The sequence below is a fragment of the Ochotona princeps genome, chromosome 21 (genome assembly GCF_030435755.1).
Source record: "Ochotona princeps isolate mOchPri1 chromosome 21, mOchPri1.hap1, whole genome shotgun sequence".
Classification (NCBI taxonomy): Eukaryota; Metazoa; Chordata; class Mammalia; order Lagomorpha; family Ochotonidae; genus Ochotona; species Ochotona princeps.
In genome coordinates, this window is record NC_080852.1 from 32970402 (window position 1) to 33112044 (window position 141643).

Genomic DNA, 141643 nt, shown 5'->3' on the forward strand with positions numbered 1-141643 from the left:
CTGGGTGGTGTTTGCTCAGATGGACAGCGCCCTTCAGGAACACTTCCTGAGGTGTTTGTACAGCGTGTGGGAAAGAGGGCGAGGGAAGGACCTGCTGTCACTGAGGGCTTATTGCCTGTCCGACGGCACCTGACAGGTGTGATCTCAGAAGGTTCATGGGGAATAACCGCATGCAGCTCCAGGTGAGTCTCCAAAATAAATGTATCTACGTGTCATTTTCTAGGGACATTGTGACATTTGCTGGTCCTGGTGACAAACTGATCGTGTCCATGAGCCTGTGGCTGTGGTGGGGCTGGGGTGTCTCTGGGGTCACCGTTAGCTCGTGAGGAGAAAGCTCGAGGGTCCAGCAGGGTGCGGTCCATCGGCCACCTGAGACGGTACAGTCTGTGACCTGCACCGCCCGCCTTCGGTGAAAGGATTATCCAGGCCACGTGGTTTGTTTATTCATTTAAAGAGAGACAGAGAGCGCCACCACGTGCTGGTTCACTACCCAGATGGCCGCAATGGCCAGTGCTGGGCCAGGCCAAAGCCAGAAGCCAGGAGCCTTTTCTGCCACGTGGGCGGCAGGGACCCAAACACTTGGGCCATCTTCTGCTTTCCCGGCTTTTAGCAGAGAGCAGAAAAACAGCTGGGATACAAACCTTGCCGTGTGGTACCTGCTGCACCACAGCAGCAGCCCCTGCCATGTTTTGGTGGTGGAAATATCTAGTACATTTTGGGCAGAATTACATGATTTTAACAGGGGGCTAAGGAGGAACGCCTTTTCTGTTGGTGAAAATGCTACCATACAGTTTTGGTTGCACTGTGTGGGGTTGAATGTGCGCCCCCTGCTGGCGTTTCCGCGGAGGCGCGGGCTGTGGTCTTCCAGGTTAAACAGCCTGCAGGGCAAAGCCTCCTGAAGAGACCAGCTCACCCTGCAGGGGTCGGGCGGCCGGCACCATCCCTGGCTCCTGGGGCCACCTCGGGCCACCCTCAGGAAGTCTGCAGTTTACACTGAAAGAGTCCTCTTGGCTGCCTCCCCTGACTGGGGACGTCCACATCTTTTCTGGAGACAACCCCTTCCCCCCGTGAGTGAACTCCTCAAGGCCTGTTTTGATGGTGGGAAGCTCAGAGTCTACTCCGCATAAAACTGCATGTTCTTATTTTTAAAGGGTGTACTACAGGAGGCGGAACTTCTATTTTTGCTTTTAGCAAAAATATCTAACTTTTCTTGTGGCTTTTGCACACTGGAGGGAATGTGCGCCCCCTGCTGGCTTTTGTGCAGAGGTGCGGGTCTTACCTGGAGGATGGAACCAAGCTACCCAGAGGTGGGGCAGAGCCTCCTGAAGCCAGAGCCCCCGCTCAGCACCCTCCCAGCTCTCGGGCAGCTCTCAGTCCATCCTGAGGAAATACTGTGAACTCTTCATTAAGATTTATTCACTTTTATTGGCAAGGCGACATAGGAGAGATAGAAAGATCATCTGTCCACTGGTTCAATCTCCAAACATCCACAATGGGTGGAGCTGAGCTGATCTGAAGCCAGGAGCTTCTCTCTGCAGCCCCTGGCTGCCCCGTTGCAGGGGAGGGCCACGGAGAGGGACAGGTGCCCAGCAGGGCCCCGCCAGAGGACTGCGTCCTGCCAGTCCCCAGTCAGCCCTGCGTGGATGCGAGCGTCCTCTCCTTTCTCCTGCTTGGATCCCAGTCTCCTGACTCCTTCTCCCTGTGTGCTTGGTGGTTTTACTGGAGTCGGTCATCTGGTAATTTCTGGGAAGACTAGTGTCAGATATTCTGAGACCTCATATATCTGAAAATACATTTCTGTACCTATTTTGCATGGTTTGACATATATAGCATTGCAAGTTAAAAATCATTGTCTTAAACATTTTGGAGGCATCATCTTATTTTTAAGGTCCCCAGTGTCCTCTGCCAGGACACTGTTGCGCTATGCTCCTCCAGCTCTGCTCTTGCATACGGGGCTCCTCTCACTCCAGCCCGTTGCTCCCTCCCCAGGTCTGCTGGAGCTTCCCTGGGTGTTCATCTCCCCCTCGGGCCTGTCGTCTCTCCCCGTCTGTTCCTGTACCTGCTTTCCCATCTCTCCAGCCGGGCCCTCCCTCCCTCCCTCCCTTGTCCCCAGCTCCCACGTCGCTCCTTCTGTTTCCTGTCTCTTCTGTCTCCCTTCCCTTGTCAATCTCCCTGTATCTCCTCCCCACCGTGACCTTGCCTGTCCATCACCTCCCTCACACTCTGTGACTGCTCCCTCCCCGTCTCCTCTGACCCCAGTCCAGTCCAATCTGTTCCCCCTCTCCCCATGCAGGTGTCACACTGTCCCCCTGTGACCTTTGCACACTGATGTGTGTTTCCCCAATGGCGTGTGAGATTGAGCACATGTGGTCATGTCTGGACTTGGGAGCTGTCCACTGAGACTATGTGGGTGGGTTGTCCTGTGCATCCTGGACCCCAGTTCCCGGACGAACAGCTGCCCGTGTCTGCCGTCTGCTTTGCTGCGCAGAAGCTGCTCAGGTGGACCCAGAATAACCCACTTTCTATTGCATGTTTGTTTGAGGTTTTATTCACAGTACTGTTACAAATGCCGACAACCCGAAGGGCGTCTGCTCCTTTTCTAGGTCGTTTCCTGCCTGCAGGCCTCGGGGTTGGCCTCTGGTCTGCTGCACTGGTGCTGAGGACGGGATGGGCAGAGAGCAGTCACCTGCTTTTGCATACCCACTTCCCCAGGAGCACTCCAGGACAGTGCTTTCTTGGGTGTGTGTGGGCCACAGGACCACTTCAGATGCCAGCCAGGTGAGTCCTGTGGGAGGTGGGCCCAGGAGGGGCGGGCTGGGTGGGTATCACACTGCTCATGCAGCGGGCACACTGGGACAGCCAGTCCAGGCAGCACCTGGTGGCCGCTGCCCCAAGGAGCACTGCTCGACTGCAGCTCCTAGACACCTCCTCCCTGCCATGAAACAACACAGCCAACCCGGTCAGCAGCTGGGTGAGGAGCCCATGGCCCTGGGACCCTGCACAGGGCGATGCACAGGTGCAGAACAGTCAAGCTGGTGTGTAGTGAAGCCACCAGGCTCTGTAGACTGTGAAACTCATGTTCCTGGATGGGTCCTGGCCCACGTCACAGTGCACTTTGCTGTGATTGGCTGACATGTGCCCAGCCGCCTCTGAACTCAAAAGGACAGGCCCTCCGTGCCTGGAGCAGGCACTGGCAGCTCCAGTTCCCACCACTCTGGCCTCTAATCCCCAGGGGGCTGTACGCTGCTACTGCAGGCCAGATTGCTGAGCCCTCGGGTGCAGCCTGGAAACAGGTCAGCCTGTGTTGCCCCCGAGTGGGGCTCGAACAGGAAAACCTGGGGAGCAGGGCTCACCTCAAGGGCCGGCTGCAGCACCCTGACGGCTCATCTTGCTTTTCTGGGACATCAGTGAGGGAGGGGGAGGAGGCCCTAAAAGGGGCGACCAGGGCGTGTTCAAGTCATCCCAGACTGTGAGGCAGCCCCGGGGCGACCTCTCCTCCAAACCGGAGTGAAGGGGCAGATGCTTCCCTCCAGCCATGAAAAGGCCCCATCCTGGCCTCTGCCAAAACCTGGACCTACAGAGTGGAGAAACCTTTCCCTCGCCTTCCACGCACCCAAGGGCCCAGGGCATCGTGAGCCAGGCCCCTCGTGGACAGAGGCCGTGTTGCTTGCAGTCTCTCCATCTTTCAGCAACAGGCCAGGACGCTGATCCACAGCCTCCAGCACCTGTAGGCCAGCAGGACCCTGAGCGTCACAGCCGAATCCTCCGAGGTGTGGCCGGTAGCTGTGGGAGAGGAAATGCGTCACGGGCAGCATGAAGAGCATGCACAGGGCCCCACGTTCATGGGGGCCCAGGGGTGAGGTGTGCCGCTTCCTGCCCAAACCTTCCCCGGACAGCTGCAAGGATACGGCCAGGAGTGTGGGGTGGACAGCAGCAGGGGCCACGAGTGAGGGCTGTATGCTCCCTCTGCAGGGGTATGCTCCCGCCTGGTGGGCACCACGGCAGGGCAGCCCAGGCCTCCCCTCTGGGAGCAGGCTGTGGGCAGCCAGCAGAGCCCCTGGAGTTGGGTCTCCTTCCCTCCCTAAAGGCGCCCTGCTTAGACTCATCCAGCTGAGTGGGGCTCCAGTGGTGCTGGAGGTGCGCTTCCCTATACACGCTGGTGGCCTCCAGGGCCTGCCGGAACCGAAGTCGGTGAGCACAGCTTGCAGGGCCTGGAGTCTGCCCTCAGCGCTGCAGGGAGGAACCTAGCCCCTCCGCTGGGCAGGGTCCCAATGGCTGGCACGCCAGCTCTAATTGCAAACCAGCTCCATCTCCATGGGCGGGAGACTCTGCCTGTTTCCCACTGTGGGATGGCACTTTGAGGGACTGCCAGTGCCCCCCTCCAGCAGACTCAGGACTGTGCCTGGGGCCTGTCACTCCTCTTCTCAGGGAGGAGCCACTGAGGGCCAGGGCAAAGAGGCCCAGCCCAGCCTCCAGGCCACACCTGCAGCTCTGCATCTTGGGTGCCACCACAGCCCGAGTTGTGGGGTCCCTGGGCCCCAGGCCTCCCGACTGGGCTGCACCATGCAGCGATTCCCCGCTCAACATCACTGCACAGCAAAGTGCAAGGTGCAGGAAACCACCGAGGCTGAGGGAGACACCTTGTGGTTCCAGGGTCTGCGCAGCCTCCAGGCCTTCCTGCTGGGCAGTCTGACAGGATGCTGGCTCCTCTTCCCCCATCAGCGGCTCCTCCACGATAGCCTGGGAACAGAGTGAATGACTCCCGTTCCTGGGCCCAAGGCGCCCTGGGTTCCATCGTAAGGTGGGGCCAATACTGCCTTTCCCTGCAGTTGCCTTCTGTTTGGTCTTGGCCCCCCAATCTACAAGATTGAGGCCCAGAGAGGTGTGCACCATGTCCCCTTAAGCAGCAAGACCCCTGGCCCCAGATCCCCAGGGGGGTACCTCTCCTTTCACCTGAAGGTGCCTGAGAGACCAACTTGGGAGACTCACCCAGCAGGGATTCCCATCCAACCAAGTGGCCTCTGGCCCCACAGGATCGGGTTTGTGTCCCAGGCCTGCTCGTGTTGGCACAGTGGGGCTGCAACTCTGAGAAGGCCAGCCCAGCAGACGCACGTCCTCCTCAGGCTTGCTGGCACCGTCCTCGGAGAGGACCTGTGATTGAGCCTGGTCCCTCCCATGGGGACAGGGCACAGCCCAGGGTCCCCCTCCCCCCGGCTGATCTCCCCAGGTCTCCCTGGAGGAGCCGAAGCCACTCTGGGACCCCATCTGGAACCCAGGGAGGGAACACACTGTCAGCAGGAGTCACCCCAAGACTCCCTGACTACAGGCCAAGTCCTCAGTGTGGCCCTGGGCGACCCAGAGCTCTAGCCAGGACTGTCCATGTTGGGTCCCACCCTGCCCTAAGCTCACCGCAGACGGTCTACAGTCCTGTGGCTTGAGGCCATCAGCACCCTCCCCGGCTGGACCCTTGGAGCTCCTGACTACAGGCCAAGTCCTTCCCCCAGCCCCGGGCCTGGCAAGGGAGGGCCAGCCACCTCAGGGGCCACGTGTGCCCCCTTCACGGGTGCACAGCCACAGCCAGCCTCCTGAACGGCTTCCCGGGAAGGCGGCTGCACAATGCTCTCAGCCTCTGCCCCGGGTGACTTGTGACTGCTCTGTCCTGGGCATGCGCGCAGAGGCCGAGAACAAGCACCGGCCTCACGCCGACTCGGAGCCAGCGCCTGCTTCCTTCCCAGCTTCTGAGAAAGATCTGTTACCAGGGCCAGTGTGGTGACGCGGCATGCCGATCTTCTGCCTGCAGGACTGCCATCCTGTAAGGGTGCTGGTTTGAGTCCTGGACGCTCCACTTGCAATCTAGTTACCTGCCTGTGCCTTGGAAAGCAGTGGAGAATGGCCCAAGGCCTTGTGACCCTGCGCTCACGTGGGAGGCCCGGAAGAAGCTCCTGGCTTTGATCAGCTCGGCTCCGGCCCCTGGGGCCATTTGGGGAGTGAAGTGTGGGATGGAAGATGTCACTCCTTTTTCTCTGTAAATATATGCTTCTAAGATAAAAATAAATCTTAACAATAACCTCCCCCAAATCTTTAAGATCTCTATTGCTCTGCCTTTCAAATAAATAGATTTTTAAAAATGTGCATGGCCTCCAAATTCCAGCTGCTTCCCCAGCCTCCCAGCCCGGCTCTGCATCCCCACCTGCGGGCTCCTACTCCCCTCCCCGCCGCAGCCGGGAGCAGGACTGCTGTTCCCAGACTCCCTTTCCCTCTTTGCCCACCTGGTGCTGGGCACTCCGTCCTGTCTGGGTCTGCCAGGCTGCCGTCTCCCTGCCCCTCAGCTGCGGTCTTCTTGCCCAGAGCAGAGTCCTTCCTGTCCCCAGGGACAGGCACTTCCTCGGACTCCAGCCCGCTCAAGGCACACTCTCACCTCGGTCTCCCCCGGCTCACAGCATCCCCGCTGATGAGCACCCAGCATCCTGAGGCCATTTCTGCAGCCCCTCTCCCGTGCCTGGCACTGCTGACAGAACCAACTCTACATCTGAGTTCAGGGCTCGGAGGGCAGCAGTTACGGTATGAGAAGTGCACAGAGCTCTCCTGCACAGGGGGGCTGGCGCAGGACTGTTGGAGGGTCCGGCATGAGGACATGCAACCAGCCCTGGGCCTGGGGTGGGGGGCTACTGCTGTGTTCTCAACAGCATCCCCAGGACCAGCATGGTTGGTGTGGGGGGTGTCAGCAGAGGGGACCCACAGCCAAGTGCAGGTGGGCCGGCGCAAACCACTCACCTCAAAGCTGAGTCACCCAGCCTGGGATCGTGCAGGTAGACCCCACGGAGCTGCAGCACATTGCTCATGCATACTGCCAGGCAGCCTCAGAGCCGAACACCTGCAGGAGTCCCCTGAGAAGTCAGCACAGCCCAGGCCAGTCCCTTCCTGAAGGCGGGGCAAGCGAGGCAGCCTTTCTCAACCCCGCACACCAGCCTGCGGGTCCACCTGGCCATGGCCTTCTGCACCACCTCCCTGAACTGCCCAACTCAGAGTGGCTGCAAATAGGAACTCAGATGGAAGGCTGGAGGTGCCCAGAGAGGTGGGAAGCCATGCAGTTGGGTCAGATTGCATGTGATGAGCACCGCTCCTCGGTTAGCAAGGCTACGAGGAGTTTCTGGCAGCGAGGCAAGGCCCGGCGGAATGTCTGCTCACCTCATTGTTGCCTCATCCCATTGTATGGACACTCAATCACCTCTCTGATGTTTCATAGAATTCTCCTGAGGGTGCTGTTGTTTTTCTGCTAATTTGAAGTGATTCCTGTAACTGGTATGACAACTCAAATTGATCAATCATGTTATAAAAACATCTTCAGTGACGTAAGGCTATGACACAGAGCTAAAAGTATACAATAGTATAATTGAGGCCACAATGTCTCCAAACATCCTGTTATGTGCCCACTTTTGTCCTGGAATTTGCCCTGGTAAAAGTAATGTTTTCCTTAAGAAATGGCTTGATAATATCTTGCAACTGATGGCAATCATGGAGATACAAAGAGTTTGTTTACCATGCGCCTCGAATTGTTACATTTTAGTTTCTCACCACAGAAAGCAAAAGCATATGGGGCATCTTCTAAAGGGAAACAAATGTGAACCCCCTCATAATGGCTTAAAATCTCTATCTTATATTGGCACTTAGGTTTAGGGAAAGAAAACAGTTTATAAAGATAAAAGGAAGTTTCTTGCAAAGGCCCTCTGTTTGTAGATTGGCTGAGCTGCCTTGATCCCTTTCACTGCCCTTTAGCAAAAGAACAAAAAACAATTGAATTAGCACTAGGTGAAGGTGATGGTAATTAATGCATGACTTGATTATAAGATTTAGCAAAGAATCTATGTTATATGCTTTTATAAGATCCTTTTATGATCTTTTAATTCTGTACTCTTAATATTCTAAGCAATATTTGCTTGTGTTTAGTAAAAATTGATTTTGAGTATAAGTAAATCATTTGTCACCATGTAACCACATGCACTGCCAACCGTGGAGTTCCTGGCTTCAGCCAGGTGACTGCAGGTTTCAGTGAGTAATGGTTTGTTGAAACTGTTTTCCTTAGGATTGTTTTTTGTATTCTCTTAACCATGATGTAAAAATGAAACAATTGGATATTGTGCAAAAGCTTGTGATGATTTGTGCATAAATAAAGAAGGCAACTTTTCTGAGTTGTCCATTATGAGCATCAAGCCATAGTGGTCCGTGTCTTTATCTTTTCCTCTTATAGTCTCGCCGATCCAAGCATCCTTTGCAAGCTCTCAGTCAGCCGGAGCTGGTCTGCGGTACAGAGGGGTGGGGACAGGCCTGGGCCAACAGCCAGCCACAGCAGGATGACGGCCTGGCTTGAAACCCGAGGCCTGAGGTTTCAAGGTTTATAGCTGTGCGTCGGGCTGGGTATGTGGGCCTCACAGAGTGACATGGGGGCCTCAGCACCCCACTGCCACCCACTGCCCCTGGTCTCCAAATGCTACCACAGGTGTGATGCAATCCCCTACTGGACCCCCAAGACAGATCCCGCGTCTACATGTTTCTGGGCTACACAGCTCCTCAGGAATTCTGTCTCCTCTGGGGGACTGGCAAGAGGCGCCCCCCAAAACTCCTGCACTGAGGGGCTTTCCGGATGGGGCACAGCAACGCAGGAGAAGCCTGAGCTTGGGACCTGACAGGTTTGGTTGGGCGTCAGGGTCACGGCCTCCAGCGGGTCATTTCCATGTGCCCATCTCCTCGGTTGAATAGGGCCTGCACGTGCCCCCGGCCCTGACCCATGAGAGGAGAGCTCTCACAAGGGCCCCTTCCCCAGGGTCCCCGTCTCTGCTGTCACCTCCACAAAGCCAGGGTGGTCACCGGCTATTTACAGTTCAGGGGTAAAAGTAACCAAAGAAGATGCAGGGCTGCCCAGCCTGGCCCCCCCAACTCACTGCCCAGTCACCCTCAAGCTGGGATCCTGGGGCACACGTTGTGGTGCAGTGGTTCAGCCACCACCTGGAACCCCGGCATCCTGTATCAGAGTGCTGGTTCGAGTCCCAGCTGCTCCTCATTCCCGATCCAGTTTCTTGCCATTACACTAAGAAGTCAGCAGATGATACACGAACCACCCGTGTCCCTGCCACCCTCATGGATGCCACCTTGGTGGAGTTCCTGGCTTCTGGCTTCAGCCTGGCCCAGCCTGGCTACTGTGGGCATCTGAGGAGTGAGTCAGCCAATGGAAGCTCTGTCTCATCCTCTCTGCCATTCAACTACCTAAGTTTTAAAGGGGGTGAGGGCAGGACCTCCCGAGGGACAGAAGAGCGGCCTCTTCCTGCCTCCTCCGGCAGGATGCCCGCCCTCTCCTCTTTCCTTCACGAGGACGAACCTCAGGGGACAGGACAGCACCTTCTTCACTCTAAACCAAAGCCCAGGCACCGTGCCGGGACATGCCCAGGTGGCCCAGCTCACAGCAGCTGCCCGGGGGGACAGCAGAGGCAGGACCACCCTGTGGCAGGTCCCTGGCCCCCCACTTACTCACCCAGCAACTACCTGAGCATCCCGGCCAGTGCTACCCACGGTGAGTCGTCCACTGCTGAGGATGTTCGTGGCCACCTGCAGGAGACCAGGAAATGGTCAGCGGCCCTGAAGGAGGCAGAGGCCACAGAGCCAACATCACTTGCCTAGTTCCTGGAAACACAGGGCAGGGCCCGGGAACGCTGACTCCACACTGGGCCAAGGGAGGCACCCACTTTCTTTGGGCTGGGAGCAGTCTAGGGCGGAAGGAAGCACCGTCCTTCACCTCAGGGGAGACGCAGGCACTGCGGCAGCTCCCACCAACCCCCTGGTGTCGCCTGCCCTCCCCCAGCTTAGGCCACTGCACACCCACGTCCCACCACCCCACACCGATTCCAGTCTTTCAGGCAGGCAGGCAGGACTGACGGACCTGCTGGGGCTGCGAGCTGCCGACGCCCCAGTGATGCTTCCGGGTCATGACCCACTGACAGAAGCCACAGTGACCGCCCTGAGCCCCACAGCAGCTTCTGCAGGACACGCAAGCCCACGTCCTCTGCACCGCATCAGTGCCTCCCACTGACGTGACCCCGCAGGATGACCCGGGAGCTCCGCAGTACCTCTGCTCCCACCGCCCCCCCAGTCCTGAGACCCAGGGCAGGTAACGAGCAGCAGGGAGAGGGACCAGAACCCACCAGCACCCACCAGCCCACTCAGTTTTCACTTGGCCTTTTATCCGTTTTGTGGTCTCTGCAACCACCCGAGTGGGTCACACATCTTAGTGTTACAGAGACACCACAAGCAATCCTATTAGCAACCAAGAACACGAGCTATCTACTTTGCCTTTCATGGTCAGCCATTTTCCACCTCTCAACAGCAGATGTCTCTGCTGCTGAGGGACTGGGGAAGAAGCTCGCACTGCCGCTGGAGGAAGCAGCCCTGGCCCCCCTTTCCAGCAGCCAACCTGGTCATGCAGGCTAAGACCGCTGACCCAATGCCCCCAACCAGACAACTGGGAAACACATGTACCGCACAAGGTGGCTGGGAACCGGAAGGGGCGAAGACAACGACAAATGCCAAACACTAGAGGCCTGATGACGTGAAATACACTGTGACACGGAGGAACTGTGTGCAGTGGCAGATGTTAACATATCACGGGCCACCGTGTTATCCCAGCAGCCTAGGCTTCTGCCTGTGGTGTCAGCATCCCATGTGGGTGCTGGTTTGAGTCCCAGTGGCTTCACCTCCAACCGAGCTCCCTGCTAATGGCCTGGGAAGGTAATGGAGAAGGGGCCAAGTGCCTGGGCCCCTGCACTCACGTGGGAGACCTTGGAGAAGCTCTGGCTCCTGGCTTCAGACCTGCCCAGCTCTGGCTCTGACAGCCATGTGAGGAGTCAACCAGTGCATGGGAGATCTGTGTCCCTCCTTCTGTGTCACTCTGGCCTTTCAAATAAAAATCAATCTTTTTAAAGATGTTAACATACTAAAGTTGTTGTGATTTGTTAATAAGTGAAAACACTCAGCATCATGTAAGTGATGGGGACCCTGTCAGAGGGTATAGAAAGACACGCGCCCCCCAGCAACGGCAGGGGCTCCTGTCGGGGTGGGCTCCGGGTGAGTTCATCTCTTCTCTGTCTCTACTTTGTGTGTCGTGCCTGGGTCACATGAGCAGAAACCTGACTCTGCACACGGCCTGCTGCCCAGGGGGTCCTTCTGCCTTTCCTTCCACATTCACTGAGCAGCCCTAAGTACCAGGAGTTTGGGGGTAAGACTTCATCTGAGCCTTACTTGGTACCCACAATACCCCCAGAGTGGGGGACTGCATGACCGCTGCTTCAGGGTCAAGGTGCACCGAGAACCCCCAACCCACAAAAAACAGCCCAAGATAAAAATGGGCAAAGGACCTAAATCGGTGTTTCTTCAATGAAAAGACACAAATGGACAGTAACACAAGGAAAGGTGAAGCTTTGTTATGAAGGAGACGCAAACCAAACACAGTGAGCTACCTGCCATCCTGCAGGACAATGGGCACTAACCAGTGTTGGTGAGGATGAGAGAGCTCCAACACACACACGCACGCACGCACACACACTCTCTCTCTCTCTCTCTCTGGCACGTGGCTGGCAGGAATAAAAAATGGCGTAGCTGCTGTGGAAACCAAAACGGCAGCTTTACAAAAAGTTACACACAATCTCAGATGGCCCCGCAATTCTACAACAGAATGTATTTCCCATTCAGAACCTGACATCCGGGAGCCGGCCGGTGACACAGCAGTTAAGTCTTCACTTCATGCCCACAACCACTCCCCGCCCCGGGCAGAGCGCCTTGGCTCCTAATTCTAGCTTCCTGTAAGGTACACTCCAAGAGCCAGCAGGTGAGACAAGGACCTGGCCCCTGTCACCCAGGCAGGAGAGCTAAACAGTTCCTGGGAGCTGGCATGATGGCGGAACAGACGGCCCTCCACCTGTGGCACCAACATCCCATATGGTCACCAGTTCGAGTCCTGCTGCTCCATTTCTGATTCAGCTCTCTGTCGGTGTGCCTGGGAAGGCAGTGGAGGATGGCCCAAGGGGCCCCTGCACGAGACCTGGAACACGCTCCTGCTGACCAGCCCAGTCCTGGCTGTTGTGGCCATTTGGGGAGTGACCCCACGGGTGGGAAGGCTCTCTTTCTCTTCTCTCCCTCTGTAAGCCTTTAAAGTAAAATAAATAAATCTCAAACAAACAAACAAATGAGTTGTACAGCTAAGGGTCAGCACTGGCTGTGGCAAGCACTGGGAGTTTCTAAAAGATGAAAATTCTGTTTATCTTCTTTTCAAATAAAAAGAAGTAGAGAAGGGGTGGAGGAAACCTTCCATCTGCTGATTCACTCCCAGATGGCCCCAACAGGCCAGGCGGGGCCAAACCAAAGCCGGCAGCCCTGAGCTCCTACAGGGTCTCCCACGGGGGCGGCAGGGCCTGGGATGGACCTAAGCAGGGAGCAGGACTGAAGGCAGAGCAGCTGGGATTCAAGCTGGTACTCTGCTATATTGCGGCAAGTGGTGGTTTAATCTGCTTGGCTGCAATTGCTGGCCCTCAAAATAAGTTTTCAACAAAACTGAAATTTCAGTTTCACAGCATCATCACTGATCTTAGCTAATAGTGCGAACAATCCACATACCCATCATGTATTTATCACTGGATAAATCCAATGTGCTCCGCCCATACAGTAGAGTATTATTCAGTCATAAAAAGGAATGATGTCGGGCCCGGCGGCGTGGCCTAGCAGCTAAAGTCCTCGCCTTGAAAGCCCCGGGATCCCATATGGGCGCCGGTTCTAATCCCGGCAGCTCCACTTCCCATCCAGCTCCCTACTTGTGGCCTGGGAAAGCAGTCAAGGACGGCCCAAAGATTTGGGACCCTGCACCCGCGTGGGAGACCCGGAAGAGGTTCCAGGTTCCCGGCATCGGATCGGTGGTTGCGGCTCACTTGGGGAATGAAGCATCGGATGGAGGATCTTCCTCTCTGTCTCCTTCTCTCTGTATATCTGACTTTGTAATAAAATAAATAAATCTTTAAAAAAAAAAAAAAAAAAGGAATGATGTCCTGGGAGAGCAAGATGGCACATCAGGCTAACCCTCTGCCTGCAGCACCAGCATCCCATATGGGCGATAATTCGTGTCCTGGCTGTTCCACTTCCAATCTAGCTCCCTGCTTATGGCCTGGGAAAGCAGCATAGCATGGATCAAGATCTTGGGTTCCTGCACCCACATGGGAGACTAAGAGGAGGCTCCAGGCTCCAGGCTTCAGATTGGCTGAACTCCATTGTGGCTGTTTGGGGAGTGAACAGGTTGTTGAAAGATCTCTCACCTTTTTGTAAGTCTGTCTTTCAGACAAAAATAAATGTTTAGAAAGGGGGAGATGCTGGGGACAATGCGGTCCTGACTGATGCTACAACGTGGCTGGACCTTGAAAACATGATGCTAAATGAAGCATGAACCCAACAGTCTGCATGGAGCATCCCCTAGGGGCACCAGGTCAGGTCCCAGCTGCTCTGCTCCTGACCCTGCTCCCTGATCCTGCCTGGAAAGGCAGTGGAGGATGACCTGCACCCAATGGGAGACCTGGAAGCAGCTCCTGGCTTTGGATCAGCTCAGCTCTGGCCACTGGGACCATTTGAAGAGTGAACCAGTGGATGCAAAATCTCTTTCTCTCTGTCTTTCCTTTTCTGTGTAACTCTGCCTTTCAAATGAAAATAAAGTAGATCTTCAGAAAAAAAAAAAAGTAGGTCTGTGTGCTCCACTGACCCAGCAGCTTACCGGTTCTGTCAAGACAACAGTCCGAGTTCCCTGCTAACTCAGCACTTTGCAAGTCCCATCGAGAAAATAGGGCCACGTTCTCCACCGACTTAGAGCCTCCATCAATGGCCAGGCAGGGAACCGTGCACCTGGCAGCAACTGAGAAGCCTGCCCACACACCAGAGGGGAACTCACAGGGTGCTGACCCAGGAAAAGCCTCCCTTCACGGCCAGGGCAGACCTGGGCAGCAGAACTGAACCCCGGGCCCCTGTGACTGTGGAATCTTGCACACAGAACTGTGGGAAATCTGTGACTGCATGACTGGGTGAAGTGGGCAGCTGGGTCGCGGGGCACTGAGAGAACCACCCAGTTCTCCTGCATGGCACTGGTGCTGGCGGGGTGGGGACTATGGCTACGGTGGCACAGCCTCCGCCGTCAATCACCTGGAGTTGAGTGATCCCTGCCTCCCTGTGAAGACAGAGAGGTGATCCCCTGCCCAACCTGGGTGTCACCCCACACTGTCACCCCACACTGTCACCCCACACTGGAGCACCGACCAGAAGATGCGGCCCCTCCCAGGACACACCCCCGACAGTCACTGAAAGATCAGCTCCTCCATTAGACTCGGGAACACAGTTCAGGATCAAAACATCGAAGGAGAAAACCCACTAGCCTACTGAAATGCTAGAGAGAGAGAGAGAGAGAGAAAGAGAGAAAGAGAGAAAGAGAGAAAGAGAGAAAGAGAGAAAGAGAGAAAGAGAGAAAGAAAGAAAGAAAGAAAGAAAGAAAACACAGGAGCAGCAGGGAGCCAGAAACAGAATTAGAATGCAAGAAGGAAGAGTCTGAGGAAGTGCCCGACCGGGAGAGAAATCAAACTGAAATCCCAGGGACGAGGAACTCACTACGCCAAGTAAGAAATACAACGGAAAGCTTCAAGCACAGGCAGGCAGAAGAAACAATCTGAACTTGCACAGGAGTCAGCATGGGGGGGGTCGACATGGCCTGTGGGTTCCGATGCTGGGACACACCCCCAGGCTCTGGTCCCTGAGATCAGAGACCCTGTTCCATCTGGGACCAGCCAGACATAAAGCCCAGATTTTTTCATGAAGCCAAAGGCCATTGGTGGAGGCCCCCAGCTAGGACCCTGGGCTCAGCCCCTGGCCCAGTGTGGTTGCATGCTGCAGGTGGAGCTGCCTAGAGCCTGTCAGGTCCCTGGTCTGCTTTTCCCAGACGAGCACAGTGGCTATGGCCTGCCCAAGCCCCGTCATGTGCCTGGCTTGTCAAAAGCCATTGGTGCTCTCCCTGCAAACCCCTAGTACTCCGGTTTGAAGCCCCTGGCCAGGCTCAGACAGGCACTGTGGCATGCTGAGAGTGTGGCCTACCTAGGGCCCCTGCCTGCTCCCAGACTGGCATGAGGAAATTGACAACCTAGACGGATCAGTAACTAAGATGGAGACTGGATCGGTAATCAACACGTTCCCACCAAAGAAGAGTCCAGGACTGGATGGCTTCACTGCTGAATTCTACTAAACCTTTCAGGAAGAACTAATTCCAATTCTTTCTAATCTATTTGAAACAACAGAAAGGCGGGGAATCCTCCCAAATTCTTCCTATGAGGCTAATACCACTTTAATGAAAAAAATCAGAGAACAGAGTTAGCACGGTGACACATTAGGCCAATTGCCACCCTGTGGCATCAGCATCCCATGTGAACGCTGGTTCGTGTCCCAGTTGCTGCACTTTCAATCCCGCCCCCTGCTTACAGCCTGGGAAAACAACAGAGGGTGGCTTCCCTTGGGCCCCTGCACCTGTAGGGGAGACCTGGCTTTGCATCAGCTCAGCCCTGACCATTGCCGCCATTTGGGGAGTGATTCAATGGATAGAAAACCTTCTCTATCTCTCCTCCTCCCTCTGTAAAATCTGCCTTTAAAGTAAATACTTTAAAAATATATATAACTAGATATCACAAAGAGAACTGTAAACTAATATCCATGTTGAATATAGACACAAAAATCCTCAACAAAATACTAGCTAATTGAATCCCACATCACATCAGAAAGCTCATTCGCCCAGTACATATGAGATTTATTCCAAGTATGCAGGGATGGTTCAACATTTGCAAGTCAATAAAATGTGACACACATTAACAAGCTGAAGAAAAAAACCATGATTATCTCAATAGACACAGAGCAAGCACTAGACAAAATTCAACATTCCTTCATGCTAAAAACCTTAAACAAAATGGATAGAGAAGGAACATTCTTCCACACAATCAAGGCAAGGCAAGCTCTCCCTGCTGCCAGATGACACGATCCTCTACATCAGGGAACCAAAGACTCTACTAAGGAACCACAAACATCAACAACCTTTGCACACACAAATGGTTCCATGGCTAAGAAAGAACTCGTATAGTCAGCACCATCTGTAATAGCAGCCAACAAAACAATAAAATCCAGAATAAGTTTAACCAAGGACATGAGGGGTCTCTGTTGAAAACTAAAAAGCATTAAAGAAAGAAATAGAAAAAAAAAAAACCACCAACAACACATGGAGAGATCCATAAACTTGGCAGATTGGCAGATTATGAAAATGTCTATATTACTAAAAGTAATTTACAGACACAAGGCATTTCCAATCAAGGTACCTATAATATTATTCTCACATCTAGAAAATATGATGCTAAAATTCATATGACAACACAAGACACTCCGAATAGCTAAAGCAACCTTCAGCAACAAAAACAAATTTGGAAACATATCATGCCTGAAGACGTACTACAAAATAGTTGTAATTGAAACAGAATGGTACTAACATAAAGACCCAGCTGGAGAGAACTGGAGCAGAAATGAACCCGCACATCTACAGCCAACAAATTTTTGACAAGTGGACTGAAACCAAGCCAGGGAAAAAGGACGTCCTCTTCAACAACTGGTTATGTTAGTACAGAGATTTCTCAGGCATCTGAAAATAGATCTACCATACGACCCCAGCCATCCCACCCCTGGGAATATATACATATGAAATGAAACCCGCTTGTGACAGAGTTGTCTATACGCCCGTGCTTATAGCAGCACAAATCACAATAGCTAAAACATGAAATCAACCCAACACGCACACCAAAGAATGACTGAATAAAGAAAATGTGGCACAGGATCCGGCACGATGGCTCAGCTGCTAAACCCTCACCTTGCATGTGCCGGGATCCCATATGATGCTGGTTCCTGTCCTGGCAGCTCCACTTCCCTTCCAGCTCCCTGCTTGTGGCCTGGGAAATCATTAGAGGACCAAAGCCTTTGGACCCTGCACCTGCGTGGGAGACCTGGAGGAAGCTCCTGGCTTGGACAGGTTCAGCTCCGGCCGACGCGGCCACTTGGGTAATAAAACAGTGGATGGAAGACCCTTCTCCCTTTAGCTCCTTCTCTCTGTAAATATACATTTCCAATAAAGTCTTTAAAAAGGTGATACATGCACTTCAAGGAATATTGCTCAGCCACAAAAAAAAAAAAAAAAGAATGAAAAATCTTTATCTTTGGCAACAAAATGGATCCAACTGAAAACCATTATGCTTGGTGAAACAAGCCAGTCCCCAAAACACAAATATCGTGTGCTCTCTCTGATCTGCAGCAACACAAAGAGCACAGAACAACTCCGTAATATCTACAAGTGACACGCGCACCCTGAGAATTAACTTCTGAGTCTACACTCCTGAGTAATAGAATACCCATTTTTTCCTTTTTCACCTACTTGCTATGTCATGATATCTTAATATATTGCAATGTTAATTCTATTACAGTTGGGCTCGGCAGCGTGGCCTGGTGGCTAAGGTCCTCGCCTTGATCCCATATGGCCGCTGGTTCTAATCCCGGCAGCTCCACTTCCTCTCTATCTCTCCTCCTCTCAGTATATCTGACTTTGTAATAAAAATAAAATAAATCTTAAAAAAAAAAAATTCTATTACAGTTACATGAATGAATATGCCATTGTAACGACTTGGGGAAAAAATAAAGGCAGGATACAGGGCAAGAGGAGGGGGAGGGAGGAGGAAAAGGCCCTAGGCTTCTAAATCTGTATCGTGAAAAATGTGAAATCTACTCATTTTATATAAATTAAAAAATCATTAAAAATTACAAGCAGAAAAATATTATTGAAAAAAGTGTGGTAGAACTGTAACTAACAGGGGCGGGTGTTTGGCACAGTGGTGGAGATGCTCTCATACTGCAGGTTTGAATCCCAGCTCTGCCCCATGTCCCAGCAGCTGGCTAGTGCATTCCTGGGCAGCAGCAAGTGACAGCTCCAACAGATGCATCTCTGCATCCACGAGGGAGACCTGGATGGAGCACCTGGCTCCCACTCATCTGGGGAGTGAATTAGTAACGCGAATAATCTGCCTGTATCTCTCTCAGGCTCTCAAAAAAAGTTGTAAACAAGTATCTACCAATAAGGGGACAAAAAAAAAAAAAAAAATACAATGCAATATCATACAGGCTCCAAACCCAAAGGGAGGTGGTTGCGGTACATGTTAAACCCACACCTGGGATGACAGCCCATTCTGGGATGCCAGTCTGAATCTCAGCTATTCCGCTTTCTCATCCAGCTTCCTGCCAGTAACGCCACACACTTGAATTTGTACCACCCACATGTTAGGCTCAGATGGAGCTGCTGGCTTCAGCCTGGCCCAAGCCTAGCTGTCGTAGGCACTTGGGGAATAAATAGAAGATTTCTATCTCACTCTCACTGTATCTCATTTTGCCTAAAAAACAAACAAGCAAGCAAAAAACCTGGGCCTGGACCTGACACAGTAGCCTAGCTGCTAAAGTCCTCGCCTTGCATGTGCCAGGATCCCATATGGGCACCAGTTCTAATTCTGGCACTCCGGCTTTCCATCCAACTCCCTGCTTGTGGCCTGGGAAAGCAGTCGAGGACAGCCCAAAGCCTTGGGACCCTGCATTCGCGTGGGAGACCCAGAAGCTCCTGGCTCCTGGCTTTGGATTAATTAGCTCAGCTCTGGCAGTTGTGACTGCTTGCGGAGTGAATCAACAGATGGAAGATCTTCCTTTCTGTCTCTCCTCCTCTCTGTATATAACTTTCCAATAAAAAATAAATCTTTTTTTAAAAATCTTAAAAAAAAAAAAAAAAAAAGGGAAGAAGTAAAACCGGGAGGGAGGAATCTCTGTACTTATAAAACTGCATCATGGAAGGTGATAACAAAAAAACCACAACTTTAACTATAAAAGATGGGGGAAAGGACTACAATGACAACAACGATCAGCCTGTGTTTATATTCCCTAAGGAATCTCCGACATGTCAACACTGGCAAAGCCGAGTGTGAAGAGGCTACTGCAGAATGTTTGCAGAAAAAGTGGAATTAGAGGATAAATCTACTTTTGCGCAGGAGAAAAAAAGTTGAAATCCAAGCACAGTCTCTTTCACACTGTACATTTTCCATGAATTCTAAAAACATGTATTTCTGGCATTCATTTTTTGCACCAAAAATAAACATTCACTTCCATTTCCCATGAACATTCTCCAAATACCCTTGAAGTACATTTAGGATGTCATTTCTCTCAAAACAGTGTTAGAAAATTGCTTAGGCAAAGGACATCAAGGAAAATTCAGACAAGCGAAGAACCAAGACATAACCAGACGCAGGAACAGGACAGAGGGAGGGTCCCAGTGCTACGGCGGGGCAGGACAGAGCGAGGGTCCCAGTGCTACGGCGGGGCAGGCCAGAGCGAGGGTCCCAGTGCTACGGCGGGGCAGGCCAGAGCGAGGGTCCCAGTGCTACGGCGGGGCAGGCCAGAGCGAGGGGACAGCAGCTGTACAACAATGTGACAGGAACTAGGAAGAACTGCGAGTTCCAGCTCGCCCAGGGGTGCAGAGCTGCGTTGTGTCACATCCCAGGGCCTTCCGCAGCCCGTGAACTCCGGCATAGGGGTTCAGCTCTCTAAGGGTTTACTGCTGGGGCGGGGGAAGGGGGCAAGGCAAGTGCTGTAAGTGCAAATCCACGGTCCTCCACACGTCACTTAACACCACCACCATTAGCTCTTCCATGCTCATCTTCCAACACTCAGGTCTCAAAATCACAAACACGAATCTCAAATTCAACTCCCAGTGAATGCGAACGGGACATGCTGCAAAGGCCCCCTGAACTCAACCTCCCCCAAGAATCCAGTCTGCCAGCGCCTTTGGAGGAAGCACCCCCAATCAGCAAAGTCAGGCTGCAGGAGGCGACAAGGGTGAAAGGCCGGACAGCCAACTGAGCTCTCGCTTGGCGCTTCGCTTCTGTTCTGTTGGGATGGCTAGAGCAGCAAGGTAACTGACATCATCGCAGTCAGCATTGAATACCAAGACACCAGTTCCAAACAGGGCCCTGAGGATGCCTAGCCAGCCTCCAAGCCACGGGGACAGAGCTACAAGGAACAGCTGAACTCACCGGGAAGGGACAGCTTGAGTAGACCCCACCCCCACCTCCAGCAGGTAGGGAGCTTGTGGGCCTGAGTTACATAGGGCCCCAGCCCATGGCCGGGTGTGTAGGGTGCTGCAGAGCGCCCCACCTGCTGGCCCTCCTGGCTGAGGGGGGCGGGGAGGGAGTGGAGGCGGCACCACCCTTTGCTCCCCTGAAGCAGCCGTCTCTTCCAGAACACCCAGCCCTCTCCTTCTGCCTCCCCTTCCCGGAGCAGTGCCGGGGCTGCGTCTGGCTCACCATGGGTTCCCCCGAGTTCAGGGCACCCGCGGATATAGCACGCACAGGTGAAAGTTGAGCTAGAGTAAATCCAGGGTCTCCAATGGCGGCCGGACTCCTGCGGCGCCTGCCCCAGGTGGGCGCAGTTCCCGCAAAGACCAAGCGGACCAGGCGGGCGAGCGAGGGAGGACGCCCCGGGGGCGCTCTGGGAGGCCTGCCCGGGAGCGGGGGTCTGTGCCCAAGCGGCCGCCAGGGCTTCTGCATGCCCAGAGGTCCCGCACACCGAGAGCCCAGCGAGGTCGAGGCGGCGGGACCCGGGGCAAGACGGAGTAGGACGCTGAGGGCCCGAGGCCGGGGGCCGGGTCAGCAGGGTGGGCACCTGCTGAGGCTCAGAACGGAGATTGAACTGGAGGCCAGGCGAGCTAGAAAGGACCGCGGAGCTGGGGTCGGGTACCCCGAGACTCTACAATACCTGTGAGCCGAAGCGCTGGGCAGCAGCAACTCTGGTCGGCTCTCCGCCCGCGGTTCCAACACCTGGCAGCAATTGATCAGTCACTGGGAGATGGGCGGGGCTTCCGTCTGGGCGGGGCAGAAGGGGCCAAGCAGGGGCCTCCGATTCTGGAAGCTCGTTGCATTCATTCCCTCTCTCACGTGTGTCCTCATTTGCCAGAGACCAGCTCCAGCTGAGTTCGGAGCTCACGAAAGATGAGAAAAGATGGACCATGATTGTAACAGACAATGCAAGAAAGCTGTCCCTTTTATTTATACAGAACTCAGGCTTTTCCCACAGGCTTTTCACGTCATGGCTAAGTGGGTGTTTCCACCTTGTAGCCAGGAATGCCTCAGCTGGCAGCACCTATGCACCAGTAACACACTCCTACCGCATTCCTCATTTTACAACTTGTCAGTTAAAGAAGAAAATATATCACAGAGGGAAAAACGTAAAGATCAGAAACAAAAATCTTTAAACACAAATTCCCACTACAACCATGGGTTTAACAACCCTTTAATTAGTTTGAAAGCATGTTTTACAATGTTAGTAAAAACATCCCTGAGCTCTTCCAACCAAAGGATTGTGGGAGCGGCCAAGATGGCATGAGGATGACTCACCAAGATGCTGTTAACATTAGTTTCTAAGCTCACATCAGTTACAGAGAACACCTCACAAGAGCAAGCAACAATGCATCAACCGATGTCAGGGTAGTTGAATGTCCGTGAAACTGCAGAGTTTCATGGAGGGACATCTACCAGGCCTTGCCATACAGCTGGGAGCTCCCTGCAGCCTTGCCAGCAGGGGAGCCATTCTCTTTGCACCTTTGGGTGCCCCAATGACACAAAGGCTGGGAGGCCCTGGCTCCCAGCACCCATTCATTCATTCACCTAAGGATTCTCTACTGCAAACTTAAAGCACCAATTATGTGCCTACCAGCAGGTCCACCCCATCTTCCCAAAACACCCACTCCTCTCTTCCCTGGCCGAGGTCTGAGAGCTGCCTGGCACACGGGAGAGCCACTGGATTTAGGGCCGGAATGGAGAAGGCGAGTTTCTCTCTGTAGCTCCCAGCCCCCACCTGTCCTCCCTTAACAAAGTGGAGGAGGTGCTGGGCTGGGCAAACTCAGCCACCCACAGCTTCTCCCTCTGAACTTTCTGTTTGGCTGCTATCTTTAAAGGCTTCTCAGAGGCACTTGCATTGTGCATTGTAGGTTTAGTCACCTGAGAATGCTGGAATACCATGTGTGCACCCGTGGTGATGGGCTGCTCCACTTCCGTTCCAGCTCCCTGCTAGTGCACTTGGGAAAGCAGCAGAAGATGGCCCAAGTGTTCAGGCCCTTGCACCCGCATGGGAAACCCAGATGAAGCTCTTGGCTCCTGGCTTCCCAACTGGCCCAGTTCTGTTCTTAGCAGCCATCTGGGGAGTAAAGGATGGAAGATCTCTGTCTCACCCTCTCTTTCTGCACTTATGTCTTTCAAATAAATTTTTTTTAAAAACTGTCGGAATTTTTAAATGTCTCAGATGAGAAAACAGGCTCAGACAGGTGGCGTGACTGGCCTGGGGTTCCACAGCAAGTTTGAACAGTGCCTGGTGGACACCCAGACAGCCGGACTCCAAAGCCAGGAGCTGCTCTGCCAAACCTCCCCGGCCAACAGCCCCCTGGCTATGGCCCCTGATGCCAAAGACCATGGCACATCATGGGTTGGAGTGCAGGGGCATACCACAGAGGTGGCTGGCTGGGGGGGCGGCGAGGGTAGGCTTCATGGAAGAAGTGACAAAGGCCCATTTGTTGGGCCTTGTTGGGCAGTGAAGTCAGGGAAAGCCTGACAGGCAGAGGCCAGCAGTGCAAAAGGCCAGAGGTGTGGAAGCAGAGCGCAGTTCAGGGAAGGGATGAGGCGGCTGGGGCCATGGGCAGTGTCGGGGAGTCGCGTGGTGCCTTGCCAGAGGCTCCGTGCTCACCTGTGCAGGTGTCACAAGCAAGGACACATGCAGGAGGGCAGGGCACAGGGTATGTGCTGGAGGGCAGGGCACAGGGTATGTGCTGGAGGGGCTTGCTGCTCAGGGACAAGGCAGAAGGGGCCACCCTGGCACCTGCAGCAGCAGCAACCCCAAGGGACTGCACAAGGACCCCTCTTGTCCTTCCAGTCTCCCCTCTGGATACCCAGAACCACTAAGTAGGGAGGAGGCTGACGCTTCTGTTTGTAGTAGAGGAAGCAGGACCTGGTGGGGGAAGAGTACGGGTGCCCCAGGCCCCTCAATGCCTAAAAAGCCTGACTTCACTGTGTCTACTCCTACAGGGCACAGCACGTGGGGTGGGGGACAGTGGATTGACAGCAGCCACGCTCCCATCACACCCTGCAGCTCCTGAGCTGGTTGCCCTCAGACAGGCAAGTCAAGGTCACCGGCCCGTCATGAGTGTTTGTTTACTCCCAGCAGCAGCCTGCAGAAAAAGCCCTGCTGCTATTCCTGTCTCACAGATGCAGGATCCCAGGCTAGGAGAGTTGAGGTCTTACCCACATGGGCAGGGCTGGGCACATAGCACGTGCTTGGTGGCAACTTCTGCTGAATGGCCGAGTGAATAACATGCCATGAATGAATGACCCCTGCCTGCAGTAGAATCCCCCACATCCTCCCGAGACCTTGGCGAGCGCTCATTGTCACTGCCTCCTTTCTGAGCAGTGTGCCCAGTGGTTTCCTGTGTTTCTTGGCTACGCCGCGGCGCCGAGGAGTGCCCCCTTCTGGCATGCTGCAGAGTGGCTGGTTCCAGTCCGGATGAAGGTTTCCTTCCCCTGCTCAGGTTGTTAAATCCAAGGGCTCCATGCTGAGCGCCTGGTCCTCAAGATTTTGATTATTTTCCTGAAATCCTCACCAGGTGGGATTTAAGCCCACGTTCCACGTTGAGTGACACTTGCTGAAGACATGAGGTTTAGGTCAAGGTCGATACTTCTGGCCTGTGGCTACTGCTCTCGTTTGAATGTGACTTGGCCCAAACTTACATGAGACTTTGAACACCCAAGTCCTGAGTTAAGAACCCTAAGAGACACTTAATCTGATACAGCATTAAGGGATAGGAGCTGGTGGCAGATCCTTGGGTCATGGGTTGTGGTCCTAGAGGTTCCTTTTGACAAGGGCTGGCTGTGCAGGCCAACCCTTGGCTGAGTCTCCCCACCTGCAAGCTGTCACAAGACCCTCTCCAATGGCTGAGCTTTCTAATGGGGACCTCACATGCAGAGCTGGGCCCCCGCTCTGAAGCCCCTCAAAGTCACGAGAAATATGAAAATAAATAATGGCGGCTTCAGGAGCTATAAGATGAAGTGCATGGAATTAATGGGCTCTCCTCAATATGCTCTGCTCACCCCACCAGCCACAGGCCAGCGAGGTGGTGGGGGAAAGCAATGTTCTATCTCTGCTGTTTAAAGAAGATTTTATTATTTGAAAGGCAAAGTTAATAACAGAAAGAGAGGCAGAGAACAATCTTCTATCTGCTGGTTCACTCCCCAAGTGGCCATAGTGGTTGGAGTTGAGCCTCTTCTGAGTCTCAGCACGTGTGTAAGGATGCAAATGCATGAGGAGTGGCCGGGGCACTCTGTTATAACCTGTGTCTGTGGGAACCAACCCACTCCCACGACTCGCGATTCCTGACGAGATGGTATTGTTCTAGTGCCCAGGGCAGCACCTCCATGGTCTGGCTGCTTTCTGTGGCCCTCACTTCTTAAAGGTCCCACCACCTTGGCAGCACCCCACTGGGGACCAAGTGTCCCATACAGGGACCTTGGGTGACACGGGCAGACCTACCCAGATCCTCACACTGTTTATTTGCGGTCAGCTGCTCTGTAGACAGGTTTATTCTGACCTGCTACAGTTCTAGAGGCACAAGGTCTAACAGCCCAGCCGAGGAGCTGCCTTGCTTATGGGGGGCAGGCGGGTTTCTCACACCAAGTCTCAATCATGTGGGCCCTTCCCACAGGCTCTACCTCCAAAAACCACAGTTGGGTTGTGTGTCCACCCTCTTATTACCACCAATAAAGGATTCAACTTCTAAATGAGCTCAGTGGGACAAGCCAGTCAACCCAGAGCGCTATGCAAACTCCCTTTCCTGGATGGCCAAAGTTGCTGAGATGCCAATCTCCCCTTCTGAAGTCCTGGCTTCTTCCACATCTCCATGCCAAGTTAGCCTCCTGTTGCTCTAAGTCTTCCACAGTGGTTCTCCTCGAGCAGGCCCCTGGTTCCTAAACGGCCTCTACCTGAAGTCCTTCCATGCCCCGGATTTCATAACATTAGGCACCAATGCTTGCCCTCTCCTTCCCCAAGGCCCATCCCAGGGTCTCCAGCACAGGGTTCTCTTAGCCTCTGCCCATCCCCCCACCTTTGTCCTGTCTCTGCACTGCAGAGCATGTCCTATGCTATTCCCTAACAACTCAATCTTGCAGGACTACCTTCACCTTCAGGCCGGCCCCTCTGCTCTGTCCCCCGTTCCCTTATTTGCGATGAAGCCCATCCTCCTGAACTCTCAGCCTTCCTCCTCCTCAGCTCCAACCTCTCCCCACCACATTTAACTCCTACTCATGCTTCAGGTTCAGTCATTTTTAGATAGTGAAAAAAAAAAAAAAAGTTTATTTTCCTGAGCTCCTTAGGCAAACCCCTTTACGATGTGCACAGCTTGGGTCTGAGCCAACAATGTCCAGGTTCTGATTCTGGCACCAACACTACAGAGCGCATGTGGAAAGTCTCAAGCCTCAGCTGGCATCCCTGTGCAAGGGGACACACTCGCCGTGTCAGGTCACCATGAGGCTATTGGAGTGAACGTGTGATGTGTTTAGAACCTGCCCTGACACATAGGACATGCTTGGTACAATGTGAGCGCATCTCCTCACATGCCACCAGGGCACTGCATGGCTGCCTGAGCCAGACTTCTCCACGACAGACACTACACGGTGATGTGCATGTGGTCCCCAAAGAACCTGATGACAAGGATGATGAGGGCTTGGCTCAGGGTGGCCCCAGGATGCAGCCTGGGGACTCAGCAGAGCTATGCTGAGGGCTCCCCACTCCCCACCCTCACCTCGCTCTGTGCCCCAGGAGACTCCTGCAGACCATCAACAAGCTTCTTCAGTTGCAGAACTTCCAGTTGGGTTTGGCCATGGGAGATGCTGGGAGGGGATGAGGCTCTCTCACAGGAGACACAAACACAACTATCATGTCCAGATCTGGTGACCGTCTGGGACCAGGTCCCCTCCTCCCTGCATCCAGGCCTGGGGAGCCTCACCGTCCCTTCGTCCCGCATCTCCAAGCCCATGTGACTGTAGTTAGCGCACCCCTTCCAAGACACTGGTTGACATGACGGGTCACTTCTCAGGGAACATCGGTGGGTAACACTCCTGGGTCCCAGCCCTGGCTGAGAATGTTAATGATGAGTCTATAAGAATCGAAGTGAGCGAGCTTTGGAAGCTGATGGCATCCTTGGGTGGGGTTCTCACACCCCAGGGTGCTCAGGAATCTTACCCTAGCCTCTTTAAACCCATTAAGTGGCTCCACCCATAGGGGTGGGCCATGGATCCTGCCAGCAGAATGAGGAGGCAGGAGGTTTTGCATGGGGACAAGATTCTTGGCGACACTGATGCTTTTAGGCTGGTACCACGCCCCCGCCGCCTCCATCACAGACACTGCACGAGAGAAATGCATGCATGCGGAAGGAGGCTCACTGCCTTCACACTGGGTCTCTCGGCTGCATTAGTCGTGTCTACGGACACAAGGGGCCGGAGGCTACACAACACTTGTTTATTTTATGCTGTGCCCATCCCTGAAACCTACACAGAAGGTTGGGCTGAAAACCAAAAGCTAAAATAAAAGGGGTGGGGGAGAGAAAAAGGAAAGCAGTGATAAGGTTAAAGGGGATGCTCGGGCGGGGGGAGATGGGAGAAGGGTATGCCAGGTCCTGTCCTGCCCACATTCCCAGGGCATGAGCCAGGACCTGGTAGAGACAGCAGTAGAGCCAGGCACAGCATCCTGAGCTTGGGGAGCTCCAGAACCCCCCAACGCTCCACTCATGTGCACTGCATGGATGTGAGCCAGGCAAATACACTCTGCCAAGCTGGACGTGCCTCTTCTGTAGCTTCTTTCGGCCAGAACACGCCACTCCCTCCCCACGCACACATGTGCACACGCACACACTCACACCTGCAAAAGTAGCACCCCTTATTCCAGGAGGCTTGGAAGCCCACTCCAGAGCGGCAGGGCATGCGAGTCCCTCCAGCAGCCTGATCAAGGGCACCGCCAAGGCCAGGCGCCAGCCACTCTGAGGACCCAGTCGGGGAGAAGCTCCATTCTGGAGCCTGCTGGGGTGAGGAGGGAGATCTGACTCTGTGGCCAGGGCCGGCAGGGCTGGATTAGGGAGGTCCAGTGGTCAGTTCTGGCAGGTAGTCCAGGTCCACCTGGCTCCACAGCAGCCAGTTGACCAGGAAGCAGAGGGCCAGAAGGCCGGTGCCCAGCAGGTCCCCCAGCCCCGTGAGGTAGGGGATGCAGTGGTTGTCAGGATCCAGGGCCTGGTGCCACGTCAGCCGGACCATCACCTCAGCCAGGTACAGCAGGATGGTCACCTGTCACAAGAGCCAGCAAACACAAGACGAGACTGAGTCAGAGAGCCAAGGACAGATACAAAACAAGCCTGTTGAATGTCAAGGGCAAACACAAGGGCAGTGGCCAACTCCGCCCCAGCCATTCCATTTGGTCCTGCTGCTCTTGGGGTATACTATGACTTGTCACCTAGAGTGTCATGTGCTGGAGCTCTGGTCCTAGTGTGGCAGTGATAAGGCAGCTGGGTGACCATGCCCAAGGGGCACCTGCCCACTGAAGCCCTGCCCATTTATCTTTAGCCCTGGTCATCACTTGGGCAGAATTCTCTGAGCAAGTCTGCCCCACGAGGTCACCTATGCAGCCCCCAGACACAAATGGGACCCCTGTCATGGCCCAGAGGTACCTATAGGCTCTGTGCAGCTCTCAGACCCTAATGGGCACCATGTTCTTCCAACAAGCAGCCTGCTTTCCCCCAGCTCACTCCCAGAGCCTCCTGGGAGCCCCACACCTGCACATGGGCCCCTCAAGCTCAGAGCTGCCTGGCAACCCGCTGTGTTTGCAAGAGCTACATCCCATTTGGCTCTGTAACCTCACTATCTTCCCTGCTCAGACCCCTGAGGCTGATGCTGAAGAAGGCACTTATCACTACACTGAAGCTCCCACCCAGTGACGTGCCCTCTCCAACCTGCAGCCTGGGGCACATCTGCCGCAGAGTCTTGTCACCCTCTGATATTAATAGAGGTAACTGATCCGTCAGGTGCACAGCTACCATCAGCATGGCATCGTGACAAGTCCAAAGGGGCACAGCCCTCCACAGATAGATCTCTTCTGAAACTGAAAATGACTTCAAAATCATGACTTCAAGGAAAAGTGACAAGACAGAAGAGAATGCATACAGACAACTCAATGAAATCAGGAAGCCATGAGATACTTAACAGAAAGAGACATTAATAAGCAAGACCCAAAGAGACTGGAGTTGTGGCTCAGGGAGCTAAGCTAGCTGCTCTGTTTAACATTCAGCTCCCTGTTAATGGGCCAGGGAAGGCAGTGGAAGACGGCCTAAGTGCTTGGGCCCGTTCTATCCCTGTGGGGACCAGGATGGAGCTCTGGGTTCCTGGTTTCAGCCTGGACCATCCACAATGGTGGTGGCAAATTGGGGAGTAAACCAGTAGGTGAAATATCTCCGTGTCTCTCTTTGGCTTTCAAATACATAAATAAATATTTAAAATTTAAAAAATAAATAAATAAAAGAATTTAGCAGGAGGAGCTAGGCCCTGATGAGATAAAGCAGCCTTTTAGTCCAAACTGTAAACTGAGACCAATCCCTTGGGAATGTTAAAGGATTCAACTGAACAAGAGCCTGTGACCTGCGAACCCCAGCATATACACACTGCTAGGTCTAAAAGGACAAGGACAGACTGTGATACTTAGCTGGGGACTCAGCACTCCATTTTCATCAGTGGACAGTTTAGACCAAAAAAAAAAGAAAAAAATCTGTCAAAAAAACAACAGAGTCGAACTACTCTACAGTCAGAAAGGATCCAACAGACTATATAGGACGTTTTATTCAACAGCTGCCCAGAACACACATAACCTACCAAACCCAAGCAATAAAAATCACATCATTAACAAAATATTTCTCATAAAAGGAAAGCTAAGGATGGGAGGCCTTCATCATGGCTGAATTCTACCAAACTCTTAAAGAACTAACCCCAACTATTTAAAGGGAGGGACTTCTTCCAACCTCATTCTGTGAGGTCGGCATTTACCCTGACAGCAAAACCAGACAAGGACATCTTAAAACAGAGACCTGAAAACCCAAATGAACACAGATGCAAAGATTCCCAATGGGGCATCAGCAAATCAAATCCACTGCACACGAAAGGATTACACAGCAAGAACATGGAAGGATTACACACCAGGCCTGGAAGGAAGGATGTTCTAACATGTGCTAACCAACAAATACAACATATTACAGCAACAGGACAACTTACAAAAGTCATGTGATCAACACAATAGGGGCTATAAATTACAAACCACAGCCTCTATAATACGAAATGGAGAAAAGCTGAGATCATTTCCTCAAAGATCAAGAACAAGACGAGGATATCCACTTTCACCTTTCCTGTTTGAAATAGTATGGCGAAGCTCAACCGGAGCAGTAAGGCAAGAGAAATACGTAAAGTGTCTAAAATGGAAAGCAGTGGTCCAAGTGATCCTGGTTTGTGGCCAACACTTCTGTAACTAAGGCCTGTAACTCTAAAGCTGATAAATGAAACCTCCAAGTTACAGGGAATAAAGCCAACATACAAAAATCAGTATCTTTTAAAATTCACCAATAATTTCATTAAGCAGAAATCAATAATTGAATCCCATTTGCATTAGCTAAATAACATGACATCAATACTGACAAACATAAATGACAAACATGACATAACATAAATACTGAGGCATGAATTGAACAAAGGCTATGAACGGTCTTTGCAATGAAAATTACAAAACACTCTGAAGAGGGTAAAAAGGTATAGACAGGTGGCCCATATTCACAGGTTATAAAAATATTATTAAAATGCCTATATGTGTCCAAGTAAATGAATGTAATTCCTGTTAAGAGACCAGCAATACTATTGAGAGCCATAGTCAAGTCATCCACACTAGTCATATGAAACCACAAATGACCCTGAACAGCCAGAGCAATTCTAAGCCAAAAAGCAAAGCAAGATCTATTATAATACTTGACTTCAAAACACACTGACCCAAACAGCACAGGCCTGGCATGGAAACAGATCCAGAGACCAATGGGACAGAATAAAGAGCCCAGAAACAATCTCATGTAGTTATAGTTGAGAGATTTTCAATGCAGGCAGCAAGAACATCCAGTGTAGAAAGCAGGACCTTCGAGTTAGGTGGTGCTGGGGAGATGGGCTTTCCCTCAGTACAAGACACCAGGCCCTTTCTCCCCAAACACAAAGATCAACTCAGAACAGACTCAGTATGAGTCCTCAGACTATGAAAACACAAGAAGGAGACACAGAGGAAATGCTTCAGGCCATTGAGATGGGCCAAGAATTTTTTGGACATCATCCCCAAAGCACAGGCGATCAAAGCAGAAGTTGACCAATGCAAGTATATCATACCAAAAGCTCCTGAAGAACACAGCAACCAACCAACCCAGGGAAAGGCCTTCAGAATGGCAGAAAATGTTTACAGACCATGCATCCATTGGGGATGATATTCAGAATGTATAAGGGAATAAAGAAAATTATTAGCAATAGAGAACCTGAAGACAAAGTAGACAAATCACTTGAATAGATCTCCCTCAAAAACAGAGATACAAATGGCCAGCCAGTATATGGAAAAACACCTGTCACCAGGGAAACATGAGTCCAAAGTACAATGAGGCACCTCTGCATTCCAGTTAGAACAGCTGTGACTGAGATCAAAACAACACAGGCCAGTGGGGAACGGACATCAGCTCAGTCAACATGGAAGGCCACAGGGATATTTCCCCAGAAAAGCAGAAACCTAACTTCTTAGCCATCCAGCTGCCCTGCCCCGGGCGTGGAAGTTAGCCTGGTGAGGACACTTACATGTTCCATCACCAAGATACAGGATCAAGCGTCCGTCAACAGGGGAGTGATGATGGGAACGAACATGGCATGTTTATGCAAAGGAACATTCTTCAGCCATAAAAGGAAGTGACATTCTGCCACTGGCAGCAACATGGATACAAACAGAGGACACTGTGTTCAGTCTGGCACAGGAAGACAAAACGTCATGAGTTCTCACTCACACGTGGGAGGAAAAAATGACCTTGGAGTAGCAGGGGATGAACAGTGGTGACTAGGCCTGGAAGGGTGCAGGGCAGAAGGAGACGGGAGAGGGTGGTTCATGCTGGACAGGACGAATGACTTTTGAAAGCAATTTTGAACATTCCCAGCACAAAGAAATGATGTGTGTTTGAGTTCCCCCGTGTGTCCAAGTTCCCTGATATATCATTACACATTGTATGTGCTGAAATGTCACAGTATATCCTGTAAATATAAGTTACCACGTAACCATTAAACATCAAAGCATACTTAAAAACCTAAAAACAGCCAGCGTGGCCTCTGCCTGCTCTCTAAGCTTCCTTGCTCGCCCACAGCAGGTTTCTTCTCAGCTTCTCTGCCGGGTTGGGACAAAGCCAGGAGGCCCTGGCCTTGGCAGGCTGGAGCAGGCTGTGTGGCCACGGCAGCCCCTGCAAGCATGAGCTACACAGATCTCCCCTTCACCAGCTGCTCAGCCCGGGAGTTCTGCGTCAGTAACACGAGGCCGGCCATGAGAGGGCCTGAGGCTGGGCTCGGACGCGCAGAGTGGCCTGAGGCTGACTGTCCTGACTTCCCATGTCCAGGCCTGTTCCTGCCTCCCAAAGGGCCACAACCCTGCTGCCCTGCACCAGCCCCAAGCCCCTCGGTGACACCAGGTCTCATTCCCTGGCCCCTGTGGGGACCTGCAGCTGTGTTTGCATGAGCCCCTCTCCCTTGGAGCTCCAGGTGCCCAGCCCTTGCCAAGGCGGCCATGGGACTGTCCACATGGTCATGGCCAGGTCTCATGGCTCCTGGGACCCTTGTCCAGGCTGATCCTTCCTCCCTCTAACTGGAGCTCAAAGCTGCTGTTGCTTGGGATGCTTCCCCAGAGGTCTCCAGGCCCCATAGGGTCCAGGGTCCAGAAGCGCTGCATTTCTAAGTACCACCAACTCGGGAGCTCAGCAGCCACTTGTTCCTGGTAGCAGCAGTTCCACGAACTATCCAGGGGTGTCTATGGTGTTTTCCCTGCAGAAGCCCCAGGCCCATCAGGGACACTGGCCGCGGAGTCTCAGCTGACAGATTGTGGACACCTGTGCAAGCCCCTCCCGCCAGGCCTCACTGCCACCCAGCCCCAACCCAAGTCCCGGGGGCCCTTGTGCGACAGCCCCAGCAGGGACCTGCTCTCTGGCCAACCACCAGCTGTGTGGCGGGGGCCACTGGACCCACCTCTCAGACTACCCAATGATAACCACACCACATGCGTGTGTGTGTGCACATGGTGCGTAGGGTATAGTGTACAATATGCAGCATGCAGTGTGCAGTGTGCTGTGGCCTCTGCTGACTGAACTCCTGTAAGATCGGCAGGTCGGGGTGAGGGTGGGAGGCTCTGCCTGCATGTCCAGGAACCCTCGGCCCAGCCTGCTCTACCCTCTACAGAATCTCAACCGGGATCAGACACAGCTTAGTGCTACGTCCTCCTCACCTGGATCAGGCCTGCGAGCAGGTACAGTACCACGAAGCTCTTGCTGTCTGTCACCGACTGACCTTCCACCAGGCAGATGATGTAGAAGAAAATCAGGTGGCCCGGGACCACGAGGGAGAGCAGGACTCGGGCTGATATGGAGTTGATCTCTGGAACAAACAGAACCAAGAAGTCTGTAGGACCTCCATGGCGACAGAGGCCATGGGGCATGGGGCAGTCTCCAGTAAGGCACCCCTTGTACTCCTGCGCTCATTCTATAGGTGTCTCCTACACACATCCCAAGGGGTAGGCAGATTCTAGCAGCTAAGGACAGCCCTTCCCCTATCCCTTCCCCATTCAAGGAACTGAAATCTCAGAGTAGACAAATGGGAATAGTCAGCAGGGACAAGAGGCGCCCCTTCACACTGTGTGCTCTGAGCAAGCCAGGTTCAAGTGGTAGGGGCAGCTTGAGTGTCTGAGGGGGCAGGCGCTCCTGAGGTTGGGGACCCCTCCAGGATATGCCACTGTCGTGGAGAGCTGGACAGACTTCAACACGCTCCGTGCTCCACACATTCCAGGAGTGTGACATACATCAGCACACTGTCTTAGCCAAAACGCCCAGCTTCTATGGAAAACCACTCCTTATAGTGGGAGGAAGATTGGATGACAAGCTCTAACCCCCTAGACAGTCAAGTGAGATGACACAGATGTCAGAGTTAACTACAAGCACTTCTGGTGAAGAAGGCAAACCTACTCCAAACCAGTCAAGGCCCAGAAACTCTCAGGAAAGAAACAGAAGATATAAACAAACAAACAAACACCCCCAAAAAAACAAACGAAAAAAGAAATGCAAACTTTAGAGCTCAAAAACACACAGGAGTGCCGCCAAAAACTCAGTGATAGGTTCAACCACAGAACGAAAGAACTTGAGAAAAAAATACAGAAACTAGCCCACCTAAGCAAAAGAGGGGGAAAAAAACCCAAACAGTCAAGATACTATTCAGAGCCTCTGGGGCTGGCGGGACCACACGTGACAAGAGCCCCACATTCGTGTCATCAGGTATCCGTGCAGAGTGGGGTTGAAAAGTATTCAAACAATGGCTTAAGTGCCTCCAGTTTGACAAAAGCTATGAAGATTTGTATTCTAGGTTCTCAGAAAACCCAACAGACTAAATCATGCACAATGCAGTTTTTTTTAAATCCAAAGAAAATCTCGTGAAGAAGAGAAATGTCCCCATATTTATACAATGAGGACAAATCAAGCGACAGTAGATTTGTATCTACTGACAGTATCTACCGCAGGGGTTGGAAAGAAGTGGCACATGTTCCCAGCGTTAAAAAGAGCTATCAACTTGAACATTTATTTCTTTGACAGAAAAATCTGAGATGGGAAAAGACAAAAGGAATGGTCTAATCTGCTGGTTCACTCCCTAATGGTCCACAATGGCCAGGGCTCAGACAGGCCAAACTCGGGAGCCAGAAACTCAATCCAGGTCACCCACATGGGCAGCAAGGCATTCCAGCAGTCGAGCCATCCTGGCTGCCTCCCAGGGTCTGCACTCTCTGGAAGTTACAGTCAGGAACACATCTGAGAATCGAGTCCACTCACTGATTTGAGATAGGGATCTCAAACGGTGTCTCGGCTGCTGCACCAAATGCCCACTCCATCACTCTGAGCCTCACCACAGGTGACAACAGCCTCCAGTAATGTGCCAGCAGCCACACCCTAAAGGGCAGCTAAAGGCATCTCCTGGAGCAGAGTGGAGATGACCCGAGAAGTAAAAGGGTAAAAAAACTCCCAACTTGATGATGATGTTGTTGTGATTGTTCTGACTCATGCCAGTTGTTGACCTTGTTTCATGGCTTCTCACTTACGGTAATGTATGGTGATGGAGTACTGGGGTCTGTCATATACAGACGTGGGGGTATAATGGAACATGCATCCCTGCTTCCAGATGAAAGACGGATTCCCAATGAAACTGTTGGACATGTGTAGACAATGCGATGCTGGACTGTCTGACATTGTCTGTATCAACAATGTCGGGATATACTTAAAGAAGAGACTGACGGAATTATGATTCCTTATGAAGGACTACACTGTTGTAAAAATATGGGAAGAATCTGATGAGGGGGTGGGATTTGGGGGGGGGGAATCCCAGTCTATAGAAAATTGTGAAAATAATAATAATATGGGAAGAATCTGATGGGGGGTGGGAGTTGGGGGGGAATCCCAGCCTATAAAAAATTATAAAATAATAATAATAATAATTTCTTAAAAAGTTTCAATTTGGAAAAACAACAGAAAGGTGAAAACGCCTCAAAGGCTCCCGGGGCTCTCAGAACAGACGGCCTTTCCCTTCCTCCAGCCTCCAGCCTCCAGGCCTGCCTGACTGCCTCCTTCTCACCTGCTTGGCCTCAGTGCCCTCCGTCCCCTCCCACTTGTTGTAACTGGGCTATACTGGTGCTTCAGGTCTTCACAGCTGCCAGATGCCTTCCAATCTCCAGGTCTTGGCCCAGATGGCTCCCGCCCGGAGCTCCCTTCCTCCCAGCCCTGCTCATCCAGGGGGAGGAGTGTCCAGGCCCAGGCCTTCCTAACAGCTCTCTTTTCCACTGCACCCTAGGCTCCTGCAGCTTTGGAACATGCCAGAGTGTGTGACTGTGTGTTGACTGGTTTCCTGCACTGGCAGTTCAGCACCTGCTCCCTGGCATACCTGCAATGCGGGATGGGCAGATCCTTGGGAGGACGGGGAGCTGGGGCCTGGCAGGCCATGTGGGTTGTGGTCAGGGCTGCTATAGGTGACCACACACCAGGAGCATGAGCTCCCTGTGCTGTGCACACTGGACCCACCTGAGGTGCAGAAAGTTGAGCATGGATTGGGACAGAATTTTTTCATGCCCAGCGGCAGGACCCCAGGCGTGCTCCGAATGTGCAGGTAGGTGGAGATTCGGCTGGTCTGAATGGCTACCAGGTTGCCGCCAACACCTGCAAAAACACAAAATCAATCTCATTTCCCCTTCCCTCCCATTGGTTTCCGATTTCTACCCCTGAATGTTACGTTCACTTCCTCCAGGAAGGCTTCCTTGATTTATGTCTTAATATCTAACTCCTGCTTGATCACAGATCTTGTTTGGAACCAAAGCATGGGCGGCCCAACCTGGGTAAATGGGGTTCTGAGGTAGGAACTGTGTCACCTTGACAGCTGGTATATCTTAAGATGAGCAAGAGCTACTGGCCAAGCAGCCTCTCAGTGACACCTGTTAGCCGGAGGGGCAGGAACAGACAGGTGTAAAAAGAGCCTGACTGGCTCCTCTCGGCCTCGAGGCCAGAGGACTCAACTACCAATGGGAATTCTGGACAAAACCAAGGAGCTCAGCCCACTGGGACCAGGGCAGGAGGGCTGGGTCATGAGTGGACGAGCTGCCTGGGCTGCCCTGGATGAGGCCAAGGGCAGTCTGTAAACCAAGGATGGCTACAGTTCTATTGTGCTCGGCCTGCATGAGTTTACAGGAGAGAGAGGAGGAAAGAAAACACCTTGAGCTAAAGGGTGGCACTGGCTAACGGCACTGAATCCACACCCCCAGCTTTACCCAGCGAGGCGGCTTGGCCCATCTCTCCCACCAGGCAACCTGGGCTGGGGCTGCCCAGGCAGGTTCCACCCTTCCAGACAAGGACAGTGAGCTACACTGCACCCTACTCCCCACCGCTCCCTACTGCTCTGTAGTCATCTTGCCCTAGTCAAAATGCTTGATGGGCCCCTGAAGGCATCTGTGTTGCCCAATGCTGCTTCTCCCCTCCCCACAATGTTACCCTGCTGTCAGGGTACACGCCTGCCAGGAGCCCTGCTGATGGGTAAGGGTCATGCCAAGGCCCTAGCCAAGCAAAGGGGCAGTGACTTGACCATGCCGTGTTCCTCCCTGACCAAGTCTACATCCAGAGCCTCAGAGGACACCAGACATCAAATCCAATGAGCGGTCTTTAATACAGATGCCCCCTACCCTCAGAGCCTGGGCCTGGCAGGGAGCTGAGGGAATCAGGTGTGAGACAGCAGGCAGGGGATGGGATGGACTGAGGCAAACTGCCACGTCCAGACTATCAACCCAGCACCACCAAGCCTGGATCCTCCAGACTACAGAAATCCACATGCGGACGTGCAAACATCTGAGTTTTTAAAACCAAAATACAAGAGCCAGTTCTGAAGGCCACACTTGGTCTGCAAAGGCCAGCGAGGCCTGGTGCAGTGCTGTGAGCCTCAGGGTTCATGGGTGTTCAGATATACTTGTGCCAGGAGGGTGCACGCCTGCCCTGTGGTGTACCCTGCAGAGTGGGGTGTGAGCCACACAGGCAGGCAGAGCTCCTCCCTGGGTCTCCCCAGCCTGGAAGTCTACCTGGTGCCCACGCTCCCCCATGAGGTGTGCACAGAGTGGGGTGTGAGCAGCATGGAAGTCTACCCAGCTGCCCAGTTGTCGCTCAGGTCCCCTGTTCAGGCCCCACCTGGGGACAGCAGGGACTGCAACCAGCACCTACCACAGATGATGGGTGTGAAGATGGCCATGCCCTTGTACTGCGGCTTAGACGAGGTGTTGCTCAGGATGAGGCCCCCGACGCTAGGGAAAGAGCAGAGGGCAGGCAGGCAGCTGATGAGAACCGACCCCGGGCACAGTCCTGCCTGGCTTCCGGTGCCCTGCGTGCCTTGTCACTCACTACAGAGACTCTCCCGGGCACCCCCTGGCTTTGGCTGCAGTCCACCAATGCTATCTCCACCCTCACAATACTCCCCTAACACCTCAACACCCTAGGGAATGACACAGATGTGGGTAAGGAGTTCAGGAACCTTCCAGATATCCAAGACCCTCAAAAGCAGATCCATTCTGTCTGGGGCTCTGAGTTGGGGAAGACCCAACACCATCACGCACATAGGCACGAGTTCAGCAAAGTCTCGTGGGAGCAGGGCCTGGGTTCAGCTGGGGGCTCTAAATGTCCCACCCACAGTCATGCGGAGAATGGTGAGGGAACAGAGCTGAGGCCTGGGGACCATGGTGAGGGACCTGCATTCAGTCAAGGGTCTGGGCCAGCATGGATGGGGAAAGATGTCATTCCCCTAGAACACATTACAGAGCACAATACAAGGCCCCGGGGTGCTGCTCTGATCTTTCCAGCTCGGACTCTGCATGGTCCCCGGGCTCTGGGCTCTGGGCTCTGGCCACTGCCACCGGCCAGCATTTCTGAGAACAACTCAGGTTAGGGGCTCTGGCTAAACGGAAGTACAGAGGGACTGATGTGGCAGTGCAGAGAGTTAAGCCTGTGCCTGAGATACTGGCATCCCATGAGTGTTGAGCTTCAGATCCAGCTGTGTCCAGGAAAGCAGCAGAAGGTGGCACAGGTGCTTGGGCCACCCATTCCCATGTGCCTGAGACAGATGGAGCTTCAGTTCAGTCTGCTGTTACAACCATTTGTGGGGTGAACCTGCAGGAGAAGCTCTCTTTCAAGTACATAAATCAATCCTGTGAAAATAAGAGCTAAAGCAGCCACGCCTCCGCCGGCTCTTGGGGGTCAGCTGCGGTCTGCAGCAGCAGGCCAGTGGGAAGCTCCATGGCTCCTGGGCCCGGTGCTCACGCTCACACGCACCTGCTGATGACCATGGCCAGGATGATCGGGAACCAGCCGAATTTCAGGATCTCTAAGATGGGTGGGCTCTGCTTGGCGATAAGAACCCACAATGGGATCAGGGCCATGACGCCGACGCACACCAGTGGTATCAGGTACCGACTGTCTACGAGAGAGGGGCACACACAGCTCAGGTGGCCAGGGATGGCTGGGGCTGGGATTGATGAGAATGCGGGCAGGGTGGGGGTAGAGGAGACTGGGTTCCCATATCAGATGTGGGCTAAGATGTTTCTGTCCTCAGTGGTGTAGGGAGGACTGGCTGGCTACACCTTCTAGACACTGCACATATGCAGCCTGGAGCTGCCCAATATCCCTGGGGAGCTGGACTTGCCAGGCGACCTCAGCTCCCTCCGTCACAGAAATGCCTTCAGCCAACACCCCAGGCTCAGTCTTGTGGGAACTGGGAGCCCCAAGTTGCCCCTCAGCCTTGCTGAGTGGCCTATCCCAGGGCCCCTCCTCACCTCTGTGTTTGTAGAAGAAGCTGCTAACCAAGGCCAGGATGGACAGTGTGATGAGGTCTCCCAGGCTGGCTGCGATGGGGGTGGCGATGTTGTCTGGGTTGACCCCGAACTTTCGAGCACCAATCACGATGCAAACCATGAGCAGTCCTGGGGAGAGAAGGGGTCAGGGGGGATCAGGCCCGAGCGAGCCAGCCGCCACGGCGAAGGTGCACAGGCAGTGGGGCACAGGACCAGCCAGGCGGCCAGGAGCTGTTCATCAGCAGGTTCCTGCCCACACAAGCCTGCACGGTGAGCCAGGCCATCCAGGTCCCCGAGTTTCTCCTGTGGATGTGAGGACTGTGGGGTCTGGGTTGGCAGGGAGGTGGAGTCCACTTGGTGAATGGGGCACATGAAGGGTATCGAGGGGTAGCCCAATAGCAACAACATCTTGGGCAGGGCAGGAGACCCCTGGGGGCCCACCTCACCCAGAACCACAGATGTGGCACTCAGGGCCTCACACTGCATGGACAATTGCCCCATGGATGCCGTGGGTGGTGGCAACTTCTGGGGGCTGAGTGTGTGGCTTCCTGAGCTTGTCAGGGTCCTCTGGGCAATGCGTACCAAGAAGGACCCAGCCACGTGAGAGATCTGTCAGAGCCAGAACCAGATGGAAGCTGGGGAGAGCCGAGAGGGACAGGTGGGCCTGGGGGCAGGCAGAGGGCAGGAAGCGATGAACAACAGACCCATGCTGCACTGTGATGCCACGTGGCCTCAGGCACCCACAGGCATTTCACACCTTGGCAGCTTGGCACTGGGGAGCAGTACTTGGCCTTGGAGTGCAGGCAGAAGTGGGTCTCAGGCTGCCACAACCAGGAGACCCAAGGGGTGTGTCTCCACGGCTGCCAGGCCTCCTCTCCACTCTGACAGTGTGTGGGAAATCACTGCCAATGCCCCCTTGCCCCAGGATCCTGGAACTCTAGCCAACCAGCCTCAATTCAGCGCCACCTGCCAGGCTGAGCCCTCTCTGGTGACAAGGCCGCAGGACCCCCACCTCCCTCGTGAACACCAACTCTACAAGAATTCAGGTTTGTATAGCTGAGCTGGGGGACAATCCTGCAGTAAGCACACACTGGGAACACTTGCGAACACTTGAGTGTCACAAGTGAGCCACGCATGTTTTGGAACGTCTGGAATGCCACAGATGAAGTCCACGCTACTGATCTTCACCCTGCCTTGGAGCCTCCGTGTCTCCATTTGGGGAGATAGCGGTGGTGTTCTTGGAGAGACTTGACCAAGACCAGCCTTGTGGTCCCCTAGGTGGCAATGCAGCCCCCTCCTGTTGGTTAACCCTTGGGTCCCAGCCTTTGACCAGACCCAGACTTGACGTCTGTGTGCACGCAGGGGCCATGACCTAGAGCAGGCCTCAGCATATAGTCTGACCAGAGAAACGCAGTCTGACACCTTGCACTCCTCTTCTGGGCCCCTGACCTGCTCTGTGGAGCACAGGATAGCTGCCATGAGCTTGTGCTGCAGCAGCAGTGGACATGCCTATGGCCAGGGGAAACCCACTCATGCAGAAACAAGCACCTAAGGCAATGAACCCAGAACCTCCATGCTTAAAGATGCCACCGAACCGGCCCAGAGCAGATGTCAGGGACCACTGCATCACGCGTGCATGGAGTGGATCTTGGGGAGGCCAAGGTCTGCCTACCTCTCTTTCTACCTATGCAGACACCAAGGCAAGTGCCCATGGCCAGTCAGGCCGCAGAAGCAGCAGGTGGAGGAGTGTGGGTGTTGCCCTCCCGCCTGGGAAGAGCTGACCTTGGACTGGGGAGGTGAGACAGAAACACCAAGAAGCAGTCCAATGGTGTCAGCTTGTGTGGGTGCAGGGAGGGGGAACAGCACTGTTGTGGGTGCTGAGTTAGGGGCTCAGAGGGGGTGTGGGCGTACAATGAGATTTTGGGGGTAGGGCCCTCATGAGGGAGAGCAGGACAGTCTAAGACTGGGCCCCAGGGAGTGTCCCCTTCCACTTCCCTATATGGAGGGACACAAGGAAGCAGCAACGGGATGCAGGCCACTGATCATGGTCACTTCTCTGCCAGACCTGAGGGCATGAGGTCTGCGGGACCCTACGTCATTACTGCCTGTCAGATCTCTCTCAAGAAGGGAATCGAAGCTTCCATCCAGGCTTGCCCTCAGGCCGCAGGCCCCAGAGCCTGGCATGGGCCTGTATAAAGGCCTGTACATGGTACCCAGGTTACCCAGGGAAAGCCTGGCAGGTTGCCTACTGTTTGCAGGGTCAAGACCAGGGAGGTAGCAGTTCCATGGGCACACGCCCTGCCTAGAAGCCCACATGCAGGCCCTGTAGCAGGAAGCCTGGATCCCTCACAAATCCAGGAACCAGAGACAAACACGCAACTCAGGGGCCTGAGGTTGTGGGGGAGGCCACAGCTTACCAAGGGCCAGGGCCGCGATGAAGGCAGTGATGACACTGCTGGCACACAGTAGCTCCACAGGTGCCAGGTCCAGCTCCTTCCGGGACACAGCACCCAGCAGCAGGGCAGCCACAGCAGCTAGGAGCCCCACGACAGTGGCCTGAACCTGTCGAGCACAAGTCAGCAACATGAGAGAGGGACCCCTTGGCCAGGGCTGCTCCTATCCTTTCCCAGGAAAGCTGGGCCCGCCTGGGTCCTTGTCCCATCTCTACCCCTGGAAACATGCCTTTGGCTGTGATTGGTCCATGTGCCTTACAATCCAGTGCCTCTTTCAGAGAGACATTTGCATATGTGTACAGAGCAAGGCAAAGGTTACAGAACTTTTTATGTTTCGAAAAACAAGGGAGCAGGCGTTTAGCCTATTGGGTAAGACACCTGTGTCCCACGTTGGATGACCTAGTTTCTATTTCTGGCTCCAACTCTGAACTCCAGCTTCCTGCTAATGCAGATTCTGAGAGGAGGGGTGAGTAAGTGGGTTCCTGGCACCCATGTGGGGGACCCAGCTTTCACTGTCAGCTCCCAACTTCAGTTCTGGCCAGGCTCCAGCCCGTCTCTAGTCTCTGTGGGAATCTGGAGAGTAAACCCACAGAGATGCTCTGACTGAAATCTGAAAAATATTTTTTTTAAATCCCCAGAAAATCATATACAGATATGATATTTTGAAATACGGTGCTTCAATAACTTCGTGGAAAGTGTAATTTAAAGGTAAGTTGTATTTTGGTGCAAAAGAACTGAGAAGCCACATTTTAAAATATTATCTATGCCACAAACTACACACACAGAGACGCAAAAACACACAGAGTCCGGAATCTTCCATTCACTTGCTCACTCTCCAAACGGCTACCACAGCCAAGGCTGGGCCAGGCCAAAGACAAGAGGCAGGGTCCCCGGCACAGGCGACGGGGCTCAAGCAGGAAGCTGGGTCAAGAATCGAGGCAGGGACTCCAGCCTGCTCTGCCATACAGATGCCATGCTTGTCTAACTCACTGTACCACAAAGCCAGCCAACGAGTCCTCCTGAACAAGCCAGTTTCTGAAAGGGTTCGCCAGACAAAAAGGGCGTCGGAGCTGGGGACCCTCAGGTTCCAGCAGAGCCCTTTCCTTTGGGCATGCTTGACAGATGTGGGGCATATAGAGGTGGCCCACCCACCCTCAAAGCTCCCTCCAGGGTGCAGGGACAGGCTCCAGCAGCCTTCAAGCGTCCCCTGCCCCCCCCCCCAGCTCACCCCTAGACACTGAGATGAGCCTCACCTGCACAAGGGCCAGGTTGCTGCCAATGAGTCTGTGTCTCTCCTGGGGGTTGTCAATCTGTCCTGTGTTAGCCTAGGAGGGACAGCAAAGGACAAACAGGGCTCTGGCAGGGTACAAAGCTGGCGCCACCTCTTCCAGGACAGGCAGCCTCTTGTGTGAGAGAGACAGACAGACACACACACACACCCCAGTTCTCAGCTGGAGCTCCCTTCTCTAGTGGGGAGGGGACTTTTGAACCACGACCCCCCCCCCACACGTGTGAATTTAAAACACAGCAGAACCCAGGCTGCCAGGAAGTTCAAGGTCATCTTAGACTCTCCAGCCTGGGAGGCCTTCTGCTGTGTGGCTAGGTCTTTGCCCAATTGCCCCCAATTCCCTTCTGTTTCCTCCAGCAACACCTGGCTCCAAAGACCACAACCTCTGCCAAAACATCCCATGTTGGGAATGTATCTAAGTCCTTCTTCTCTTAGAATTAAAAAAAAAATAGAAATATAAATTTTCTCTTTCTAATATGGTAGCTGCCTCCAAACTCCACTTGCAAGCCAGAGTCAAGAAAAAACTAAGAAAAAATATACCCACTCCCCTTTTACACCGAGGTTGTTCATGGTCCCAAACTTCAAAGAAAGAAGCATAAAAGCGCAGCTCTCACCACCAAACTTGATCACTACTTTTCTTTCTACCGCAAGAGGGGTTTTGTTCTCTTGGCTTCCTATGCCTGGCATCCAGGCATATGTAGCTGTGGCATGCCTCTGACTGCTCTAGCTGGAGTGCAGGGGCTGCGATCCGACCCCAGTGTGGGGTGGGGATGACATGGGGCACAAGGTGGTGGCGGGGGAGCAGAGCCCGTGGCCAGCAGGCGAAGACGGTGTGCAGAGCTGCGCAGTGGGGGAGTGGGGAGACCCCCAAGTCTACGGTTCTGCTTCTCATTTTCTGTTCGTCCACCTGCTTGAGCCTCGGCCATGCTTTCATCACATTCCAGCTCCCTGCCAATGCACACCCAGGGAGGCAGCACAGTGGCTCACATCTTTAGGTCCTGCCACCTATGTGGGACCTAGCATTGGGTTCCCAGCTCTCGGCTCTGGCGTGACACAGCCTTGGCTGGCATGAGGGGGAGAGGGAGATGCAGTGAGGTGGTGACTAAGTATATGGGAGACCTGTCTGTCTCCCCACGCCTTTCAAATAAATAAAAATTCCTCAAATATTCTTTTAAGAAAAGGCATTAAATGAAAGCTCTGAATCCTCCACGGTCCAGAATACTACCAAGTAACACGCACCTGCATGTGTGTGTGCATGAACACGTATGCATGGGGCTGGATTGTGTAGAGCCTCAGTGTCCTGCGAAGCTTCTACATGATCCAGCTCCATGTGTTAACTTTTTCTCTTGCTGTGGAGACAAATGTAGCAGCCTAAAGAAACAGAAATCTGCCCTCTCTCAGCTCTGCTAACCACCATGAGGACCACAGGAGGTGAGAGTCCAGCCCCCTGTGGAGCCCCAGGGGAGGAGCGGTCTCCTGGCCCTTGTCCAGCCTGCCCTGCACTCCAAGGCCAGGGGCAGAGCACGTGCCCTCCCAGGCTGTGCTTCTGCCACCTGCCCTGTATTCTGGCATTGCCCCCTCCCCGCCAATTTGCAAGGCTCCCATGGATGCTCCAAGGGACATAGTCACAACCAAGATCCACAAGGTAACCACATTTGTAAAGCCCCTTCTCCCTGTGAGGCCACAAGCACAGGCCCCAGGGATTGGGGTCTGTGCTCGTCTGGAGGCCTCTGCAGCTCCCTACAGTCACCCTTCTCCAGCACCATGGCCAAGCGCTTCGTCTGTCCCCCTCCCTCAGCTGTGACACTTACCCAGCGAGCAAGAGAGCAGAAGGAGAAGGCACTGGGAAGGGGTGTGTAGAGTGACCCTGGGAACTGTGCTGGTCCAAGCCCAGAGTAGGGCACCCCAGGGACAGGACAGCCAGGAGCAGTCTGGGAAAGCTTCAAACTCAGCCCAGCTCCTCCATGAAACCTCCCTCAGGCCCACGCTGCTCACCAAGGCTGCTGTGTGACTGTGTGCTAGGGCTGGGCCAGGTCTGTGCACAGACTCGGGGCAACACGGGGCATGCACTGTCAGTCAATGGCCCTGAGAGAGAAGCTAGGGGCACCTGGGGCTGGGCATGGACCCCAGCAGAGAGGGGACCAGCGACAGCACCCCCAGGCAGGGTATAACAACCTCAACTTTTCCCAAGAGCCCAGCCCACCCAGTGCAATCACAGTGGGCAGACAGGTGGTAGCAACACAGCACCCATGAGGGCGGCCAGGGTCAACTTACAGCCGTGGAGAGTCGCGAGGCCAGTGTCATCTCGAGGTTCCCCTTCAGGCCCACGAGGGGCGGAACCAGCGTCAGCAGGTCTTTCACCTCCTGAAACACGGGCCAGTGCTGGGAGAGAAGGAAGGAGAGACAGAGCCGGTGTTCCCACTGGCCTCTCTGGAAGTGTCCAGAGGACCCTCAGCCAGTTCCTTCTTATGCTCGAGATGCAGGCAGGGCTGGGCAGTCCCTGCCATGGCTCTAAATGGGACACGATGAGTCAGCATCCATGGCCTCAGGCAGGTCCCCAATGCTTCTGGCCCTAGGGAGCGGGAAATCCGAGGGGGGCCTTATCAAGGTGCACTGGCCACCCGCTGACCAAGCCTGCCACCTTGCTGCAGACACTGCAGTGTGTCTGTGTGACACGGAGATGCTGAGCACTGCAGAGATGCAAATGAGTTACTGGTTTCCAAGCTGAGCGGGGCAAGGGTGGAGCATGCCCATGAACTGGGGGATGCGGTGACCCCTGGCAGGTCCAGCTGGGGCTGCAGAGTGGCACTGACTGCCAATGTCATGGCCCGCAACCCTCTGTTGCTGGGCAGTGTGGCTGAAAGTTAGGGTCAGAGGAATCTGCCGGAAAGAGGTCCACAGTCTCCATCGGACATCAATGAAAATAAAGCCACCCAATGAAAGGGATGCGTGTTTAAGACAACAACAACAGCAACTCTACAATTACACTGCAGCTCACAATCAGTTTTTGAAATTCCTCATCAGATCTGGCTCACTGCTTTTCTCTGCCAGGGTTAGCAGCTCTCCTAGCTGCTGAAGTCCCAACGTGCACCTGTCCACATGTCCTCAAGGGGGAGCTGGAGAGCCAATTACACCTGACCAAGCAGGGACAAGGTGTCCTGCTCTTTTGTGATCTGCCAAAGGAAGATGATCCACTGGGCCCTCAGCTTCTTCCCCAACCTCCCCTGTGGAGCAGAGAGCCTTCCAGCGCTGCCTGCTCCTGGAATGTGAAACAACAGCAGGCGAGGAGGTATGGCCCTTTTTGGTGCCCCAGCCACGCTCACACTGTTCTCTGTCCTACCCTCCTCTGTCCCACACTCTCGACACACAGGACACAGTGGCCATCATACATGCACTCCCACGGTGGGCCCTGGGATGGCTCGCACACATCCCGGCCCTCTCCCTGCCCACATACGAAATTTCAAGTCAGAACAAACTGCTCTGAACCTCCTCCGCACTGGGGACCTCAACCCCCAGCCCAAGTCCAGGTCCCCAAGCCAGATGGTCCCTGCCCCTCCAACTCCTGCCCCCAGCCCTCCATGCCCAGGTCCTCCCAGTCCTACACCAGTCTCTCCAATGGCTCATGTCAACCTTTTTAAAAACATTATCTATATGTATGTAGTTAAGAAAGAGAAGGAGTTCCGATACTCCAGTTCACTCCCCAAAGGCCCACAACAACCAGAGCTAGCTGGGGCCAAAGTCAGGCGCCCAGGGGACTCAATCCAGGACTCTCATGAGAGTGACAGGGACCCAAGTACTCCACACACCACTTGCTGCCTCCCCAGGTGCATGCATGAGTGGGAAGCTGGAATGGGGAGCAGAGCTGGGACCACCACCCGAAATTCCGATCTGCGTCCGTCACTGCAGCCCGCGGAGTGCTGACCACCACCTTCACCCTGATGCTCCATCTTCCACTCTCTATTCTTCCCGCAACATGGGCCTCCGGGCTGGAGCTATCTTCCTCCTGCACACCCAGGGTTACCTCCCCAAGAGGCGCCCCGCCTTCTCCATGCAGCCCTGTCTGTCAACGAGAGGCCTCAACAGTGTGCTGGGGAGGGGACTATGACACCCTGAGGTCCCTTCTCCATGTAGGTGGTTGCATGCCTCAGTGTAAGCGGTAACATGGCTCTGCCCAGTAACATGGCAGAGGTCGGGCCTGTATCACGCAGCCGTTGTCAACAGGGACCAGCTGAGCTCCTTCCCCAAAAACTGCACACGCTTAGAGATGGGTTCATCAAAGAGAGGAGCAAGTGAAAGTGGTGTCCACCAGGACTGGTGACCCCAGAAGTAGGCAGTAGAGCACACATGCACACGGAGGAAATGTGGGAGAGCATGGGCGGGGGGAGCAGAGACCCCCATCTCTAAGCCCGAAGAGCCACAGCTGGCCACACGTCCATCTCCGTGCCTGGGGAAGACTCAATTCCATAATGCAGCTGGGGCCACTTGGTTACACAGCTATGAATATGGGGAAAATGTGGGGTGCTGGGAACCCCGGGGACTGAGCAGGACAGAGCTGTCAAGCCTCAGGACTTCCTTGGGAGGACTGACCTGCCCTTGTTTAAGTGAACTTTTCTGTGCCTTGCAGCCAAAGCCAAGACCCCCACTGATGGCTCCAGTGTTACCACTGCTATCTCAGAGCCTCCTCAGGTCCCCTCCCTCTGGCCTCACTCCTCTCACTGTACTGGACTGTCCACCCTGTCCTACCCTCTCTTGTCTCCTGAATTCACCTGATATGAGGTCACCATAACGCTGAGATCCTGCATGCGCCCCTGCATGCGCCCCTGCAGCAGCACCATGGTCATGGGGGCTGGCCCCCAAGTGGGGCTGAGCCCTTGCAGCAACCACAGATCTTTCACTCAGGGGTGCTGGATGAGGCTGTGGCCTCCAGGCTCTTCCACGTCTGAATTGGAGCGACGCCAAGGCAGTTACGGAGAAGGCCTTTAGCCTTATGTTTCCCAGTTCTTCCAAAACAACATGATGACTCAACCATGCAAGCGGACGTGGACAGAGCAGGCATGCCTCATGGATTCAGCCACACCACCAGAGCCAAGCCCAGGATGCACGCATTCCGCAAGGAGTAGCCGCCGTCACAGACGCTGGCTCCCCGGGGCACTGGACAGGGTTCTGTATTGTGTCCTCCCTCCAGCAGCCACACAGGGTCTCAGGAGGGACCTGCCCATCTCCCCAGAGACCACAACCCTCACTACAGACCCCCAGCTGGGAGCAGCAGTCCCTGCCTGATGAGCCCGTAGCATTGGGAGGGAAGTAGATGGAGCACCCTGGGAAGACGGGGCTCCTGCAGCGACCCTTTGGGGAGCACTGTCAGGATTTTGGTTCTTCTGTGACACTCAGGGTCCTAGACTCTGGGAGGACCCTTCTCCCAGCCCCCACAGACACCCAGAACTTCCGGGGAAGCCAGGCTGGGTTTGGCTGCTGCCCCATCTGGGGAGCTGGGTGACCCTGGTTCCTGCCCCAGTCGCCTGTACACACCTGCACGTTGTTCATCACCAGGCCGGCCATCATCATGCCCAGGGCAGACAGCAGGACGGGCACCAGGACCTGACACGTCATGGTGAAGAAGGTCTCGGGGAGGACCCCGTGGGGACAGCGGATGACCTCACAGCTGAAGCCTCGCAGCTTCTTGTTCTGGAAGTGGAACTTGAGGTTCAGCTGGGTGACCACCATGGTGGTGCTGGCAGTCACATTCCCAGGGCAGGACGCCAAGCCGAGGCCTGTCTCGCTCACACCAGGACGCTCTTCAAAGATGTTCACACAGATTGGGGCTTCCCGGGAAGCTGTCAGAAGCCTTGTGCTTGCAGAGGGTCCTGGTGGACCCTCAGCCAAGGGCCAGAGCGAAGGAGAGAGGCAGAAAGGCCAGCGTGCTGAAGAGACACGGCCAGCCTTTGTTGTCCACAGCCCCGGGGCAGGTGCTCCTCGGGGAGTGGCTGCCCGCCTGCCGAGGGAGGTTCACTGTCCCTTGGCGGTGACCTTGACAGTGTCCAGCAGCCCAGCCCACACAGGATCAGCCTGCATAGAAACCGAGCCCACGTAGGCCTGACCTTGGGGAGCACCCACGCGGGCTCTGCACACGTATTCTGGGCAGTTCTGCTCTTGGCATTGAAGGGCTCAGCAGGTCTCACTCTGGAGGCTCCCCCTCCTCGGGCCAGCTCCACGGGCCTTCAGCTTTCTGCTTCAAGGTCAAGGAATTGGCTGGCCTGCAGAAGGAAGCCACGGCCCGCAGTCACCTCGACTGCCATGTCCGGGGAGGGGCTCATGGCCATGGGGAGGGGCTCTGCTCACAGGAGACACAGCCCCGTTGTCCCAGCCGGCTGGGAAGGTCACAACAGCTCTGCAGAGCAGCCCCTGCCCAGAGCAGTGCCCTTTGACCTCAAGGGATTCTATTGTTGGCTGCGTCCCCTGTGTATTCCATAGGTGCCAGAAATAGAATGTTGGAGCTTAAGGGCCGGTGGGAGCAGCTGGGAGCAAGCATCGAAGGCCACGGACAGCCAAAGCCCACAGCGCACGACCACTGAGCCTGGAGGTGCCTGCCTGCTCCCAGGCCTCTCCTCCAGCCCTTTAACTAGGCTCTCCTCTGCCAGCCTTTGCCACGTTCATGTCCAAACCACACAGAGCCTCCTGATCTCTGGCAAGGTGAGCCACACCTCCCACAAACTCCAGTAAATGCCCCCCAGATCCCTTGGCATTCCTCTCACTGCACCCTGCATCGTCTCACTCGACAGACATGCTGAAGCCATTGCGAGGGACCAGACGTGACAGGCCGCCACCCCCACGCCCCACTCCTCCCACCTCCAGCACTCCTCCCACTGTGAATCGGTGTTCCTGACCTTGTCCTTCATGCTGTGACCACCTGGCTGGCAGGGGGGGCCAGCCAACAGCCCATGCGAAGACTGTGGCCACCAGCCCATCTGCTGGGCCCCGCCACGGCAGACGCTGCACAGGGCACAGCAGCCGCTGTGTGGAGCCCTATCCGATGGCAGCCCTGTGGTCATGAGCAACGATTGGCTTCCAGCAAGCCTCCACCCCACCCTTGATTTTGCTTATCTCCCGTGTGCCAGCAACTTCCCTCTGCAGCCAGGCCCCTGTCCTGAGCTTTCAGACCCTCTTGTGGAAGGCCAAGTCCCCCAAACCTAACAGTTTTTCATGGTCATTTCTTCCAAAATCTCCCGCCCCTAGCTCTCAGTCTCTGTGCTTGCCTCCCTCAACCCCTGGCCACTGCAACCCCACCCTCATCCCCTGCCCGCAGCACCAGGCTGCCATATCACCATGACCCTCGTCACTGCCAACCCATCTTCTCACCAAAGCCAAATCTCAATCTCAATCTCTCTCTCTCACTGTAACTCTAACTTTCAAATAAGTAAATAAATCTTTAGAAAAAAAAAGAGGTGTTTGAAGTGCTTCAGAATCCAGAAAGGTACATACAGACACCTTGGTGGGGGGGTCTTCTCTTTTTCCGGTACAAATATCCAAATGAGCCTATCCCAGGAGCTGGTGTTGACGCATGGCGGGTCAAGCCCCTGCTGGGAATACCAGCACCCATACTAAGTGCCAGGGCAGGCCTGTGAGCTAGAGGTGTGATTGGCGCCTCCCAGTTTTGCAGCTAATCATAAAAAGGAAAATGTGAAGATGGTCTGTGCTGAGGGCTCTGAAGGAACCCTAGGAGTAATGAGAGTGGATTCAACCACATGTGAACACTTCACTTGCAAGGCTGGATAGACAGACGGATGCACAGATAAGTTAGTGGGTGGGTAGATAAATGGATAGGTGAGTGGTTGGACAGGTGGATAAATGGACGGACAAATGGATGGTTAGTGGGTGGATGGACATACAGATGAATGGATGTTTTCTTTACAGCAGTCTATGTTTCTCAAGGCCATTCCACATTCAATCAATGGACTCTCCAAATACCCTTAGCATGCTCACCCAGCATCACAGGCAGGTGGGCACTGGAGGCCTAAGACCCTCACTCCAGACACGCAGCACGGATTCTCCCCCTCTCCGCCTGTCACCATGGCATCAGCCACAGTTTAGATCAGTTTGATCCAGCGGGGCCTGAGTCAGTAGAAGGCCAAGAGACCTGGACTGTCTGAGGCCTGAGGAGGGCACTGCAGTCGTGGACAGCTGCAAGGCAGGTTCATCCTGCCTGGCCCGAGGGCTCTGGCTGTGGAACCTAGGTAGCCAGAGCCCGGCCACCCAAGCACAGCCCGAGCAACCCCCGGCAAGGCATCCTTCCTGCTGACCAGCTGTTGCTGTGGTCCAGGCTGTAGTTCCACATCCCAACAGGATGTGCAGGTACACACAGTACAGCCCTGTTTTCCTCGAACATGCTCTAGCCCCCAGACTCACACGGGACTTTAAAGTCTTAAACACTGACACTCCTATGGGGCTGGGAAGTCAGCCCAAGGATTGCGATTGGATGTGAGGACTTCAGAAAGTGATATACGATGAGGTTGGGTCACTGGGACGTGGCCCCGTGACTGACTCCTGGGGACACAGAAAGACAGACAAACCCACATCTGTACTGTCTGTAGGATCATCTCCCACACATTCTGACCATTATACAACTACGTGTATAAAACCAATGAAAAAATAAACTGTCGCCCAAAATAATTGTAAGCAAAATGAGCCATCACTTGAGAACCATCATTTTCCTGCGACATGTGAGAACAAAACCTGTCAACATGGCTTACTGGTGCCCTAGTATAGAAAATGAAGGTGAGTGTAAAGCAGCTCAGTCGCATGTGGGAATCTCAGTCTGGACAGGACTGCAGGCTGCCCAGGGCAGCGGCACTGGCTGAATCTGGGTCAGGCATCAGATGATTTCCTGGGGGGACCCTGAGAAATCCCTCTCGGGTCTCCACCCCTTGCCACAACCCTAGATACCAAGGCTCCACAGTACTCCCCACCTGGCTCACAACAACCAGGAAGGTTCTGATGAGGCAGCCCAGGTCTGTCCAATACAGACTCTGGTCCCAGCTTCAGCACCTCTGATCTGGTCAGTTCCCCGAGTGGTTCCAGTCTCAGAGATCAGACACAACTGAAGGTGTGAAAGCTGGAAGAGCTCATTATTGGTCTGCTCTCAGCCAGTAAAATTAGCCTCGCGTGTAAAGAGAGGAGCTGTACCGCCCGACCTCACAGCGACTCCTCTCAGCCTCTCAGGCCTCCCTGGCAGGTGCTCCCTGCCTCGGTCTAGCACATGAACCATCACTCCTTTCCCATGGGCAGCAGTTTGAGGGCCAGGCCCGTTCTGGAGACCACCAAGGCCCTGGGCACAGGACCTGGTCTGCGCGCGCGCGCACACACACACACACACACACACACACACACACACACACAGTAGACATAGTATGAACGGAGGAACCAACAAAAAAACAATATGTAGAAATAAACAGGAAAGAAAAGCCAGCCAGCCTTCCAACTGAGGGGCATAAGGCTAAGGTTGAGGTTGATGCTGGTGGTACCAGTGATGTGATGATGATGATGGTGATGGTGATGGTGGTGATGACACACTGCCTCAGCACCCACTGTTGCCAAAGGGGCCTAAAATGGCCCAAGCAGAGGACCCCTCCTGATTCAGCTCCCCTGGACGAGGCCCTATCATACATCCCTCTGGTTGAGGGGACTGTGCACGAGGACCCCTTACCTGAGTAGCAGGCTTCAGTCCTGCCTCTCACAGAATTACTCTAGTAAGGTGACCATGGGCTCGCTTGGGCTTCACCACCCTCTTCTTACTGCACAGCTTGCTGGCCACTCCACTCCCAAGTGCAACCACCACCGGCACCCCTGCCAGAGCTTTCCTTTCCAGGACCTGCCCAGAGTGGCTCCTAACACTTAAGCAACCTGCAGGCCTTGACCACCAGTGAGGTGGGAAGCACAGGAGTTTCTACTTTGCTTACAAGGTGACCCGTGCACCCCTCCCTGCTGACTGTCACCACTGCCCCAGGAATGGATTCATCAACACACGCCCACAGCTGCATCGCAAGGTCTCTAAGTTTCCCCCTGGCCCCAAGCAGAACCAGGCTCCCCAGGTGGCCCTCTTCCACCTGGTCAAGGGCCTGCCAGGTCTTGGCCACTGTCCAGGGTTAACCTGGCATCTGAATATCACAGGGTCAACCATGGGAGATGAACTGAGCTCCTGGCACCAGAAGCAGCATGAAGCACAACTTCCGCTCCGACTCCGGGCACACAGATAAGGCTCCAGGCAGTCCCCGCTCCTTATCACAGCACAGGCAATGTTCCCGCTCAGCCCGAACTGCGGGCTGCAGTGCTGCTGGCTTATAGGGCCATGAGGATGAGGGGCCCCCAGCCCCTGGGAGGAACCTGGGCTCACCACCCTGATGTGACCACAGAGCCTGCCTTCCATAGCCTGTCACTCTGCCTCCGAGGGTCAGCTTCCTCCCCCATGGCTCTACAGGTTGTGCAGTGGCCCTTGCTTGTCTAGTGGAAATGTGGTGTCCACTGTCCCCAGAAGCTTAGAATGAGCTCCCGCACCTGATAATGATAAGAGACCATTGAAACAGGCCATCCCACCTCTTCCTACAGCCCTAACTCTTCTCTTTGTGTAGCCCCCTCCAGGAAGCCTTCCTAGGCTGGTCCACATCTCAGTAGGGCCAGTGCCTCTGAGGAAGACCTTCCAAACCCTTCCCCGCATGTACAATCATGGTCATCCCATGCCACCCTCTGGCTGGGACCCTGGGCATCCTAACCACTACACCCATCTTCCCCATTTTCTGGAGACTTCTGGCATTCCTGCCTGCTCCATGCATCCTGGTGAGTAACTAACTCCCTTGGACTTCTGGAACAGGAGATGAACTTGAGTGAGTCTGACATAGTCAAGGTACTTTATGACATCCAAGATGGAGACATGAAAGGGACTCCTCACCAGGGATGCTTATGTGTGGCTGGCTTGGAAGGTGTAAGTGTGACGCAGAAAAAAAATGCATGGAGCTAAAAGACTCTTGGCCAATGCACAGACAGTGGCATGGGATGAGGCCGGGCCCCCGAGTCCACCGAGCTGGGATTGGGCTGACCCAAAGCGGCCGCTCATCCCCACTGGGTTCCCTCTTACCTGGAAGTAGTCCAGCAGCACGCCTGCCCAGGACAGCCCCACACCTGCACACAGGAAGGGCGCTGCCACCTGCAGGCCGATGGTCCACGCAGTCTCTCTGCTAGGCTCAGGGTCTGGTGGTTTGGGGGCCATGTGCTGGACCTCAGGGGCCCCCTGAAGTCCATCTTCTGCAGCTGTGCCTGACAGCCCCTGCACCTCTGGTCTACCACAGCCCTCAAGCTTCCGCTTTCGGGGCTCCGTTCCCTCCATGTGCTCCCAGCTGATTCCCTGGTAGTCCCCACCTGCGAGACACAAAGCAACAGAGGTTGAAGGGAAAAATTTCTGACTGCCCTGGGCCAGCCCCAGTCCCTACCTGGCAATCCTGCAGGCCCCATTCATGACAGTTTGTCGCTCTGAGGGCATGGGTGACTGGGGGGGGGGGGCGCAGAGATAACTCAGCCTCTAGAAGAATGCTCCCAGGTGACCCTGGCAGTGGGGCCGGCTGGGGCCACTGAAAATCCCCGCTTCCACCAGAGTCACAGGAAGACCAGCCAAGCTCTCTGAATCGAGCATTTCACAACTCCAGAAAGTAACCAAGAGCTTGCAGCAACCAGGGAGTCGCTCTCCTAACATGCTGACCCTCAGCAACAGTGACCCTGGCCTGAGCCATTTGCAACTTCCTTCTGTGGGGCTCTCCATACTTCACCCAGCTTGGAGTTCATGCCTGCAACAGGCCTTTGATTTGGGGGACACTAACTGAGAGGAATCGATAAGCTTCCTAGCTGCTTGTGCAAACCCCACCCATATGAACACCGCTTTGTACTGAGACAGTAGTCCTGGAGCAGAAGTCCCTGCCCTCGTACAGGGCAGTGCTGCCCGCTTTTTCACTCAGCACAGGCTAAGGATGGTTTGTCAAGTGCTTCCCCGAAAGCCAAAGGAACAAAGGTAACCCCAATCTGTACACCCCTGACACCAGGAGACTGGGAGGCCTTTGGGTCCCCAACAATCACTAAGCCATCATGAGCCAGTCATGGAGCAGGGCCTTCAGTGGCCACATACAGCAAGGGTTGGTGTGTGGTGACTAGTCCGTCACCACGTGTGCTAGGAATTCCACTTATGGCCAAAGTTACCGCTGGGTCGTCTACAATGTCCAGTGTCCGTCTACAATGTCCAGTGTCCGTCCACAGACATGGGACATGCAAGGAGACAAGAAAGTATGACTCCCACATACGACAGAAGTGATGGCGGACAGTGTCCCCAAGGAAGTCCGCACATCTGGTCAGCCAGCCAGAGCCGCTAAACGCATCTTCAAAATACATTCGGAGAACTCAAAGAACCACACTGACACAGATAACCAAAAAAATAGCTGCTCAACTACAGAATGTCAACACAAAGATAAACATGATCTCAAAGAGTAATCAAATAGAAATGTTATAAAGTACAACCAGAACACAGGATTCCTGAAAGGAGCTAACAGCTGATCTGCCTAAGGAAGACAGAATTATTTACAGTTCAGAAAAAAGTAAGGAGTTTGAAGGTTTCACTACAAGAAAAGAAACATGTTGGAGCAGATGAGATGAAAGTCCATCACACATTTATGTATCAAAACATTCCACTGGTACCTCACAGACGCATCTCTGTGTGCCAATTAAACATAAATGTTAAGAAGAAAAAGAACCACGGAATGGAAGATAAGAGATTATGCAGTCAGTAACAGGGCCTCAGCCAAAACACTCAAGCAGAGAAAGACGAATGCTCATGGCCCCAAGGGGAACAGAAGAGCGGGCGTGACTAACACAAACTTCACAAAATAACAACTGCAAGGGAATTCTGTGAATAATTCAATGTCCCGGGGTTACAGAACCCAGATGAAAACACACAGATTGTTCTAGAAAAGCACAAAGTAACAAAATGGACTCAAGAAGGAATGGAATTATCAGCAGACCTAGAAACAAGACTGAAATAGTACTCAAAACACAAAGGAAAAGCCGAGACCAGATCTCACTGAGCGAAGTCTACCAATCCTTCACAAGCTCGCCAAACCCAAAATCAAGTTTACAAGATGAAGCCACAAGTCCCAACTTCTTACAGGTGACCCACAGAACCCCAACGGCAAACTTTGACGGGGACAAGCAGAGGAAAGAAACTGCTACCCAATGACACAAAACCCTCAACAGGTACTCCTATCCAGAAGCCTGTGGTGTTTAAATCAAGTGGGATTCACCCACAGAACTGAATGAGTGGACATCAATCAGTGTAACATCAATCAATGTAACACATCATAGGAGCCACATAATGAAGGCATGCATGATAGGTCCAAGAAAAAAACAGCACATTGGGCCCGGCGGCGTGGCCCAGCGGCTAAAGTCCTCGCCTTGAAAGCCCCGGGATCCCATATGGGCGCCGGTTCTAATCCCGGCAGCTCCACTTCCCATCCAGCTCCCTGCTTCTGGCCTGGGAAAGCAGGAGAGGACGGCCCAATGCATTGGGACACTGCACCCGCGTGGGAGACCCGGAAGAGGTTCCTGGTTCCCGGCTTCGGATCGGTGCGCACCGGCCCGTTGCGGCTCACTTGGGGAGTGAATCATCGGATGGAAGATCTTCCCCTCTCTCTCTCCTCTTCTCTGTATATCTGACTTTGTAATAAAATGAATAAATCTTTAAAAAAAAAACAGCACATGGCACAATGCAACACTCACAATGCAACACTCTGTCAGCGTCAAGACATTCACAAGCAGGAATAGAAGGGGTTTATTTGCAGCTAGATAAAGATGACCTGCAGCTCATATACTCCCTGGTGAGAGGCTGGGAAGTTTCCACTAAGGTTGGGAACAGGAGCAGGAGGCCTGCTTTTCCCTCTCCACTCAACACTGAACTTGAGGTTCTAACCAGTGAGGCAAGGGGTAAAAACGTCGCCAGCTTCAAAAGAACAACTAGCTCTACTTGCAGATGACATGTTCCATAGAGAAATTTCTAAAGAATCCAGACACATCAAATAACTATCGGCACGAATAAACAAATTAGTTCAGCAAGGTGCCATACAAGATCAATACACAATAGGAATAAAGACAATTCACAACAGGCAGCTCTGTCCATGTGACCAATTAAAGAGGAATAGGAAAAAACAATGCATCTGTAAAAATACATCAGAACAAAGTGCAAAACGTACCCTGAAAACTATAAACTATCACCCTGGGGCCCGGCACAGCAACCTAGTGGCTAAAGTCCTCGCCTTCTACGCACTAAGTTCCCATGAGGGCGCTGGTTCGTGTCCTGGCTGCTCCACTTCCCATCTAGCTCCTTGCTTGTGGCCTAGGAAAGCAGTCAACGATGGCCCAAAGCCTTGGGCCCCTGCACCCGCGTGAGAGACCTGGAAGAGGCTTCTGGCTTTGGATCGGCTCAGCTCTGGATGTTGGAGCCACTTGGGGAGTGAACCAGCGGACAGAAGATCTTTCTCTCGGTCTCTGTTTCTCTCTGTAAATCTGATTTTCTTTGAAAAAAAACAAAAACAAAACCTATTACCCTACAAAATTTCTAAAACCTAAAAAAAAGAAAAAATGGAAAGGTGCATCCATAGATCAGATATTGATGTACCTGGGATGGAAGGCTTGGAAATGTTGACATGACAATTCTCTCCAAGGGGTTACAGACTCGTACAATCCGATCAAAATTCTGGGGAAAATTTTTTTTGACATAAAATAATAAGCTGATCTTAAAACTCACATGGAAATAGAAAAGAACCCAGAATCCTAAACAATCTTGAAAAAGTAAAGCTGGGAAACACACCTTTCCTGTTTTCAAAACTTACTACAAAGCTGTAAGAATCAAGACAGTGTGCAGAACGGACCAAGAATACAAACATAGAGATCTCCAGAGCATTTGTGGAAATGTTTATTATGAAAAAACTAGGGGTTAAACACTTGGCACCCCGGCTAAAACTCCACCTGGAACCCTGGTGGCCCGTATCTGAGTGGCTGGGTTTGAGTCCTGGCTCTGAAACTTGCTGATGGACACCCTGGCAGGGACCAGGTAGTTGGTGGGGTACCTAGAATCCGCGTGGGAACTGTGAATTGAATTCCTGGTTCTCCCAGGGCCTTTGGGGGAATGAGCCAGTGGATGAGCTGTGTTTCAGTCTGTCTCCCTCTTAAACAAACAGGACCCAGAACTGTTTGCCAAGAGCTGGGCAATCAGAGAAGAAAAGTCACAAAGTCCCACTGCCTCACCCGCCATGTGGCCGGAAGCTCTCACGACCTCATTAACTGTACTGAGATTCAGGTGCAGCACAAATGCGTTTCCTTATATAGCATGAAACCAGGCCAGGCCAGGGGCAGGCGTGGCCAGCTATATTGCATGGAAGGAACCTCTCGCTGCCATGGCAGACTCAAGAAAACCAAAAGGAAGCAATTCTGTAAGGAATGCACTGAGCAGGCCTCCAGCTTAGAGCCTGTGACCACGCAGGCGCAGGCTGCAGGCCCCAGACCACGGCACCTTGTGCTAGACCAGGGCTGGTCCCTAGCCAAGATGCAAGCCATGGAAACCCACCCTCCATCCTGAGCTACTTTTTTTTCTTTTAGGTTCAGTGAGACTCTGGAACCTTTCAAAGATGAAAAAAAAAATTATCTGGGAAGGATTAAGAGTTATAATAAATATGGTTGCACCTGAAATCTGAGAGGGGATAGTTTCAAGACACACACACACACATACCCACACACACCCTAACACAAAATTTTTTTCTTAAGATTTACTTATTTTTATTGGAAAGTCAAATATACAGAGAGGAGGAGAGACAGAAAGGGAGATCTTCCATCCAATGATTCACTCCCCAAGCAGCTGCAATAGCTGGAGCTGAGCCAATCTGAAGCCAGGAGCCAGGAGCATCTTCTGGGTCTCCCAAGCGGGTGCAGGGTCTCAAGGCTTTGGGCCATCCTTGAGTGCTTTCCCAGGCCACAAGCAGGAGTTGGATGGGAAGTGGGGCCGATGAGATTAGAATCAGTGCCCATATGGGATCCCGGTGCGCACGAGGCAAGGATTTTAGCTGCTAGGCTACCATACTGTGCGCCTAACACCAAATTTTAAGGATGCTTGAGTCCCTTACAAAAAAATGGCATAGGGTCCAGCGGTGTGGCCTAGTAGCTAAAGTCCTCGCCCTGAACACCACACCTTGTGGTGCCCCTATGATGCCAGCATTCCTATGGGGTACCAGTTTAAGCCCTGACTGCTCCACTATCAGCCCCACTCCCAGTTAACATGCCTGGGAGAGCTGCAGAAGATGACCCCAGTATTTGAGCCCCTGTACCCACATGGGAGACAAGGAAGAGGCTCCTGCCTCCTGGCTCTGGACTGGCTCACTTCCAGCTGTTGTGGTCATTTCGGTGGTAAACCAGCAGATGAAAAATTCCTTCCCTTCTCTGTAGCTCTGCTTTTCAAGTAAATACATCTTAAAAAAGAGAACGAGAAAGTGTGAGAGACTGCCTGTGCAGGAATGACATTTCAGCACTGAATCGGGTCTTACACAGGGTTAGGCAGGGATCTCAGGGAGACAGGTCCACTGCCCCTGCTGGCAGAGCCGGGCTTAGCCAGGGAGAGTCCGAAAGATACTTGATTCTGACCCAGAGGTTTAAACCCTGAAAGGCAGTTAGCACAGGCACACACACATGTAGGCACACATATAAAACAAAACCAAAGCAAAGCCCTAGGGTAAGGGGGTGGGGTGTGATGACAAACTATGACAACGTTTGGATGCATTTCAGTAACACTGAAAAACAAGCAAAAGCCTAAAAAAAAATATTTGGAACGAACACAAGAAAAATACAGAAACTCCCACAAGCCAGCAAACACCAGCGTGAGGGGGCAGGGAGAGTAGCTCCGCCAACACAGGCCAGCCAGGGACTGGGCAGGGAAAAGTGGGGAAAGAACCTGCCAACAAGCCGTGGACAACCCCATCACGCCACCAGAGGGCGCCGTGGCAGAGGCAGTGAGACCTGCAGTGACCAGGACAGCAGTCCTCATCCCAAAGGGTGGACCATTCATTCCCAGGAAATGGATGTGGGAGCAGGCCCAGAGCACCTACAGCACCTAGGCCTGGATGGCAACAGCACACAGGAGGGTAGCCGTGCCGAACCCCGCAGGTGTCCACACGGGAGAAGCGCTCACAGCAACCAGGTACAGTGAATCCAACACGGAAACAGGCCTAGGGGCACGCGTGAGCCCAAGGCGAGGGGCTCCCACCACTGTCCACAGCTCTGCCTGTCCCAGCGTCCACGGGTCTAGCCAGGGTGACCCTGGTTAGGTGGGGGGACATTGGGGCTACTTGAGAAGCCACTGACCCTCTCAGCCGTCCCAATCGAGTGGGGAGGCCACTGTCTGACCTCGAACACATCCCTCGTGGTACCCCTTTGGCATCATCACAAACATATCCCATTCCCAGCATCTCACACGGTCCAGCACGCACCCCAGGTAAGAAGGCAGAGGCACTCTGGGGGCAAGACTGACCAACGCATGCTCCGCCCACCTCAACCCAACCATGACTCAACCCGACCCCTAACCTCTGCTTCTCCGGGACTGCCTGGTAGCCCCCAAACCAAGGCCTGGACTTCCGGTTCCCCTCCTTCCTCGACGCGGAACCCTGGACAGACTCGAGGGAAGACATTCCGCGGCAATCCCCAATGGGGGTCACAGTACCAACAGTCGTGGTCTGAAAATATTCCACGGAAAACTCCAGAAACAATGACTCCTTATGTTTTACACCGCACCCCCTTCTGTGCAACATAGCAAGATCCAGCCCCATGCCACTCTGTCCCCTGCAGGACACGACCCATGCTTTTCCAGGCAGTCGGGGACAGTGGTCTGCAGCCCCTCCACCCCTCTGAGGTCCCCGGTCAGGGAGTCCTTCAACACCAGGCACGCGCGGCCCTACCGGCAGCCCAGGGACCCTGGCACTTGTGGGAGCTCCCAGAGGGCGCGGCCCGAGCATCTCTGGGTCCTGACATTTTTCGTAAAAGGCTCAGACATCAGGAGACCCGTCCCACAGGCACGGACCGAGGCGTGCGTCGGGGGTCAGAATCCGGCAGCGCGGGTGTCCCGCGATCCCGGGGCGGTGGGCGGAGCTCGCGGGAGGCGCTCGAGGCGCAGCTGCCCCACCTGCCTCCCAACCCGTGCGGCGAAAGCCCTCCGGGTTTGAGAAAGACCCGGGGAGGGGGATGGAAGTGCAAACACCTGGGGCGCGCAGCCGGCCGCCCCCACCCGCCATCTTCCAGGTGTCCCCGAGGCGTCCCTGCCCACCGTGCCTGGCCCCAGGCGCCCTCCCCGAGGCAGCCAGCTTCCACGCCTTCCTTCCCGCCCTAAAACCCCGCAGCTCCGACTTCCCCGGCCCCCGGACCCCCGGGCCCCCGGGCAGGCCCTGACGCAGGGCCGTACTCACCCTGTCCACTTGCAGGGCACGGCCAGAAAGCGCCGGACGCCGGGGAAGGAAGCTATCTGATAGCGGACCGCGGAGGAAGCGCACCTCGCGCAGACCCCGCCCCCGCCCCAGCGCCGACGCAGGGATGTAGGGAGGGGAGTGGCCCGGCCCGGGGAGGAAGCAAGGAGACCCCGCCCAATCCCCCAGTCCATCAACCCAGGCTCCGCCCCACCTCGCCCCGGGGCTGACGCGGTAACGTGAGGAGGGGCCGGACCCGACCCGCGGCGGAAGCAGGAAGGCCGCGCCCCCTCGTCCCAGGCCCCGCCCCCTGGCCTCGGCGCGCCGACGCGAGGACGTAGGGAGAGGTGGGACCCGGCTACGCGACGAAGCGGACAAGGCCCCGCCCAAGGCCCCGCCCCTCACCCAGGCTCCGCTCCATCCCAGTCCCGACTCCGACCCGGGAAGTCACCGGGTTCGGTCCTGGGTCCCGCTGTCACAGGGAAGACTGAACCCGGAGCCCCGAGCTCCGGGACTGGTTCCTGTGGTAACGGCCGCTCTGCATGGCCGCAGCAGCCCCGTGGGCAAGGCGTCTACTTAGGGTCTCTGCCCTGTCCACCCGAAGAGAGACGGCAGAAGCAGAAGACGCCACCAGCGCCGCCCTGGCTTGGGATTCATGGTCTCTGGCTCAGATGAGATGTTGGGAAGGCTCAGACAGAAGGAACAGGAAAAGGGCCGGTTCCGATTGCGGTCCAGCCGTGCTCTTTATGGCACGCGGTCTTGTCTGCATTTTCTTTATTCAGCTGCAATTTTATTATTTTTAAAGATTTTTATTCACTTGAAAGGCAGATCAACAGGGAGAGCCAGAGAGATTCTTCCATCCACTAGTTCACTTCCCCAAAAGGTTTACCGCAGCCAGGGCTGGGTCAGGCTGAGACCAGGAGCCTGGAAGTCCGTCTGTGTCTCCCTCGTGGGTGTGGGGCACTTGGGCCTCTTCAGCAACTTTCTCAGGTCCAGCAATAGGAAACTGGATAGGAGGTGGTGCTTGAACCTACTGTGCTGATATGGGATACTGCTATTGCAAGCTGAAGCTGCACCCCTGTCCCGGGTCCCTCTGGGATCATTTGAAAGCATTCCAGCTGATATATTTTACTTTTTTAAGTACTGATTTATCTGAAAGGCAGAGAGAGACCTCCCATCCGGCGGTGCACACCCAGATGACCCTGATCAGCCTTAATCCAGGTCTCTCCCCCATGTGGCAGGGACCAGCGTACTTGGGCCATCACCTGCTGTTGCCTAGGCCCCATAGCAGCTGGGCAGAGCCAGGACTGAGACTCAGGCACACGAATCCTTGATGTGGGTCCCACGTCTTGTTTAAAGCTGCCTTTGGGGGTGAGCGCCTGCTGTGCTTGTCTGCAGGGCTCACATAGCCAGGGCTACATCTGATCTCCCGTGGGCGCGGGGCACTTGGCAAGCCTGGAAAAGCCATGGGCAGATGGAGACAGGAACTTCCCACACTTTGGCCTTCCGGAAATTCTCCACTGTGTTATTTCAACACAAGGAACAGTGCCCGTGAACACAGGTAGACAGGCCCCAGGTTCTCAGCTAGAGGGGAGCGCAAAAGCTATGCAGGCTCAGAAGCAGCTGGGGATTTTGAGCTTGGATCTTTGGCAATGTTATCGCAAGAGAAACTGAGCAGCATCCCCAGGTCCCGTGTGTGTATACCTTGCTGACTTGGGATAGTTCCAAGTTGTGATGATTTCTTAGGACATAACCCCCATCCCAAATCCAGGGGTGTCAGCTTCCTACAGGTCTAGACAACTGCACACACAGGTGCCTTATCCCATAGCTTTGCCACTGTGCACACTCTTGAGGGATTTCTCATTTCCCTGCTGCCCACAGACCTCTCTGGCCAGGGGCTGCAGCCCTTGTCCAACCTTGACCTTCTACTGAGAGCCAGGAGCCCTGCCTTAAGCTTTCTGTAGCATTTTCCAGTCACCTGGGACCTGCGACTTCCCAATGGCACTAGACCTTCCTAAGCCAAATATCTAAGTCAGCAGTAGACACAGGTTAGTGGACCCTGGCTGTTTCCAGCCACTGATTCATTTCCCAAATGCCCAGAGTGGCCAGGGTTTGGCCAGGGTCAGAGTCAGCAGCTGGGAACATGATCGGGGTAACCGGAGTCAAGAACCAGAGCCTGGGACTGAACCCAGGCACCCAGGTATAAGCTGCAAGCATCGTAACCAATAGGATGAACACCTGTTCCCTGCCTCTGGATTCTGAATGTCTGCATTATTCTAATCACATCACATCAGAAAATAACTTCTGTGTAGATGCCAGGCTTTCTCTAAAATAAATTCCATGTGCTTCTCTGTGCTACTTTACTGGGATTAAATCGGATCAGTAGAGTATGACAGACCAGGGCCCAGCATGCTGTCCAGCCCTGCCAGCCCCCGTCCTCCCTCCACCTCGGCATGAGAGCACCTGCCTGGCTGGTAATGAACATGGGCTCAGCTGACCTTGAGGGAAGGTTGTAAGAAACCACCGTATGCACCTGCCACTCCATCGTGTACTGGCATATAACAGCAGGCGTTCCTGTTAGGGAATCTGTTTTACGATGGGAATTTCTTTCTGTGCTAGGAACCATTTCCCTCCTGAATAACCAGCTTGTTTGGCCCTGAGCACCATGTGAATGAGGTCACAGGGCAGGTCTCCCTGGCAGCCAAGGGGCTCAGAGCTAAATGGCGATACAAGCGAGAAGGTTCTAAAATGTCACCACATGCAGTTCCAATATTGGTGACGCTCCCAATTCTTGCCACTTTCCTTCTAACCCAGATTCACTGGTGCGTATTTCACAGATTACGCTTCTCCACCGTCTCATACTCTTCTGTTAGCAAGATGGGATGTAAACACTTTTGAAAGTCACATAAACCTGGGGATGACAATTACTCTCCCCCACCCAGGGGGACCCTGTGACAGGAGCACCCCCCAGGGTGCGTCAGGCTTTCTCTGTTTCCCACTCTTCAAGATCCTGTTTGCATCTGCTGGGTCAGAAAAGGCTGCCAGGAGGTCAAGGGCTGGGAGAGCACAGAGAAGAGCCGGGGGGCGGGAGGGTTTGGGAGGTGCACAGAGCACTTCCGCTCATTTCTTGGTGGCTGGAGATGGGTTCTGGGGCCATGACTTGGCTACACAGGAAGCCAGGAAAGCCACTTGTGGCAGCCTCCAGCCCAGGGAACCTAATGAGGTTCTCCATGACTACATTCCAGCGGGGTGCGAGGCTAGACGCTGAGTTCCATGAGATGTCTTTTTTCTACCTTTCAGCTTATTATATGACTTTCTTCCTGTATTTTTCACCTATGTGAACGATTGATTTTGGAATTTTGGCCACTTTTGCATCTTTTACTGTATCTTGCTTTTTACTGCAGTATCGTGTTTTCAGAACCACAATCATATTTTGTGGTTTTTTTTTAAGATTTATTTATTTATTTATTGGAAAGGCAGATGTACAGAGGAGGAGAGACACAGAGAAGATCTTCCATCCCGTGATTCATTCCCCAAGTGGCCGCAAGGGCTGGTGCTGCGCTGATCTGAAGCCAGGAGCCAGGAACATCTTTCCGGGTCTCCCATGTGGGTGCAGGGTCCCAAGGCTGTGGGCCTTCCTCGACTGGTGCCCATGTGGGATCCTGGTGCGTTCAAGGCAAGAACCTTAACCACTATGCTATCATGCCAGGCCCCATATTTTGTTTTTAAAAAGATAAAGTAGGGACCCAGCACAGTAGCCTAGTGGCTAAAGTCCTCACCTTGAATGTGCCAGGATCCCATATTGGCCCTGGTTCTAATCCCGGTGGCCCTACTTCCCATCCAGCTCCCTGCCTGTGGCCTGGGAAAGCAGTTGAAGATGGCCCAAAGCCTTGGGACCCTGCACCTGCGTGGGAGACCTGGAAGATGCTCTTGACTCCTGCCTTCGGATTGGCACAGCTCTGACCACAGCAGATATTTGGGGAGTGAATCATTGGATGGAAGATCTTCCTCTTTGTCTCCCCTCCTCTCTGTATATGTACTTTTCCAATAAAAAAAAATTAAAAAAAAGATAAAATAAGGGGCCAGTGTGGTGACATAAATGACTCTCCTTCTGTGGTGCTGGTTTGTATCTTGGCTGTTCCACTTCTGATCCAACTCCCTGCTGATGGCCTGGGAGAGCAGAGGAGGATGGCCCAAGTCCTTGCAGCCCTGTACCCACATAAGAGACATGGAAGAGGCCCCTGGCTCCCAGCTTTGGCTGTTGTGGACACCTGGGGAATGAACCAGCAGACAGAAGATCTCTGTGTGTCTGTAATTGTCAAGTAAAAATAAATAATTTTTCTACCCAATAAGATAAAATAAGACATCAGGCAGGGGGAATGTTCTATGACTTAGGACAATGAAGACAAAGGAAAAGAAACTGGGGGATAACCAACAGACTTGTGTCGCTTACCTTACAATTTCAGAAGTATTCTGGAAAGGAGGGCGGAAGCCAGGAGTCGGATCTTGCACATCTAAATCAGGTGGCAGGTGTAACTGGGTCAGGGGACCCTGGCCAGCACGAAGCTCGCTGTGAGTCTGTCCGAGGAGGCCGCAATGTGGTCCTCAGAGTTGGGACAGGCTGTGATGGAGGCTCTACTTGAGGGGGATTATTATGGCTGGGCTCACGAAAGGGGGATTATGGGGCTGGCTTCCTGGGATGCTGGCCAGGCTGGCCAGGTTTCCACTCTCGCTGGGAAGACCACTCAAGGGCCAAGGCTCAGGCCAGCTGCAGCTACCTGGCCTCTGCTACTGAGGTCCCAGACTCTTGGAGACAAACCAGACAGAAGCCAGGACAGGAACTGGGTGGGGTGAGTGGCATGCTTGGGACTCGGTATGACCCTTGGTGCCACATGGAGTGGCAGCTCTCTGTCTTACCAGGTCCTTTGAGAGGATCTCAGGAGTAGTCCAGCCTGCCCCCAGGGCACAGGGACTAGCTCAGCCCTGGGGTGGGGCAGAACTGCCAGGTGGGACCCATCTATGGAGACTGCCCCCAGCTCCTGCTGCTATAGGAAGACAAAGTCGCCCAACTCCCACCCTACCCGTGGGGCTAGTTCAGGGAGACTCGGTGCTGGGGTTTAAATGTGGCCTCCAAAATTGATGCTTTGAACAGTTTTCAAACCCATACATGAGTGAATGGTGTGGAGAGGTGGAGGTGTGGGGCTGGTTGGGTTCAGGTGGGGTGCTGAGGGTGGGGTCCCTGGGATGGTGATGGTGCCTTTGCAGACTGGACCTGGCCACTTTACCCTGGAAGGCCCCCACTGGATGCTGAGCAAATGCCTGCACTGTGCTTTGCCTGGGTGCCGGAGCCAGGAGAGCCAGATCAAGTTGTACTCCTTGAACAGTCACCTGCCTTGGGTATTTTATCACAGCATCCTTGGTGATCCAGACAGGCATGGGGGAAGCTGAGATCAAGGCAGTAGGTCAGATTTCCTTTTTGGGGGCCCGGCAGCATAGCCCAGCGGCTAAAGTCCTCGCCTTGAACGCGCCGGGATCCCATATGGGTGCCAGTTCTAATCCCGGCAGCTCCACTTCCCATCCAGCTCCCTGCTTGTGGCCTGAGAAAGCAGTCGAGGACGGCCCAAGGCTTTGGGATCCTGCATCCGTGTGGGAGACCTGGAAGAGGTTCCTGGTTCCCGGCTTCAGATCGGCGCGTATCGGCCCGTTGCGGCTCACTTGGGGAGTGAATCATCGGACGGAAGATCTTCCACTCTGTCTCTCCTCCTCTTTGTATATCTGACGTTGTAATAAAAATAAATCTTTAAAAAAAAAAAGATTTCCTTTTTGGGACCTGGAAGGGTGGGTGAGGGGCAGAGAGGATTGGGCACAAGGGGGCCCATCACTGTAGGGGGCAAGGGGAAGTCACAGAGTGAGAGGTATGAACACCACCCGCTGCGGGGCCTCAAGTGGACCATGTGGGTGGGCGTGGGAGACCTGTTTCTCACAGTGCAGTGGCTGGGCTGGGGAGTTTTGCTCGTAATTTCACTTCCTTCCATATGCGCTTCTGAGAGCTCTCTCCTCAACCCCATTCTGCCCCTAATGCCGTTTTGGCACCTGCTTTTTGGAGGCCGGAGCGAACTCATTTCTCTGTATTTCTCCTGACTTGTGCCCAGGGCTCAGGGTGATAACATGACTCCCAGGGCCACCTGGGAGTACCCACAGACGAGACAAAGACACAAGGATGGGGGTTGCTGCTGGGCCTCTGCCTACAACCTTTATTCATGCATAGACTATTTCCCTTGCCAGGCCCAGGCCACTTGGGGCCAGACTGAGGGTGGCCCATATGCAGATGGTGGTGGGAGGGCAGCCAGGGGAAGCTGGCACCAACTGGGGAGGCATAGCACGCCGGCTCTCCCCCAGAGAGGCAGGATGACATGGTATGACAGAAGAACAGTTCGCTGCTCTCGCTGACACCTCTCAGTATTCAAAGGTCACGGTCTTGATCCGCAGGTACTCGTTGAGGGCGGCCTCTCCTGCAAGAACCCACACGCTGCTAGGACACACTGGGGTCTTGGCAGCCCCTCCCCCAGCAGGTATGCTTGGGTGCTGCCCACTGAACCGTCACACTGATGCCAGGGACAACATGTGGGGAACCCCTGGCTTACTGCAGATGGGAAACCAAAGCCTGGGGAGGTTATGTCCCTTACCCAATATGCCCAGGAGTGGGGGGTGAGGGCCAGGATTCACCGCAGGCATGAGGAGATAAGTAACTGTTCTAGAACCTCCCTTCATCAGGCTGAAGGTCTTGGCTCTGGGACCCAGATATACCAGCCTACCTCCTGCCCCTGCTACCTTCAGGTCTAGCCACAACTGAAAATGGGGCCTTTCAGGACCCTGAACCTCATCTGTGCCTAGTGACTTGTGCATTGCAGCTCATGGCCAGTGCGTGTGTGTGTGTGTGTGTGTGTGTGTGTGTGACAGCTTTTTGCCTCATACCCCACCCCACCCCCAGTCATGCCGCCTCCAGAAACGACCCTTCCCTAAATACCACTGCCATAGCCCCCTGGGAGGGCTACTTGCATTGCTTGGTTCACAGGCCTGGCCTGGGGAGGTCATAGGTCCTCTCAGCCATGACAGGGGAGCCGGGGGCGGAGTCAGAGGTGGCTGAGAACACAGTCTGGGGACTGGTAGCACAAGTTCCCCTGAATGGTGAGGACCCCAGGAAGGTGGCTTGGGAGGATGTGACAGACAGGGACAGAGGGTGCAGGCCCACCCACAGAGGCATGTGTCAGGCTTTGATGATATAGTTTGGCTTCTTTCCAAAGCCACCAAGGGGAATCGTGCAAGGGCTTGCAAGCTGGAAGCAGGATGGGGGAAAAGTCATCCCCTTAGTCTAGCTTCAGCTTGGTCCTCCCTGGGCTCCCTGAGAGGTGTGGCTGCCCTCCCCAGGCCTCACTACTGCTCCCACCAAGCACGCCCATCACACCCGTGTGGCCCCAGCGACAGGACGGGCTCTAGGCCAGGGTAGCCTGGGCAAGGAGGCAGTGGGAGCTGAGCTCCACCTGCCTGGCAGGTGGGTGAGCATATGCTCGGCTTGAACATTTTGGGGAACTTCACCTGCTGCCCTGGTTACAGCATCTCTACGCTGGGGACTCATTCCACCCCATGGTTCCCGGGGCTCACTCTGTCCCCACTGCCCCCTCCCCACAAGGATGAAGTCTGAACCTTTAACTGGTGCCCCAGGTTCCTGAGAGTTGGCCCCACCTGCCTCCTTCCTCCTTGTGACTCCCCACCCCCTAGACCACACCCGCCACTCTGTACAGCCCCTGACTTGATTGCACCTGCTAACATCTCGCACACTCTGTGGCCAACTCTTCCTGGGTCCCTGGACAGGTGCCATCCCTTCCAAGAGGCTGGCCTGGCTCCCAGCTCAAGTCTCCTCTGCCAGATCATGTTTCTTGCTCTCTCCCCAGCACTCTTCCCTCTCTGATTTCATTAGCACTTACTCCCTCATAGTAAGGAACAAGTTCCTGACAGTCATCTCCCCAACCTACAGCCCCGCATGAGACAAAGGGCCTGGCATCCGTTGGCTTGGAACAGATGTTTGCTGAGTGAATAATTGAAAGCAGTCCACAGGCAGGATGGGCTTACCCAGATCTTTGCCGAATCCCGATTGTTTGAATCCTCCAAAGGGGGCGGCCACGTCGGTCTTGTTGTATGTGTTGACGAACACGGTGCCCGCCTGCAGCTTATCGCTAACATACAGAGCCTTGTTGATGTCCTTGGTGAAGACGCCGGAGGCCAGGCCGAACTCCGTGGCATTGGCCCGTGCCAGCACAGCATCTATGTCTCTGGAGGAAAAAGCTAAGGAGCTCAGGGGGGCCCAGCCCCAGATCGGGGAGAGGAGGTTCACAGAGACTAGCAGCCCCTTCTCGCACAGGCCGAGCTGGCCTGCTCCACCTTCCTGCTACCCAAAACCACACAGAAGAAAAACCTGCTAGGCTACAACACATCTGGGGCAGGTGAGCAGAGCATGAGAGAGAGCGGTGAGGAGGGGGAGTGGAGGCAGATTTAAGACCAGGGTCACTGGGTACAGCCCCTCATTTTACAGGAGGGGATGAGCCCAGGGAGAGGCTGGCAAGACATTCGCTGGCCATCATGGGGCTGGTGGGGTGTTTATCTGGTAGATGGCAGTCAAGTTTGCTGTTGCACATGTGGGTAGATGGTGACGTAAGAGAGCAGGGCACCACTTGCTGTTTGTTCAGTGGCACACTGGGACAGGGCGCAGGCCTGGACCGCAGCAGCCAGGACACCTGCCTGCATGAGATCAACTGCGGCCATGCAGCCTGGGCTCCCCACCCACTTCAGGGTAGACCTTCTCTTTGCAGCCAGTCTGGCCCTGCTCACTCGCTTCACCATAAGACACAATGGGAGGGCGCTTCTTTTGACATTCAATCCCAAGGGACCTTGCAGCTTCCTCCCTGCTTCTGTTTGGAGGAAGCTGGTGCCAGGTCAGCAAGACCCAGGCTACTGTGCCACAGACAGCCTACAGGGAGGCCCACAGGAGACCTATGCATTGGAAATAAGTCACTGTGTCTGTTCCAGGCCCCGGAGAGTTTAGCAGGATGCCGTACCCATCAGCAAACCGTGAGATGATCATGACCGGCCCGAAGGACTCCTCCTTGGCTATGAACATGTGGTCCTCCACATCCGTGAAGACGGTGGGCTCGAAGAAAAAGCCTGCAGGGGACATGTAGGCCTGATGCCGGAGCACCCCACTCCCCCATGGCCTGTGTGTACTCACAGGGTGTGAGCCTGCACAGGTGCATGTCGGTGTGCGTGCAGTGGCGGGCACTCCCAGACAGCCTGCACTGCTGTCCACCACGTGCTAGAACCCTGGGCTGCATCCACACAGGGTTACGTTTTTCCCTCCACCTCCCCACCCATGCTGCCTGTGGCTCTGCCCTGCTCTGGCCCTGACTGGTGGACTCCATGTCCAGGCTCCCTCATCCTTCCTGTTCGGTTTGGCCAGCAGGGGGCAGTCCCTGACTCACACACTGCTCCTCTCTGGGTTCCTGAAATTCTTTGCCTACTCCTGTGGGTCCCCCAGGCCATGGGGTGGCAGGGATGGCTCCCCACCCTTCCTGGTTCCTGGGAGCTCTGCTGTCCTTCACAGGCTGCCTAGCCGGCACTGTGGACAGCTCTTTCATTATGCTTTCCCCCATTATCCCCTGAACCCCGCCTTCCATGGGGACCCTCTCCCCAGTCTCCCAGGACTCCTGGTCAGGTAGGGTAAGGAAGGGGAAGGTGGCAGGGGCAGTTCTAAACATTTTTCTGTCATACAAGACAGGCCTGTGCTTGGCTGCTCTTGGAGCTGAGTGAGGAGTAGTGTCGCTTGCCAGGTAGGGGAACAGCAAATGTCCAAAAGAGTAAGAACACAGGAGCACAGGTGAGAGTTAAACACGGTCAGAGGGCAAGGTCAAGGGCACATCACACACAGATCACTGAAGATCAGGGGTACAAAGGTCAAGGCTAAAGCACAGGGGACCGTGTCAAGGGTCCCAACATGAGAGGAGAGATGACCGTGGCTCAGCAGGTGTAGAACCAAAGGGTGGCAGGGCTCACAAGGAGGCCACTGTGATGGTCCAGGATGCAGAGAGCGGGTACCAAGCTGGCAGGTACAGAAGGGCAGGACAGAGATCCAGATGGGACAGAATGGGAAGCAGAGGCTCTCACAATGGCAAGAGCTTGAGGCTGACCCGGAGGAGATGCAGATGGAATTTCTACAAAAAAGCAGTTGCTGAGAAGTTAGAGCCAAAGAAATGGCAGGAAAGTCATGAAGTCACGTGTCACAGAATCTACCTGTGACAAGAATTTCAAGAATGCAGGGATGTTAACAACAAAGCCCAGATCAGTGCAACTCAGGTTGGAGCCAGCACTGAACACCGCTTTCCGTGCTGGCATCCATGCCCCACTAATCCCCTACTTGTGTCTGGCAAGTGTTCAAACTGCCCAGGTCCGCCCTACCCAAAGTCCCCTGACTGTGTGGGCACCTGGCCACAGAGCCAGACCCAAGGTATACAGTCCTGTGACTGACCTGGCCGGGGGACCTGACTGCCCCCGCACACCAGGGTGGCGCCTTCCTTCACGCCACGCTGGCAGTACTCCAGCAGCTTTCTCAGGTGAGCCTGGTGGTTCTGCGGCCCATGGTTGGTGGCCCTGTCCAGAGGGTCGCCGATCTTCATCTTCCCCACCTCTTCCACCTGCAGGAAGGTGCTCCGGTCAGAAATGGCTCAGATGTTATGTGGGTGCCGAGAACAGTTGCACCCTGCCCAGTTCCACTTGCTGAATGTGAGTTCCCATGGCCCTCCAAAGCCAGGCTCCAAACCCACCTTCCAGGCTGAACCCCAATGTCTCCTGCATGCCAAGTTACTAAAGTCTCCCAGGGGGACACAAGGCTGGGGACGAGGGGTAGGGGCGTAGGAGAGTGGAGATGGGGGTGAGTGTGTGTGGGTGGTGAGGGAGGGGGTAGGCTCAGCACAGTCAGGCTTGCTCCTGCCCATCAGATCCACCTGCCAAGAAGTTAGAATTGTGTGTGGGCCGGTGCTGTGGCACAGTGGTTGAGTTGCCACTTGTGACACCAGCCAGCATCCTGGATCACAGCACCAGCTCATCATACAGATTCTTACATGACTGTGGTGGGACTCCCAGCAGTGGCAGTGAAAGCTTAGCAGCCTCTGGGTATCCACAAAAACATGGCTTCCAGCACATTCTGTCAGCCAGAACAAGTCACAGGCCGGCCCAGAGTCAATGGCCAAAGTGATCACAAGCTGTTGTAAAAGTTCTCCCTTGTCCCCTGCCACCACTGCAAAGACCCAGTCCCTGGTCTTCTGCGAGCCTTTCATTCCAAGAGCCATGCCACCCTCCCCTTGCCACACAGCACAGCTGAGCTCAGGGCTGTGGGGTGTGCCTGCCCACATCTACTGGGACTCAATTCTCTGGGACCTGGAGGGCATCCTTTTGTGGCATCACCTGGCTGGTAGCCTGGTCTATGCCACCTGTGTTCTTTCTCACAGTTTCCTAATGGGTGTGTGGGCACTGGGGGAGGGAGAAGCATTCCCCTCTCTGGTTTTGTATTATAGAAATGCCAAGCTAGAGCTGTCAGCTCGTACCCCCTCCCCTTGCCAAGGCTGCAGGTGGCTGCTGCAGGTGCTCCTAAGTGGGGTCTGGGGAGACTCCTTTGTGCCTGAGGCCAGACTCACTAAGTGAGTTGACACAGGAAGCCATGGGTGAGGGACAGTCTCTGATGACCACTGTCCACACCCAGCCCCTGCACAGGCCACAGACAAAAGCTGCCTGACCTGGGCATGAAGCTGGCCTCCTGGCCCCAGGCTGCAGCTTTCTGGAGTACTTCCCGCTGTGGGTATCCTGTCTGTGGGTCAGGATAGGGCTGGTGTTGCCCTGAGGCCGCATTGTAGTCCCATTGTCCCCATGTTCTGCTGACCCCTTCCACCTCCCAGGCCACACCTGAGAGTTCCTGGCTCCTGTCCGGAGCTCCTCCTCCACAAAGTCCACTGGGACCTCAGGGTTGTGTTCATCCCAGCACAGGGCTACTGCTCTTGCTGAACCAAGGGAGACTTGGTACAGCACCCCCCCAAAACCCCCAACCCAGGTCATGGTAACCCTCTGAGGCTTGTCTCCTGTCCTTAAACCCCACCAGCCCCCGCTGCTGCCCCAGTGCCCCGAGACTCCGTGCGTAGTCAGAACTTACCACCTTCTGCACAAACTGGTCGTGAATTGAGTCCTCCACGAAGAGCCGACCCGCAGCGATGCAGTTCTCACCCTTGTTGAAGAACACGGAGCTCATGCCCTGCAAGCAACAGGCCCTCATGAAGGTCACGGCTCTTTCGGGGGCTCTAGTCACCAGCTGCTGGCCAGCACCCAAAACCCCTGCCGAAAGGGAAGAGAAGGTATCCCAGGTCCTGCCCTTCCCCTGAGGCCAGCCCCATTGGCACAGGACACACATTCCCTGTTCAATCCCTGGTCACCTAGAGAGGAGAGGTGACCAGGTGGGAAGTGAAGAGGCCGAGACACAAGGCCAGCAGCGAGGAGCGGCTATGGAGCCCTAACCCTTGTCACTGGTGGGCAAGGTCACTCTCCATGTACAGAATGGAGAACAGGACAGGGCATGCCTGGGCCTTCTCTGCATACTCAGTAGGCTCGCTGGGTGGCCAGGGAGATGCCGATCCTGCTATACTCTTGGGAGCTGATGAGAGAGGTGCCTGTCAGTGTGGGGGCATGGAGCAGGCATCGGGGAAATAACGGAACAAGCAGGCAGCCTCAGGAGGAAGGAGAGGCAGGATGCCCTGGCCTGAGGAAGTTCCTGGTAGGAGTTCAGAGGAAAGAACCTCAGAGGCGCCAGGGGCACCTGCTTCGGGGATTAGGCATTACCAGAGTAGGTCCACAGCAAGGCCCATGCTTCCAGCTGGCATGAGCCTTGGCACCAGGGCCAAGACCCTGCGCCTGGCAGTGAACAAGGCCCTGGCCTCTGTCAGCTTCCCCAAGAAGAGGCTGGATTCCCTCTCACGTCCATGCTGGGGTGTCATGTCAAACTTCAGAGGTGTGAAACTTAGTTGGGAGTTTGGGGGCATACTGGAGCCCCTGGCTAAATATGGCCCCTTAGTCCCACCTCTTACTGTCCCATCCCCAACCTCAAACCCCACTGTCCCTAGCCCTCCTGGCTGTGTCCCCTGTGCCTCCTCATGCCCGTTTCCCTCCCCCGCAATCTGCCCCCATCTGACCCCAAGCCTCCACCCCCATCCATGTCTCTCACCATCTGCACAGCCTTGCCGAGGTCACAGTCAGCAAAAATGATTAGCGGCGACTTCCCGCCCAGCTCCAGTGAGACTTTCTTCACGTTGCTCACAGCACAGCTGAAAAGCACAGGGCATTGGAGTGGCCAGAGCTCAGGATGCCAGGAACACGGGGCTCCCAGACAGAGAGGCCCCCGGGTGGACCTGAGGCAGGCTGTGCTCCACAGAGCAAGGCCAGCCCAGCGCCTCCCCACCCGACCCCCCACGCCCTCCCTGCGCCTCCATGCCTCTCCATGGTTCTGACAGTGCCTGCCCAGGTTGTACACGACCTTCCACCTGCTATGCCCTCAGCTGTTTGCTTCCTTTGGGGCTCCCTTCTCAGGGACTTCTCTGCTGGCACCAGGAACCCACCCCCAGGCCCCACACCTTCTAGCACTCCTCTCCCAGTTGTCCCACCTCACATCAGATCATGAGCTTCCTCCAGTGTGGCTGCGTGGTCCATTGGACCTGCCCATACCCCAGGGCCTGGCACAGCTCTGGGCATACAACTGGTGCTCCATAAATGCACAAGTCAGTCAGAACCAGAGCAATCGCCCAGCCGGGGCAGCTGCAATGGCCCCAAGTGGTTTCCCGGCTTGGCCTGCCGGGGGCGGGGCAGGGGCATAAAGGTCAGGTGCCTGCCACATTCATGGGCTTCAGTGATACTATAGCAGGGGTCCAGCTTGGGCAGAATGGGGCTCTTTGCCTAGCATCAATTTGGGAGGGGGCTCCCTCTCTTAGGTGCCACCCACCAGCGAACCACTTGGGGTCCTGTGAAAACCCACAGAGCCATGCAGGGACTTTGCAACTTAGAGCCTCCTTCTAGGCCATTCCAAGGCTGTCATGTCCTCAGCCCTCCTTCTGGGCTTGACACAGATGTGTTACAACCTGTGCATCGCAGTGGGAGAGAAGGGGCAGCCCTGGAACCAGGACTGAAGTCACGGCCACTTGCACTTGGCAGCGCTGCCCCTGACCTGTCTGGCAGCATGTGGAGGTGCACCGTGCCCCCACCAGCCCTGCCTACTGCGTTAGCCGCCTGCAGTGTCGGCCTCTACCAGCCTGAATGGTGCAACCCACCAGCTACAGTGGCAGCGGCTCCTGGACCAAGGCGGTAGGGGTGTGTGTGCGTGTGTGTGTGGGGGGGGGGGTTCCAGGGAGACCCCAATGGTCAGCACAAGTACAGTACCCACAGGAGAGCAGGAGAGGTGTCAGGTGTACTCAGCCAGCTTACAGAGGGCACATGGGGCTGGGAACAGGGCCTTGCCAGGCAGAGGGAGGTCTTTGGTGGGGTAGGATGGAGCGTGAGGGATGGGGAGGAGCACCATGATAAGTCGGGAGCTGCAAAGAATCTTGCTTCGAATGGCCAGCATCATCCAGCAGCATCTGGGTTGCCCTGGGGGTGGCCCTAAGCAGAAGGGGCAACCATGGCCACGTGTTCCCAGCTCAGCAAAGCCCTGGTTTGCTAGCTTGCACCTGCCACATAAAAGTGCTGATGCCAAAAAGTCAGCCCTGGTAATGCTGCTGGGTGGGGCTAAGCTGGGACTCTGCCACTGGCGGGGATGACAGCTGCCTGCTCTCGGAGGGCCTGCCCTCTGCTGGCCAGAACTTCTGAGCCTGTCCAACGGGCTCCAGTGGAGCTGGTTGGGGTCCGGAGGCCTGGGCTTGGGCCAGGGCTATGTGCCCACTGAGTGGGAGGCTGCCGTCTAGGGAATGAAGCCTCAGATCCCAGCTGGGAAGCCGTGGACACTGTGCTTGCAGCCACTTTAAAGAAGAACTGCAAACAAACACGTGCCATTACTCTTGACGCCAACAGGCCTCCGAGTCGGTTCCAGCTCTCAGAGCACCCACGTGAGTCCCACCCGCTCTGCTCGCCATCCGGCTCTTGGCTGATGCACCTGGGAAGGTGGCCGAAGGTGGCCCATCAGATGGTTGGCCACCTGCCACCCATGTGGGAAACCGGGATGGGGATCTTGGCTTCTGGCTCCCAGCATTAGCCACTGCAGCCACGTGGAGAGTGGCCCAACAGACGGAAGATCTTTTACTCTCTCTCTCCCTCTCTCTTTGTCCTTGCCGTTCAGATCAATAACTCCTTCTTTTAAAATTAACACTTAAACTTGCCATCCACAAAAACAAAATGATTCATGAGGCATTTTACTTTTCTGTATGTGCTAAGACTTTGAAGCCAGCATGTATCTTATATTCACAGCACTCTTCAGTTCGAAACAGCCCCATTTCAAGTGCCCGGCGGCCCTGGGGCTGGCGACCCTGAACTAGGTAGCATGGTGCTGGTCTCAGTGGGCTGAGCGGGTCACGGCCACTCCCCTCAAGCCAAGCCAAGGGCCTTGGTCAGAAGACTGGCCCCACGGAACTAGCCGGCATACCACCCAGATCCTGTGGATTCCATGGCCAGTGGCCTTGGCATCCCTGTCTCCACAGCCACTAACCTCTTCATGATGTGTTTTCCCACCTCCGTTGAACCTGTGAACCCGATCTTCCTCACATCAGGGTGGTCTGCGAGTCTCTGGCCGACCAGTGAGCCTGTGGGTGGAAGTACATGTGGAGGTGAGCGGGGTGCTAGGGGGGGTGGGCTGGGAGAGCCACGAGCCAGGCCACAGCTCTCTCGCTTGCACTCCCACATTCCCTGAGCTCTCACAGCCCTCCACGCCTGGGGTTCTGTGCACCCAGAACTGAATTGAGAACCCTGAAAGTTCAAATGTTAAAGTCCTCATGTCAAGTACATCATAGGCAATGGCCTTGGACCTGGAGCCATCACAGATGTAATAGAGTTAAAATGCAGTCACTGGGATGGGCCCTAAGGCACTCTGAGACGTCTCCTTGTTGAGCACACAGGCACGCCTGGGGGCACTCAGGCAGCCCTAGCAAGCACTGGGCTGCCTGCAAGGAAACGCAGGAGGCTTCAGCAAGCAGCTCTGACTGTCTCCAGTTCTCTGGGCTAGTGACCCAGTGTGGCGTCTCATCCTGAGGCCAAGGTCGCGCAGCCTTTCAGCTCCCCTGGGTGCTGCCCTACGAGAGTCCCAAGGATGCTTGGCTGGGTCCCTGGAGCCAAAGGGGCATCGCGGGGTGCACAAGGCTAGCCTGGGCAGGAGCCAGCAAGGACAGCCCAGCCCATGCTACTCCTGCCACTCCTCCCTGGGGTGTTGGGCTCCTGGGCCTGTCCCCCGCCCTAGGGCCTCCCATCCTGCCCCCATTTGGCACTTCCTCTGCCTCCCTCTGTCTCCACTCAGCATGGCTGCCTGGACTCTGCTGTGCCCTCTTTACCATAGGTCCAGCTGCTCCTTGGGCCCCTGCCCGGCATGCCTCGCTCTTCCCTTCTTGGCTTCTGACCTCTCTGACCCCACCTGCTCTGCTGCTTCAGTACCCTGGCTCCACCTTCCCAGGCCACTCAGCCTCCTGGGCTGACCTCAGGCCGGCCAGGCATTCAGCCCACTAAATCCGTTTTTGCAGCCAGGCTCCTTGGAACCCACATCCAAGTGTCACCCGCCCCCGACTGGGCGCCTGCACTTGCATGTCTCAGGGCTTCTCAAGTTCAAGATGCTGAAAACTGAGCTCTCCTGTTCCACACGAGGCCTGCCCCTGCTCCCTCCTCGGCCTCTCCACTCCAGTAAACGTCTGCCTGCGGCCAGTCTGGTTCAGCCGAGACCCAGGAGTCACACTGGACCACGTCCTGGGGTTCCTCCACCTGCTTGGTCCCTTCCTCCCCATTACCATCCTGCCTCCCAGCTTGTTCAGGAGCACCTGTGAAAGCTTTGGCTTAGCAGGGCTGGCATGAAACACCCCCCGCCCCATATAGTTAATGCATGGCCAGTTATCTTGCTTCTAACCCCATCCCACACATTCTGTTCAGTTACCATTTGGTTAACAATGTGTCTTGCAAAGGTCAGGTATCCTAAACACACAAATTCCCAATGCTAACAGTAGGGGTCAGTGTTAAGCCCCTGTTGGGGAGGCCCGCATTCCACAGCAGAGCGCCGGTTCGAGTCTCGGCTGTTTCACTTCCCATCCAGCTCCTTGCTAATGCTCTGAGATAGCATGGAAGCTGGCTCATGGGCTCAGGCTCTTGTATCCACGTGGGAGACCCAAACGAAGTTCCAGGTTCCTGCTTCAACCTGTCTCAGTTCTAGGTTTTAAGGCCATTTTGGGTAGTAATTAGCAGGTGCCAAGATGTTCCTGTCTCTTCTCTGTTGTTCTGCTTTCCAAATACATACATACACCTATAAAACAACCTCAAAAACAAACAGCTCACTGAAAACTGAATAAGAGACTCCTGACCACAGATAGCAAGACAGCAAACCAGAGACACTCCACCCAGGTCTGCAGAGGCCCTGGCCCATGTACCGCACAATGCAGGTCTTACCTGTAGCCCACACAGTCCCCTCCTAGGCTTGGAACCCTGTCTGATTACTGAGCTGACAGGATTAAACGCTGCCGACCCGTGCTCTCTAGTATTTGGGGAGCAATGACACAGGAAGAAAGAGTCCACGTGTGTTCAGTACAAACTCCTTTGTCTAGATATTTCTAACCTGTGACTGACTGAAACAGCAGAGGCAGTCATGAACCAAGAGGGCTGAGCCCCGTGAACCCCCCAAATGCTTCAAGCCTAGAATGTTCTATGACTAAATTCTCTCAAACTCCCAAGCATAGACAATCTTCAAGGTAACTGAGTCAGAGCGCATATTTGCACAAACCAGTGCAAGGCACTTTGGGAAGGTGTTCGAAGGAGACACGCTTCAGGAAGCAACAATTTTTCACCCAGGGAGGCTACCCCCTTGGCCACAGATCAGCCACTTGGGATGACCACTCAGCTCTCACAAGGCTGTGCTATCCAGCAGGCCCTGCTCTGGTCACGTGCATCTCTGGCTGGTGCCCTCGCCCTGCCCTGTGCACAAACCCCAGAGCCTGCTCCCACCCACAGCCTCACCAGACCCTGGGAGGACGTTGACCACGCCCTTGGGAATGCCGGCCTTCAGGGTCAGCTCCGCGAACTTCAGGGCTGTGAGCGGGGTCACCTGAAGGCGCAAGAGAGATGGTTAGGGGAGATGGGACCCAAGTGTCCTGCCCATCCTCGTTGGCCAGCAGTGCTTATAGCAACCAACCACAAGGGGGCGCCAGCCCAGAACGCTTCCACCTGCAGCCCCAGGTGGGAGTGAGGTGGGCCCACCTCAGGGGGCCCTAGTCTCTCCTTCTGGCAGGACTCTGGCCCCTCAGCCAGACCCAGGCCCTCTCCTGCACGGGGCTAGGCTTTCAAGGAGCAGGAATACTTGGCCAGGCCTCCAGCTTATGTCGTCCAGCGTGCACCCTCCATCTGCCTTGCAGACAAAAAGCCTCCCTATCAGCCTGTGCTCCAGGCAGCGCCTCTACCTGTTCTGATCAGCCGAGGTGGGTTGAGGCTCCTCCCTCGCAGTGTCCCCTGCCTCACGCCCATATGTCCCACCAGGGCTGCCTCCACGCACCTGTGCTGGCTTGATCACCACTGTGTTGCCTGCAGCCAGACAGGCAGCGGTCTTCCAGGAGAGCATCATCAGGGGGTAGTTCCATGGGATGACGATGCCGCAGACCCTGCCGTGAGAGAAGCCGGGCTGGGTGCCTCCTCTCTTCCAGGGCCCAGCTTTGCTGGCACGGCAGCTCCTGCCAGCCCCCTCTTCCTCTCCCACTCTCCAGGCCCCAGCAGGAGGCTGTTTACAGAGGCCTCTTCCACAGGGTCAAGGGGCAGACCGGCTACTGGCGCCATCTGGTGGCGAGAGGAGGCACATCCTGGCCGGTTTGCAGGTTGGTTTCTTTTCTGCTGGCCAGAGGCCAGCTGGGCTGCTCTTAGGTTCCATCCTTCACCCCAGCTGATGGGGCAGGATTGTGGGACTTAAAGAAACTTCTCCAGTTGCCCCTCAAGTGCCCAGCCCAGAGCAAGTATTTCACAAATAACTGGACCAGCTGGACAGTGAAATGTCCTGGGGAGAGGTCACCCAGCCCTGGGGCCTGGGCAGGGGACTCACCCAACAGGCTCCTTCCTGGTCAAGGTCAAATTGCGGTTGGGTCTGGCATGGTTGATGGGGATGGTGGAGCCCTGGAAGAAGCACAGGGCAGGCCATTTGTGGGGTGCCCTGACCACACACACACACACACACACACACACACGAGGGAGCCAGCAGGAAGTGAGCCAGGGCTCTCATTTCTACAGAGATGCTATGTATCTGTTGTCATGATGACTTGGGGAGGAGGCAAGGTCTGTGGGCTGACAAGAACCATGGCAGTCCCCAGCCAGCAGGCCACACTCTCCCAGCAGTGGCAGAACATAACTAGAGACAGTCGGGACTCTGTGCCAGCTGCAGCTGGGGGACAGAGGGGGCCTGGCACGGAGCAGAGCGAGGCCTGCAGTCTGCAGGGACCCCCATCTTGCTGAGGCCAGGGGGGCCTGGGGGCAGGGTCTTCCCCAGCTGGCTACTTCCTACGAGACTCCTGGTGTAGCAGCCAGTCAGGAACCCCCCCCCCCGTTTGCCCCCCACCCATCCCAATCCTGTGAAGCTACAAGTTCAGGAGCAGGTGCTGCCTCAGGGCACACCACGGCCAATGCCCACCTGGATCTTATCACACCAGCCCGCAAAGTAGCGGAAGGTCTGGATGGACATGCCCACGTGGGTCTTGAGGGCCAGCGTGTAGACGGCGCCGGCGTCCAGGGCCTCGATGGTGGCTAGCTCCTCCTGGTGCTGCTCCATGAGGTCGGCCAACCTGGATGGGGTGGGAAGGAGGAGGGGGCAGAAGGGGCTGAAGTGTGCCAAGGGGCCTGCCCTCTACCCCAGGGCTGCCTACTCAGGCTGCGAGTAGGGGGTGTCCACTGCCCTGGATGGGTGGACACTGTCCCACACCCTGTCCCTCTCTCCTGCTGTCTCTTTCTTTTTCTTCCCAAAGCATCTATGGGTTCAGTTTCAGAGATGGTTCTGCGCAAGCCTCTGCCCATGTGCTGCTGCTGGTCACAGCATGACCATGGGCCCAGGAGGTCACCGGGGCTGAGCCCATTCAACCAACAGTTCAGTCTGGGAGGGCAGGGCACAAGCCCCATGGCTGGAATCTCCAGGGATGCAGAGGTGGCCCCCACCTGTGCTAGGGGAGGAAATCATTTATTTGAGAAGCAGAAGGAGAGCTCCAACCAAGTGCCTGCCACGGCTGGGGCTGGGACAGATCTCCCATGCAGGTGTCAGGGGCTCCATGCCTTCAGCCAGCTCCACTGCCTTCGTGGGTTTGCATCAGCAGGAAGTGGAGTGGGGAGCCACTCCAAGGCAGTGTACGCTCCAACAGGATGAGTGTGGGATCTGGCATTCCCAGCCCCAGCACATCCGGGGCCACTTGGGGGAGCCCTAGGCTCATGCCTGTTGAGTGAAACCGTGAACTTGGCAAGTACAAAATAAGAGGCAGAGTCAGGCTGGGTCAACAGGGCAGGTGTGTTTCGCTATTGGAGACACCTTCGAGGCCAGCCCTGACAACTGCACCAGAAGCAGGGATGGATGAGCTCGCTCCCCATTAGGCAGACAGGACCCATCAGCTCCAACGTCTGCCGGCACCAACCTCAAGTTCTTGTGTGCATGTCCGATGAGTTTTGAATAGTCTAATTCAGTGCACATGTAGCCACTTGGAGGCAGGAAGCTCTGTATGCCTGCAGAGCCTGGCGTACAGGTGCCACCTGCTACTTGCTGCTCCCAGGCACGTGCTGGGACTGTCCTTGGGGGTGCACAGACACGGAAGGGCCCTGCTGTGCTGCTGAGCAGATACTGAGGCAGGGAAGCCCCGAATTGCCTCATCCCACGGTGACAGACTCCGCTCCGCTGCCGCTCTGTCCCAGCACCACCCTGTTTGGCTTCCTGTGCACGAACACCTTTTATGGTCACATACACATAGCAGCTTCCAAAAACTTCATGCAAGTTTTGTAGCATGGATTCCAACAGTATTTTTTTTTGGTACTAAAACATGTTGAACTTGAGATCTAGCAAGGGAGCGCCCAGCCCCATGATCACTTCTCAAATGCCCACTGTGGCTGGAACCAGAATTGGGCTGAGAACTAGGCCAAAGTGTAACACATGCGTAGCAGGAATCTGGCTCCTGGAGCCACTCACTGCTGCCCCCGGCGTCTGCATTAGCAGACTAGAAACGAGAGGTGCTCCATGGCGGGATGTGGACATCTTGGCCAGGCTCCTAACTGCTGCTCAGATGCCCACCTTGCCATATCTCTTAAACCCATTTTCCATTATCCTCTCTGTTTTTCCTACACAAGTCCTGCTCTTCACAGTGTCACTTGAGCATGATGTGGCTATCACTCCCACTCCCAGAACATGGCTCCCGGTGGCCCCAGGAAGCTGTGGCATCGGGGCTGTCCCATCACCTGCCGGGTTAGCCCCCATCCCTGCTCCCAAGGACAGGAGAGCTTCCTCCAAGGAGGAAGATGCCTGTCTTAAGGGTCACCAATCAGGGGATCCCAAGATGGGTAGGGTAAGTGTAATGACAACACCAGCCACCAGATGGCAGCATAACACCTCCAAAAACGTTGCTTTTGTCCCATCGCAGGAACTCAACCAGGACCAGCCCCAGCTACTACTGGCATGTGCATGTGCAACACAGCCAGATGGGCCTGGCCCCCCAGGGCTCGGGGGGTTGCGGTACAAACCTGCACCTTCCTGAGACTCGTGGGTTCTCCGAGAAGTCTGGAAGCTGCGCAAGGCTGAGTGCACCTGACAGTCCCAGCCCCAGGGCCTCTACTCCTACAGCCGCCACTGCCAGTCCCCACTTGGACTAGGGCACCCATTTGAGAGAGACCACCCTGTCTGCCAAAACCCTCGTGCTTCTCAAGGCCCCTCTGCTAAGGAGCCGTGTGAGTTCTGGGCTGATCACCCTCCCCTTCCCATCTGGCCTCAGTCACAGAATCTGCCCAGGGGCCACTCCTCCCAGCAGGGTCTCCAGGAAAACCAGCTTTGCCAGAGGTCTGTCCCACCCCCAGCTGCAGGTGGGTGCAGGCTGACAGGTGGGGGTTGGGCTCTTACCTGTACAGGAGCCGGCCCCGGTCCCGAGCACTGATCTTGCCCCACAGTCCGTTTTCAAAAGCATCCTTCGCTGCCGCCACGGCCTTATCGACATCACTGAGCTGGGCCAGGGACACCTGGCAGATGACCTGCAGCAGCGGGCGAGCTGTAGTCACCCATCCTGGTCTGTGCACCCACTCCCCCTCTCCCTTCACAGCCTCACCCTGAGGCCCCGCACCGACTGCTGGCTACATGGGCAAGTCTCAGAGGGGCTGCTTGGTCTCTGGGGACCCCAGAGATGAGGGCAAGAGGACCTTGGGAAGGAGCTGGCTGTAATTCTGCAGTTCAACCATCTCACCGTGCCCCCTCGCCTCCAGCAGAATGAGGCTGCAGCAATGACAGGGCTGGGGATCGGTTTGCGATGGAACTCCAGTAACTGAGTGAGTGCTGCCCACAGTCCCTCCTGAAGGGCAATGACAGGGTCCAGACCTGCCCTTGGCCTGGCTGTGTCCACAGCCTCACGGTGCAGATGGCCCCATAGCCACCTGCTGTTGTGGCCAAGGGGTCTGGGGTGTGAGGATGAGGCCTCTGCTTGCAGGTGGCTGCGTGAACATCTGTACCTTCCCTGGGCCCTAGGCTCTGCGGGCAGCCCGGTGCACGCCTTTGTCAATCAGCCTTTCTTCATGGACCCTCTGATGACCTGCTAGGAGGGTACCACCTGTCTTTGGCAGGGATGTGTGCAGGCCCATGGGATGGGGTGAGATGCGCCCTAGACAGCACTGGCCACAATGCCCACTCTGAGATATGCATGTGTGTACATGGACACGGGTGTGATGGCTCCCTAAGGGGTGGGGCCAGGGTCAAGGTCACAGGGTTGTCAGACATGAAACAGTTCCCCAGGGAGAGTTGGAAGATTTTGGAAGGAACGGGGGCCATGGCCTCACTTCCCCTGAGGAGTCTGACTTCGCTCCCCCACCTCTGACACAGGCTCAGGATCTGCCTCCCCATGTCCCCTTCATGCTTGCCCCCTGCCCTCTGCTCCTTTCTCCTGCCTGAAAGTCAACCGCAGCCCTTGTGTGTCCTGCTCCGAGACGCACACTCGAGCAGAGGCCCTGGGCCAGAACCCCAGAGGCTGGGGCAGCTGTGGGTGGCGGAGGGGAGTGAAGAGCAGGTGGCGGAGGTGGCAGTGCTGGGCATGGACTCACGCTCTCATCCGTGGGGTTGATGGTGTCGTAGGTCTTGTTGCCCTCTGCATCCACGAACTCTCCCCCGATGAAGAGCTGGTGGGGCATCCGCACAGTCAGCTTCTTCACCGTCTTTTCTACCTGGGGAGGGAGGTGGGGCTGCATCTGTGACCAGTGCACTACCACGTAGGGATGGGGCACACGCGTGTGGACTATGTACTTGCACTCCCAGGGCCTCCTGGAGCTGTTCTTGGGTCAGGGAGTGGGGAGGGACTCCCAGCCCCACTGTCGCCTCCTCCCTGGGCGACCCTCACACAGCCTCCCCACATGTGGCCAGTGTGGTGGTGGTGGCGGTGGTGGTGGGTCCTCAGCCTGTAGAAAGTACCGTGCCTGGGGATGGTGAGGCCCCCACAAGCCACCAGGTTCACCATACACACACCCCGCAGCCCACTTCCCCAGGGATCAGAATCCAGTGCCTGGGGCAGGAGCCTCCGGGCAGCTTCCCACCGTTTACACTTGCCCACAGGTCAGCAGTGCAAGATCCTAAGGCCACCTGCACTGCATCCTGACCACTGCTTTAGCAGCCCTTGCTGCAGCGCCCCAGCCAAAACAGCCAGCGAGGGTCCACTGCTAAGGCAGGTGGGAGCCCGGCCAGCTAGCCCAGCAGCCATGAGCTCTAGGGAAAGTTGTCTTGGAGTGAGCCATTGCACTTCCACTGGTTAAGGATGACCATGCGGGGCCACTGGATTCCCTTACTGGGAGCTAAAGCTTCCTGGTGTCACATCCTGGGGTGCTGATTTTGATACTAACCCTGGGCTTTACACAGCAATGACTGGTACTGACTGGACCAGCCATCCTGGGGAACCTGCAGGCTGGCTGGGTGTCAGGAATCTCAGGGTGGCATCCTGGGCCTGCTGGCCTCCAGCTGCCTGGGGTCTGTGGGCCGTGTGGGACTTACATAGTCAATGACGCACTCGTCCTCGCCATCCTCCCCCCGTAGCTTCCGCACCAGCAGCTGGGTGAACTCCCCGAAGGTGGTTGCCATGTACACATCCTCATTCTCCAACTCGAGGCCATCGCACAGCTCCTTTACCTCCTCCACCAGCCTGGGGTTGGGGAGAATAGAGCATGGTGGGAAGAGGGTATGGGAAGAGGGTATGGGAAGAGGTGGACAGTACCCCCACTTTGGCTGTACCCCCTACACACACACACACACACACACACACACACACACACACACAGTGTAGCCAGGAGCTGTCTAGAGCTGGGTTAGGAGCCTATGCAGTGTTCCCAGGAGGTCCTGAGCTCCAGTTCTCACCCTAGCACCAGCGTGTGACCTTAGGCAGATGGCTAAGTCTTTTAAGACCCAGCTCTTTCATGTGTCAAATAGAAGTAATAATAATAGCTCCTCTACCATTTTGGGATAAGCTAATGAGATAACCTATGATAGCTAATAACGATAGTTCATACAAAATAATGATAACCTTTGAAAGACATTGAATGGACAGAGGCAGCACAGATTAGGAGACAATCTTTCCAAATCACATATCAGGTAAAGAATTTGTCCTTGGAAGTTATAAGGCAAGGGGGAGGAGCTGCAAGCTTGAAATGAGAAAATAGTGCGAGGAAAGTGGTCAGGGCCCTGCTGGGCACCGGGGCACGCACCAATGGACCCATGCTAGCGATTTCAGAGAGGATGCAGAAATGGACCAAAGAAGAATCCGGAGGAAGAATAGACCAAATCTTCCTCAATGGAGGAAGCCCACAGAGTATGCCGTGAACTCCCACCAGGCTCAACACAAAGAAAGAGCCACACCCCCCAAGCATTACAGCTGATCTAGTGAGACCAAAACATAATTTGGTAACTAGCAGGAAAAAACGACTCACAACACTCCAGGGACCTGCAACGAGGTAGACAAGCTGGTTTCCTCTAAAAAGTCCCATGCAAGGTTCCGAAAGAAGAGAAAGTCCCAAAATTGTGTATGTGTGACAGTGTGTTCTCAAGAATGAAGGAGAAACTGTAGGCCTACTCAGAAGAACAAGACCTCGGGAAGTGGACCTGCCCTGCGAGAAACTCCAAAGAACAAAGCAGCAGCTTTCATAGACTCATCCATCAAGCTCAAACTCACAAGCTCTGTGCAGCCCTGGCTTGACCTGGCCACCTGATCCCTCAGCATCACTCTTCAACCAAGCATTTATTTCATCTGAGTGGAACCCTGCAAGTTTACACCATCTGACTCAGCCCGGTCGGATACAAGGCAGAGAGAAATCCAGCCACAGGGCCTCACCCCTTCTGTGCCCACAGCCTTGGCCATGGAGGTGCCTGTCAGACAGCGCTGTCTCCTTCCCCACCCCCTAATGTCGAATTAAGCCTGCAACTTTCTTTGACCAATAGAAGCCAATGGACACGATGCATCTGCAGATGCTGCTATTGCCATGGCAACAGGCACTTTCTGGTCATGGTTGGGGACATGCTAGGCCAGCGCACAGCAGACACTCAGAGGAGCCCAGGTGCCAGCCAAATCAGCCAAACCAAGCACAAACTGCAGTCCTGCAGAGCCAAGGGCTAGGTCAATGGTGTTGGTTGAAACCACCCAGCAGAGTCTGGTTCAAGAATATTCTGCATAGATCTCAGTTCCTCTCCTGTCTCGCCCTTCCCTAAATCCCTCCACTCCCTGGGGGAAGAGAGGCATGAGGATGAGCCCTGCCTGAAAATGGTGCCAGGGTAGGTCCTACGAAGGCAGACAGGCAAGCCAGTCCATGGTGACAGAGCTCAGTAGGGGTGGGGGGCTGAGAGGAACCAGCAGGGTGGGCTTCTGGGGGTGAAGCTGCTGCCTGGGGTCGATTGAGGTGAGGGACGCACAAGCCACACCACTCAAAACCACTCATGAGCTATGCATTCGCTGCACACACAGCACACCAGTTACAATCATGGTTCCCTTCCCCGTCCTCCTCTTCCTCCTCCAGCCTGAGCCCCGCTCCCCACCCAACCCACCCTGTTTCTGCATTGGCCCTGCACCCCAGCTTCCCAGGCTGTCACGGCTGCCTCACTTTCCAGCCCTCATCGTCAGAGCCCTGAGCTGCCACACCGAAGTCCGCATCTTTCAGCTGCTATGCCGGGGTGGCCACGGGCAGGTGCTTGGTCTGTAGCACCAGCTGGGCAGCTCTCGACCCTCCTGGCATTGAGAGGCCAGCGTGTGGGTGGATAGCCCTTCCCGGATGACCCAGCTCCTGCAGGGATTCAGCTGTGCCCACTGAGGCCTGCAGCCACAGGACCTCTCTGCTCACAGATTCCCTGGGCATGTTCCCTGCCCTCTGCTGGGTTCAGCTCTGCAGCTGGCCACCTGGCATGGGCCCTCCGCCCCAGCCTGACCTCACAACATCCACTGATGCGGCTCCCGACTTGAAGAAATCGGTGGCGTCCTCCACCTCGGGCACGTTGGGAAGGATCCGCCGCCAGGTGCTCTGTGAAGCAAGTACTCTGTGAGGACTCGAAACAGCAGGGATGGACGTGGGTGCATGGGACAGGGGCCCAGCTGTGCTTACAGAGTCGGGCACTGAATGCCAGCCCAGGCTTCCATACGCCCTCCTGTTGTGGGAGTATGAGTGATGGGTAGAGGGGGGACACTTATGGGAGGGAACACCTAGCCCAGCAATGGGCTCAGGACCCTGGGATTGGCCTTGTTGGGTGCTCACTGCTCTGTGCCCCTCTGTCCTGGTGCCTCTGACAGGCAGCAGTGCCCAGCTAGCTGGCTTGGTGGAGGAACGTGCAGCGGGCAGCAAGAGCTGAGTGGCCAGCCACCAGATCTGTCCAGTGGACTGAGGAGAGACAGGGATTTCCTGGGCAGTTCCCAGCCAGGCCTGGAACCCATAGGAAATGGGTTCCAGAACCTTCCATAGACACCCAGGTGCATTGATCCTTAAGCCCCTTCTATTGAAGCTGTGCAAGAAACCCACACACATGCTCCAGATGCCTTCTAACATCTGTAACACAGGTGCCATGAGAACAGGATCACCCTGTGTCACAGGAATGATAATGAAGGGGTAAGAATCTACATGACTGAGTAATCTCTACGGAGCTGTGTTGTTTGGGAGTTTTCTGCCTATGGCTGATTGCCTTGGTGGATGAGGAGCCGGCCTACGGAGGGCCCACTGTTCTCATGAGGATCCTCAGACTCCTTGAAACACAGTGAGGGTCTGGCACCCACCTGCAGCTGCACTGAGCCACTCACAGGTGGCACCTTTCCCACCAGTGGGCACCTCAGGGGCTCCTCAGGACAGACCAGGGCTCAGCTGCAGCTGTTGTAAGGCAGAGTCTTTGGACTCAGCCCTAGGTTTGCAGCAGGTGGCACCCCATCCCAGTCCCCAGTGCCACTACTCGATGGAAACCCTCAGGATGGGGGTTGATGGAGCAGCTTTTTTTTTTTTTTCCACAAATGAAGAGACTTGCTTTTTTTTTTTAAAGCCCAAAGTCAACGTGTTCCATTTTCAAATGAGGCAGTTGCTAGCACACAGAACCCTGCACTATCTCTGGCCACATCCAGCCCCTGCAGGTCTCTCCAGCTGCAGTGGCCAGCCATGCCCTGTTGACCGCTGACCACTCCTTCCAGCACACACTCTGCCTTGGGCTCCAGCTCCGGCTTCCCATACCCCAGCCATGCCGACACCTTAAATCCAGGCTTCTCAGGCCCTCGGCACAGGCTATTCCTCTGTCTCCTTCTCTGGGCTTTCTTATCCACTCAGGTCTCCCTTAGCAAAGTCATCCTTGCCCTTCCTGAACTTGATACTTGGCCTCGAAGGACCTTGCTATACGCTTTGCAGCACTGCCCGAAACTGTCTTGTGCATCTGTTTAGCTACAGGTCAGTTCTCTTCCCCCACAAGGAAGGAAGGCAAACTCCATGCTCCAGGCCTGGTGCCTGGCATTGAGTGGGAGCTCAGCCAACATGACTTAAGCAAGCACAGGGGGGTCTTGGCATTCAGGGCATCAACTCAGGATACCTTGATTGCATAGCAGCGCAAAGGGGAGAGCCATTCGATAGAAACACACATGGCCTTGTGTGCGTGGATCTCTCCCCAGCTGGTGACATGCAGGATGAAGTCATCCAAAGAGAGTGGTTGGCAGCGGTAGGCACAGCTACCAGGGCAGCCCAGCGACCACCAGGTGAACAAGCAACCCTTGACAGCGTGTGTGCGGCTAACTGTGACGGTCTGCTGATTGGTTTTCTTAAATGCATTTGTGATGTTTTTAACCCACGATGGGCTTACTGGGCCACTGCCCCCTCCTGGGTTGAGGAGTGTCTGTAGTCAAATGCACAACTGAATGAATTGAATGGCTGAAGATGAGTCCAATGGACCCAGATGGTTCAATATTCACTCACTATTGCCCAGAGGGAGGAAGAGCGGTGGAGGAAGCCGGAATAGCCAGGGGCCAATTCTGGGATGTGCCCACTGACCCGTCTTGAGGTAGTTTAGATTGAGTATCAGGGGAGGAAGTACCTTCATTTCCCCCAGGGATCTGGGGGGCAAAGCTGGACTGGACCCAGGTCTACACGAGCATGGAACCTGTGCACATGGTCTCATCCTAGGACCATGACCATGGCCCTGTCTTCTGTCCCATTTGCTCACTGTCCACAATGACTCCCTCCACGAGTCCCTACCTCAAGGCCCCACGTGCAAAAAAGGAGGGACCCACAGACATCAGGAAGCCCCAGGTCAGGAGTAGGATTCACATAAAAATAATGGCGCAGTGCGTCACCTGCCCATGTGATTGCTGCTCCTTACCCGCACGGCCTCGGCCATGGCCAGCTCTTCCTCCGTCAGCTCCAGGGCACTGCTGGCCGCCCCCTTGAAGAAGTGGGAGGCTGGGAGCATCTTGCCATCTTCCAGCTGGATGTTCTTCACGAGCAGCTGTCAGGGGAGGGTGAGAAAAGGGGTCATGGTTCCCAGGTGTGCTCCCCAACCCATGTCTTCTCATCACAAGGGGTCAGCCAGGAGAGAGGGTCAGAGCGAGGAGGCTGCTGTTCTAGGGGCACAGAGGATCCCACGGGCTGAGGTTCTCCCAGGCTGCTCCATGCTATCCCCTCATGCCAGCAAAGTTCTCACTTCCTCACGAGCACCATGACTTTGCTACTATCAACACCAGGTCTGATCATCAGGAAAAAGTAACCAACACGACTCTCTTGAAAACCTATTAAGAAAGCTGATTGCCCAGTCACCTGATCGTTTCCAGAAACATGTGGAGGACGACACCGTTAGAGGTGTGTCTGGGATACGGATGAGGGGGAGACATGGAAAATATGCCAGCATGCTCTATGGACAGGGCCTTAGGACTCACAGTGTGAGTCTGGAATATCCTTACGTCTATCTACCTTGGATTGACCGAACTGAGTAAATAGCATGAGTTGTGTGGGGTCTGCCTGCTCAGCAAACAGCTTTGTTAGGTGCAAAGCAAAAATATCAAAGAAGAAAGTGTGGTTAGGGGACTCAGTGCTTATCATATCTCTATCAGCTAAGGGGGACTCTCTGGGGTTGGCACAGGCTATATGTTCCCCCTTCACCTTTTTGAAGATGTTCTGGAACTTTCTGCAAGCTAGCACCCAGCTGGACCCAGCAGGAAGCTCTTATGATGCTCCAACTGAGGGTCTCCACCAAGGTTGTCTCCAAGGGTTGGAGACTCTTGCATTTGTCAATCATGAACACCTCACACACCCAGCCATTGTCCATCAGGGGCAGCCTCAGTCGCCCCAGTGGGCAGCATGGCAGGGCAGACTCAAGGAATGAGCAAATGTGCCTTACACAGCCACTCCACACTCAGTCTGGCCTGTGTGTGCCAATATGTCTGATACCCCAACACCCATAGCTTCTGTTGAAACCCTATAGGGTACTGGGAGATGCCCTGCCCGTCATTCCCCTTTTCCTATTCAACATGTCTTAGGTGAGAAGTCAGAGTGTTAACAGTGGCTGGTGTGGCCAAAAGGAGGCCCTGAGTCAGAAATGAGAGGTCTCCAGCCCAGCTCTGCCAGCAATGAGCTTAGGGGACCTGGGCGAGTAATTTAAAGCATTGCACTATGATATTTCCTCTGCAGCACAGGTAAAATATTAATACTCAGCTCACAGGGTTGCTAGGAAGACTGCATTTAATGCATATAAATAGTTTTAGACCAGTGCCTGGTGAGGCGGATGCCAAGTTGAGTTACCGCTTAGGACACCAGCATCCCGTATCCGAGTGCTTGTGTATATCCCAGCTACTACACTTGTAGTCCAGCTTCCTGCTAATGCAACCTCCGGAGGTCATGGATGATGGCTCATGGACCTGGATCCCTGCCATGCAAGTGGGAGGCCCAGATGGAGTTCTAGGTGCATGGCTTTGGCATGGCCCAACTCCTGATGTTGTGGGCATTTGAGGAGTGAACCAGTAGACAAAAGTGAGCTCTCTCTCTGTCTCTCTCTCTTTCTCTGCCTTTCAAATACATGACAATAAAGTAAATAAATAAAAATCCAATGCCTGGCATAGGATGTTCCACAAACACATGCTGAGATTCTGACTGGCAGGACCTCCTAGAGTTGATCAGAGCGTGGCAGGCATCGGCCCAGCTGCATGATGCTGTCTGTCTTTGTACACAGACATGGAAACAGAGGCACCTGCCTTCCCAGGAGAGAGGCGGGCTCAGGGCTGGCCCTGTGTGGTCAGGGGGTAGCCTGGGAGGGGCTAGTTCTCCTTTGTCCCTCTTTTTGCCTGCCCTTCTGGAGTAGCCTGAGGTCTTTCTGGCGACCCACGTCCAGAGTCAGGAAGGTGGCAGCCTCGAGCTCACAGAGCAGCCAGGGACCCACAGCAGAGCCCTTACCATTCTGTCATCATTGCCAAAGAGGATGAGCCCCGCTTTGGTGACCAACCCTGGCCGCCGGGCTCCTGGGATGGGCAGGGGTTCTCCCTCCGGCACGGAGCCTGGAACGTTCAGCGTTGAGTTGAAAAATGTCAGCTTCTGTAGAGGGGGCAGATCAGAGGATGTGGAGTGAGAAGAAGCCCTGGCACACACGGGGCACAGTTTTGCCACCGGGCAGGCATTTAAATTCAAAGTTTCCAGTTAATGGTTAATAGTTAATGGAGGAAGGCTAATGCCTGATAGATGAGGGTGGAGGCTTAACCCAGCTACTGCAGCTGAAGGCAGTGCTGTGGGAGAAATGATTGGATTAGACTAGGCTCCATGGTTGGAGGTCAACTCCCAATGGTTTTATAAGGAGAGGACACAGCAGGGTTGATGAAGTCTGTGGCCCCCTCTTTCTCTGCTTCCTGGCAGGGCTCTACAGAACAGGAAGAGGTGGAAGGGCTGTGGACAGCCACTGTCTGGTAGCAAATCAGAGAGACCCCTAAGATAAGACCCTGCTTACAGGGGGCACCTGGGGGTTATGGTGGCCTGGCAGGGCCACCTCCATGTCTCATGTGCCCAGTGGACCCTCCACACTGGCCACGACCCAAGATCCAGGTGCACAGATACGAGAAAAACAAGTTCAAGGTGGGGCCCTGGGGGTGCCAGGTCCAAGTTAGAGCTGAGGCAGGGACTCAGAAGAAATTACAGCCAAGGCTGCTGCACCCTGAGTTGCTGCAGGGGCCTGTTTCTTGGGCAGAGGGCAGATCTCTTGGTCCTGGGGATCGGGGCATGTGTGCAGGCAAGGGGTATGTTAGGGTAGTGGCTATTTATCAACCATGGGAACACATGAGTGGGTTTATAGGACTGAGCTATGGCCTCTAGGAACACACCTGTCCGCAGGCCTCCGTCCAGGCTCCTGGGACCTTATCGTTGCCACGGATCCAGTTGTGAATGGCCTCCGCAGGCTGCTCCCAGTTGATCTGGGGGGAGCAGGCAGAAAATGAGGCCTCAGCAAGTTTTTCCTGTTTCCTGTCCTCCTTGACTCTTCCCTGGACACTGGGTCCGCCTGAGTGCATTGGGAACCCCACCCAGCTGCCCCTGGGATATGAATCCTGGTGTTGGAACCATGGTAAGTTCTGGGCATTCTCTGATCCCCAGGCTCCTGTGGACTCAGCACCCTTGAGAGTGGCTTGAGGAAGGCAGCCCCTTGGTGCCACAGGTTAAGCAACCTGTGATGCTGGGATCCCACATGGGTGCTGGGTTCAAATCCCAGCCACTCTGCTTCCGATCCAGCCAGCTTCCTGCTCATGGTGCCCGGGAGGGCAAAGAATGAGGGCCTGAGTGTTTGAACTTCTGCCTTCCATGTGGGAGACCCAGATGGAGTTCCAGGTTCCTGGCTTCTCCCTCCCTGGGGACTTTGCCTGCCCTTTCTCCTTAGTGAGGAAGACGTTCGGGGAAGACTTTGTCCTCTGCCCTGCTTGTACCATGTGCCTCCTCCCTCTGCTCACACGTCCCTGGCCAGGGACTGGCAGAAGTCAGGCAGGCTTCAGGGTGAGGTGGGAGGACTGGCACTCACCTGCGCCGTTTCCTTCTTCTGAATCCCCTCATAGGTGGCTCCTTCGGCGGGCTGGGGCAGGCGGGGGGCCTTGCCCTCAGCGATGAGCCTCACAGCTTGCACCTGGGGAGACCCTGTGGGTGGGCATTCCCAGCAGCCCCGGGACCCTCCATGACCCCAACCCCTGGGTCCAGCCCAGCCTGGTACACAGTGACACCCGAGAAATAGGTGCTGTGGGAACCAACAGAGCTGGCAGGATCCACCTGGGGTCTGCCCAGCAGTAACCAACAGCACGATTCTAGATAATGGAGGTGACCTACATCATGCTAGAGTTGTCACTTCACTGCCTAACACCTTCTTGCTTCGTAGGGAGATGGGAGCCACAGACTGGGAAGGGACAGGCGACAGAGACACACCTGCCTAGCAGGGTGCTCATGGATGATGGACCCTGTCTACACCTGTGTGGCCATGGGCGACTCAGCATGTAGCTCATACAACCAAGTAACAGGATTTGTAATACAGAGCCTTTTGCTGACTGTAGACACCCACACAGGTGTGAGCAGCAGCTGCCTCCTTGGAATCACAGCCCTGCTAGGGATGTGAGTTGCAGGCCAAGGGGTCACTCACTCCCCGTCTCATTCTTAGCGATTCTACTCTACATGTTGCTTCCATGAGCAGGCTCCTCCTTGGGGAAGCATGTCATGTTCAGGCTGCAAATGTCTTCTTCTAGAAACTTCCTCTGGTACTATAACTGCCTTTGGCCTTCACCAGCAAGTCTGCCTGCCCAGCCAGAGAACCCCTTGCTCTGTATAGATGTGGTCACTGAGCACCCGGCCTCCACCCAGCCTGTGGATGTCCCAAGTGCAACTGTCCCGGCATCAGTGCCCCCCATCTTTTAGCAGCCCCGTCATCTGCCTCAAACTACTTGACTCCTTCCTCAGTAGCTACAGAGAGAAGCAGCCAATCAGAGTCACTCAACAACATCACGCCCCACCCCAACTTAGCCCATCCTGGCTTTCCCCTGATCTTTCATTCACAAATTCTAAAATTCCTCTCCCCTGAGGCTTTGGGCCAACAGTGACTCCCTCTGCTCCGTTTCACAGCCGCCCACTTGAGGATGAACCAAACAGAGGAAGGCAGAGTCCAAGGGTGAAGAGAAAGGGGGCCAGTGTGGTAGCACAGCATGTTAAGTCACTGTTTGCAATGCTGGCACCCCTTGTGGGTGTCAATGGAAGTTCCAACTATGCCACTTGTAATCGAGGTCTTTGGGTCCTTGCTACCCATGTGAGAGACTGACCTGGATGGAGTTCCAGGCTCCTGACTTCTACCTAGTTCTAGAAAATCCGGTCACAAAATTGAGTCACTTTGGTTCAGGCCTGCAAAAGTTTGCTAACCTGCTCTTTACTTGATGCGTCTGCACAAAATGCTTTGCCAGTTTCCTGCTTTTTTGGGCCAGATCACTAGGCTAACATGCCCTGCCAGCAACCCTGGGTTCCAGGAATCAATATTGCACGATTTATTCAGTCATTGTTCCCATGTCTGCCTCCTGTGGCTGCTCCAGCCCACCCATTGTCCACCCATTGTTCCCAGGGCAGCCTCCGGTGGCTGTCCAACTCACCTTGTTCCCATGGCTATATAACTCACTCTTTCCATAAAAACCCATCTAACTCACTTCGGGGTCACTCTGAAAGAAAAGAGAGCTGGCCCCAGCCAGTTGGTCTGTTAACCTGCCTCCTTAATAAACTTTGTTGCTTAGCAGAGCTGACTGGGAGCGGCTCGGGTTGGATGCGGCAGTTCAGTAGCACATGCTGCAGCCATTTGGGGAAGGAACCAGTACGTAGAACATCCTTCTCTTTTCTTCTCCCTCTGTGTAACTTGGCCTTCCAAATAAAATAAACTTTACATAACAATACAGAGAAATAAAATCCTAGGACATAGCTCAGGTTTCTGGATCGAAATGTGATTCATCTTTGGTCTGCCTGTTGGAGGAGCTGACTTGGAGCTGTGAGTGAGAGTACCTCCTGATGCACTGTGCGTGCCATCCCCGGAGAGTCCTGGGCAAGTGTCCTGACCAGCTCAGAGCAAGCACCTGCCTCTAGGGGTGGCAGGCCCAGGCCAGAGAGGCCTGCTGGGAGCAGAGGAGACGGGCAGGGCATGGGCGGTTCCCAGGCCTTACCATGCCTTTGACGCCTTCGGGGAAGAGGAAGCGGTTGTACAGGGTGCTCACAGTATCATCCGGGAGCACCTCGCACTCCTTCTGCAGCAGCAGGTCCCCCGTGTCCAGACCGTCGTCGGCCCAGAAAATGGTAAAGCCCCCCTTCTTGTCCCCGTGAATCAGGGTCCTGAGAAGCACAAGAACCAAGCGCTGAGGTGGAGAGCCAGGTTCCCCGAGGACGAGGGGGGCGGGGAGGGAGAGGAAGGTGAGGGAGAGGGAGAAGCCTGGTGTCGCCAGCCCCCAGCCAGGCATCAACTGTGAGCTCAAAGGCCTGTGTCTGCATCCTCACAGCAGCCATAGGAGTACGGCATGCCCATTTCACAGACAGGGAAACTGAGGCTCACAGGACCCAAGTGATGCACCAAGGACCAGGAAGTTACACTCCCAATCAGACCAGCCTGACTCTGTTCTTTAGGCCCGGACGTTGACCTGCCGCCATCTGACACATCACCTGCTCACTGCTGTCTTAGCACTTTTGGTCATTTCCAACTAGAGTGGCCCAGTGATCCTTTCTGGAAACCGTCCCTTTCTATGGCATCTGTGGTTGAGAATGGCAAGTGAGAGCAGGACTTTTGCAATAGTGGCTGGGGGGTGCCCTCCTGCCCCCAGCCCTGCCTTGAGTGCCTTCTGAGGCTGCGGCCAGGCGGGAGCAGGTGCGCATTGTGGAAACAGGGAGTGCAGATCCTGTCCCCGGGCAGTGGCATCCTCAGTCTTGCTGATGCTGTTCCACCAACCTATTCATGGGGGACGCTGGCAGCACAGCGCAGGCAGCTGCACAGCAGCCTCTCTGTGGCTGCAGGAGCAAGGTAGGTGGTAGAGGAGGCATGGGCCCAGACCCCTTCTCACCAGTTGATGGCTGAGGCCCCGCGGTGCCTGGGCAGCAAGGACGGGTGGTAGATGATGGAGCCATGCCGGGGGGCATTGATGACCTCCATGGGGATGAACTGGCTGCAGAAGGGTAGCACGTTGAGCTCGGCCCCCAGAGCCTGGTACTTGGCCACCACATCGGGCAGAGCCTGTCCTCGCGCTCGCCATCGGGGGAACTTGAACACGGGCACTCCGTCCTTCTCGGCCTCCAGGCCTGCAGGGTAGCTGGTGAGAAACGGGCTCCTCTCGGCCATGCGCCTTCACCCTGCCACCCCTGCCACCCCTACCTCCCCAGGGAAGCAGCTCCCAGACCCCTCTCTGCATCCCTGCCCCTGCCCTACCCACCTGCTCTAGCCATGTTGAGGATGGCTCAGAACAAGAAGGGGGAACCCCCAGGCCTGCCCTGCCTGAATGCTGCCTTCTGCTGCCCACCAAGACCCCTAAGGCCTCCTCCTTCCTGGCCCCTCCTTGCCCCAGAATGGGATTTTTTACCCACGGCTGTCCCCTGAGGCCTGGCCACATCCCGCATCTCACACAGAGACTGTCACTCCACCCTTCTGCAGGTGTGTGTGTGTGTGTGTGTGTGTGTGTGTGTGTGAGAGAGAGAGAGAGAGAGAGAGAGAGAGAGAGAGCGTGAGCGAGCAGTGCCCCAGGGTCTGCAACTTGCATCTCTGCTTTGCCTGCTGTTCCCTGAGCAGAGACAGACTGGAAGGTAGGAGGGAGCAGGGTTGGGGAGCAGGGGGTCTGACCTTTTCCCTGGGGGTTCCTGTCCCCAGAGCAGCCCCAGGCCTTCACTTCTGCCCCAGCCACTGTGGTGCCTTCCCAGAGCAGCAGCTGAATCTGTTTTCTCACCCTCTGTAGAATGAGCTTCCATGTGTTCATGTTTCATACATACATGTTCACACACATATACACATGGATGCAGTCATGCACGCTGTGCACAAACATGCATGTGTGTCAACACAGTGTGCCCATGGCTGCATGTATACACATATATGTGCATGCACATGTGTTCTCACACACATGCAGACAATGAATGTACCTGGTGTGCACATGCATAAACACACACTTTCACATACACCAACCTATGCATTTCGGGGGACATCCCATCCCAGAGGGCCACTCCCTCCTCCTGCACCTGTAACCTGAATTGCAGCCCTCCCAGCTTCCCCAGGCTCCACAGTTCCAGCTGCCTCCCACGTAACGACCTCATGATGCTTCAGCAGCCCTTTTGGCTTTTGTTCTTCAATACCCAGCGCACACCCACGGCTCAGGAACACAGCTGCTGTGATGTCTGCCCTGCTTGGCTGACCCTCTGGCCTCCCTCCACTGTTCCTGCTGTCCAGTGGTGTATGAAGGAGGAGGATGGGATATGAGCAGACTGTCCTGTATTTGCACAGCTGTCCCACTGTGACCCATGAAGGAACCTACAGGACAGTGGAGGTCAAGGGCAAAGGCCAGTAGTAGCCCCTGTTAGGTGTGCTCTGCTTCTGGATCAGCTCTGGTGACAGTGGGACAGTGGGTGAGGGGGTCAAGGCATGCCACAGGTGTCACACTGTGTCCAGGTCCAAGATGGAGACGTGAGTTGGCTGCTGAGTGCAGAGGCTATACTGTGGCCGCTGTGTGGAGGATGGGAGGGCTAACAGCTCCTATACGAACCATGCCCCCATGCCTGGCCACTCCCACAAGCCCCCTTTTCTAATCCTCTTGGCCTTCCAAGCTTAAGTCCTGCCCCTAAGTCCATTTCCATCAGGCCCGAGAAAGACCAGTGCTGGTGGGGGTGGGGAGTTGGAGTGGAGGTGGGGGTGGTCCCTGAAAAGTCTGTTTATTCAGGTTGAGGTCCCCGCATGCTGTTGTGCTGAGGTTCTCAGCTCAAGGGCAGTAGCCTAGGCCACTGTCTCTCAAACTGTGTTCCTTCTAGAACTAGGGGCCACTTTAACAGTCCCTCCCCAACCACCGGGAACAGTGACCACTCTGTGGCCCTGGGGGCCCTTCTAAAGCTCCAAGAAGGTCCAGGATAGGCTTCTCCAGGATACAAACCCAAGCCCACCATCAGGTGTGCCTGGGGGTCTCCACCTGTTTTAATCCAGCAGCCAGCAAGCCCCCAAGCAGGCTTCAGAGCAAAGCACATGCAGCTGCCTCCCAGCTGGGCCTCCCGCCAAGACCCGCAGACGTCTGCGCATGCCCCTGTGCCCATCACTGCCCCTCTCCCCCCTTGCCTGCACCTGCACCACCCACTCACCCAGGGGGTCAGCCTTCCCGTCCTTGTCAGGGACAGTGAATACGCCCACCACCTCATGGCCATCCTTCCTCAGGTGGCAGTAAACTTCCTGGCCAAACAGGCTCTGTCCAATCACCGCGATCTTCATGGCAGCAGGCGTCGGCAGGACCTGCAGAAGGAATCAGGCCCCAGTGTTGGTTCAACAGGCTCTGTGGCTCTTCCCGGAAATGGTCCTGGCTCAGGGAGGAACAACTGCCAGGGTTGGGACCGGAGGAGGTGTTTGCACAGCATTTACAGGAGCAGTGGACCCTCAGATCCACAGCAGGTGTTGGACCCAGCAGGGTGCTTCTGGGGAGGGGTCCCACTTAAAAGCCCCAAAGGCAGTTTAAATGTGGAGGCTCTGAGATACATTTGAGCATGTCTGTAACTAACAGGTTCTGTAGCCTTGGTCAGGCCACATCAAGTCTACGCTTCCTCCTGTTTAATGCAAAAGGTGGCATGTGCCTCACAGCTAGACAGTTGCTAAGAGAACCAGGGGCAGGGGAGAGGATGGGGTGGGAAGCCATTGTCTTCATCCACAACAAAGGGGAGTGCCTGGATGAATGGTGCCAAGGATGAGGAGAGGGTAGGCAGGGCCTGGGGTGCCACAGGGGAAGGGAATGTGTGGAATGAAGCACGAACACCTTACTGGGCAAGTTTCTTTAAGCCTGGCCATTCATTCACTCGCTTCAGCCTATAAAACCTGCAGTACTTTCCACTTGGCACTCTGCTCAAGATTGTCCATTTACCAAAATGTCCTGTGGGGGATCACTTGAGAACCCTGTGCCTTGTCATAAACTGAGCACCCTGCTGGAATCAGCCCCTTGAGCCTTGCAGAGTCGCTATGACCCAAAAAGGGTGGCAAGACATCAAAAATATGAATTAGGGCCCAGTGTGGTAGCCTAGCAGCTAAAGTCCTCGCCTTGCACATGCTGGGATTCCATATGGGCGCCGGTTCATGTCTAGTAGCCCTGCTTTCCGTCCAGCTCCCTGTTTGTGGCTTGGAAAAGCAGTCAATGATGCCCCAACGCCTTGGGACACTGCACCTGCGTGGGAGACCCAGAGGAGGCTCCTGGCTCCTGGCTTCGGATCACTGCAGCTTCGGCTGTTGCAGCTGCTTGGGGAGTGAATCAAAGGACAGAAGCTCTTCCTCTCTATCTGTATCTCTCCTCCTTTCTGTATATCTAACTTTGTAATAAAAACAAAATAAATCTTTAAAAAATGTGAACTAGTTTTACCTCATACACATACACATATAACGTGTATACACACACACAAATGCACACACAGACACATATTCTTCTGATAGAAACTCAACTACACATTATATTTGTGGACTTTCCCCCACTCAACATTAGCCTTGGGGCTGCTTGTGTTTGTACCATACTCATCCTCATTGTTGGGAGTGCTTCCCCGTGTGAGTGGACCACTGCCCCTTTCTCCATTCTATTGCTGATGGGTGCTGGGGTGGTTTCAGGTTTGAGGTTATTGCAATGAGGACTGGTACAGAGACTCTAGTCTATGGTTCTCCTGGCACCTGTGTGCACACCTTTGGGGGGTGTGGAGCTGGCGGGAAGGGGCATCCCTAGCACATAGGTAGGAAAGCATCCAGTCTTAGCAGGTTCTGCAAGTTTAGGCACATATAAAGAGAACTCTACTAACTTAGTGAGCCATTTTATATTGAACAATCTTGCCTTCTTAGGAGAAACCATACTTAGTCCACAAACTATTTGTTAAAACAGTGCTAGGTTTCATTAGCTAATGTCCTGTTTAGGATTGTGCCTAGGGACGACAGGCAATTTCTTACATACACATGAACATGCCTGTTCATACTTATGCCAGTACTCCAAACAGTTCAGGGGAAATGTGTATTATGACAAAAGTATTTGTGGGTTTCAAATTCATTGTATCATAATAAACCAGTCATTCCCCATGAATTTTTGAAGCACTTTTTGTAATAAAGAAAAAAGAGTGAAAGGGGACCGTTTCGTATGATTTTACTGGCCTTTCCAATCAGCAAGAGAAGGATGGAATATTTGCGATCCTGGAAACTGGGTAACAACTTACAAAAAGTAAAAATTTAATCACAAGGACGACGCTTGGCTTCCAGGCTGGCGTGCAAGGAGATTAGAAGTTATCATTCTCAGCCTCATAAGCCAAAAGCTGAACAAACAGAAAAGTGGCAGCTCTCCTTAGATTGGTCAGAGAACTGCAAACTCAGGGCAAACTGCTGCTGCCAGCCGGAGAGAGAGCCAAGCAGGGACAGAGAAGCACATCTCCCCAGTGCAGCAGCGCATGCACAGCGCCCTCCCCAGGGCCAGGGCAAGATGGCGCAGCGTGGAGCAGGGCTGACATGTGGGGTGGAGGAGAGCCCAGGGTGCTGTGGGTTTATCTCCAGCAGCCTTCCTAGGTTCTCACAATGAAGAAATTTTCCCTTGGACTTAAGAAAGAAGAGGGGTAAAGCAACTATTTCCATATGCACCCTCCTAGGAGGTCAGCTTACTCAGTCATGGATATAAGCACAGCAACACAGGGAACTGTAGGCCAACATCCCTGAGGAACACAAAAAATCCCCAGCCAAAGAACCAACCCAACTCCACAGCACGTATGAAGAAGGGGCCGGCGTTGAGAGGGCCTTCTGTTGTCTTCAATGGCAGAGGGCAGGACATGCTGTGACCGCACGTGAGAGGAGGGACAGGAGGAAGGCTGGACTTCTAAAGATTTATTTATTTACTTCAAAGGCAGACTTAGAGAGGGATACAGAGAGATTCTCCATTTGCTAGCTTACTCCCCAAATGATCACAACAGTCAGGCCAAAGTCAAGTGCCAGGAGCTTCACATCTGGGTCTCCCAAGCACGAGCAGGGGTCTTGGGGAGCAGTATTTGGGTCATCTGCTGATGCTTTCCTGGTGTGTTAGCAGGTAGCTGGGTCAGAAGCGGAGCAGCTGGGGCTTGAACTGGTGCACATACGGGTTGACAGCCTTCCTCACTGTGCTGCAGTGCTGGCTCCATCTGAACTCACTTTTATAACAACTTGCTTTCAAAGTAACCAGCTGGCTCCCATGACCATGGCACTAATTCATCTATGCTGGCGGGGCCCTCGTGACCTAACTGCCTCTTGGAAATCTCACCTCTTGATACTGTGTGGCAATTCAAGGTCAATGTGAGTTTTGGAGAGGACGTTTAAACAACAACAGAACTGCAAGGAGAAGTTGATGAGGCCACCACAGCAGGATACTGACACTGCAATGCCTCTCTGTTCTTATTGACTGACAGACCAGGCACACTGGAAGCCGGTAGGGACATGGTGAAATTGAACAGTACCATCCATTGATCACCTCGAATCACTGTTGATTGAATACTTCATCCCGCAGCAGCAAAACACACATTCTTTTCACATACAGAAGACAGAGCACGTTCTGGGCCGAGAGACACACACTAACAAGTGTGGAAGGATGGAAATTACAGCATGACTCAGACCAGGATGGGCTCGCTAGACAGCAGTAACAGAAAGCACACTGAGAAACAAAATTTCTGCAGATTAAACAGAGCATCTGCAGACAATGCCTGGACCCAAAACGAAAACAGAAGCTTCGGGGGGAAATTTGGAAACAACTTTGGCTGAAATTAAGAATATAACATATATGTCAAGAATTTGGATGTGGGTTTACATACACTTGAAACTGCAGAGCTGCAAGTTCAATAAACTTCATGTGTTACCCGGATGTGGGTATTCTTCTATCACAATCAAAGAGACTAAGACGGGCATAACCAATGTTGAGAGGGAAATTCAGAGTGAACGCATACATGATTAAGGAAGAAAGGCCTAAAATTGGGAATCCAAGCTTCCATTTTAGGAAACCATAAATAGAAGCACACTAAGCCCAGAGTAAACAGAAACCAAGAACTAATAAAATTTAAAGCAGAAAGCCAATATAACCGATAACGTTGGAAGCAGGAAATCAATGGAGAAACTCATTAAAAACCCAAAGCCAGGACTTGAAATAAATAAATAAATAAATAAATAAATAAATAAATAAAATTGATGAACCTCTAGCCAGGATAGCTAAGAAGACAAAGAGGAGATATATGACTCATATCAAAAATGAGGGAAGAGCCATCAGTGCTGGTCCCATGATTACTACAAGCATCATAAAGGACTAGCGTGAACAGCGCTACACCTACATAGTTCATAACTTTGATGAAATCAGTCCCTTGAAAGAAATGATTTTCTAGAACTCACATGAAAATAAACAGATAACCTGAATAGACCTAAATCAATGACACCTTACTCCTCACACCTTAAAAAAAAAAAAAGGACTCAAAATGGGTCACAGACCTAAATGTAAACCACCAAACTATAAAACCCCTAGGAGACGGCACAAGTACAGCAGGACTTTTAGGTGGCCTTTGGTTTGAACACGACTCTTTGGATAGAACACCAAAGAACCCATGAAATTAAGAATGGACAATCTAGAGTTCACTTAAAATTGTGTTCTCTGCAAAAGACAATGTTCAAAGAACAAAAGAGAGGTGAGACAGGCCCCCGGCTGCAATGAGAACATCCATCCCATCACTTGCCAGCAGCTCCCTGCTTATGGCCTGGGAAAGCAACAAGGACGGACCAAAGGCTTGGGACTCTACGCCTCCATAGAAGACGCGGAAGAAGCTCCTGTTTTTCGGATTGGCTCAGCTCCTGCCATTGTAGTCATTTGGGGAGTGAGCTAGCAGATGGAAGACCTCTCTCTGTCTCTCCTTCTCTCTGTAAATCTGCCTTTGCAATAAATCAGGTAAATCTTTAGAAAAAGTAAAGAAAGCAGGTAGACAACAAGGAAGTATCTGAGATGATGTCTCCCATCGGAGACCACGGGGGAGCTCGCAGGGGACAACAATGAGAAAACAGAGCACATCTGGTTGAATGGTCCAAACCCACTACACGGACAACTGGGTGAGCTCATGAACAACCTCAATTACGGACGAGGGGATGGCAAAACCATACAGCCACTTTGAGACAGCTTTATAGCTTGTTGCAAAACTACAGTGCTCTTCACCACATCAAGTAGAACTGTTTTCCTTGATATCTACTTAAACGAGTACGCAGATCTGTAAAGAAGCCAGCACGTGACTGTTCACAGAGTTTTATTGGCAATTGCCAGAACTTGGTTGAACTTTTAGATACAGCAGCAAAAGTACAACCTGTGGAAGAACTGAAAAGATGGATTTTATTGAAATTAAAAACCTCTGTTCTGCAAAAGACTAAGTTAAGAAAATTAGAAGACAAACCACAGATAGAGAAAATCTTTACAAAACACCTATCTAATAAACTACTGTGAAAAATACTCACTGAACTATTTTCTTTTCTAAAGATATTTTTAAAAAGATATTTAAGATTTATTTGAAAGGCAGAGTTACAGAGTTCATTCCTCAAACAACTTCAACCATCCAAAGCCAGGAGTTTCCTCCAGGTCTCCTGCCTGCAGGTGCTCAGGACGGCCATCTTTTGCTGCTTTTCTAGGCGTGTTAGCAGGGAGTTTGGTCAGAGGTGGAACAGCCAGCACGCAGGCCAACACTCATATTAGGAGACCAGTGTTGCAGGCAGGAGCTTTATTTACCCACTAGACCACAATATCAGCCACTCCACCAAACTCTGAAAACTCAACAATAAGGAAACAGCAACTCAAGTCAAACATGGACAAATGATACTGAGACCCCTCCCTCACCAAAGAGGGCAGACAGCTGGCAAAAAGCACATAAAAAATATCCAACCATTACTATGGATTGCAAATCAGAATAACGACCAGACATCATGAGACACCTACGAGCATGGTTAGGCAGACAATGCCAAGGACTGATGAAGGAGTGACAAGGACTTCGATTATTCATGCTGGGAGAGACTAGCAACTAGTTACAGTTACCCTGGGAGATAGTTTGGCAGTGTCAATATATACATTTTTAAACCATAAGCCCCATCAACCTCTCTCCTTGGATTTCTACTCCAAATGAGTAGAAAATTATTGTCCCCACAAAAACATAAACATGAACAACAACTTTACTCATCACTGCCCAAACCAGGAAGCAACCCAGATAGATGCCCTTTAGCAGGTGAACGGAGAAATCAACTGTGATCCATCTACATTCAAATGAAGGCAAATTACTCCGTGACAAAAAGACACAGGCTACCCAGCTACAGAAGGATGTGGAAGAACCTGCAGGGTGTGACTCAGTGAAATAATCTGCTGGTAAGAGATGCAGCTGTATGATTCTAAACGCTAGGACCTTCTAGAAACAGCAGAACCCTGGGCTAGGCCAACAGAAAGATGGGCAGTTACCAGGTTGGTGAGGGGAGGGAGGGACTGTGAAACTCCCTTGTGACTCTGTCACAGTGGATATTCAGGCAGCACACATTCCTGAAAGCTCAGAGAAACTTACAACAGCAAGAGTGAACTCTGATGTCAACTGCAGGCTTTAGCTACCGATAGTCAGTAGCTGAACTATCTATTTGTACCTGAATCCAAAGCAGCCGATTCTAAAAGAAAATCTAAGAAAAATATCAACATTCTAGAAACTGCTGTGCTGGGAAAGCCTGATATTAATATAAAAAAGTGAAATAAAGCTTGCACTAAATTTTCGTACACTAAGATGTTCTACAAAGGGGCTTCCATTTGGGGGGGGTTAGCTGTTGAAACTTGACAATTTATGCATACTTTTTTGCAATGGTCATTTTCTGTGAATATTTTGAAAGAAGTAATTTGCCAGTAGGAAAAATAAACAAATCCTTACCATCCACAGATGTATAAAAACAAGTTTAAATCTCAAACTATCAAGAAAGTCCAAAATGCAATGTGGTACTCTATTTCTCCTATAAAATTGGAACATATTTTAAAGAATATAAGTGTCCAAGGTTGGTTATCTGATAGAAAATGGAAAAAAAATTGGTGCAAACTGACTGTTGTGGCAATAAATATAAAAATCCTAAAAATGATTCCTTCCAACACAGCAATTTTGTGTCTAAATTATCTGTTGACAAGAAAATAAAGACTTGCGGGTTTTTGCTGAGTAACATTCACAGCTTATAAACCAGGCAGTTAGGAATTGCAACCACTGCTGAGCAAAGAGCAAAACAAAAGGTAACCGACCACTACAATTTTGTAAGGCACAAGTGCAGGTGTGTGGCTTTGGGGTGTATTTGGTTATTTATGGGGTAAAAGTCTGGAGTCATTTGTATTGAAATGTGAAAAGTTGTCCGGTAAAGGTATTTTTAGGATTTGATGCGTTTTATGGTAATTATTATTATGTTTTCTCATCAAACTACTCTTTTTTTCTATGTATTCCTTGAGGGAAAAATAGAGTGGTGTAAACAAACATGTTTTGGCTGTAGAAACTGTTGTGTGTCCAGGAAGCCAGTGGGTGGGTGGGGTGGGATCAACCTTGGCCTTCGACCTCACAAAGAGCAGGTGCTTGGAGGGGGCGGAGCCACAGAGAGGTCTTAAGAACCCCACGTGAGGCCCGCGTGTGGTCTCCCGGCCCCCATCCTGAGTGGGAGCCGTCGCGTGTGGTCTCCCGGTCCCCTTCCTGAGTGGCAGCCGGTGCGTGCCGGCACTGTGGGGGTTCCTCAGATGGCCTACCCCTACCCCACAGTCCAGGCCTGGCTCTGCAGGAGCGCCATGGCTCCTGGGGGCAGCGAGCCATGAGGGATTCACCTAGGACATACCCAGCTGCTGCGTACTCTCCTTAGAGTCATCCTGTTTGTCCTGGCACCAGGATAAGACACTGTCCCTTCCACGGCCGGGATCCCCTCGGATCCTATGCCCCCAATTCCACCTTCCCCGGCCCTGGGAACAGGGGACCTCCCAGTGCGGTGACGGGCCCTGCACCTGCTTGCGGTCTAAGCTGGCCCAGGACGAAGTATTCCCTCTGAGCCTCACACCATTGCCTTCCTCCCCTATCCCTGCGGGCCAGCAGGGGCCACCTCGTCCGGTACCTCGTCTGGTACCTCCCCTCCCGGCTGGCCTAGGACATGGCCCCCTTCACAGCTGCCTTCTCCCAGCCTCCCTTACTAGGGAAACCAAGACTAGGGGCGCAAGGAACCTTCCGCGGCTGTGGGGAGGGGGCGCCACCTTCGCCTGCTCCTGCGCCTCGCCTGCCCCAGCAGGAGGTTCCTGTAGTCCCTCGGCAGCAAAGACGCCAGGGAGTCCCGGCCTCAGGGGTCCCCAGGAACCAGCGTGCTGGGTCTGGGGTCGAGCCTCCTCCACGCCCGCTCCAATCACGGGGAGCGCTAGGCCAAGCCTCCGGATTTGGCCAATAGGGTGAAGGGGCTTTGGGACGCCAGCAAGTTGCCCGTTTCCCTGTCTGTGCCTCAGTATGCCAGTCTGTGGACTGGACCGCCAATGGCCACGCCGCAGGCCGTTTGGGTTCCCTAACCCTGCGTGGCAGCCTCTCCTCAAGGCTCATGGTCCCACAGCTGCCCCCACGGTGGACACGACCCACCCCCTCAAGCTCTACCCCTCCTTCCCTCCCTCCCGGCGCACTCACCAAGTTCAGAAGGAGGCGAGTCCTGGTGCTGGGACTGGGGACTGCACAGACCAGTCTGGGCAGCGAGGAGGAGGTGGGACCCGCGCCTCCCAGTCAGGGAGCCACGGCCAAGGCCGGAGCCCGCGAGGGGAGGAGCTCGGGCGGGCGAGAGGACAGGGGCGGAAGGGGGAGGGAGAAGGGAGGGTCCTGGCAGGACTCTGGCTGCGCCCGGGCCCGCTTGCCCCTAGGAAAGCTGCAACTTAGGACAAGAGGGGGCTAGGTGTGGACCCTCAGTGAATTCCTAGGGCTTTGCAAGGGCACCAGCCCCGGGGGATAGTTCCTAGTTCCTGGTGCACAGTTAAAGAGTTCAGAAGCCCTGTAATGTCCCCCACTGCACTGGGGACACCCACAGAGCCCAGCAAGATTCTGTGCTCAATGGACGCCAGGGAGGGGAGGAAGCCGCCTGTTCAGGTGGATATCAGGTTAGTGGTGCCGACCCTTCTCCTGGCTCCCTAGCATATCATCCCTGCCTTAGGGAACCCACCTTGCTTCCTTTTGAGCCCAGCCCTTTGAGTCAGGAGTGCACCTTGTCCAGAGGGCATCTTCCCCCACTACAGTGCGCTTCCCACCATCACTCCTGCAGCTACAGTTCTCGTTTTTGTGGTTTCCAAGCTCTCCTGGTTTCCAGTTTTTTCTCCACCTGCTTCTGCCCCCGCCTGCTGTCTAAACCAAGCATTCATGCTGGCCGCAGCCCCAGAGCCTTCACGGTGGGTGTTCCACGGGGCAGCGCCTCTCATGATGCCAGACACCTAGTGAGCAACCTTGCTTGCACTGCCTAAGGAAGTCTCCTGGCCACTCCCTATGTCCCTTTTTCATGCCACTTATCATACTTATCATGCACCCTTTGGTCCTTCTTCATTTTTACTGTCCATCTGTCCCTCCAGACCGCAAGCTCCAGGAGGGCAGGACACTGTGAGGTGTGTTCTCCGTGATGGCGCAAAAGAATTGCTAACTTAATCCTTGTTGACTGACAGTGCACAGGCCTGAACAGCAGAAAATGGAGGGTCTCTCTGTGCAGAGTCCTTGTGTGTTTCCTGGCACTATCCCCTTGGTTTGTGCGGCTCCACGTCCAGGGCTCCCTGCTGTCACTCAGGGATGCTGACCTTGACTCAGGAACTTTCTACGTGCTGTTGACCTTTCTCACAGATACTTTTACTTTGTATCTGCTGCCACCTCTTCCAGGAAACTGCTTCTCATGGCAGCCTCGGGAGGACACAGCCTCCTGTGCATCATCATAGTGGGGCCTCTTGGTTTCCTTCACCAGCCCCCCTCCAATGCAATCTTGAACCTGCTTCTGGGGCTGCTGGGTGGGCATGTCTCCCCCACTGAAATAGGAGGGCATGGATCACCTTGGTCACCTGGGAATTCACCAGTGCCTGTAGGTGGGAGGTGCCCCATACAATTTGTAGAAGTGACTGAAGGTCTGGGGCACGGAGTGGAAAAGTAGTGTAGTGGTGTGCACCTTTCTGCCAGAACAGATGGGGGACAGGAACCACTGAGACAAGTTTGGAGTTTGACACCCCAAAAGGGCAAGTCAGAGAATCTGAGATGGGGGGGTCTATACTGCAGGAGGGGTAGAGTGGGAGAGGAGGGGGCGTTTAAGCAGAAAGATTCTTGATAGCCTAGTGGCTGAACACACACACCAGGATCCCATATGGGCACTAATTTGTGTCCAGGCAGCCCCGATTACCATCCAGTTTGCTGCTTGTCACTTGGGAAAGCAGTGGAGGATGGCCCAAAGCCTGGGACCCTGCACCCACCCAGGAGACCTAGAAGAAGCTCCAGGCTCCTGGCTTTGGATCGGCTCAGCTCCGGCCATTTCAGTCACCTGGGGAGTGAACCAGTGGATGGAAGATCTTCCTCTCTGTCTCTCCTTCTCTCTATATATATCTGACTTTCCAATAAAAATAAATACATCTTTTTAAAAAAAGATTCTGGCTGTCATACAGAAAGTAGAAATTGTAACAAACGACTTAATGGAAAGTGAAAGTTGCGGTGTGCTGGGGAATTGCTGAGGGCAGAGTACCAAAGGTGCCTCCTGGCTGCTGCTTAGAGAGCAGACGGATAGTCCAAGGAAGTACTGCCCAAGATAAAGGAACCAGAACTCCCTGGCTGTGACAATTCCTAGCTCTTCCACTTGCCAAGAGAAGGTAAAATGAACAGCTCCCAGGCAAATGAGGCTAGGGGTCCGGCCATGAAGTCCTGTGCTAAATCCCCAAAGGACTGAAGGGGCAGCTGTGGACATTTAGTGAAAAGGACCAGGTGGGGGCCACCATGATCCATCTCAAGCTAATCCTCCACCTGCAATGCTGGCATCTCCCTAGATGGGTGCCAGTTCATGTTTCAGCTGCTCCACTTCCATCCAGCTCTCTGCTTGTGGTCTGGGAAAGCAGCGGAGGGTGGCTCAGGTGCTTGGGCCCCCTGAACTCATGTGGGAGGCCTGGAAGAAGCTCCTGTCTCTAGGCTCAGTGGTCACTGGGGAGTGAACTAGCAGATGGAAGATCTCTCTGCTTCTGTCTCTCCATCTATCTGTAACTCTGCCTTTGAAATAACAAAAAAAAATTTTTTTACAGAGGCTTGATATTATCCTTCACCAGAGTCCAAGCAGAGAGAGACTTATTTTTCTGACCACTGTTTAAAGCAATGAGCCTCTAGGCAATGCTCAGAAGACACACAAGCATGTATTCAAATAGATCCTGCTGGTCGCACAGTGCCAGTCTGGACTGTTAGGGTCAGAGGTGGTGCAAACTGCAGAGGAACCCAGAGGCAGGCTGAGACACTGTGCAGATGTAAACGCCGGTCCCATGTCATGGCAAAGAAGGGGTGATGTGCCCAGGGAACAAAAACAAATTCCCGTAGTGGAGCCAAGGGCTCCAAGAGTGCATTGGAGTCAGACTGGGACTTCCAGTTACCTGACCAGCAAGATTTCAAAACTACCATGGACCAGGCGCTCCTGCCAACTTCCCATCCCTGTTCCCGTTAAACAGGAAATCCACAGCAGGGCTCCCATGCCCATGCCAGCCCAGTGCTGTGTGATGGGTGGGTGCAGGGTAGGGGTTGGGTTGCTCACAAGTCTCAACTGCCATGGAAGGAGCTTGACCCGCACACCCTGAGCTGACTCGGAAGTGGGAGTTTGTGATGGGGGGGGTTGAGTGTGTCTTGCATGTGGGAGATGTGTAAATCACGTGTGGCCAGTATGTGGAGCTAGAGCAGCAATGGAGACGGTTACACCTGTGAATTCAAGAGCAGGACGTAGCAGTGGTCCATCAATGAGAATGAGAACTTTCTGCAGAACCCCTTGTGGTGGGTCGTCCCGGGGAGGGTGGCGTGTTCTTGCACAGCCCTGGGTGTGGGGCTGTGGCTGCAGGCAGAGGGCAGGACTGCCCGGAAGAACAGAACTGGATCCAGAACTGAGTTCTTGTTTTGTTCTGTCAGCATGATTCAGCTTGTTCTGTGTGGACTCGGCCACTGGGTGCTGTGTGTACGCTACAAACAAAAAACAATACTGTGGCCTAACTGGTAACTACACCAAAGCAGGCAGGCCAAGTGACCTGAACTGGTTTTGAAATTTAGGGTCAGCATCTGCCTGCTCAGTTCCTCAGGTGCCTGTTTAGGTGCTTCTGCCTTTAGAGTTGCTCATGGTGTCCCCCTGGTACTCCGCTGTCTGGTACCTCTTCCTCACGGGAGGTTGCAGGTCAGGGGCCCCTGAAAAGGGCCCTACCTGTAACCTTCCATACAGAGGAAAAGAGGAGTCAGTGCCTTCAGCCAGAACCCTGCTGGGAATCTTGAAGCACAAACAGAAATGTTTCTGAAGAACTAAGCTATGATTGCAGATTCAACTCCCAAAGCAATCCTGATGGAGGGTGGGGAGGAGTCACGTTGGAGGCCTCACAATACCTCACTTCAAAGTACACCAGCAAACTATGGTAGTGAAAACAGCATGGCACTAACACAGAGATAAATGAAGCAGAACTGAGAGCCCAGAAATTAATCCAACTGAGTTTTGACAACAGTGGATAGCCCATACATTGGAGAAATGACAATCTCTTCAATAAGTAGTGCTAGAAAAGTGGGATATGTATATGTAGAACACTACTTCTCAGTGTATGCAAAAATCAACTCAAGGTGAATGGGCGACCTCAGTGCAAGACCTGAGACGATGCTCTAAGAAAACATAGGGAATGCTGGGAAAGACTTCTTCAGTAACACCTCTGAGGCAGAGGCCCTGTATCCAACTCGGACTCTTCACAGCAAAGAAACCAATCCATAGAGTGAAGAGACATCTGACAGGTTGGGAAAAAGGATTTACAAGCTACTTACCCAACAAAGGATTAATATACAGAATATAGCAGTACTTCAAAAAACTCAATGACAAGAAAAAATAAACAATCAAGAAATGGGTAACCAACCTCAATAGTCAGTTCTCAAAAGCAGAAATACAAATGACACAAAGGCCCCACTATTGCTAACCACCAAGAAAATGCAAATCAAACCCACAATGAGATATCCCTTCACCCCTGCCTGGATAGCTGTTGTCTGGAATACAGGGAGTGACAAGTGTTGGTAGGGATGTGGAAAAACTAGAACATCAGCTCCATGCTGATGTTCCTGGGAAAGCAGCAGAAGATGGCCAAGCGCTGGGTCCCTGCACCCACGTGGGAGATCTGGATGTAGCTCTTAGCTACTGGCTTCAGCCTGGACCAGCCCTGGCTGTTGTCGTCATTTGGGGTGTGAATCAGCAGATGAAAAATTTCTCTCTGTAACTCTGCCTTTCAAATACATAATTTTTTAAAAGAATGAAATTCTATTCTTTGCATCAAAATGGTTGCAATGAGGGGACATCATGTTGAGTGAATTAGCCACAGAAAGATAAGTTCTTCCTTAGATGCAGGGACTAATTTTTTTTAATCAGAAAAACAAAAATAAGAGATACATGTTTGTACCAGTTTTGCTGCAAATACAGTACTTGTCAAATGGTTTTAAATCTATCAAACGCTGCCAAGAATTATGTACTTTCCATGGATTTGGGAACGTTTAACATTTACGTGTGTGAAGCTGCAAATTTCCTATTGGTTACTGTTCACAGCTCTTGACTGTTTTCTCGATGAGCTATTGTGTTTTTACTCTTTATTTAGAAGAGCCTAAGGCCTTTGACTATCATGTCATTTAAAAATATCTCATAAATAATGAAGTATTAAGTTGAGGGGGAAAAAGCCATTGCCATCTTCCTGCCAGGGCCTCTTGTGCCTCTGAGGTGTCGCATCCCCCAGGTGTGAAACAACACCTGACCCACAGGTCCCCCCTGACCAGGAACACGTTTCAGAGAGAGAGATGAGAGAGCAGAGGCAGGTGCAGTCTCTCCTGGAGGCGCTGCAGCATCCTGGAGGGGAAATGGACACACAGAGCTGCAGGTGGAGAGGGATGAGGACCGCCAGAAAGGAAGACCCTGAGAAGGGGGTCTGGGTGTACTGGGCCTCCACAGGGAATAAACACCCAAATCCTGGGATGAAATTAGGGACAATGAGACAGACATTCCAGAGAAGGGAATGGTGAGAGAGGATGCCTGGGAGCAGGGGGCTGTGGACCCGAGTGGTTTCTAAGGAGCGATTACAGAATAGCTCAGCATGCTGCTCCAGGCCGGGGACTGCAACGCCGGCCAAGTTCCTGGATTTCATGCTGCTGTTCCATGGTAACCAGATGTGACAGTTTCACACACCAGATCACTTTCACAGTATTTTTGATCACCAACATTAGGTCACCCGTGTTTTATTTAGCAGGGAGTGTCTTAAGAATATGTTTCCTAGAATGTATTTATTTCTTTGAAAGGGAGAGGGAGAGGGAGAGGGAGAGGGAGAGGGAGAGGGAGAGGGAGAGGGAGAGGGAGAGAGAGAGAGAGAGAGAGAGAGAGAGAGAGAGAGAGAGAGAACTCTTTTATTCATTGGTTCATGCCCCAGTGCCTATTATAGCTAGGTTTGGACCAGGCCAAAGCCAAGGGTGGGAGCTCCGTCCACGTCTCTGAATGGGTAGCAGGGCCCCACGTACTGGACCATCTTCCCTTGCTTTCCCAGGCACATTAGCAAGGAGCTGGGTCAGCAGCAGAAGAGCCAGGACTCACACAGGCACCCTGATACTGCATGCCAGCGTGGTCAGTTGTTAAACACGCTATGCCCCGATGCTGGCCCCTTATTTAATCTTTAAAAGGGGGGCAGCAATTCTGACATGTGCAACAATATGGAAGGACATTCCAGGAAGCAGAATAAGCACACTGTACAAGGACAGTCTCCGATTCCACTCACATGGCAGCCCAGGGTGGTCAGAGTCATGGCAACAGGGAGCAGAATAGTGGCGCCAGGGGGCAGGGGAGGGGCTGGGGAGTTAAAGTTTAATGAGGACAGAGTTTGAGTTTTGCAAGACAGAAAAGCTCTGAGAGAGGGGTGGCTGTGAGGTTGCATAATACTGAACGTGCCCTTAGTGCCTCCGGGCTGCAGGCTTGGCAATGCTTGAACAATCCATTCCACATTCTGTTGCTATCACAATGAAGAAGAGCCATGAATGTGTTCAGTTTCCTGCAGTCACCACCAGCATTTTATAGGGAAAAACCACTTAGCATGGAAAAGCTGAACACACAATTGGATCTGAGTTGGAAAGCCTGTGGCTGCCTCACTGGGAGCCTGGGTCTGGTGGGAGCTGAGCAGCTGCTGCAGACATTGCAGTGTCCTGAGTTGTAAACGTGACACAGGAGCAAGCAAGGGGCAGTTGGTAGAGCACCGAAGGCTAGTGACGTTAGAGCTCGGGGTCCCCATCTAGGGATGGAGGTGTGGAGCATTTGGCAGCACCCGGAGCTCAGGAAAGTGGCAGGGACCACGGCCAAGGCGCACAGCAGCCACAAGGGAGCGCTAGAGGTACCAAGTCTTTCTCCAATGGCTGAAGCTCCAGGTCAGGCTCCTAAGCAGCAAGCTGCAAACGCAGGGCAGAGTGGACAAAGGAGCCCCTTGGAGGAACTGGCAGTGTTTTTCTAGGAGAACACCTGCCTCACATGGTACAGTAGGAGCAGACTTCAGAGGGAGCAGTCATTACACAGGTGCAGGAAGAGCTGAAGGGTCAATGGGACTAGAGGTGGGCACTGGCCAGGAGTGCATAGCACCCTACAGGCTGGGTGGACTGGGGAAGCTGAGGCCGCTGGACACTTGCATGCATTTTCCCCCCACTGTGAATCTTTGTGGCGGTCTGCACTGCCAGACATGAGCCTATGTGCTTGTGGCTCCCTTCCTGCCTATAGACCCGAGACACATGATGCATGGTCTGTGGCCAGAGACAGAGAGACAGGGGGGTACCCAGGCTTCTCCCTGTGGCTTCCTCCCCTTCCATCTTCCAAGTGAACAATTAACAGAAGCCACTGGCCAGGCAAGGGGGCCCAGGAGACATGGAGCAGATGCCAGCCACGGACTGGGTGGGGAAGAGCGGGGAACGGGTGAGGACAGGAGCAGCAGTAACCAGAGTCGGACTCTGAGGCCAGCAGCCTTGGCTGCTGCAGACACGCCAAGCAGGAGGAGACAGGTGCCCCAGGCCCAGTGCACTCAAGTCCAATGTCTGTGTGATGGGCAGAGCCAGTGTGCTAGGATGCTACAGAACCTCTTCTCACTTCAAGAACCATGGGTAGCCTTGAAGGGCAACAGATGGCAAATCCCGCTTGTTTTTCGTGTCATGTGGTTGCACAAGTGTTTTCACAAGGCCCTTCTTCAGTCGTCTGACATGATTTCCTAGAGCTGGTCATTTTCTTTTCTTTTTAAAAAATTATTTATTTTTATTGGAAAGGCAGATTTACAGAGAGAAGGAGAGACAGAAAGATCTCTCCATCTGCTGGTTCACTCCCCAAGTGGCCGCAATGGCCAGAGCTGAACCAATCCAAAGCCAGGAGCCTGGAGCTTCTTCTAGGTCTCCTGGGTGGGTGCAGGGTCCCAGGCATTCGAGCCACCCTCCACTGCTTTCTCAGGCCCCAAGCAGGGAGTTGGATAAGTGGATCAGCCAGGCCACAAACTAGTACTCATAAAAGATCCTGGTGCTTGAATGAGGAGGATTAGCCAATTGAAACATTGCACTGGGCCCCGGAGCTGGTCATTTTTCAAGTCCAAGTTACCCAACATCTGTGATGTCACTAAAAAAAATGTATCCTGGGGCCGGGTGCGGTGGCCTAGCAGCTAAAGACCTTGCCTTGCACGCACACCAGGAGCCCATATGGGTGCCAGTTCTAATCCTGGCAGCTCCACTTCCCATCCAGCTCCCTGCTTGTGGCTTGGGAAAGCAGTTGAGGATGGCCCAAAGCCTTGGGATCCTGCACCTGAGTCGGAGACCTGGAAGAAACTCCTGGCTCCTAGCTTTGGATCGCCACAGCACTGTCCATTGCACTCACTTGGGGAGTGAATCATCAGACGGAAGATCTTCCTCTCTGTCTCTCCTTCTCTCTGACTTTGCAATAAAAATAAATAAATCTTTAAAAAATGTATCCTGGGGGCACTGTGCCCCTTTGCAGTGATTTTCAAACCCAGACACCCTGCCATCCCAGTATTTCAGTACTGCAGTATTTCAGTACCTTTTCACAGACAGGTTCTGGAAACTGATCTCTGATCCAGCGCTCTGAGAAGCCATTGGAGGCGTGGGTGCTTAGTCCAGTGACTGACAGCTGGGTGGCCGATCAAAGTGCCTGTGTCTAGTGTCTGATAGTGCAACCCCTGGGAGGCATGAGTGATGCCTCAAGGAAATGCGCTCTAGCCACCCATGGGGGAAGGCACATGCCCAGTTCCCGGTGCCCAGTTCCTGCCCAGTTCAGCACAGTCCTGATATCACTGGTGGGATTCTGGGGAGAGAACCAGCAGCTAGCCGGCAGTTCTCTTTGGCTGCTTCTTGGAAGAAAGAAGAAGAGAAGGAGAAGAGGAGGGAGAGGCAGGGAAGGAGGAGGAAGGGGAGGAAGAGAAAACCGAAGCAAAACTGCAGAATCAGGAGAAACGACGGACCTGATGCAGATTGAGTGATAGCATGAGTCAAGAAGCAGTAAGACTACAATGGAGGCGGAGCCAGTGAGAAGGCATGCTAAAGTCACTGCCGGGATGCCAGGCAGGGACAAGGGCCAGCGCACAAGCCAAGTGATGCCCATGCTGCTGACCACAGGAGCACAGAGCAGCACCCCAACCCCCATTGGCAACAGGCCGCTGACAGCAGGGAGGATGAGCTCAAGGTACCGTGTCTGCAACTTCCTTTGACATTAAAGGGAAGGAAAATACAAATAAAAGTCCTCACAGAACTGCCGTGCCTCCCGGCAGGTCCAGCACCACCACTCGGCCTCTCCCAGAGCCCTGAAACCATGCCAAGCCCAGAGGCAGCCACCCACCTTGGTCTTCTGGGTCATCCCAGAAATACCGTGGCCAACGCAGGAAACAGAGACACTTTGTATAACTGGCACCAGTGTGTTCCTTGTCGGGGTGCTGGCATCAGCTCAGGTCGCATGGGAGGTGGAGCAGCCCAGCAAAGGTCACCTTGCTCTGTCACTTGCCTCCCTCATTCCCCTTGGCCTGACCTCTTTATCCAGCCCCTCCTCCCTTCTGGAGGTTTCCTGAAGTGCAGGTAAGAGGTCAGTGGGACTACAGGATGAGGAGACACTGTGCTGGCTGACAGGAGTGAGTGAGATGACGGACAGATAAAAGGTGGGTGGGTAGATGGCCGGCTGTATGGGTGGGTGGGCGGATAGATGCAAGGAAGGAGGGATGGGTGGATGGGTGGGTGAGTGCTTCTCCTGCCTTGGACAATCGATCCTGACCTTCATTCCAGAAGGCCCCTCAGAAGGCTCCACGGTACCAAGCCATCAGACACCCATAACCTGCGCTTCCAGGCAGGCTGTCTTCTCCCTGGGCTTCCTCCTGCTCCTCGCCTCTCAGTCCAACTCCTGGGGCCCAAGTTCCCTACGTGGTTGCTGCAGCAACCTTGGGCTCTGGTTACTTTGCCAACTCCACTTCAGCCCTCTTGCATTCTTGGGCTATCACACGCTTCATCTCCATGGCTCCCACCCATCCTCCGTCACTCAGAGCTCCCTTCCCCACAGCAGCTCTCGTAATTTCCTTTGTGGGGTGCCATGCCCCTTTGCTTTATGGTGTCAGTCTCAGCGCACAGTCCTACACGGGAGGTGCTGTCAGCCTGCACCTCTCATTGGGGCCGTAAGATGCTACCTTACTGTGGGTGCAGAGGGCTTCTCCCAGGCTCAGAGGGTCCTGGGATGCTAGAAGAATTTGGACAGCCTGTTGGGGCTCTACTCCCATACAAAGCAGTTACTGGGCTAGAAGGTGCATGTTCAGCATGCTGGTTGTGGCCAGCAGGAGGTCCTCTTGGATTGTCCATAGCATCAATGAACAGGCCCTCTGCTTGGGTCCACACTCCAGGGCTCCCTGGTCCCCAGCTACTGATGTGGGAAGCTCTTCCTGGCCAAGTGGCACGGGCACCCCTTCCCTGCGCTGCTCCTGCTTTGGAATATTTTTGGGAGGAGTTGGTAACAGTGATGTGTGTGACTCCTAGTTATGCACCTGCTCCCTCAGGTTGCTGTTTGAATCTTCCCACCTCTCTGTGCATTCCCTTCCCCTCTCATTTCCATGGCTGTGAATACCAAGATTTGTGGGTGGAATGTTGAAGACCTCCTGGGTGCTAGGAATTCTCCAGTCTGCTCTCCTCCAGCAGGGCAGATGGTGAAGCCTCAAGACACAACAGAAGGGGACCTCAGGCCTGGAAGATGGTTGCCCTGGAGCACCAGGGATCTGGGTCCCACCTGTCACCCCTGAAAAGGAACCAGAGCTGCAGGAAGCCATCAGGATTGGAGGGCTAAGGACCCTGCACAGGACCCAGCCTGGAGGAGCCTGGAAGAAGGATGTTGCACTTAAAAAACCAAGACACAGAGGGCTATGCTGAGCTCTGCTCCTCCATGGGAGCCACGGAAGCTTGGGAACAACACAGGGCACCTGGGACATGGAGGGGCACGCACAGGAGTCTGCATCCAGGCAGGGATTTGGATACAGGAACTGAATGCTTCCCGACTTTCCTTCCTCAGTGGGAGGTCTCGAAATGGATGGCGTCAGCTCCCCTCCATGTGGGTGACACCAGCCCAGGGTCTGCGTAGGAAGTCTTCCAAAAGTAGCTGGAGAGTGAGCTACTGAATATGGAGATGCATCCCTTTGGGCGTAGAAGTCTGCCCTGAGGACCTGCTGCAGTGCCCCTCCACCCACACCCAGACTGGCACACCAGCAGTGAGAAGGGTACCCACAGGCCAATAGGGACCAGGACAGCCACCCCTGGCAGGTCCTGCTGGCCTGGGATGGGCAGGAAAGAGAACCCAGTGGGTGAGGCGTGAGCTTCTGGCCCAGGCTGGGTCCTCATGGCCCACATTGGGCAATCAGTGTTGTGCATGCTGTGGACAAGGTCACGGGCACCATGTCCCAAGGTACCCCGTGTCCTCCAGCCAGTTACCCCATCCCTTGCAGGTCTGCTTGGGCTCACACACGCTCCTCTCCTTTCCTGAGGTTTGTTGACCAGTTCACCTGCAGCACCTGATGTCCTGTGTTGGGGTCTCAGCAACGGCATCTCTCGATGACCAACATTCTTAGGTTCCCCGTGGGATGGATACTGGACTTGTGTAATCCACTGCTGATTTGATTGTGTAAGCCCCAGAGAGGTCATGCTAACACAAGCTTACTCACGGGGCACAGGACTTTGCCATCCAGGCACATGGCTCCCTCACCAGCTGTGCACCCCAAGACTCTACCTACCTCGGGGTCAAGGTCCCTGAGGCACTCCCTGGTTTCCTGCCCTCCCAGTTTGGGGAGAAGCGCTCTATGAGGTTCCTCTGTCTGCTTAAAACCCAAGACCTGCAAAGAGGCAGCAACTTGATCTGAGCCCTCCACTGGGTTTTCATCAACCACACCCGTGGTGCAGAGAGACGGCCTGGACAGATAGCATTTCTATGCCACGGTCTTCTCTGTCGGTCCCAGACAATCATAGATAAGCCTCAGCTTGGCAGACCCAGCCAACCTTGCTCCAGATTACTGGGGCCCTGCAAGAATGATACCCTCTGGCCTGGATGCTGCCCATTCTCCCTGTGCCCTGTAGATGAAGGGGTCGGTAAGCTTTGGGGTTGTGTTGGGCTGATGGGTCATCGTGTGCCTGCCACACTCACATCTATCTGCTGACACTTTAACTCTGTCTGCCTCTGTCTTTTTTCTCAGTGGTGGTGCTGTCAGCAGGTGCCTCACCCCGGCAGCACCCACACCGGGGAGAATGGCTTCTGTACCTAATTTTCTGAAGCTCCTGTGCCAGAGGGACATGGAGTCAGGCTAGTATGGATTAAGCACCACGGTGAGTGAGGCAGGGCTCTGAGAGCTCACTGTCCCCTTCTCTCAACAACTTGTGCCCTGCTTTGATGTGGCACATGGTGTCCCAGCAAGGAACACAGTGAGGTTTTTTTTAGGTTTATTTACTTATTTTCATTTGAAAAGCGGAGTTACAGAGAGGAGAGACAGAGAGATTTTCCATCCACTTTTTTACTCCCCAAGTGGCTGCCAGGCAGAGTTGAGCCAACCTGAAGCCAGGAGCCAGGAGCTTCTTCCGGGTCTCCCACGCAGGTGCAGGGTCCCAAGGCTTTGGGCCATCCTCTGCTGCTTTCCCAGGCCACAAGCAGGGAGCTGGATGGGAAGTGGAGCTGCCGGGATTAGAACCGGCACCCATATGGGATCCCATTGCTTGAAGGGGGGAAGATTAGCCAGTTGAGCCATTGCACCAGGCCACCTCTCTCTCCCCTCTCCTCCAGTTGAATTTTAAGAGCTACCCTGATCCCTCCACAATTTTTGCTTCAGTCAGCCGGATCTGATTTCTGTCCCTTGCACCTGAAGTTCTACCCTCCTGCACTGAGCACAGCCAGTAGCTAGCCCACTGGCGGTACCCTTATTATTCAGATGAGACTGACGTTCCAGGAAGAGACTACCCCATGCAAAGAGTTTCACTATTTGGTATATATAACTTTGGCTCTAGTTTCTTTTCCATAAATCTCTCTGTTCCTAGTCTTTTCTAAACTCTTGAAACGCCCATGAAGTATTTTCCCATCTGAAAGTCTGATTTCTAAGCCTCTGCAGATACAATGCTTTCTCAGTGAGGGATGTAGCATCCAGCCTGGGGAGGAGGGCGCCCCCTGCAGGCGAGGTGGGGTGAGCGGGCAGCCAGAAGGGCTGAGCTGCACTGGCCACTAGGGGGAGCCAGAGACTCCCAGCGCCTGCCTGACTGCGGCTTGGGACACAGCCTGAGGCTCAGCAAGCAAGGACCCTGCATCCCAGCAGCACCGCTGACTCGCTGCAGCCCTCGGCTGGGTGGCTGGGCTACTTGGGCTTCACTGCCCCCTTCCCCTCACCTGCCACTGTGTGCATGGTTTAGGATCTGCCTTTTAAGGCAGTGTTTCTCAGACTTGAGTTGCTCCAGTGTTGTGTCCTATTTGTACATGCTATGCAACAATTACTAAAACTTGCCTTTAATTTGCACAGATCTAGCGTCACACGCCATGAACAGGTGGTGACTAGAAACAAAGTGCAGCCTAACTATCAAGTGCCCAATGTTCCTACACTCCCCCTAGAACCAACCTGCACACCAGTAATGGCATAGACGCCCAGTTCTGCAGACATTGCTCCAAGGTAGGGTGGCACAGGACCTCAGCCCCATTAGGGGTCTCACTCCCTGAATTATGGATTGTGATGAGGCTCCTCCCTCCTTCTCAGCTCCCCCAGTCAGCGCTTTTGTGGTTTTCCAAAGGCCTCACCTTTCCCAGCCAGGTGAGCACCCACCTTCCTCACAGTGCCTGGCCCCTCCCGGGCCATCTGTGCTGCCATAATGCCCACATTGACTGCCCAGACCTCACTCCCCAGCTGCAAATCTGTATGTCCAATCACATGCAGACAATCCCAGTCCCATGCCCTACGCACAGACTGTCTTGGCAGCTGAAAACACAACTCTCAGGAGACAACAAGGACTTCCTCTGCTGGGCTACTGCTCCTGCTGGTGGTTAAAGTCCTCACCTTGAATGCTCTGGGATTCCATACGGTCACTGGTTCCAATCCTGGTGGCCCCGCTTCCCATCCAGCTCCCTGCTTGTGACCTGGGAAAGCAGTGGAGGATGGCCCAAAGCCTTGGGACCATGCACCCACTTGGAAGACCTAGAAGTAGTTCCTGGTTTTGGATCAGCTCATTTCCAGTCATAGCGGCAATTTGGGGAGTGAACCAGCAGATGGATGATGGTTCTATCTGTCTCTCCTTCTCTTTGACAATCTACCTTTCCAATAAAAATAATCTTTAAAAAGTATCAGGCACAGGACAAGGATGCACTTCCCGTTACTCTTCCACTCAGTGCCAGAGCTCTAAACAGAACCATGAAGCAAGATGTCCTCCATTGTGGTCTTTTGGAAATCACAAACTACACCGTTGCAATCAATGGGCAACATCCAGAATGCGGACAGCACCATCTGCTGGTGAGAAGGTAGAACAACAAAAGCTACTTTTATTCGCTGCTGATGGGAATGTAAAAAGATGCCTTGGCAGTTTCCTGCAACACTAAACTTCACACACGATCCAGGGATCACACTCCCGGGAAGCTAGAAAGCTGCAAGCCCTGCTTCCTCATGGAGAACCTCCTCAATGGACAGTAATATATGGAAAAGAATACCTGAGGAAGAAATCTGGGGAGGTTGCAGAGGCAAAACTCCCTGAATCCCCACAAAACCAAGAAGTCATTGAATGAAAGGACAAAAAGGTTGGTAGCACTTGTCCATCCATGCCTCCACTCATTCCTGTATAGCATAGTGTCCAGCGATTAAGACAGAAACTTACCTGGTCCCCTCCCCAGGAATGGAAACTAAAGAGGGGACTTACATCCCACTTTTTGGCTTGTCCAGGGGACAGCCTCAAGGGACTGGCTTCTGTCTTCCTTGATTCTCTCGGCACAAATGAAACTCCAGGGGCGAAGTTTGCATACAGGCAGGCCATATGTTAGAGGTGAAATTCTGCAGGTAACCACAAGGGGGTGTGAGAGGTCAGAATAGGTTTATAACTCCTAGAACTTCAGCTTGGCTCACTGTCAACTCCCTAGTGTGAAACCTTGGGGGAGAGGATACTTTCTTAAAATGCCCAATTTTCCAGGGGGGGAAAATGCATGATGCCCATAAATAGAAGAGAGAAATATGACCCAACAAAAGGAACAAAGACCTTCAGAAACTGTCTAGAAATGCAGATGAGTTGCCTGACCAAAAATTTAAGATCTCTACCACGATAGCACTTAACATCTAAACACAGAGAGATCAGCATGAACAAAATTAGAATACCAACAGGGATACAAAGTAGAAAAAGAATCAAACAGAAAATCTGGAGCCAGAAATATGAGAATACTAAAAACAAAATCACAAAATGGTTTAAAAAATATGGTTATTTGGAAATTAATTTTTTATATTTTTAAATTTTATTTTAAAATGAGATGGGGGAAAATGAGAGAGAGAGAGAAATAGAGAAATATTTTCCATCCAGTGATTCACTCCTCAAATGTTTGCAATAACTGGAGGTGAGCCAGGCCATAACTCAGAGCCCAGAACCCAATCCATGTCTTCCACATGTGTGACAGGGAACCAAGAATGTGGGGCATCCGTCACGTCCTGCGACTCACAGGGAACGTGAGTGGGAAGTTGGACCTGGGAATGGAGTCAGGGTTGGAATGTGCTTTGCATTCTGACTTGCGGTGTGGATATCTCAATCAATGTTTTAACCACCAGACCAAGTGAGTATATGCAGTGCAAATACATTTGAAATCCATGCATGTAAAGGTAATAACTAAATTGAAAAATAAAACCCCGTTAGAGTGGTTCAATAGCAGAACTGAAAAGAATGATCAGTGAGTTTGAAAAAAAAAATCATTTGCAATCATGGACGAGTCAGAGAAATATAAAAGAAGAAACAAAAGCAAAAAACAGCCTAAGGGACCATCGTGCAGACAAAAAGAGAAGGAAGGAATGGCCCAAACCCTGAATTTAAAAACAGTGGTCCAAACTTCCCAACTCTGAGAGAAGGACGTACATGTTCAAGAAGCTGAGCAAATCCCAGTGAAGATAGATTCAGAGACCCAAGTGGAGACACACTACAATCGAGTCATCAGAAGACACACACACCGTGGCACGACAGATTAAGCACCTTTGATGCCAGCATCCCATGTGAGCACCCGGCTGAGCCCCAGGTGCTCCACTTCCAATCCAGTTCCCTCTTAATGCACCGGGGAAAGCAGTGGAGCGTGTGCCAAGTGTTGGGGCCCCCCTACCACATAGGAGACCTAGAAGGAGTGCCAAACTCCCAGCAGCAATCATCATCGTAGCCATGTGAGATCTCTCTCCTTTTCTTTGCCCCTCCGTCTTTCTCTGTTACTTTACATTTCTAAATAAATATAAATAAATGAATCATTTAAAAAATATAAAATGAATGCAGATGCAGCAAAGGGGAAAACCCAGGAGAAAAAAACCAAGCCTGATCTTTCCACTTTGCCTTCCCCAATCTATTGCTGCCCATGCAATTTACAAGACCCTGACAGACCCAGCTCCTGCTGCCCACTCCAGGCTGTGCTAGCTGACTGGACTTGGGATCTTAATGCTTTGCTAACCAGTAGGGGGTAAAAAAAGGACAACAAATGGGCAAGAGCTGCTCCCAAAAAGAAAATCTCAAAATAAAGTGAGTGTAAGAGAGAATCAATTCATAAAGATGAAGGTAGAATTTAATTAGAAAGCACCTAAGAGGCACAATGAGACACAGAGTTCAGAATAGTATCTTTTGTAAAGTTTAGAAAAACAAGCAAATCTGAAAAGAAAACAAAAGGGCAAGGCAGAGAACCCGAGGCTGCAGCATTAGGAATGCAAAAGAGGAAACAACCACAGAGATAAAACGCCAGAAAAAATAAGGTTTTTTTAAAGTATTTATTCAACAGGCAGAGTGACAGAGAGGCAGAGACAGAGACATCCTTCATGTACGGCTTCACTCCTGCAGTGGGCACAACAACTCTGGCCACGCAGAGCCGCGTCAAGAGCCAGGAACTCCACCGGGGTCTCCCCCAGGAGTTCAGGGCTCCTTGCATTTTCTGCTGCTTTCCTAGGTGCGTGAGCAGCGAGCAGAATCAGAAGTGGAGTAGCCAGGACTCAAAGTGGGCCTCATACAGAATGCCACCAGTGGCGACTTAACCATAAAACCAAAACATTTTAAAGTCTAAACGCAACTGATATCTTCATGGAAAGGAGAAATGACTGGGAAGTGGTACGTAGAAAACGTAAATGCATCCCATAAGTACTTGGCTGAAAGGATCTGTTCCAAGCCCTGATTAAACCCTAGAGACAGAGAGCTCAGCCTAATTGGTGATGTAGGGATCTCCGATTCTTTCACAGACCCTGAGATCAACTCACCCTCACAGTTTCCTTCCCAGATTTTTCCAGGATGTTGCTGTAGAGGTGATACAAATTAGATCATTGGGGCCCAATGTGGTAGTTTGGTGCTAAAGGCCTCGCCTTGTATGCACTGGGATCCCATATGGGCGCTGGTTCTGGTCCGGGCTGCTCCACTTCCCATCCGGCTCCCTGCTTGTGGCCTGGGAAAGTGTTAGAGGATGTTCCAAAACGCTGGGACCCTGAATCCACGTGGGAGACCCAGAGAAGGCTCCTGGCTTCAGATTGGCTTAGCACCAGCCATCACAGCTACTTTGGGAGTGAACCAGCGGATGAAAGATTTTTTGTCTGACTCTCCTTCTCTCTGTAAATCCGACTTCCCAATAAAAATAATTAAATCTTTTTAAAAATTAGACCATGGGTGCAGCGGGCATACAGCGGTCCTGTGTCAGGCTGACACCTTAGCTGCCAAATGCACTTGCCCCAAGCTGTGTCCTGGCATGGGGTAAAGCTCCCCCATGAATTAGGTCAGATTTTGTTATTGCCCAATGCAGTGTGTTTGCCGTGGCTGCACGGACAGAGCTGCAGATGTCAGGATTTTGGCATTTAGAGATTGCAGTGCTCACACAGGCTAAACTCCCGTAATGTCAACAACGCTCACAAAATTACAGACGAGGCAAGACGACAAAACTAGGTAAAGGCATTGGAAAGAGACCACATTATCAGTACGCTGACCGCCCACCTCCAAACCATGAGAGAGTACAGTAAGACAGCCGTATTTATATTTCCCTTTTTATGTAATATTTTTCCTGGATAGACTGTGTGTGCAAGCATGTGTACGTGTGTGTGCGAGTGTGAAAGAACGGGCAGCAGCCTTTCTTTTCTCCCGGTTGGAGGTGGAGGAGAGTGGCCATGCATGGCTGTTCATTGTTTCTTTCTTCAGCTCCATGTGGGTTGCTAAGGAAGCCAGATTTCTGGCTGCTTTCTTAACCTTCCCAAGCCTGAAAGGTGAGCAGGAAACTCACAAGGGACTCCACACCACTTGGGGTAACAGTGTGATTTGCTGATGCCAGGCAAGGGGGTAGTTGTTCTGTGCTATTTTCTCCTCACTGTGCCAAGAACTAATATTTATCACTAAGAATGACATGCGTGTACCACACACAGATTAACATCTAGATGAATCAAATACTTAACACAGGAAAACACTAATAAAGCCAGCCTAGGAAGACACAGGAATAACAGACACTCCTTCCTGGCACAAAAGCCAAACAGGAGCAGTGCGACTGATAAAATCACCCAACAGTGTAAAATTTGGGCAAAAAGCACCACACACACTTACAAAGAAGTCACTGGTAAAAAAAAAAAAAATCTTCAACTAAAATGACTTCCAGGGGATGTTATGGTTGAAGGTAAATCAGTACTACAGGACTTGGAATAAATTCCACGCATGGGGTGGCGTGTCCCTGGCTTTGTGAATTGCGTGGGTTGGATCTGCTGTCATTTTGCTGAGAATTTTCTATCTATATTCATGAGGGAATGCTGGTTTGTAGTTCTCCTTTCTTGCAAATGTCTTTCTCTGCCTACAGTGTTAGAGCGAGGCTCTCTGAGAAATGGTTAGCAAGTCACTCTTGTTCTTTGTTTTTCTCGAATAGACTGTAGAGAATTTATACCACTAGCTCCTTAATTGCTATATAGCAGTTGCCAGTGAAATTGGCTGAGTCTGGGAGTCTCTATTTTGGAAAGTTGTGAAGCAGTAATACAATTCGTTTAGCTGACTCCTCATTCCACATGGGGGAGGGTGTAGGTAGTCTCTCTTTCAAGGAATCGGCTTATTAACCTACATCATCGAAGCTGCCAGCAGAGTTCAGACGGCTCCTCCCTTTTCCCGTGGTCAGTTCTGATGGTACCCCCTTGTATTTGACATAAGTGATTTCATGTTCTCTCTCTCTCTTTTTATTTGCTTAGCCAAGTAAAGTGAATTGTGTGTGGTTTTTTTAAACAAACCAGTCTTTGGTTTTATTTACCTTTCTCTATTGTTATCCCACTTTTCCAGTGTTACTGACATGTGCTCTGGTTTCTATCACTGCTTCCTTTCAGCTTAGTTAGGATTTAGTTGGCTGCTCTTTTTCTAGGTTTCTAAGGTTAAACTTCAGCTGCATGGGGCCAACACTGTGGCACGGCACATTAAGCTGCTGCCTGCAAGTGCTGGCATCCTACATGAGTGCTGGTTCGAGTCCTGGCTGCTCTATTTTGGATCCAGCTCTCCCTGTTTCTGTGCCTGGGAAAGCAGCAGCAGATGGCCCAGGTGCTTGGGTAACTGCCAGCTATATGGAAGACCTGGAAGAAGCTCCTGGCTCCTGACTTTGGCCTGGTCCAAGTCTGGCTGTTGGGGCCATTTAGCGAGTGAACCGGGCCATGGAAGAGCTCTCTGTCTCTTCCTCTCCCTGTAATGCTGCCTTTCAAATAAATCAAACTTTATTTGCTTTTGTAACCCTTGAATTAATTATTTATTTTAGCTATTGGATTAACTCCAGGGTTTCCATTTAACTTCTTTATGGAGCTTTGCTTTATTAATCTTTCCTGCCTGCTGAAACACTACTGCTCTGGTTTCTTTGGTTCTTCAGATAGGGCTGGCTTTTGCTAGGTTTAACGTGGTTGATTCAATGTCTTTGCTTGGTAAACCCAATACCTGAGCTTTCTCAGGGACAATTTTCATTCCTAATTTTTTCTGTTAATCTGTTATCCATTTGTGGTTGTGGTTGTGGGCGCTTTTACACACACTGTAATCTTTGCTGAACACTGGCTGTTTTGAATATTATCGTGTAACAGTTCTGGAACTTTCTTCCCTACCTTCAGAGCTGGTATGTGTGTTTGTCTTTTCTCTGACTTTTCTGACCCACTTTATGAAGTCTGTATTCTTTGCCTGAAAGCTGGGGTCTCTATCCCATTGAAGTTCAGCTAGTAACTTCACAAAGATTTCCCTAAACGCCTGGGAATTGGGGCATCTCCTGGCTCAATCAACGGATCTGCTTGTTCAGTTTGCTTGTGTCATAGCTGGGCCTTTTGCAACTCTGCCTTAGCCTTCAGTTCCTGCTGAAGAGCACACCAGTAGGCTGGAGGTGAGGATGCAGGGTTTCTCCAGGGCTTTGCTCAGAGTGCACCCAGCCACGGGCAGTGTCCTGATCTTGGCTCCCAGGAACACATGGGAGGTTTTCAAAGCCTTGACCCTCCAAAGCTCCTTCCTGAGCCTTTGAACTCCTAGCTTATCGGTCAGGCTAGTATATGCCCTAATTTTTATGTCTGGGGCCACATAGTAGAGATTTTGACACCTGGCTTTACATATTTTCGACAGAATGTACAAAAACCTAGATAGATTGCTGAGTTAGGAGGACTAATAAGGCAAGCCCTTTGACCCTAGTCCATTATGGAGCCACCACACAGGTCCAAAAATATCACTGTGATTATTTAGGGAGAAGCTCCCTCTAGAACTGGATGGGTTGGCTGAGGGCCACCAACATGTGGGGAATAAGACTAAGATGAGTCACAATGCCACAGAGCTGTTTTGATGAGACTCAGCTGGTTTTTCTTGGTCAGGGACTCTCTTAATGGCCCTATGTTTCCAATTAGTTTCTAGAATTCCTAAAAAGTTGCTTTTGATGGTTTTGTTGGATCAATCATCACTGTAATGGAGCAAACCTTCTTAGCATGCTATGTAATTTGTTGTTGTTTTTGAAGACTGGAAATGCTGTTTTGAGCAACAGGAGCCAGAGTGAATAGGCACTAAGGTTTTGTGCCCAATTGATGAGATCTGATGTTTAATACCAGCTGTAGCTGAGGGCACCATGGGCTTCAGGTCCATGTCTTTGTTCTGACGCTTGTGTAAACTTTGGCTTTCCCTTAGAGTTCCTTCTTAAACAGATTCTGAATCTGTGGCTGCCTTGGCTGTAATCCACCGATGTGTTCATGGAGCCTTGTGAGGGTGATGTTAGGGAGAGAGTGTCACCGCCTATGATTGAATCCTAGGCCCTGAGTGTTTCCTAGGCATTTTGTTTTCGCCCAAGCTTAGGTTGGACAGGAAGCCTAGAGGAGATAGGGATCTGGACAATTCCTTTTCCCTGGAGAGTTGGCCTCTGTTACGGAGAATCAGTATTATGTTTTGTGTATTCCTCAGTGTTCTTTCCCCCTCCCTCCTACAAAGCCACAGGTGGTTAGTCACAGCTTGTCACCATGGAAGGAAGACCCAGAAGTGTGTGAGGGCCTCACTGATAGTGGAAACCACCCAGGAGTTTCTCACTGCCCTCCATATCCACCCTCAGCCTGCAACGATTCATCAAAGCAGCATGCGTGTACTCCTGCCAGTTGAGGCACCAGAAGCCTGTGTTGTGGGCAAGCTGACCCTGGCGGGGTGTCCCTGGGTGTGTGTGTGGTGAGGGACAGGCACCACCAGCTGTGGGGCTTCCAGTAACTAGCTCATTTGCTGTTCTGAAGGCTCCAAGTCATGCTGAACCATGGTTCTTCTGCAACTGGAAGGGGAGAATTCTTGTCTTCTAGTTTCCGGAAGTGGCTGACAGTCTTTTGCGTTCCCTGGCTTGTAGCTGCCATCATCTCACATGGAATTCTGCCCCCTGGTGCCTGTGTCTCTTAAGGTCTAAGGTTCTTTTGTATTAGGGATCTACCTCCACTGCAGCATGACCTGAACTGCAGCAAGTCACACCTGCAGCCTTCCAAACAGGGTCACATTCTGGGGAGCTGGGACTTTGGCATAACTTCGAGGAGACATATTTAAACCCATAACTCTATATTCACCTGTCTCTCCAATTGGAGTGCTGGCTGATCCTACAACCTCAATACTGTGACATCTCCAAGAAAACATACCGGTTTTCAGTTTGCTTAGCTTTTCTCTTGCTGTGAGGATGGGAATGACAGCCCCTACTTTTTGTCCTTCAGAGCTGAAACTGGCAGTCATCGATGACATTGTTGGAACACAACACTAAACAGAACTGACCAGAAAACCCAAGAGAGAGAAAGAACAAGACAAACAATGATTCCCACCCATCCGTGTGCATGCTCACCCTGCACAGCAGGCTCCTCCCGACAACCCAAGGTAGGAATCACCCCAAGGTCCAGCAGGGGAGAAGCACATCAACTCAGGGACCCCACTGCAGAATCTAGAGGAAGCCAGTGACTTACCAGCCCTGGCTGGTATGGCCATAGGAGGAGATAGAAAATCTCTCTTTCTCTCTAACTTTGCCTTTCAAATAAATAAATAAGTATTTATTTATTTTTTAACTCTCCTTTAATATAAAAAAGTGGGCAGAACTCTAACAGCCAAACTGAATAAAGTAATGCAAGAAACCCATATACCCAACTCGCCTCTGAATAAAATTGTACAAGTTTAAAATAATATGGTAGCCAAGGAGCTCAGCAGCTTCAAACGAATGGTACACTATCTCATGGGGATTATACCAAGGGAAAGAAATCTTAATAGCAGAAACCCATATGACTTTATTAATTAATACCCACTGAAAAGGCAGTTAAGTAAATGCATTAGCGGTTCTTAATAAAAATCCAGGAACCAGGGGAAATTACTTAAGACTCTCTGCCAAAATTAACAGCAAATATTACCTTAGACGATAAAACACTAACATGATTTTAATTAGAACCATTAGCCAGAGAGGGTGCCTCATTTTCATTGTTACTTAATATCGTTTCCAAGGCTGTCATGAATACAGTGGAATAAGAACAGGGCTAGCCTGGCTGAGCACTGGAAAGCCGGAAGTGATGATCTCTGCTTAGAATGGGCTAATTATATGGAGTCAGGGGAAGAACATAGCAGATGTGCAGTGTGAGGAGAAGAACTCAAAACATTGACTCAAAATCTGGCTTCCGTGTCACCGTTCACAAAGAGCGATGAACTTCGGAGAAGTGCTGAGTCCAGGCTTCCGCAGGCAGGAGCAGCACAGGACAGAAGGAAGTCTCCTCCCAGATTTCTTGGGTTCCATCTCTGAGTTGTAAGGGAGGCTTCACATCCTGTCCTCAGGAGGGAAAGGGAGCAGGAGGAGAGAAAGATCTTTCGAAAAAATTTTGAGCTAGGGTCAGTGCTGTGACCTAGTTGGGCAAACCACCGCCTGCGGCGTTAGCATCCCGTATGGATACAGGTCCGAATTCCAGCTGCTGCATTTGTGATCCAGCTCCCTCCTGGTGCATGTGGCAAACACGGGAGGTGGTCAAGTGCTTGGACTCCTGCACCCGTGCCGGAAACCCAGAGGAAGCTCTTCACTTCGGGTTTCAGCCCAGCTCAGCCCTAGCTAATGCAGCTGTTTGGGGGGTAAACCAGCAGAAGGAAGAGCCTTCCGTCTGTCTGTCTGTCTGTCTGTCTCTAACTCTGCCTTTCAAATAAATAATCTTCACATTTTTTTTTAAATCTCTGAACTGTTTTTAGCAAACAAAGGCAGCAGGCAGAAGGTTCCCCTACATCGGAATTGTCTTCAGCTCAAAAATCCTTCATGGTTCTGGGCCAGATATTCTGGTTTCCTGCAGCGAGAACTCAAGAGACCATTAAGGAGGCAACGTTACAGACAGAAGGAGGTTGCTTGGGGTTTGCTCGAAATGAGAATAGAATAGCTGGCAAACTGAACTGTAGTGCTATTTGCACAATTCAGGGATTTTGGGTAAATGTTCAGAACTATGTATTTAAAATCAGTGACTTCTTGGTATGCAAATTATGCTTCAATAATATTATTTTAAAAATCTTAATGGCACATAAAAAATTCAAGGTGAGTGAATGCAGGAAAAAGAGGAATTAATGAACTGGCAGGTACAGCTGGCCATACATGTGCAAAACAGTCACATTGGACTCACCTTATTTCACATGTGAAAATAAACTTCAAATATATTCATGATTTCAACTTAAAAAGTCAAACAAAGACCCTGCAAAAGATCTTTATGATTACATACATATTCTATTGAACAGGAAAGAACTTCCTAACCAATATCAGAAACCAAGAGGCTGGTTCTGTTTATGGAGGGAGAGATAGGCTCAAGAGACAGGAAAGACAGGAAGGAGGCAGGGAGCAAGGGAAAGAGAGAGCCAAGTGCAGGAGCGTGTGTGAGACAACGCTAGTTCAAGTCTCTAACGCCTGCAACTGGTGGGCCTTGGCCTGGGTCAGGGCCAGGAAATGTTCTCCAGGTGTCCCACGTGAGTGGCCAGAAGTCACCCAGTAAAGCATCACCACTGACCCCAGGGTCCACCCCAGCAGGAAGCTGGAATCTGGAACTAGAGCCAGAATCAAACCCAAGTGCTCTGCTGTGGGACACAGGGGTCTCTGCCATCTGAGTGAATTCTAAGGCCTATTTGTTGTGGCTGTTGTCTTTTAAAGAAAGAAAGCTACTGGGAAAGGCAAGAAAAAAGCAAGCTTTCTGCATGTTGAAAGGTGATGATGAAGTCTGTGAACCAGGGCTGGATTCGGAAACATTTATGATAGAAAACAAATGTACATCTATGCCACAATGTATTTCCCACAAGTGATAACGATGAGCTAATCTACAGAGAATTAGGTAGAGGTCATGAGCAGAACGTGTACAGATTAGCAAATCAAGATGACCACGTGGCACATAAAAAGACAACTAACTGCATTAGTAGATGAGGAAACAAAAATAACAATGAGATTTTATTGGCATGAAGAGGCCCAATTAAAAAAAAAAAGCTAGTGCGCCTATTGTGGCTGAAAATGCAGGAGGAAGAACATGCACTGTGCTGGTAGAAGCACCCTGTGTTAGCATTGGAGAGCGACTGAGCAACACTGACTAAACACCCACCGCAACTGCAGATGGTACAGAAACGGCTCCAAAGACACAGCCTGCCTATATGACAGCACTGCAGAAAACACGGACACATCCATCGGCGGAAGCACAGTTGAAACATTATGGTGTTGTCACACTTTGGACCGCTCCGCAGCCTGCGTTGGAGTCGAACCTGTTGGCTGTGGATGAGTTCCCCAAGGTACTGTTGAGGGGAAGGCAAGGTCCTAATTTCATTTTTTAAAAATATGAATAATGATGTTGCATATTGACAAGATGATATAAATGGGTGTTTTCATACACTACTAGTATGTAACCTATATTTAGTACGCCTGTGCTTAGACTCAGTTTATAGCTTGAACATGGGCAAAAGTATACGTATTACGTCTCACAGAGGACTGATAAGTGGATGAAGTGGAGATCAGACAGGGAAAGACCAGCAAAAAAGAGATTCTTCAAAACTGAGAGAATAAAAATAATGATGTCTAATATGCTTGCCAGGTCACAAGTATGAAATACTATACATGCAAGTAGTATGCTGTTTCAGCTGGAAATGAAGCCAATTTCCAAGGCAAGAGTGTTGAGCAGACAGCTGATGGCGAGTGTGGCAGGTGGAACTCCACTTACAGTCCTGGCTCCTGTCACCCCAGGTCGGACTCAACCAGTGAAATTCCACATCAAACTGCCAACTGGAGCAACTTCAAGGACCAGTTCAACTCGAATCTCACCCCTTACTCCTCACCTGTGGCCAAGCCCAGGAGGGATGTTGAGATTTGGGACAATCTAGGGAGGCTTGGGGGAGTATTTCCTCTCCCCATCTTCATTGCTTTGTTCTTTTAATTGCAATCAACTTTTTCAAAGAGTGAGGCTGTCTGCCTTGTTCTCCTTACTTAGCTCAGGACAAAGCCAAATATCCCGTAGAAACAATTAGAAGTGTCCATGAGAGCTGCTGACATTTATACAGTGGATAAAGAGGATGAGGTGTGAATTGACATGGAAACAGGTATGCCTGTTGGTAAGGAAAAAAATTAAAGTTGCATAACAGTGTGCATGCAGTATTTGCAATCTTAACTTGATTTTCCTTTGCACTGACACATTTTAAACAGGCAGGAAAGTTGAACGGAGTTCATTAACCATGGGCTGTTCTGGAATGCTCGGCACTGAGAAACATCATCTTACTCCATCTCCATGGCTCTAACTAGGCTCAACCACATGACTTGTAAGCCAGACTCCATGAAGCATTGGTCCTCAGCCTGTATCTCCCTTGGGAAGAAGCTCTCCTACAAAGTGTAATGCCGTTATCTCGTCTCAAGAAAGCGAATGCTGATTCCACGTCATCTGCTCTTCCACCCTTACTTTAAACGGCTCCATGATCCTCAGAATGTCACTGGTGACTGTCTTACAGTGGGAGCTGGTCCACAGCACGATGTTTCTTCTAGTTTGGTACCTCTTGTTAGTCTAGAACATGTCTGGCCTTTGTTCCCCCAATGGTTTCGAAACCTATCTCAGTTTCCTTACAAAATGTTTCACATTTAAATCTATTCCTGTGTTTAGATTTTTTGGAGGGGATAATAAGGGAAATCATTTGCCTTCTTTTTCATCAATGGGGTTATTTAACTTGTTCTTCTACACACACACATACCTCTTGAGTAGAGATTCTTACAGACTTGAAGTTAAGTAAGTCTCAGGGCTGAATTGAGCTCAGATTAAAGATGTCTGGCAGGAATACTTCATAGGTGTGGGTCCTTCATCTCATTGTCTAGCAGTGCCATCCAGTATGAAAGGTGTCCAGCTAGGAAGGATGCTGAATGTATGCACTTGATTAAGATGGTAACAGGTCAAGTCCTCTACCGAGAAAATATAGTGTTCCCTTGGTTTCTCTCTGTAAAGACCTAGGCAGGGCACTTCCCACTATGAATACGCATCACTGGAATTTGTTTTAAAAAAGTTTTCAGAACCCACACGCTAGGCAGCTAATGGATACCCCAGCAATGATAAGCTTTGCAGCTTTGAAAAAGCAGGTGTCACAGGAATCAAAGACACATTCCAAGCTAGTTAAAGTAATTTTAAAAACATATAACTTTGTGATGGTAGAATATTTTTCTAAGTACAGTAACAACCTGAGAATGCAGAAATTAAAAGAATGATGATGTGTACTCTAGGAGTTAAGTTATCCCAGGAATGTAGGGATGGTTCAACATAAGAAATTCAATATACAATATGTTTACAGGTGAAGGAAGAAAGTTATATGTTCATTACAATTGATGTAGGAAAAAATATTTGACAAAATGCAATTCTCTCTTATCTTAAAAAAAATTGTTAAAACAGAAAGGAAATCCCCCAACCCAGAAGTGAAAACCACTATGATTAACATCCTAATTAGTGATAAAACAAAGCTTCACTTCCAACATTAGTCATAAACCAAGCACGCCTGATTTCACCATTGCTAGCAACACTGTACTTGTCCTTCAAGTCGGGGCAATTGAGTGAGAAAATGAGGCAAGGAGCATTTAAATAAGAAATAAATGGTTAATAAATCATCATAAATGAAGTGATCCTATATATGGAAAGTACCCCCCAAATTACAAAAACACTAGGAGAGCCAATCCACAAATCTAGTCAAAGTGCAGGAATGCATGGTCAACACATAAAATTACACTGGGTTTCTGTGTGTCAGCACTGAACAATCTGAAAGGGAAATTCAGAAATAATTCCAGTTGTCCATGACTGTGAGATAGCAAAGATCCCAGCCTGGTTGGAAACATCACATCCCTTGTCCTTCTCAGCACTGCCTCCTAGCTCCCTCAGCCCCTCAATCACATGGCTCAACACCCACGCCCTGAAGCTACCCCCTAAAGAAAACAACTATACTTATGATGGGATTCCAAAGAATGAAACACCTAGGAATAGAATTAAACAAAGAGATGAAGTATCTGTAAAAATCAAAGTAGAAACATCCCTAAGTGAAATTTAAAAAAATCTAAATAAATGCAAAGGTATTCTATGTTCATGAACTTGAAGACTTAACACATTTTTTAAAAAAATTATTTTGTTTTTATTGAAAAGTCAGATCTACAGAGATAAGAAGAGACAAAGAGAAAAGTCTTCCATGTGTGCTGGTTCACTCCCCAAGAGGCCGCAATGGCTGAGCCGATCTGAGGCCAGGAGCCAGGAGCCTCTGCCAGGTCTCCCACACCGGTGCAGGGTGCCAAGGCCTTGGGCCATCCTCCACTGCTCTCCCAGTCATAAACAGGGAGCTGGATGGGAAGTGGAGCAGCTGGGACACGAACCGGCACCCATATGGGATCCTGGCAGTTGCAAGGCAGGGATTTATCCAATAGGCGATCACGCCGGGCTCAAGACTTGGTATTATCAAGATGTCAAGACAATGCAAAGAAATCTATAGCTTCCATGCAATCTTTATCAAACTTTCAATTTGACCATTTTTTTTTCAGAAATAGAGAAGCCAGGAAAATGCCCCCAGATAGCCAGATTTAACTCTGAATGAATCCACAACCTGAACCCACAACCTAAATATAGGCGCTAAAACCATGCAACTTTTCTGGAGAAAATGTATGACACCAAAAGCACAAGCAACAAATGAATAAATTGGATTTCATCAAAATTCTTAAACTGAGGGCATCAAAGCAAACTCTCAAGAGAATGAAACCACAACCTACTGAGCAGGAGAAAATACTTGCAAATCATATATCTGCTAAGGGTTTAAAATACCTTTTACAATTCAATGCAAATGAATCATGAGCAAAGAACTTCAATAGGCATTTTTTTTTCAAAAAGCAAAAATCACACAAATGCTCAATTTGCACATAAAAACAGACTCCATGACACTAGTCAGTAGGGCAATGCAAATCACAACCAAATGAGTGCTACTTATAGAATGACTACTGTTCCTTCCATTTGGACTGCTATCACGAAATAGCATAGCCCGGATGGTTTATCAACAACAGAAATTGCTTCCTTCCAGTGTTAGAGGCTGAGACATTCAAGATCAAGGTGCTCCCAGATCTGCAGGATGGTGAGGGATTGCTCAATCAAAGAAAGCAGCTTCCAGGTAAGCTCTTGGTGGAGGATGCTGGGTGCAGTCTTAGAGTTTGGCTCACAAGGACTCCAATCCACACACACACAAACAGAAAGTCATACAGCTCTATCTTTTTTTTTTCCGAATGCAAAATCATGAGTGTTGGCAAAGATGTGGCGAAACTGGAAGCCTTGTGCATTACTGGAGGGACTGTGGCTAACTGTGTGCAGCAGCCCCTCCAAGGTTAAACACAGATCCCCACAAGCCCACATCCAGCTATACACCCCAAAGAACTGAAGTCAGATACTCAAACGTATTCTCCTAGCAGCACTATTCACAGTGGCGTCAATGTCCACACATGGGTGCAAGGCTGAACAAATTGCAATACAGCTACACCATGAAATATTATTTATCGATTATTCAAGACTCACTGGTATATCGTGATTCAATCCTGACACTAGCATCCAATTCCACAATATGGGACACAGTCCACAAGACTGCCCTCACTCCACATGCCCTAAACTGAGTGGTTTATAAGCAAATGAAGGTAGGGGGCATCCAGGGTACCCTCTCTCATGACTGGTTACAAACCCAGGCCTTCTTACAACTCTCTAAAGTTCAATAATTCAGAGAAATCACAGAACTCAGGAAAGTCTTACTGATGGTTACCTTTTGTCCTAAAGGAGACAGATCAGTGCCAATGAAGCGAAGAAGGGGAGAGGTTGAGTCCGGAAGGTAACGTTGAACTTGTGTGTTCTCCCAGTACACATCAGTGTGCCTGCCACCAAGGAGCCTTTTGGGGTTTCAATGCCCAGGGTTTCTGTTATGGTTTTATTAATCAGGTGTGGTTGATGAAATCATCAATTAAGTTCAATTTCCATCCCCAAATCCCTCCGTACTAAAAATCTCAGTCTTCATGAACACCCTTTCTGGTAGCCAGTCCTATCCCAAACCTATTTGGGCCCCCAACCAGGAGTCACTGCTTAAACCTTACTGGATACTTCTAGCAACAGATCCCGGGAGTTTTAGAAGCAAGTATCCAGGACAAATGCAAGTCAGTTGGTATGCTAGGCAATGAGTAAAACAAAGCTACAAAGTACTGCTGCAGTTAGCACAGGGACCAACCCCAACCAGATCATGCTGCTGAATGAAGGAAGCCACCCACATAAAGTCACATCTAAAAAAACAGTGCAAAGCTATATTAATTTTACTTATTTTCATTGCATTTGAAAGGTTGAGAGGCAGACAGAGTAAAGAGGAGGAAGAGGCAGATCTTCCACTGGCTGGTTCATTCCCTAAAATGCCTATAGCAGCCAGAACTGGGCCAGGTCTAAGCCAGGAGTCAGGAACTGAATGTGGGCTTCCTGTGTGGATGACAGCAACCCAAATGCTCAAGCTGTTACCTGCCATCTCCAAAGGAGCACCCTGATAGAATGTAGAATTGGAGCCAGGACTTGAACTTGGCCCTCAACTATGGGACATGGATAACCCAAGCTGTGTCATCACACCTGCCCCCAGTCACATGTTGTATGATTCCTGTACGTGAAAAAGCCACAATGGATAAACTCAAAGAATCAGGACACAGCTCGGCAGTGGGCTGGAGGCAGAGGGGAGGGAGAAATGGGGGTCAACCTGCTGGCTGGGTGTTCTCTTGGAGGGAGGACCATGTTTTGCAACCCAGTATTGGTGGAGATTTGCGCAATCGGATGAATGTCCCAAATGCCACTGAAATGTTAAACTTGCCAAATCAGTACCCAAGACTAGGCAAAGAGAACGCCTCTTATACCCCAAGGAAGAAGCCAAGGCAGGTGTGGACAGAAAGCGGCAGGATCAGATCCTGGTTCCCAGGAGGTCTGCAGGTGGGCTCAGGTTGGTGGAGCAGGGAGAACCATTGTGTGTGGGATTGGGACCACAAGAAACACGTAAGCCAAGCTTGGCTAACAAGCACTTTGCTCCCATTGATTGGTGGGGATTGGCTAATCATTTGTAAGCAAAGCAAGGAAATGCCCAAGGTCTATGCCCAGCTGCTGGATGGGGGTAGGGGCACTTCACTGAAGTCCTGCGGAGTAGGGGCTTCCACAAAATGAGCAAAACTAAAGATGGGAAGAAGCAGCTTAACCTTTTGTTGTTTCCCTGGAGCATGGGGCTCAGGCACAGACCAACACTGTAACTTGGAATTGGCTAATTTGGTAATAAAAGAGTATTTATTTGAAAGTAAGTTACATATTTGTATAACTTACATACATATAAGTTATATATAGTTATATATACATGTTATATAAGCGTGTACTTCAGACAGCCAGAGCTGGGCTGTTCTGAAGCCAGGAGCTTCTTCTGGGTCTCCCATGTAGGTGACAGGGCTCTAAGCACTTGGGCTATCTTCTGCTGCGTTCTCAGGGACATTAGCAGGGAGCTGGATCAGGAAGTAGAGTAACCAGGACTCAAACCAGAGACCATATGGGATGTCAGCACTGCAAGGGGAGGCTTAACCTACTGTGCCATGGCGCTGGCCTCCTAATTTTGCAAATTTATGTTAAGTGGATTTCCCTCAGTATTAAAAAAGTATAACTTTTTAAAGGAGCTACAGGGCTAGCTACAACTCCATTTCCATCTATAAAGACAAAATTAAAATGCTCCCCTCACCTCATGGCTGGGGAAGTCCCACAGTGTTTGTGGACGTCAAGCACATGCCAGGGAGCCTGGCCTTGCTCCAGGTTTGCTCCATCTCCTAACTCACTCCCTGTGACCTCAGTTTGGTCCCCTCTCACAGGTGTGCCAGATCCTGACATGACGTGGCATCTTCCACGCTCTGAGGACAACAGAGCTGTGCTCAGGTCTTCCCAGGCCCCAGCCTCCTTCATGTTGAAGCTGGAGACAGCATGTGTCACAGAGTGGGCCTCTCACCCTGCCTTGCTGGGCAGGCTGTCTTTGCTTTGTCATCTTCTTCCCCTCTAGTGAGTTTATTTAGCAACAGGTGCACCACGCACTGCTAGCCAGTGCCCCCACCCTCACCCCCGGAAGTCGGCTGAGTGTCCCTGGGAAACAGTTTCCTAGGAGCAGGCCCCTCTGCCCCTCCTGCCTGCCCGTCTCTGTGGAGACTCCATATTGAGTCTGAGGAATGCTCCAACAGTTGGTGGAGTTACAGACGAAAGCAGGACAGACAGAATTATCATGGGGGCATCATGGGTGGGGTTGTACCCCATAACTCCGTACAATCCCAGCTTCTCCTGGGAGAGGAAGAAGGTGGGGCTCTGATGAAGCTGCATTTCAGAGGAAATTAATTTTTAAAATTAATTTATTTATTGGAAAGTCAGATCTACAGAGAGAAGGAGAGACAGAGAGAAAGGTCTTCTGTCTGCAGGTTCACTTCCCAAGTGGCTGCAATGGCTAGAGCTGAGCTGATCCAAAGCCAGGGGCCAGGAGCTTTTTCCGGGTCTCGCACACAGGTGCAGGGTCCCAAGGCTTTAGGCCATCTCCACTGCTTTCCCAGGTCACAGGCATGGAGCTGGATGGGAAGTGGAATAGCCGGGATATGAACTGGCACCCATATGGGATCCTGGCACATGCAAGGCAAGGATTTCAGCCACTAGGCTACTGTGCCAGGCTGAGGAAATGAATTTTAAGTAGAGGAATGGGTCCCAAGGTGGTGTCCAAAGCTCTGGGCTCTGGCGGTGGCATGACTTTCAGTCTCTTTGTGTGCAGTGTGGGGTTAGTCCATGGTAGAGAGACTAACAGGAAGAGGATGGGGAGAAAAGGAAGCTCTGCAGAAAAGTCTCTTCCAGCAGGTGCAGATTCCCTTAAGACAGTCAGCAGGGTACATCCCTGGAGGCAGCAGGCTACGGTTCAAGTCCTGGAATCCCTGTCTTCTATGTGGGCTCCAGTCTGGTCTAGCCCTGCTTCATTGTGGGGCGTATGAGAATTGAATTAGCAGATGGAAATAAAATGAAAATAATAAAATTTCAAACAACCAAAGCACCATATATTGGGGTGTCACCCCCTGGCTTCCTTCCTTCAGGTCCAACAATTCCAAACTGGCTGAGCTGCTGTGGAGTGCTCCCTGAAGCCCCATCTCTCAACCCCCAGCCCAACGACAGCACAGCCCGGAGTCCTTTCCATTCGCAAGTCTTTTGTGAGTGGACCAGCCCTTCTCTGGCAGCTAGTGCAAGTCCAGGTGGCTGGACCATGGCAAGTTTATGACTGTTGCTTCAGGTAGGAGCCCTCAGATCAAGGATGGGGCATGCAGTGCTGGGCTGCATCACTCCAGCCCCACACCCCAACCCACC

At 52.9% G+C, this 141643-nt stretch overlaps 2 protein-coding genes and 1 long non-coding RNA gene across 5 annotated transcripts; all 3 read right to left on the reverse strand.

Moving 5' to 3' along the window:
- Positions 1-3520: 3520 nt before the first annotated feature.
- LOC131482871 (uncharacterized) lies at positions 3521-6016 on the reverse strand. Its single transcript, XR_009247362.1, has 3 exons — positions 5757-6016; positions 4641-4740; positions 3521-3783 (listed from the first exon to the last, which is right to left on the reverse strand). It is a non-coding gene; the product is annotated as an uncharacterized LOC131482871 (long non-coding RNA).
- Positions 6017-26813: 20797 nt separating this feature from the next.
- Positions 26814-61280, reverse strand: SLC41A3 (solute carrier family 41 member 3). 3 transcript variants are annotated; one of them, XM_058678610.1, is made up of 11 exons: positions 61179-61280; positions 53780-54060; positions 44929-45036; positions 42620-42691; positions 41331-41475; positions 38896-39042; positions 38396-38540; positions 37295-37374; positions 35618-35752; positions 32791-32939; positions 26814-27545 (listed from the first exon to the last, which is right to left on the reverse strand). In XM_058678610.1, the coding sequence occupies exons 2-11, from the start codon at positions 54026-54028 to the stop codon at positions 27336-27338; spliced, it is 1440 nt and encodes a 479-aa protein (XP_058534593.1). In that variant the 5' UTR covers positions 54029-54060; positions 61179-61280; the 3' UTR covers positions 26814-27335. The 3 variants fall into 3 exon arrangements, with proteins under 3 accessions (XP_058534593.1, XP_058534594.1, XP_004581417.2); XM_058678611.1 differs by lacking the exon at positions 61179-61280 and adding an exon at positions 48184-48908 and having other exon boundaries at positions 26819-27545; positions 53780-53915; XM_004581360.2 differs by lacking the exons at positions 53780-54060; positions 61179-61280 and adding an exon at positions 48184-49161 and having other exon boundaries at positions 26819-27545.
- Positions 61281-67398: 6118 nt separating this feature from the next.
- ALDH1L1 (aldehyde dehydrogenase 1 family member L1) lies at positions 67399-99614 on the reverse strand. The gene is made up of 22 exons (XM_058678844.1): positions 99459-99614; positions 97196-97430; positions 96311-96476; positions 94156-94257; positions 93470-93559; positions 92556-92693; positions 90493-90618; positions 88084-88175; positions 85669-85816; positions 84732-84851; positions 83548-83675; positions 81097-81247; positions 80515-80585; positions 79978-80083; positions 79446-79533; positions 76951-77044; positions 74488-74587; positions 73426-73524; positions 71752-71917; positions 70289-70394; positions 69306-69505; positions 67399-67687 (listed from the first exon to the last, which is right to left on the reverse strand). The coding sequence occupies exons 1-22, from the start codon at positions 99583-99585 to the stop codon at positions 67632-67634; spliced, it is 2709 nt and encodes a 902-aa protein (XP_058534827.1). The 5' UTR covers positions 99586-99614; the 3' UTR covers positions 67399-67631.
- Positions 99615-141643: the final 42029 nt, after the last annotated feature.

Coding starts and splice junctions, on each gene's coding strand:
- SLC41A3 (XM_058678610.1), bottom strand. CDS start 54,028: ATGGAGGGAACGGAGCCCCGAAAGCGGAAGCTTGAGGGCTGTGGTAGA. Junction 42,692..44,928: donor CCTCGCGACTCTCCACGGCT/GTAAGTTGACCC, acceptor TGTCCCTCCTAG/GCTAACACAGGACAGATTGA. Junction 39,043..41,330: donor CATCGCGGCCCTGGCCCTTG/GTAAGCTGTGGC, acceptor TTCTCTCCCCAG/GACTGCTCATGGTTTGCATC.
- ALDH1L1 (XM_058678844.1), bottom strand. CDS start 99,585: ATGAAGATCGCGGTGATTGGACAGAGCCTGTTTGGCCAGGAAGTTTAC. Junction 77,045..79,445: donor CAACGTCCTCCCAGGGTCTG/GTGAGGCTGTGG, acceptor TTCCACCCACAG/GCTCACTGGTCGGCCAGAGA. Junction 73,525..74,487: donor TCGGCAAGGCTGTGCAGATG/GTGAGAGACATG, acceptor TGTTGCTTGCAG/GGCATGAGCTCCGTGTTCTT.